The sequence below is a fragment of the Mastigoproctus giganteus genome, chromosome 6 (genome assembly GCF_048544385.1).
Source record: "Mastigoproctus giganteus isolate SK-2022 chromosome 6, ASM4854438v1, whole genome shotgun sequence".
Lineage (NCBI taxonomy): Eukaryota > Metazoa > Arthropoda > Arachnida > Uropygi > Thelyphonidae > Mastigoproctus > Mastigoproctus giganteus.
In genome coordinates this window covers 32,674,215-32,796,110 of record NC_143580.1, presented here as the reverse complement: position 1 = coordinate 32,796,110, position 121,896 = coordinate 32,674,215, and the positions used below count along the sequence as shown (strand labels likewise).

General features: G+C 38.6%; 1 protein-coding gene across 1 annotated transcript; it reads right to left on the bottom strand.

The window, feature by feature from the left end:
- Positions 1 to 828: 828 nt before the first annotated feature.
- Positions 829 to 106,225, bottom strand: LOC150084140 (sphingosine kinase 1-like). Its single transcript, XM_090376131.1, has 6 exons — positions 105,793 to 106,225; positions 95,166 to 95,318; positions 64,116 to 64,210; positions 37,985 to 38,100; positions 7,958 to 8,175; positions 829 to 1,699 (listed from the first exon to the last, which is right to left on the bottom strand). Exons 1-6 carry the CDS (start codon positions 106,223 to 106,225, stop codon positions 900 to 902), a joined length of 1,815 nt encoding a protein of 604 aa, XP_090232257.1. The 3' UTR covers positions 829 to 899.
- Positions 106,226 to 121,896: the final 15,671 nt, after the last annotated feature.

Here is a 121,896-nt window from a genome sequence, read left to right as displayed (position 1 = left end):
TATGAATTTAAAAAAGCCTCACTCCCTTTTTTTGATTCAATTTAATCAACTTCTGGATCTGAATTCCAGAGAATGTCTTCAATTTTGGTCCCAGATTGGACAACTGAGGCTAGATGATATCTTCCTCCTCTGATTTAGACAAATTATTTGAAACACACACACACACACACACACACACACACACACACACACACACACACACACACACACACACACACACACACACACACACACACACACACACACACACACACACACACACACACACACGTTATGAAAGCAATAAGTTTCATTACAAGATAATGTAAAGAGTATTTCAAAACATGGGATAACACTTTTTTTACAAAACATTCTAAAAGTTTGATAGCGATTTCAGATATAGCATAATAATATTTAATCAATATTTTTTGCAAGAGACAGCTATACAAAGATTTATTATTTGCAAAAGCTAAAAAAAAAAAAAAAAGACTAGATTATTACTTGATATTCAACATCAGATTATGGTTAGCAATATTAACAATACACTATAGTTAAAAGATACTATTAATTCACTATGCAACATCATACACAGCGAAAAAAGTAATACTCCAAATTTGACTTTTCAGACTAGGTTCCACTGGTTTCATATAGTAAAAAACTACATTAAGATGTCAGTTCAAAAAAGTTGGAACATTTTTGGCATTTAAGAAATATTTGTTTTATTTTGCAATTTTTCCTGTCTTTCCTTTTATCTTAAACCATTTTTAAAAGTTTAAGAAAATATCAATTTCATGCAGCAAAAATAATACTCTAAATTAAGTACTTCTAAATATAGTTATTTTAGGCACATGCAGTCAATTACAAGAAAGGAAGGAAAGAAATACTGCTTAGTCTGCAATTATGAAACACAACAATCATGCTTAGCGTGTCATAATTCTTGCTATTGAAGGCAACACCTCTGCTTGGATAGGTTGACATGGAATGGATTCTCCGTCTACTGTCATATATCCATCTGATGAAAAGGGTTCAAGTCGAAAAGCATGAATTGGAATTAAGGTAACATATGGGTTATTAACATGAGTACCATCTTGAAGAGATGCCAAAAAATTAATAACTTGGGTTCGAGATATATCAGAATGAATCACTACCAACCACATTAGCCCATCATCTAATTTTGCATCTGGAGCAAAAAATACATCTGATGACAAGTGAGTTTGGTATGAAACATATACCAACACAAATTCATCTTCTACTATTACCCAGTTATCAGGTACAGGTTTATCAAGTGGCTGAAGAAATGAAGACTGATTATTTACAGATTTTAAATTCTTATTTATAGTTTTGGAGTTTTCTTCACTAACATGATGAGCAATATCATTTACAACTGAAAAGCCAGGCATATGGGACTGGTTAAATTCATTAACAGCTGGGGTTGCTTCATGTGATGAGTCATCAATACATTTACATTTCACAAGCCGCACTTCACTATTCAGTTCACTCAGTGAAACAGTACCAATACTTTTAGAGCGTCCTATGGCTTGATAGACACTACCGCTATTCTCCTCCTCTTCTGTAGAACTCTGGCCAGTCCAGCTGAATTTATTATCAACAGTTCTACTCCTTGATAACTTGTATCTATTGTGTTTTATATTTTGCACAGAGAAGTTTGTATATCCAGTAACAGGTAAATAAGACAATCTGCCTCTGTATCTTCTTAAGCCTATTGGAAATAAATCAGTTATTAGATCATAACCTAAATTATCAATGATTACTTAAAAGAAAAAATTCAACAGCAGTAAAATTTCATTAACACTATAGCAGTTAATACAAAAAGTCCATTAATATGAAGATATAATGTTATAAATGGTCTTGGCAAAAAAATTAACTTATCCAATGCTTCACTAATTTTGAGGAATACTGTGAATTCATATTATGTATATCAGAAACTCAGACCATAGTGTGCCTGTGTTATGTCTGTGAAGTGTATGTTCATGGCTGATTTGCACGCTGCATGGACTGAAAACCCTGAAATCACTCACTGGGGAAAATCCCTACTTCTTCTGCTTGAGATCAGCTAACTACATCCCTAATTGAAGAGGCATTAGAAATTTCTCCAGTCATCAACAGGGCTTGAATCCAAACTTCTGCATGTGAGTGATGAGTGGAAAAACCACTATACTGCCATGTAGGACATCAATATTTGCTCCAATTATGTTAAAAATCCATTGATAATAAAATAACTTCCAGGTTTGAGGTTTTGATATCTCTTAAAGTACTTGTTGGAAACTAAAATTTTGCAATACTGTATTTCTATTTTAGGAATCCTCTTGAGATATTCAACACTATATTTGCATAATTGCATGGTTTAAGTTTTGTGTCACCAGATGTAGGATGATTATTGTTAGGAAAGATAAACAAAATGATTGTCAAAAAACTTTATTATGGGTACAAGCTTTATAATATTCCTCTGATATGGCCACCAATGAAACAGCCAATGAAGCATTTTTCTTGGGATGTTTGTCATTTTAAAGTTCTGCTACTGTTGTGGGAGATCCCTGTATTAATTCTGGATTTTAGGCATTCCCATAACTCCTGATCTAGTGAACACAGAAGTCATGTATATAGAAAGTAACAGAAAATTAACAGTCAGGAAAATTTTCAAGGATCTCTTTGGCTTGTCAATGTGCAGAGGTGCCTCCGTAGCCAGGTGGGCAGGAGCAGCAGACGCTTCTTGATCAGACCGGGGTTCGAGCCTGTGACCACCAAATATGAAGGAAGCGGAAAGGTCAGGGATTGACCACCGCATATCCCCGGAGCAATATGGTCTTAGTTGCTAATGCTCCTAAAAACCAAATAACAACAACAACATGTGTTTGTAGGACTTGAACTCAATGCTACAGGACATTCTTAGCTCTTTTCCATCTTGGCTAAAAACTGTAGTGCAAAGTTGAGATGCCTGCCATAGTCATCTGTTTGAAGAGTTTGAACTTGATATATTTTATATGGAAACAAATAAAGTGGTTTGCACTTTACTATTGTACTTGCTGTTTTTTGAAATCCAAATAATATCAAAAATCAAAAGGAGAAATTCAACGGGTATATTTATTGCACTCTTTAGCTTTCCACTCTTTTTTGCATTAAAATTTTTGGAAAAGTTTCCACATTGGTATAAGGTTATTTGTTATGGATTTGTTCACAGCTTTACTGGAACATGGATCATGATGGACATTAGCATCAGCAAGGGCACATGATGCAAGAAAGCAGGCTTATATAGCATCAGCCAAAAAAAAAAAAAACCCCTCATTTCACCCATCCCCTCGCTCCAAATGTTTGTCAAGTTCTGCCTTGAATCTATTTAAGCTATCAACTTCTACAATGACAGATGGAAGTTTGTTCCAGCAATCAACCGCCCGCTGGCTAAAGGCAAACTTCCGCACATCTATCCTACAACCATCTTTCCTCAATTTGAATTTATGCCCTCTCAGACGATTATTCTGAGCAAGAGGAAGAATCCCATCAGCACTGAGCATGCTCAAACCATTCAAGACTTTATACACCTCAATTAGATCACCTCGCAGGTGCCTAGTCTCCAGACTCTGTAATTTGCAAAACTTAAGCCTTTCTTCGTAAGAGCAATCCTTTGTTACGTTCACTAATCTTGTTGCCCTTCTCTGTACTTGTTCCAACAGCTCTACATCCTTCTTAAAATGAGGCCTCCAGACCTGTATACAGTACTCAAGGTGTGGCCTGACCATTACCTTACATAAGGGGAAAATCACCTCCTTATCCCTGCTAGAAAAAATTCCTGTCTATCACTGACAAGACACCATGAGCTACTCTTGCAGACCATCTGCACTGCTCAGAAAACTTCATATCTGCCTGCACAATTACTCCCAGGTCCTTTTCATTCTCTACCACTGTCAGTGTGGTACCACACAGTTGATACGTTACTCTGGGGTTACTGCTTCCCAGTGTAGTACTTTACATTTGTCAATGTTAAACTTCATTTGCCACCTCTTAGCTCATCTGCTCAACTTTTCTAGATCCTGTTGCAGCAGTGTACTGTCATTAGTGTCATTAACAAACCTGCCAACCTTTGTAATGTCTGCAAACTTGGACATTAAGCCTGATATACCATCATCAATATCATTTATAAATACAGAAAACAACGATGAACCCAACACTGAACCCTGAGGGACTCCACTAATAACATTAGCCCACGAAGAGCAGTGTCCATGGATTACCACTCTGTCTTCTCCCACTCAACCATCCCTTTATCCATAGCAGCAATTTGCCTCCAATGCCACACTGTTCCAATTTGTGCAGCAGTCTTCCATGTTCAACAGTATCAAAGGCCCTTCTAAGATCAAAATATATGATATCAAAGTTATTCTTTGCATCCAGTTCCTTTGTGACTATATCATAGTATCCAATCAAATTTGTCAGACAAGACTTCCCCTTAACAAACCCCATGCCGTGTCTGAGCTATAACTGAAGTCTTGTCTAGATGATCCTGCAATGCTTCTTTAACCAGTGCCTCCATTAATTTCTCTGGAACAGAAGTTAAACTAACAGGTCTGTAATTACCTGTCTCCCCCTTTGATCCTCCTTTGTGGATTGGGGTCACATTTGCACATCTCCAGTCCATGGGTACCTCACCTGAGTCCAGGGAAGCTATCATAATTATGACTAGGGGTTTGCTTACTTCCTTTGCTGCCTCCTTCAATATAACTGGATAAATTACATCCACCCCGGGTGCCTTTTTTATGTTTATCCTCAACAATTTCTCCTCCACTTTCCTCTCAGCTATTAAAAAATCATCCAGCTCACTGCCAGAGTTTACTTTACCTCTGGCATTCCCCTTCCTGAATAACTCCTCATGTGTGAATGTAGATGCAAAATACTCATTTAGTTTGTTAGCCATCTGAGCAGGATCATCAGCAGTTGAGCCATCGATATCAAGTGGACCAATCTGATTCATCCCCTTCCTTCTAGAGTTTACATAAGTAAAGAACTCTTTTCTGTTTTTCTTTGCATCCTTTGTCAAAGATTTGCAGTTCAAGAGAAGAGGCAAACTTGTGGATGGAGTTCATCAGTGATCAGGAGTTGTCAAAAAAGTCAATGAAAGAGTCATTTGCTTATTTGCTGATTCTGTTCAGTGGTAGCAGAGTCAAAGTGAAACAACTTAAGATTCCTGACTTGCCTACAAGGAGCACTGAAGTTGATTTTACTAAGGATATCAGATGCTTCATAGGTTCCAGTGATTACTTTAACTAGTAGGGTTGTCAGCAATAACTCTTCTAGTACACAGAGGCCTCAGATGACAGTAATCACACAGCAATTCATAGTACACTGTGTGATAAAATAGAGAATTACATATTGTAAGGTAACAGAATTTTTTTGGACTGCTTCAACTTTGTTAATTAAAGTCTTGGTGTGAGGATTCCAGATGGGTGAGCTGAATTCAAGGATAGGGAGAACTATAGTTTTATAAAGAATGACAGCATATCTGCAGTTTTTGAACTTGTAGGTGTTCTGTTTGATAAATCCCAGTGTTTTGAATGCTTTGCTGGTGATTTTAAGGACATGGGCGTCAAATTTAGCACTGTTAAAGAAGAGAATTCCCAAATCATTAACTTGGTCACACCTTTTGATGATCATAGAGTTAAAAGTGCACTCCGTATTTATTAGTTGTGGAGATCTGCAGGATGAGAAAGATTACTTTGCACCTCGAGGGGTTAGCAGACAAGTCATTCAGAGATAGCCACAGAGAGAGAATTTATTGAGGATGCATTGAAGCTGCTGAGGATCGGTTATCTCCTTCACTGCTGAGTAGATCTTTAGATCATCTGCATAGAGAGCAACTTTAACATTGGGGTGCAGATGAAAGAAGGAAGATCATTTATGAACACAATGAAAAGTAGAGAACCTGGGGGGGGGGAGCCTTGAGGTACTCCATTTAGTAGTATGAAATGGTTTGAGTTCACTTGACTGATGATAATGCTCAAGGAACGATGCATAATATAGCTCCATAGCCATGAGAGCAAATAGCTTAAGTTTTTGCAGAAGTTGTTTGTGCAGGACTTTATCAAATGCCTTAAATATATCTGTGCAAATTGCATCAACTTGAAGGTGGTTATCTGAGCTTCAGAGGTGTATTGCCAGAAATGAAGCAAATTTGTGACTACAGACTTGCCACTGCAGAAACCATGTTGGTTCTGATCAATGAAATGCCTGAAGAATTCGAAGAGATGTTTGTGTACTGCTGCATCGAAGAGTTTAACTAAATATCTATGCAGATTAATCTTTTCAGCAGTATGTGGGTATGTAATTTACATTTTTCACATGTGGGCTCAGAGGAGTATATACATGTTTTTCAAGGTCATTTCAAATAACATGTCATAAAAAAAATGACATCCAACACATGTTATCACTCATCTGTGTTTCCAACTAATAGTATACACAGTTTTAATAGATGGTAGCATAAAAATAAAATTTGATTTGTTTTTTTGACAATAACTTTGCTTTAATGTTGGGTAACCAAGTCAAAATGCACTTATGAGCCAAAATGTTATGACCAGTGAGTCGTTATACAAATTGAAGAAACTGCAGAGAACCTGGGGGGGAGCCCCCCCCAGGTTCTCTGCAGTTTCATGGTGTGTGCACGGGTCGGGACACTGTATAAAAAACACCTGATACTGAGCTCTGTTAATCAGTGTCATTCTAGCTCTTCAGATGGGAAAGGCAGCGGACTTAAGTGAGTTTGACAAAGGCCAAATTGTAATAGCCAGACGACTGGGTCAGAGCATATCTGAAACAGCACGGCTGGTGGGTTGCCCACGGTCAGCCATGGTTAGTATCTACCAAAAGTGGTCCGGGAAGGGAAAATGCAGGAACTGCCGGCAAGGTGTTGGATGATCACGGCTCATCGATGCTCGAGGTGAACAAAGGCTCTCCCGGATGGTACGTGGCAACAGAAGGGCAACTGTGGCACAATTCGCTGGTAATTGGAATGCTGGTGACGGGAGTAATGTGTCACAACACATAGTACATCAGATTCTGCTGAAAATGGGGCTGCGTAGCCGCAGGCCGCTCCAAGTGCCCATGCTAACCATGGTTCACCAGCGACAGCACCTCCAATGGGCATGCGAGCATCGAAACCGGACTTTAGTGATTGGAAGAAGGTCGTTTGGTCCGATGAATCATGTTTCCTGTTGCACAATATGGATGACTGGGTACATGTGCATTGTTTACCTGGGGAAGTGATCATGCCTGGATGCACCGTGGGACGAAAACAAGCCAGTGGCAGTGGTGTCATGCTTTGGGCAATGTACTGCTGGGATACCTTGGTCCAGTCATCCATGCACTCTGATGTCTACCACCTACCTAAACATCATTGCTGACCAGGTACACCCTTTCATGGCAACTGTCTTCCCCTCTGGCAGTGCCATCTTTCAGCAGGATAATGCGACGTGCCATACCGCCCAGACTGTTCAAGACTGGTTTTCAGAACACGAGGAAGACTTCCAGGTATTGCCCTGGTCTCCAAATTCCCCAGACATCAATCCCATTGAGCATCTGTGGTTTATATTGGAACAGCAACTCCGATCTGCAGCATCTCACCACGGACCTTACAGAAGCTAAAGGATCTGCTGGTTATGCGTTGATACCAGATACCACAAGACACATTTAGAAATCTTGTAGTGTCCATGCCTTGGTGGGTACGAGCTGTTTTTGGCTACATGTGGAGGACCAACATCATATTAGGTAGGTGATCATAATGTTTTGACTCATCTGTGTAAGTGCAAATTAATATTTTAATGTATTTATGTACAAAGTTTTAATTTTTTTAAAAACTTAAAATTATACAAAACAAGCTACTTCAGAGCCTACCACCATTGAGGCTACACATGAAAGATTAATATGAGAGATCAAAGTTAACAGGTGTACTAGAAATCAGAAATTTAAAATACAATACCTAATGCCCTGATCACCGACCAAATAGTAAATCTAGCTTCACCAATTGATCTTATCCTCTCAGATTCAATGTCAATATCTGCTATTATTCCCCATCCAACGGAAAGAAATGAATATAGAGTTTTCTCAGCTGAGTGAACAATGACTAAATCCATTGGGGCCACTCTACCTTTGATGACATTAAGAACAGAAGAAATCACATTTTTTTCATATGGGTCACTAAAGATGCAAAGAAATATGAAATAATGACTATTTAATCTTGATAATGATTCTTACATTTCATAAGATTTACATCATATAACATACATTAAGAGGAATTTCAATAACTTGTTAAAATACTAAAAGACAAAATTTCAGAGAGTTTTCATAAAATGAAGCTAGTAATCAAATCAGTTTGCACAGATTTCTTTCTTATTTAGTTGGCAAACTGGAAGGTAATATTATAATCTAACAGTCAAGTTAGATAGATTATAATATTACAATAAAGATGTGTTAAAATAAAACCTGTTGTTTATTTTTAATTATCTACTATTAAGAGATGCCGAATATTTTCTGGCATCTCTTAGTAGCTATCAAGAGAGGCCAGGAATGCTTTCAAATTACATATTTTATTTCATACAGCAGTACTACATACAGGATCAATTTATAATTCACCCACCTAAACAGCTGTTCTGTTTGTTACTGCTCTTATTAGTCAAACCCTTAAGGGATCATTCTTTTTTAGGCACATTAACATATATGTATAAAGTGTCTATTGGCTTCACCATGTCCACCTGTCCACATGAAAGAGATCATAATAACTCAACTCCTAGTGGATAGATTTTCATATAATTTTATATTTGGCTATTTTAGAAGGATTTGTCAACCATATTTAATTAAAGTTGGACCAATAGAAATCCAGCAATTATTGCTTTTTTTTCTTTTTCACAGATCATACAAGCTATCCACATACCATACATATTGTAGTTGAGGCACTGGATTATATTTGTTGCTGTGCACTGATTGGAGGAATGAATAGGCAATATAATGGATGCACAGAAAAAAAAAAAAAATGTTTTCAGTTTGCACATAAAAGTTGCTATTTTTTGTTATAAATCATGAATTATTAACTATTTGCTAATGTACATGAAATGTAATGCAATGCAAACATTAACTAATTTGTTTATCATTATGATTTCTCTCATAATTATATTTGGAAAATGTGAGTCTCCCTAAGGAAGAAATTTTACCTTTGATTAAATTCTTGGCCATTCTAACCCCCCCCCCTTTACTTTAGAAGCAACTTAGAACAGCTTCATATATAAATGCTTAAACCATATTATATTTAGTGGATTTCTTGAATACTGTGGATCACAAAAATAAACGCCAAAAGATTACAGTGGATCTTACTGCCCATATGAAATTATTTAGTTTAAGTATTACCTCTTACAATACAAACAATTCATAAATTCACTATTCAAAATAGAAGTTATACTGTCAACGGGTGGAGAGTACAAAATTCTAGGTATAATTCTGGATTCAAATTAATATTTAAACATTTATAAAAAACACATAACATGCTCTTTAAAAATGTGAACATTAAAATGGGACTATTGTTAATACAAGTCCTATTGTATTAAATTCAAATTGTCAGAATATTTTTAATTAATTAATCCAGTAATGCTGCATTTCTATGATTTACAAAGCTCCTAATTAAATTTTAAAATTTTGAGTACTGGTTCTACAGATGCATAAGTTTAAAGGCCGATTTTACTTTATCCATTTGAAATCTCTAAAAATTATGAACAACAGTCTTCAAAAATAGACAGCACAAGCTAATCACAGAATCTGGCGTACTACTAGGTAAGAGTAAAATTACTGCTCTGCATACAAAATTCTATTAAATGATTAATGCTTCTGCTGAATTAAACTTATAATAATCATAGTATTACCTCTTAACATGTACCAGCACACATTCTAAAATATATTCAAATACAGTCAACTTTTTAAAATAGTTTATTACTAAATTATGAGTAAATCATTATGAGTATATGAATATATATTAGGGGTCAATAAAATGAAATGAATAGTTAATTTTAATAATTTAAAAATATATTAATAATTCAATATAAACAATTGAATTTTTGTTTAATCTGATTATTAGTAACACCTTTTGCTAGAATGCATTGCTTTGTAAAACTCCTTAGATAATATTTTTGGTAAAACTTTTCTCAGAGATAGTCTCCCTCATTATGTTACCTTTAATCAAAACTCTAATGCCATTTCTTGAAGTTGTTCTAAAAAAAATGCTATAAAAAGTTTCTCATCAACAAAAGTTGGGTATGCTTATAGTCAACTTCACAAAATCACTAACCATGTGTTTTCTAATTGTCATCATATTAGCATTAGTAGAGGTATATGATGCAAGAAAGAAAGCTTATATAATATCAGCAAAAAAAAAAAAATCCCATTTCACCCATCCATTCACTGCAAAAGTTTGTCAACTTCTTCCTTGAATTTATTTAATCTATCAATTTCCACAACAACAGATGAAAGTTTGTTCTAGGAATCAACTACCCATTGGCTAAAGGCAAATTTCCACATACCTATTCAACAACTGTTTTTCCTCAATTTCAGTTTATGGCCCTCAGGTTTGTAATAATGAGCAAGAGGAAGAATTTCATCAGCATTGAGCTTGCTCAATCAATTCAAGGCCTTTTACACTTCAATCAGATCACCTTGTAGGTGCCTAGTCTCCAGATGCTGCAATTTGCAGAACTTAAGCCTTTCTTCATAAGAGCACCCCCTTTGTTCCTCTCACCAGTCTTGTTGCCCTTCTCAGTACTCGTTCTAGCAACACTACATCCTTCCTAAAATGAGGCTTCCAGACCTGTTTGCAGTACTCAAGGTGTGGCCTGACCATTGCTTTATACAAGGGGATAAATCACTTCCTTATCCCTGCTGGCAAAATTCCTGTATATCATTGAGAAGATCCCACGAGTGGCTCTGGCAGTCTGTTTGCACTGCTCAGAAAACTTCATATCCGACTGATTAATTACCCCTAGGTCTCTCATTCTCCACTACCCTGAGTGTAACACCACATAGCTGGTACATTTCTCTGGGGTTACTGCTACCCATATGCAGTACTTTGCATTTGTCAATGTTTAATTTAAGTTGTCACTTCTCAGCCCATCTGCCCAACTTTTATAGATTCTGTTGCAGGAGCATACTGCTATTAACAACCCTGCCAACCTTTGTATCATCTACAAACTTCGACATCAAGCTTGATATACCTTCTTCAATATCATTAATAAATACAGAAAACAACAATGGGACTAACACCGAACTCTGGGGGATACCACTTATAACATTAGTCCACGAAGAGCAGTGTCCATTGATTACTATTCTGTCTTCTCCCACTCACCCATCCTTTTATCCATTTTAGCAACATGCCCTTAATGCCACACTGCTCCAATTTGTACAGTAGTCTTCCATGTGCAACAGTATCAAAATTATTCTTTGCATCCATTTCCTTTGTGACTATGTCACAGTATCCAATCAAATTGGTCAGACAAGACTTCCCCTTAACAAACTAATGCTGTATATGAATTATTATAGCAGTCTTATCGAGATGATCTTGCAATGCTTCTTTAACCAGTAACTCCATTATTTTCTTTGGAACAGAAGTCAAACTAACAGGTCTGTACTTACTAATGTAACCCTTTGATGCCCCCTTTGTGAATTGGAAATACATTTGCAAATCTCCAGTCTGTGGGGACCTCCCCTGAAGATGTGCAAATGCATCTCCAATCATCCATATAAAAGCTAAATGAGATCATCACCATTGTTACTATTAGTTACTGCACTTATGCAACCTTCCACTGAAATTTTATTAAGCAATGATAGCGATGTTAAGTGCCTTTTCTTACCTCCTGATACCACAGCCCTCATACAGTCTATATTAAGGAACCATATTTAGTTATTTGTTTGTATTGAAAGAAATAGTTAAGTTTCTTTTTTTTTTTTGAAGGTTCTCAGAGTAAGCAGGACAAAAGAGGAGAAAAAGCAGTAGTCAATATTAAAAATTATAAAAACAAAAGTGATATTTATTAGCATTAGTAGAGGCATATGATGCAAGAAAGCAAGCTTATGCAGCATCAGCCAAAAAAATAATAAAAAAAAAAAAAAAAAAACGCTCCCATTTCACCCCTTTCTTTGTTCCAAATACCTGTCCAGCTCAGCCTTAAATTTATTTAGGCTATGAACTTCCACAACAACAAAAGATGGAAGTCTATTCCACCAGCCAACTACCCGCTGGCTAAAAGGCAAACTTCCACACATCTATCCTACAACTTTCTTTCCTCAATTTCAATTTATGCCCTCTCAGGTGATTATTCTGAGCAAGAGGAAGAATCCCATCAGCATTGAGCATGCTCAAACCATTAACGGCTTTATACACCTCAATAAGATCACCTCGCAGGTGCCTAGTCCCCAGACAATGTAATCTGCAAAACTTAAGCCTTTCTTCGTAAGAGCAACCCCTCATTCCATTCACTAATCTTGTTGCCCTTCTCTGTACTCGCTCCAACAGCTCTACACCCTTCTTAAAATGAGGTCTCCAACCTGTATACAGTACTCAAGGTGTGGCCTGACCATTGCCTTATACAAGGGGATAATCACCTCCTTATCCCTGCTAGAAAAATTCCTGTATATCATTGACAAGACACCATGAGCTACTCAGAAAACTTCATATCTGCCTGCAGAATTACCCCCAGGTCCTTTTTCATTCTCTACCACTGTCAGTGTAGTACCACAGAGTTGATACGTTGCTCTGGGGTTGCTGTTTCCCACATGTAGTACCTTACATTTGTTAATGTTAAACTTCATTTGCCACCTCTCAGCCCATCTGCTCAACTTTTCTAGATCCTGTTGCGGCAGCATACTGTCATTAGTGCCCTTAACAACTATACCAACCTTCGTATCATCTGCAAACTTGGACATTAAGCTTGATATACCATCATCAATATCATTTATAAATACAGAAAACAACAATGGACCCAACACTGAATCCCGAGGGACTCCACCAATAAGAAAATATGCAGAACATTAAAGCCTCGTTCTTTCGTTTGAACTCTTTCAAACATTTATTTTTAAGGCGCCCCCGTAGCCAGGTGGGAAGGAGCAGCAGTGCATAGCACACGCTTCTTGATTAGACCGAGGTTCGAGCTCGTCACCACCAAATACGGAGGATGCGGAAAGGTCAGGGAATGACCACCGCATATCCCAGAGCAATATGGCCTTAGTTGCTAATGTTCCTAAAAACCAAAACAACAAACATCCACCAATAACATTAGTCCACGAAGAGCAGTGTCCATTGATTACCACTGTCTTCTCCCATTCAACCATCCCTTTATCCATAGCAGCAATTTGCCTCCAATGCCACATTGCTCCAATTTGTGCAGCAGTCTTCCATGTGCAACAGTATCAAAAGCCTTTCTAAGATCCAAATATTTGATATCAAAATTATTCCCTGCATCCTGTTCCTTTCTGACCACATCATAGTCGGAAGCCGCTAATATCTTACAAATACTTTGACCACATCATAGTATCCAATCAAATTGGTCAGACAAGACTTTCCCTTAACAAAACCATGCTGTGTCCTAGCTGTAACTGAAGTGTTGTCTACACAATCCTGCAGTGCTTCTTTAACCAGTGCCTCCATTAATTTTCCTGGAACAGAAGTTAAACTAATAGCTCTATAATTAGTCCAAAGAATCTCTCATAATTATGGCTAAGGGTTGCTTACTTCCTTTGCCGCCAAAAATCAGTATCAAAAACGTTCCTTTCAAAAGCCTTCATCTTAATCTGACATTCATTTAGGCCTAAACCTTCAACAATATTTCTTAGTTGGTATTGAAGCCTAGTAGCTTCCAAGATAAATTTTTTGAATGCCTCCCATTTTGAATTTGCTGTTGGTAACGTCATAAGTTGGTCCCACCATATAGAATTTAAATACTGTCTCAGACCACCTTAGTCGCCTTTACGAAAGCAAAAACCCTTCCCTTTACACCTGACGTTAGTTACCTCTGAGTAAATCCCATTTCAGCACACTGTGATCACTGCCACCTAGTGGGTCCTTTATCTCTAGATTCTTAATGCATGAAGAATTACTACTGATAATCAGATGAAGAGTATTACTCCCTCTAGTTGTCTCCTGAACATGCTGATTTAGAAAACAATAATCCAATAAATCCACAAAAGCCTTGCTAGCGTGTGAGTGACCAACCCACAAATTCTAGTCAATATCCAGGAAATTAAAATCCCCATTATAAGACTGATTTACTGGCCCACTCTATTTCCCTGTACAGTTTCTTATTATACTCATCAGAATCATTAGGCCTATAACACACTCCTACTCTCAATTTTGATCTCCCAATGCTTATGTCACACCAAACTGACTCGACACTGCACTGTCCAGCGATGTTGACTGGCTGCACTTCTTTGGATTTTGTGTGTTTCTTAACTAATAGATTAACCCCTCCTCCCTTCCTATCCTGTCTATCCTTACTGTACACATTGTACTCCCCAAATTCCAGTTCTGGAATTTGGGGAGTACAATGTGTACTCTCCAAATTTCACCATATCTCTGATATCCCAACAACATCTGCCTTTGATGTTTAGACCAACACCTCAAATTCATTTACCAAACTCCTACCTAGCATTGGTGTATATGCAAGTATACATTCACCAGTTCCTATTCTTAGCTACCCTAACACAACCCATGTGTTTATTTGTACCCCAATAACTCCCAGCACAGTCTCTGAAATATCCTTCATCTTGTTTTCCAGGCTGCTGCTCATTCCAATAGAAGCAGTGCAAGAATCACTTTCACCTCTGCCAGCGACTACTGGCAATCTATTAGTCCTTGTATTCCCCCAAGCTAGCAGTTTTCCGACACACCTAACACTGCCTTGATAGCATCAGAAAATATTCTTGCACCCTTTCTATTTAAGTGTATCCCATCCCTGTAGAAGCAGTCTCTCCTGTTAACAAGTACAGGGCAGGCTGAAAAAAATTCTACCCCTTGAGCCTTGCACAATCTTTCCAGGGCTGAATTGATCAAAAAAGCTGTCACCATATACTCCCTCCTATTTATAACAAGGCTTCAAGCTGAAGTGAAGTAAAGCAGAGTACAATAGTAAGTGCATGGAAATAGCTACTAACATTATTTTAAAGGCTCTGAGACCCAATAGGCGTGAGCAGTCTTGGAACCCAGTGTACGAATGTGTATCATATGCAAGCCTTGAGCCTAGCCTGATGGTTCATTTGAGCTCCATGTAATGGTAGATGTTTTCATTATGCACTGTATTGTACAGATGTTTCAAGTAGGTGGTCTGGTGAACTCAAATATGATTTTACCTTGCAGTCATGTGAAACTATGGGGACTGTTCAATAAAGAATGATCATAATTTTTTTTTTTTACAAAATACCTTTATTCCATATTTTGATGGTCTTTTTCAAAGTAGTCCCCCATTTGATGAAATGTACTTACCCCAATTTTTCTGCCATTCTTCAAAAACACGGTGGAAGCCATTTTTTGACATGTGTTTGAAAACTGCATCCAATGTCTTTGCAACTTCTGATGGCTGGAAAACATGTTTTCCTTGTAGCTACTTTAACTTTAAAAATAAAAAAAAAATTGCAGGGTGCAAGGTCAGAGCTATAGGATGGATGAGGAACGCATCCGATATTAATGCTGGCTAAGTACTTGATGACGTTACAAGCAATGTGAGGTTCTGCATTGTTATGATGCAGCATCCACCGAACCTACATGCAGTTGTGGTCATTTGTGATGAATGTGATCCCACAAACTGTGTATTACAGTTCTGTAGTAAGGTCCCATAACAGTCGTACGACATGGCACAATGTTGGTAAACCATTCCTTGAATGTTAAAAAAAAAAAGAGATGGCCATAAACTTTCCTGAAGAAACCACAACTTTTGCTTTTTTTTGGTGTTGACAATAGCACAGACCTCCAAACAGAGGCTTTTCGCTTACTCTCTGGGTCAGAATGATGAAGCCATGTCTCATCTGCTGTTATCACCTTGTGCAGAGTCACACCATCTTCAGTAAACATCCATTGCATCTCCTGACAAACCTCCATGCAAGCTTACTGTTGCTCAGGCGTGAGTAGTCTTGGAACCCAGTGTACGAACGTGTATCATATGCAAATGGTCATGGAGGATCCATGCATGCTTCCTACTGATATTCTCACCACCTTGGCCAGATGCCTTAATTGTTACCCAACAGTCTTCTCTCACAATTACAGAAGCAGTGTTTATGGTTTCTGTGCTGAAAAGTGGCTGGAGTTCCAGGACTGCTGAATTTTGTGATTATTCAATCACAAAATTCAGCAGTCTATCTTTAAACATTCTAAACTACCTGAGAGCTGTGTTATATGAAAGCACAGATTCACCATAAGCCTCTTTTAACATTTCATACACTTCAGTTGATATTTTCTTGAGACAGAAACAAAATCTGAAAGCAGCATACTGTTCCTCAGAGTCATGTCCATTATTACATAGGCAGAACTAAACTGGCATAAACCTGACAGCCAGACCTGCCTGACAGCCAAGGTCACACTGTGCACATGAGTAAACTGTGCAGTTACTATGTGATGCAACTTGGTTTGGTCTTAAATTCTGCAGCACAGCTATAAATAGCAGGTAGTATGGTTTTTCATGAAAAATTATAATTTTTTATTGAACAGCCCTGCATTTAATAGATAATTAGGCTGCACTATAGAGCAGACAAATTATCTTTTTAGGTTTCTTTCATTATATCAGAGGGAGAACTATATAACAGTTGGAAAAAATACAATAATGCAAATATGATAAAGCATAATATTTTGAATTGATGTGAAAAAAAGTACTCAGAAACTAAGAGAAAGTTTAAACATTTATAAAAATTTTTATACTTCCAATTAAATATCCTTTTATACATTAAAATAATTTTCCTCCTAGTGATATTTATTCAGCCAATGGGAGAAGAGGGATGCAGGTTACGTCGTAATATGTAACAAATACTAAGATATGTAACAGAAGCTTGCTTTACTGTTGTAAAACAAGCTTCTGTTTTAGTATGATCATGCGGTACCATTCTTGATTTCCATATGTAACATATTTATTATAAAATCAGTGTAAATACACCAGTTTGCTCATAAAAATGAACTACATTCATGGTGTAAAGGCACCGATTTAATTGTATCTCATATTGTGACTACCTTCACAACGAGTCTCCATGTATTGCACTACCTCGAATAAGTAATGCTTCACTAATAGAGAAGACCATTGTTACTTATTCTCAGTGGGCACCACCACAACTCAGAGGCACCGTTTCAAGGCTTGTTGGCATATCATCGGTGGGTTTGGCAGGTACCCTGGTGTTGCAATTATGCCAACCCAGTTGTGAAGTGATTCCCCAATATGAGAGATGCCAAAAGGTGTGCAGAATCCTTTTGGTACAGAATCCATCTCTCATATTGTGGGATCACTTCACAACTGGGTTGGCATGATTGCAACACCCAGGGTACCTGTCCACCCATCGACGATAGGCCAACAAGCCTTGAAACGGTGCCGTCTGAGTTGTGGTGGTGCCCACTGAGAATAAGTAACAATAGTCTTCTCTATTAGTGAAGCATTACTTATTCGAGGTAGCGCAATACATGGTAACTCATTGTGAAGGTAATCACAATATGAGATACAATTAAATCGATGCCTTTACACTACAAATGTAGTTCAATTTTATTAGCAAACTATGATGTATTTACACTAATATTTTATAGTTAATTCATGTTCATTCTATTATGCCTCGTGCATTTATATTTTTATTACAGTAGCGTATTTATGTATTTATAGTTGAGAAAGAGGGGCGCGGGTGCGCGCGCGCGCACACACACACACACACACACACACACACACACACAGTGTTGAAAGCTTCTGCAAGTATTTTATTTTAGTAAAAGAAGCGAGCACAGCGAGCAAAGCTCCCTAGTTAATATTATTGTTATTTTCATGTAAACTTTTACATTGAAAAGTTTTTAAAATAACAGCAGTATTAGTTGAGTCAAAACCCTTGTCAATGACTTTGTCTACTTATTACTCCTTTTTTGGTTTCTATTTATCACAGAAGCCCATAAAACAAGACATTTCACTTGCTGGTTTGTCAGTCTATGCTCTAAGATCTGGTACAGAATCCATCATTGGCTCTATGTATCAATTTTTTCTTTAACATTATGATAATTAACGTGTTAAACAACAATGATGTTTTTATTGATTTAGATGGAATGTCAAAATAAGTTGCACAACAGTGGTGAAAGGATATTAATGGGGGGGGGGGAATGTAAGAATGTGGCCAGGTGAAGATGAGGCTAAATATCATATGGTGATAAAGAGGAGGAAGAAAAGTGAAGAAGAAAGAGTTAAATTACACAAAGCCAGCAAGTTCTACAATACTTTTATTAATTTTTTCTAAATCTGATGAGGAATTCAAAAAAGCATTTTTAAGTTCTAAGAGTGAGTGAATGAATAAATGACATTGTGAAACTGCAACACAAAAGGACTTTCAACAGAAAATATTTATTCTAAAAGATAATACAATTGGGGATGGGCTATCTATATCTAAATAAATTTGCAGTTATTAATGTTCACATATAAATTAAAATTTATTGTTTAAAAATCATGTTATTTATATCATATTTGATTAAGACTCCTTATATTCTATTTTGTTTTGCATATAAACATTTTTTAAAGTATTTATTTTTCTTTTCATCATACTTGTGTCCTAAAGCCATCTAAATTAACATATGTTGCTGAATTGTGTTTGCTTGCTTTTATGAACTTGCAAATATTTATGTATAATTTAGTGTCATATCAACATGACCTTGGGCCCTGGTGCTATTTGATTTATTTCCTGTGAAACTTTCTCTTCTTTTGGCCCCTCTGGTCAAGTTGCACCACTTACACTATGGGATAAAATATCACTGATGTAATTATAATCTATAATTTGGTCTGTTCACTACTTCCAATTATCCCTTCTCCCTATTAGTCAAAATTGCCATAAGTTTACTATTTAGTTAACCTAATTCTTATTGGTGTTTATTCTATTTACTTAAAAAATAAGTGAGTGTACAAACAACTTCTCTGTAATGAATTATCAAATTGGTTCCAATTATATTCAAATTAACTTGGCTTGGTTACATGGGCCCATGAGAGAAGCCACTAGAGAAGAGACCATCAAGTTATAACATGAAGTACCTGCATGGAGGACAACTAAAATAAAGTGTGCACTTGGAAGGGTTGTTGGAAAAAAAAAAAAGGATTGAGTGTTAAAGTGCAGGGTTTGGATTGCCTATTATTCCAGCAGGTACAACAAGCTGTGAAAAATCAACAGTAATTAGTACAGTAAACCCCCGCTATTCGCGGGGGTTACGTTCCTGAGAAATGTCGCGAATACCGAAAACGCGAATACTGAGTTATGCCTCCCATAGAAATAAAAGGGTTCCATTCTAAAGTCTGAAATATATAAGAAAAACTAGTCTAAAATTTTGTCTATGTATGTATTATATGTACCTTCATAATATGACTATGTACATAGTGAAATGCAAGCATATGGCATCGAAATGAAAATAAGAAACAATTTAATATTAAATGTAATATTTATTAGAAATTTCAAACAAATCTTTCAAACCAGCGCCTTTGCTAGCAAAAAAAACTTATCCCGCCAGTGCTATCACCAGTTTCGCTAAAGTGTTGATAAAGGAGTTTTGCCTTTTCACGAATGATGAGTGGAACTTAACGGAATTTTATTTTGAGTTCGGTCTTCTATCCACAGATTTAAAGCCTTTTCCATTTTTTCTAATTTAACATCACGAGTTACAGAGCAAATTTTTGAAGCAATTAGCGCGTTTTCATGGACACTACGGCAGATTTTTTCTTCCGATTTTTTGATTGATCGTACCATTGCCTCATTGATTTTATAATATTTTGCCACTGAGGAGACACTTTCACCATTAAAAATTGTCTAATAACTCAATTTTATTAGCTAATGTCATCACCTTTTTTGATATTTTCACATTTCTCTTGTTATTCGTAGCCATATTTTTGTAGGGGTTAGAAAGAATTTGTCCACAATAAAGTCACTTTCTTCCGTTAACACACTCGAAAAAGTCCGTTTTACACTGCAAAACGGTAGATTTATCATTTTTGTAAGCATATCAATTTATAAATTGATAAATTTATTCAATTTATAAGCATAGAAATTAAAAGCAAACGACGAAACCTTCCATGACAAGCGCATAACACATACTGAACAAGGATTAGCGAGAAACATCCACGCTCGCGATTTTGTCACCCCCCCCCCCCGCCCACTGAGCGCTGTTTCGACCGGGAAAGATAATTTTAGCCACGCTCATGTTTTTTTATGGGGGAAAATATTCATGGTGCTTTAAAATTCACATTTTTTTAGGTTTCATTTTATATTAAATCGGCGATCGCGAATCCCCGAATAGTGGGGGTTTACTGTAATAGCAGAAATAGATGATCTGAACAACAGGAAAACCAATGGAAGCTAGAGTTATGAACATTAAAATCATCAAGAAAATGCTGTTAAGAAAGTCAGACTGCAGAAAGTAAAGTGTGAGGATAAAATCAAACTGCCCCGTGTACTTTTCTCCATCAGTATTTTCTCAATGATGATAAAGCATTTGGATTTTTTGTTTCTATTTACTAGCATTATAAGAGGTTAACTATTTGTTTGGCATCTCACAATTACCAAGCAAGTAAATAAGTTTTTTTTCTTTTTCTTCTTTTTTTTTTTTTTTTATTAGATGAGTATACAAACACCACTCTTTCGGCAAATAATTCATACCCTACCCACATGGTGGCTGTGTGTACGGGGTATGAATTACAGGTAATATACCTGCACAAATGGCATTTTATAATTTGGCTCCTTATATCGTTCATACATTTTTCTGAAATTGCTTGTTTCTCATGGGAGGGAGCTGGATGAAAATGCTGAAATTTGAGGTAGGGAAGCAAAACAGAAGAGAAATGAAGGGACATGGCATTGCAGATTATTAAACCTATAGTGGATTTACCCTCTCTGGTGAAGCTATATGATTTAAAAAGATATTATCACCTTAGGCAGAACGGTGAATAATGGTATTTGTTTCTTAGCTGAAATGAGCACAAGTCTTATAGCCAAAATAGTTGGCATCTGATCTTCAGTGGAAGCAAAGATCTCCTATGATAGAATGCAGTACATCGTTTTGGATTGAAGGCTTTTTGTTGCATACTTTGAGTTTGGTGCTGTGATATGATTGTCTATTCTAAGGTGTTTTAATGTCTGGGTTCCATCTATTATGCATAGTGAATCTGGAACTCATTTGTATGCTGAAGATGTTAAATATTTTACAGAGATAGAGACATAGGAAATGAGGTGCAGGCAATGTGAGCTAATGCCAGTTTTATTATACATACTTGTATAAAAGAACTGGCATTAGCCAGTTCTATTACATATAGCAGTTTTCTAGAAAAGAGGATTTTATGGGGGGAGGATAAATTTAGCAGTTTTCCTGGGATTCTTTAAACTTTAATGTTCGTGTAGCAGTAAAAAAAAAAAAAAAAAAACCCAACATTATTTTGATCATAGGGGAGGGGGGCTGTAGTTCCTTCAGCATGAGGCCATCAATGTTCTATCAGAATGTGTAATTTGAAAAATAAACTCTCCTCTCTAGTCTATTTGTTGTCTGGTGAGAATTTTAATGTTAATGCCTGCTCTGAGATTGTAATTTTTAATTTGATTTGATTTGTAATTTTTAAGTGCCAAGTTTGAGTATGTTGTTTATGTTTCAATATAGAATTTTAAAAAAAGTTCAGGTGTTTTTTTATCTGTAGGGAATGTTAAGAGATTGGTTGTGGATAATTTGGAAGCCTCAGTATTATAAAAAGTTTATATTTTATTATTATATAACTTTCTCCTCCTGTTTAGTTTAGTAAATTTGCAAAGGTTTATAAGTAAGCTATTTAAAGTGTGTAATACAAATGCAGAAGGTTCATTCCAGGACTGTTTTTCTTTTCTTTCTTTTTTTTTTTTTTTTTTTTTTTTTTTTGTGACTCAATTGGGTTTTAAATATCACTCTTTTACTGACACAAGAATTTTCTCCCATGGTTGATGAAAGAGTGGTGTTTAAAATTGTGTATATAATTCAAAGTTTATTAGCATAGATTCTACTTTTATTTGAAATTTTTCAGTAGGACTATCAGAAATCTTTCTTGGATAACAACAGTTTTTGGTTGATACATTGGCTTGCCTTTATTTCAAGTTGTTCCATGTGTAGAGTATGTAAAGTTTCTGTGTTTTAAACCCTGATGTTCACAGGATCTGTTGGTACTATTTAAGTGGAAGCAGCAGTTATTCTGACTACATAGGAAGTTCCCACTAGTAGTCAGATTGTTTACAGGCATCTGAAACAGGTTGCCAAAGCCAAGAGGGCTGCAATCGAGAGGTTTGTTGCTGTGTGTTCTAGGTTGGATAAGGGAATTTTCTTGGATTGCTCTTCTCTGTCCTATTAATAAGCTGGATCATACAGGATGGATAAAGCATTTTCTTCAGTTTTAGATCAAATGTCTGTCTTTGTTTTTGGTTGATATATCCTGGGATAAGTTATGATGGTGTAATGTTCAGCTAATGATCTGAAGGGGATTATTAGAAGTCTATCTTATGTCTCAGCTGACAGTTATGATTTAATCCCAAAATTTTCAAATTTGCTTTTTACTTCATTTTTCATGAGTTATCAGAATTGTATAAGGAGGTTTTTGGTTGTAGAGTTGTGCTGAAGGTATAAAAAACTTGAAGTAGTACCTATTCCCAAGGAATCCGATCTGAAATGTATTGCTGATTTTTGCCCAATATCAGCATGCTCTCCTTTTTTAAAAGTCCTAGAGAAAATTATTCTGAATCCTTTATTGAATCTATCATTGCAAGTCATCAGAAGAGACTCTTCATGCATTAAAAATCTGCAGCAAAAGAACTACTATATGGCAGTGATCATTGTGTATTAGTGTGGGATTTACTTAAAGATGTAACTATCATTAAGGTAAGGGCTATTGCTTTCATAAAGATGACTACAGTGGACTCAGTTTTTAAATTCTATAAAATGAGACCAACAGAAAATTCTAAATGGGAAATAATTGTAGAAGCTACTAGGCTTTTATACCAACTAAGAAATGCATGGTGCAATTTTCTTTGCTGCCATGGGTCAATTTATATGCATTTTTTTCTGAAAAATGCATATAAATTATCAGTTGATACAGATGCCTGCAGTAGATATAAATTAGTCTGCAATCAAGTCACAGAAGAGGTCAGGCAAGCTCAGGCAAATGAGAAGTTTCTGACAAAGAAAAATAGCAATGAGTTCTTAAGTAAAGAGAAGGAAGAGGTTGAACCACACCGGTCTACTAGATATGAATGGATTAACTATTGATGATCCTGCACAGGTTGCTGACAAACTGAATAGGTATTTTGCATCTACCAGGACTGTTTTATTTAAATGATTTTGTGATAACTGAGAGTGAAGTGTAATAGAAATTGTTGAAGCTAAACATAAAAAGGCACTGGGGTGGACAGGATCTATCCAATTATATTAAGGGAGGAAAGAAAATCTTTAGCCATAATCGTGAGAGCATCCTTGGAGTCAGGAGAGGTTCCTGGGGACTGGAGATTTGCTAATGTATCCCCCAATTCACAAGGGGAGGATCAAAGGGTGACATGAGTAATTACAGACTTGTTAGTTTAACTTCTGTTCCTGGAAAAATAATGTTGTAGTTACTGGTTAAAGAAATAATGCAGGATCACCTAGACGGGAATGCAGTTATACTGTAATCACAGCATGGATTTGTTAAGGGGCACTCTTGTCTCATCAATATGATTAGATACTATGATGTAATAACAAAGGAACTGCATGCAAAATTAATTTTGACATCATATACTTAGATTTCAGAAAAGCTTTTTAATGCTGTTGCACATAAAAGACCGTTATACAAATTGATGCAGTGTGGCAATAACAGAACATTACTGCTATAAAGGGATGGCTGGGTGGGAGAAAGAGTGGTTATAAACGGGCACTGCTCTTTTTAGACTAATGCTATTAGTGGGGTTTCGCAGGGTTCACTGCTGTTTTCTATATGTTCATTATTGTTATTGATGAAGGTATATTAGGCTTATTGTTTAAGTTTGCAGATGATATGAAGATTGTCAGGGTGGTTAATAACAATAATGAGGGCATGTTACTGCAACAAGATCTAGGATGGCAGATGGGCTCAGAAGTGGCAAATGAAGTTAACATTGACAAATGTAAGGTACTGCATAAGAATAGCAGTAATCCCAGATTGATGTACCAACTGTCTGGCACCCACACCCAGGGTAATGGAGAATGAAAAAGACCCAAGGGATAATTGTGAAGTGAGATATCACATTCTCTGAGAAGTGCAGATAGGCTACCAGGACAGCTCATGGAGTTTTATCAATAATATACAGAATTTTGCCAGCGGGAATAACAATATGATTATCCCACTGTATAAGACAATGGTTATGCTACACCTTGAGTACTGTATATAGGTCTAAGAGACTCATTTTAGAAAGGATATGGATCTGTTAGAATTGGTGCAGAGAAGAGCAACAAAAATAATGAGGAGAACAAAATGGTGCTCTTAGCAAGAAATGTCTTGATTCTGGAAATTTAAACATTTCAGTCAGATCTGGCACCTGCCAGATCTGACTGAAATGTTTAAACCCTTAATGGATTGAGTAAACTCAATGCTGATAGCATTCTTCCTCTTGCTCAGACTACACACACTTAAGAGGGCATAAATTCAAGGTGAGGAAGAATGGTTGCAGGACAGATGTATGGAAATTTGCCTTCAACTACCAGGTAGTTGGTCACTGGAATAAATTTTCATCTGCAGTTGTATAGGGGTGGATAGTGTTCAAAGAAATGTAAGGAAGAATTAGACAAACTATTAGCGGGGTGGACAGGTGATTTATTTATTTTTTTTTGCTGCTACTATATAAGCTTTCTTTCTTACATTCGTTTGCCACTACTAATATTAAAATATCAGTGACTGTCCAAGATGCAAGTATACAAAGTCATAGTAAATTAAGTAATAACGATAAGTTGGCACATAGCATTAGCATTAGTAGAGGTATAGATGCAAAAAAGCAAGCTTATACAGTATTAGCAAAAAAAAAAAAAAAACTTTCCATTTCACCCATCCATTCATTCCAAATATGTGTCTAGTTCTGCCTTGAATTTATTTAAGCTGTGAACTTCCACAATGACAGATGGAAGTTTGTTAGAGCAATCAACCACTCGCTGGCTAAAGGCAAATTTCGCACATCTATTCTACAATTGTCTTTCCTAAATTTGAATATATGTCCCCTCAGGTGATTAATCTGGGCAAGAGGAAGAATCCCATTGGCATTGAGCTTGCTCAAACCATTCAAAGCCTTATACACCTCAATAAGATCCCCTCACAGGTGCCTAGTCTCCAGAGACTGCAATTTGCAGAGCTTAAGCCTTTCTTCATACGAGCAACCCTTTGTTCCATTCACCAATCTCATTGCCCTCTTCTGTACTCGTTTCAGCAGCTTTACAGCCTTCTAAAATGAGGCCTCCGGACCTGTATGGTGTACTCAAGGTGCGACCTGACCATTGGGTTATACCAGGGGATAATCATCTCCTTATCCCTGCTAAAAAAATTCCTTTACATCATTGACAAGATGCCATGAGCTACTCTTGCAGACTGTCTGCATTGCTCAGAAAACTCCATATCTGACTGCACAATTACCCCCAGGTCTTTTTCGTTTCCCACTACCCTGAGTGTAGTACTACACAGTTGATATGTAACTCTGGTGTTACTGCTACACATATGCAGTACTTTACATTTATCAATGTTAAAATTCAGTTGCACCCTCTCAGTCCATCTGCTCAATTTTTCTAGATCCTGTTGCAATAGCATACTGTCATTAACAACCTTGCCAACCTTCGTATCGGATGCAAAGTTGGACATTAAACCTGATATACCTTCATCAAGCTCCAGGGGCTCACATCTGGTGAGTATGGGCTTGGCACACCCAGAGTCCTGAGCGGGATATCATCATTCTTCTCTTTCTTGGTGATTCCCTTCTACTGTTGACTGACTGACTGACTCTCTCTCTCTCTCTCTCTCTCAGGGTAACTCGGGAATTTTTTTTTTGTCTGGTGCAGCATAAGCCTCAGGCTTCCTTGCACCATATAGCTAATAATAATTAATAAATACAGAAAACAACAATGGGCCCAACACTGAATCCCGGGGAACTCCACTAATAATATTAGTCCACAAATAGCAGTGTCCATTAATTATCACTCTGTCTTCTCCCGCTCAACCATTCTTTTATCCATAGCAGCAATTTGCCCTTAATGCCATACTGCTCCAATTTGTACAGTAGTATTCTATGTGCAACAGTATCAAAAGCTTTCCTAAAATCCAAGTATATGACATCAAAATTATTTTTTGCATTCAGTTCCTTTGTGACTGCATTATAGTATACAATCAAATTGGTCATACAAGACTTTCCCTAAACAAACCCATGCTGTGTCTGAACTATAACTGCAGTCTTGTCTAGATGTCACCCTTGTGTCACCCTTTGTGAATTGGGGACATATTTGCACATCTCCAGTCCATGTGGACCTCTCCTGAGTCCAAAGAAGTCTCATAATTATGGCTAAGGATTTGCTAACTTCCTTTGCTGCCTTCTTTAATATAACTGGATAGATCCCATCCACCCCAGGTGCTTTTCTTATGTTTAATATCAACAATTTCTCCTCCACTTTGCTCTCAGTTATTACAAAATCATTTAGCTACCCACCAGAGTTTGTTAGACAGGCATTCCCCTCCCTGAATATCTCCTCATGTGTCATAGTTTATCAGCTACCTGAGCAGTCAAACCATTGATATCAAGTAGACCAATCTGATTCATCACCTTCCTTCTAGAGTTTACATAAGTAAAGAACACTTTGCTGTTTTTCTTTGCATCTTCTGACAAGGATTTCTCATAATCTGCTTTCACTTGTCTAACTCCTTTGTGACTTGATTACAGACCTGCTTATATCTACCACAGGCTTCTGTATCACTTGTTAGATTATATATGCATCCCATGCATTTTTCTTCTCTGCCAATAGTCTCATTTGTTAATCTGACATCCATTGAGGCCTAAACTTGGAACAATATTTCTTAGTTGGAACAAAAAACCTAGTAGTTTTCAAGATTAACTTGTTTAATGCTTCACATTTATAACTTACTGTTGGTAACATCATCAGTTAGTCCCACTGCACAGAATTTAAAAACTGTATGAGACCACTGTAGTCACCTCTACAAAAACAAAAATCCTTCCCTTTACCCTTGATGGTAGTTACATCTTTAAGTAAATCCTACATCAGTTTTTGCTTCCGTAAAGGCGAGTACAGTCGTCTCCGACAGTTTTTAAATTCTGTACAGTGGGATCAACTGACGATGTTACCAACAGTAAATTCTAAGTGGGAAGCATTCAAGGAATTAATCGTGGAAGCTACTAAAAGGTCCATACCTATTAAGAAATATTGTTCAAGGTTTAGGCCTAAATGGTTGTCAAATGAACTAATGAGACTCGTAACAGAGAAGAAAAATGCATGGGATGCATATAAATTATCAAGTGACTCAGAAGCCTATGGCAGATATAAGTTAATCTGTAATCAGGTCACAAAGGAGGTTCGGCAGGTGAAGGCAGATTACGAGAAATCCTTGGCAAAAGATGCTAAGAAAAACAGCAAGGATTTCTTTACTTATATAAACTCTAAAAGGAAGGGGATGAATCTGATTGGTTCACTTGACATCGATGGTTCAACTGTTGATGATCCTGCTCAGATAGCAAACAAACTGAATCAGTATTTTGCATCTACATTCACACATGAGGAATTATTAAGGTTTGAAAGTGGCAGAAGGTTATCAAATTGTAGCAGGATACTTAATGATTTTGTAATAGCTGAAAGCAAAGTGGAGGAGAAATTGTTGAAGTTAAACATAAGAAAAGCACCTGGGGTGGATGGGATCTATCCAGTTATATTAAAGGAGGCGGCAAAGCAACTAAGCAAACCCTTAGCCATAATTATGAGAGCGTCCTTGGACTCAGGGGAGGTTCCCACGGACTGGAGATGTGCAAATGTATCCCCAATTCACAAAAGACCAGTTAGTTTAACTTCTTTTCCTGGTAAAATAATGGAGTCACTGGTTAAAGATGCATTTCAGGATCATCTAGACAAGACTGCAGCAATAATTCACACACAGCATGGGTTTGTTAAGGGAAAGTCTTGTCTGACAAATTTGATAGGATATTATGATGTGGTTACAAAGGAACTGGATGCAAAAAATAATTTTGATATCATATATTTGGATTTCAGGAAAGCTTTTGACACTGTTGCACATGGAAGACTATTGTACAAATTGGAGCAGAATGGTATTAAGGGTGAATTGCTACAATGGATAAAAGGATGGTTGAGTGGGAGAAGACAGAGGGTGGTAATTAATGGGTGCTAGTCTTCGTGGACTAATGTTATTAGTGGAGTCCCACAGGGTTCGGTGTTGGGTCCACTGTTGTTTTGTATATTTATCAATGATATTGATTAAGGTATATCAGGCTTAATGTCGAAGTTTGCAGATGATACAAAGGTTGGCAGGGTTGTTAATGACAGTAATGGCAGTGTGCTACTGCAACAGGATCTGGATAATTTGGGCAGATGGGCTAAGAAGTGGCAACTGAAGTTTAACCTTGACAAATGCAAAGTACTGCATATGGGTAGAAGTAACCCCAGAGAAACGTACCAACTGTGTGGTACTACAACTTAAGGTGGTAGAAAATGAAAAAGACCTGGGAGTAATTGTGCAGGCAGATATGAAGTTTTCTGAGCAATGCAGACAGGCTGCCAGGGCAGGTCATGGGGTTTTGTCAATGATATATAGGAATTTTGCTAGCAGGGAAAAGGAGGTGATTATCCCTCTCTATAAGGCAATGGTCAGGAAAAGCCTTGAGTACTGTGTACAGGTCTGGAGGCCTCATTTTAGGAAGGATGTAGATTTACTTGAGCGTGTACAGAGAAGAGCAACAAGATTGGTGAGGGGAATGAAGGGATCCTCTTATCAAGAGAGGCTTAAGTTCTGCAAATTGCAGTGGCTGGAGACTAGGCACCTGCGCGATGATCTGATTGAGGTGTATAAGGCCTTGAATGGGTTCAGCACGCTGAATTCTGATGGGATCCTTCCACTTGTTCGGATTACGAACCTAAGGGGGCATAAATTCAAATTAAGAAAGGACAGATGTAGAATAGATGTGCGGAAATTTGCCTTTAGCCAGCGGGTGGTTAATTGCTGGAACAAACTTCCATCTGTCGTTGTGGAAGTTGATAGGTTGAATAAATTTAAGGAGGAACTGGACAGGCATTTGGAGAGAATGGTGTGATTTTTTTTTTTTTTTTTTTGGCTGATGCTGCATAAGCTCATACACTTGCTTTCTTGCATCACATGCCACTATTACTACTACTACTACTGAACTAAACAGGAGAAAGATGCACAATAATAATAATAATAAAAACTTTTTAAATAAAGCACAACTTGTGTCAGCCTTCTGCTGAATTGTGATACAATTTCTGCCATTTTGCTTACTGATGGGATCATGAGAGATTCACAGGCATGCAAAGTGCTGTGATTGGTTCCCAGAAAAGTTTCTGGAGGTTTAAATTTTCTCAGAATTACTACAGTCTACTGTTAAATTAAACAAACTCCAACTACTGGTTCTGTTATATTTGATGTTGAAATGTAATAACATTATGGGCTATGTTAGGGTAGCTAAGAGTAAGAACAGGTGCATGTACTTGCATGTACACCAATGTAAGGAGGTTAGTAAATAAATGTAATGAATTTGAAGTGCTGGTCAAAACTTCAAAGACAGATATTGATGAGATATCAGAGACATGGTGTAACAGATATAAGGAATGTGGAATTGGAATTTGAGGAGTACAATGTGTATAGAAAGGATAGACAGGATAGGAAGGGAAGGTTATGCTCTTAGTTAAAAAAAAAACAAACAAAAAAAAAACACAAAATCTAAGGGAGTCTATCCAGTTGACATGGGTGGACAATGCAATGTTGAGTCTGTTTGGCATGACATAAACACTGGGAAAGGGAAAATGAGAATAGGAGTATGTTATAGATCTAATGACTCTGATAAGTACAATGAACAGCAGTTGTGCAGAGAAATAGAATGGGCCAGTAAATCAGAATGTCTTATAATGGGGGATTTTAACTTTCCAGATATTGACTGAAACTTGTGGATTGGTCACTCGCACGATAGCAAGACTTTTGTGGATTTACCCTTGATCTGATTATCAGCAGTGTTAATTTAATTACCCCTGATGGTAATTAAATCTTTAAGTAAATCCCACGTCAGTACGCTGTGATCACTGCCACCTAGTGGTTCTTTTATCTGCAAATTCCTGATACATGAATGATCACCGCTGATAACCAGATCAAGAGTATTACTTTCTCTGGTTGCCTCTCGAACATGCTGCTGCAGAAAACAATCATTCAATAAATCCACAAAAGTCTGACTAGTGTGTGAGTGACCAAACCCCAAGTTCTAGTCAATATCTGGGAAGTTAAAATCCCCCATTATAAGACATTCCGATTTACTAGCCCACTCTATTTCTCTGTACAATTGTTCATTGTACTCATTCAAGTCATTAGGCCTATAACACACTCCTACTCTTATTTTTGCTTTTGCAGTGCTTATAAATTTGCAAAGATTTATAAGTAAGCTATTTGGAGTGTGTGTGTGTGTGTGTGTGTGTGTGTGTGTGTGTGTGTGTAATACAAATGCAGAAGGTTTAAATTTAACTAGTTCTGTTATTTCTGTGAATGTTCCAAGTTTTATTAATGAATTAAATGTTTTGGGTTCATTCCCCCAACCGCCATTTCATTTTCAGGCTTGATAATGAAAGAGTTTCTTAGGAAACATTTAAATTTTGGTCTTTTTGAAACTCACTGGCACATGCAAGAAACATGATACTTCTTTATCACAGCAGTTTGAAGAGGAAGACTGTGTAAAGGAACAGAAATAACTTCACATAGATAGTGTTCATTCTCTGGAAAATATTGAAGCTCTCTGAGTTGCAATGCAACGTAGTTCAGGAAAGTTGGCAAGAAAAGTAGCTCATGAAATTGGAATATCTCAGCATTCTTTTCAATGAATCTTTAAATTGCATCTGAAAATGTTCGAAAACTGCAGTGCTGCATGGACTTTCCAAAAATGATAAACAGTAGATGATAGCAGATAAACATTCATCACACACGAAAAGTAAAGGAATGAAATGCTACATTCTTCCCCTCTTCTGTACATTCCACTTGGACTGTGTTCAAGCAGAATGTACAGTTTTTGGGCAACAGAACCTTACTTGTCTGCTTTGTGAGAAAAGTACCATGGAGGGAAAATGACCATATGGGTAGTCTGACAAGTCGTGGTTCAATTGGATCCTCCTTTGATGTTGTGGATGCCACTGTTAACTCACAATGGTATGTGCATATGCTTCAGAATGGCTTTCTACTACAGCTCGCAGAAACTTAGCTTCCTGTGGATACCAACTGATTCATGCAAGACTACACCAAGCCATTTATATTTAATGTGTGGGTTTTTTGCACACTGCTTAGGATCATCTCATAGTCATGCCATTATCCTGATAATTACAACTTCAGGTAATTTTAGCCACCTTAGAGTCCAGCTTTGAACCCACGTGACCTTTTCTTATGGAGTTTCTTAAAAGAAACTGTTTAGCAGGAATCTTGTTAACTTATAGACAGAGTAAAAAATATGTGGAGGTCCTAAAGTCTTGAAACTTTATTAGACAGTTGGACAGACAACTTGAGTAGTCGAGACCTGCTAATTTTCATAAAATGCTAATAATTTATTGTAATCTTTCCTTGTAGAGGATCTGCGATCTCATTATGAATTTAAAATAAACTTTGTGGATTTTTTTTGAAAAGGGTAGGTTAGGCTATTTTTGGAAATTTTAGAGGAATATTATATATTTATTTTAAGGCAGAAGAATACTCTTACCTGGGGTTTTCTTCAGGAACGGCTGCATCCAGGTGAGGTGCAATTTAGAAGGTGTTGAAATTGCAATTATATGGAAGGAGGACAAAGGAAAAAGCCAGCTTTTGTCCCAAATCCTAGCATGGGGAGTAAATTGTAGGCATAAAGGGAGTTGGTGTCCTGAAGCCTGATGGGGGCTTTTTTGTTAATACCATCTTCAAAGGAGGGTGAATACATGTCGAGGCCGTCTTTTATAGCCCAGGTACATTCCATTGCCGTATTTCAAAAGCATGGTGGGGGGTTGAGTAGTTGAAAAAGGGTGAAGTAGGGTGGAGGGGAAATGTTTCCTGTATCACCATATTACACTTATAGTTTGGGAATTTGGAACGTGTAGATTTATTTTTCTCCCAAAAAAAAAAAAAAAAAAAACAAGAGAGGTAGGAAAGGGGGGGGGGGAGAAAAGGGTTTTGCTTGAAAATCTGGGTTGTTGTTATTGTTATTTAGGAGCATTAGCAACTAAGGCCATATTGCTCCGGGGATATGCGGTGGTCATTCCCTGACCTTTCTGCATCCTCTGTATTTGGTGGTCACGGGCTCAAACCCCCGGTCTAATCAAGAAGCGTGTGCTACGCACTGCTGCTTCTACCCACTTGGCTACGGAGGCGCCCGGAAATCTGGGAGCATGACTACCCATCCCCGTTAGTAGAGGTCCTGGATTTGAAGGGGGGGGGGGGCTTATGTTCTGTTGTTAAAGCTGAACTTGTAGGATATTTGTTTTAGGTCCCATTCTTCAGAGATTATTATTGGCCTATGTATGTTTATTGATCTCATTGCTAGTGTCTGACTGGTTTCTATTGCGTTTTTGAAGAAGGGGTAATGTCCTGTGTCTAAGTGGTGAGCTACCAATTCGAAACTATTATTTTTTTTTCCATTCGATCTGTTTTTTCTTTGTTATTTGCGGCTACTTTTAAACTGCTTTTATGTTTTTGTATTCTTGAACTGCCTATATATATGCAATCACAATCTGGTGCGTAGGGAATTGCATAAACCACGTTTGTTTGCTGTTTGAAATCTGTTGTTTTTTTTATTGATAGCTGAGCTTTTTAGGTATGTCCATATTTTCTTGGAGCTGTCAAAGGCTAGATTTACTCCAGAACCTTTGAAGGTTTTTTTCAATAGTTGTTGGTATGTTTCAATGTATGGGAGCCCTATCCCTGAAAAGTTCAGTTATCAACAAAAAAAACAATAGATCTCAAACAGCAAACAAATGTAGTTTATGCAATTCCCTGTGCACCAGATTGCGATTGCATATATATAGGCAGCACAAGAGCATCACTACATACAAGAATCCAAAAACATAAAAGCAGTTTCGAACGGGAAAAAAAAGAATAGTTCTGAATTGGTAGCTCACCACTTAGACACAGGACATTACCCCTCCTTCGAAAACGCGATAATAATTGACAAACAAGACACAAAATTTGAGTTAGAAACCAGTGAGACACTAGCAGTGAGATCAACAAACAGATCAATAAACATACATAGACCAATAATAATCTCTGAAGAATGGGACCTAAAACAAATATCCTATAAGTTCAACTTTAATAACAGAACATACCCACCCCTCCAATCCAGGACCTCTACTAAAGGGGACAGGTAGTCATGCACCCGGATTTCTGAGTGAAACCCGTTTCTTCCCACCCACATTCTTTCCCTTTCCTACCTCTTTCTCTCTTTTTTTTTCTTTTTTCTTTTTTTTTGCAAAAAAAAAAAAAAAATCTACAATTTCCAAATTCCCAAACTATAAGTGTAATATGGTGAGGCGGGAAATTTCCCCCTCCACCCTTTTTCGACTACTCAACCCCCAACCATGCTTTTGAAATATGGCAATGAAATGTACCTGGGCTATAAAAGACAGCCTCGACGTGTATTCACCCTCCTTTGAAAATGGTATTAACGAAAAGCCCCCATCAGGCTTCAGGACATCATCTCCCTTTATGCTTACAATTACTCCCCATGCAAGGATTTATGACAAAAGCTGGCTTTTTCCTTTGTCCTCCTTCCATATAATTGCAATTTCAACACCTTCTAAATTACACCTCACCCAGATGCAGCCATTCCTGAAGAAAACCCCAGGTAAGAGTATTTTTTCACCTTAAAATAAAATATATAATATTCCTCTAAAATTTCCAAAAATAGCCTAACCTACCCTTTTCAAAAAAAAAAAAAAATCCAAAGTTTATGTTAAATCCATAATGAGATCGCAGATCTTCTACAATGAAAAATTACAATAAATTATTAGCATTTGTTCGATTTTAAGAAAATTAGTGGGTCTCAACTACTCAAGTTGTCTGTCCAACTGTTAACTTACAGACCTGAAACAATGACTGTTCAATTTTGAACAGTCATTTTATTTAATATGAGACATTGATTCAAAGAAGAATAAAAAAGCATTAACTCAATACATATTATTCCCAGAAGTTTGCTGTCAGCAACTTCATCCACAGAACACCCCCAGGGGCTCACATCTGGTGAGTATGGGCTTGGCACACCCAGGGTCCTGAGCTGGATATCATCATTCTTCTCTTTCTTGGTGATTTCCTTCTATTTCTGACCCCCCCCCCCTTCTCTCTCTCTCTCTCTCTCTCTCTCTAAGGGGTAACTCAGAATTTTTTTTTTTTTTTGGCTGGTGCAGCAAAAGCCTCAGGCTTCCTTGCACCATATGGCTAATTATAATAATAATAATAATAACTGCAGATAGCTCAATTCTCAAATCTGTTCCAAGGACAGCAAATGTCTTTGTCACCAGACTGGATCTTCTACTGTCTCCATAACAATATAAATCATGATTAAGGCAGGGCTGCATTAATACTATGTCAAAACTGGCCATGGCCGGGGGCCTCACCCATAGAGGGGCCTCATTTTCAGTTTAAATATTTTCTAAAGTAATGATAAAAAATTCTAATAATAATAATAATAGTTTTTACAGATGACGGAAAAATATGTATCAATATATGGATGAATAAAACTGTCTAAAACAAATTTTTTCCATCATCCAACAAATTTTAATGAAGGAATGTTGTTCGAGATCAATTCTTTGAATTTTCGGTTTATTATTCAGCAGGAATTTCGCGTGCTGTTGCCACCTCTCTCTATCTACCATTAACAATGACCGAGGAGTGTCATAACACTTCTCAAAATATTTTGATAAGTGTTATGACAGAAATGAGACTCAATAATTTAACTAAAAATGAAATTTTGAATTCTTTAGATTCCAGTGAATTAATTGAAGAATTTGCTAGTAAACCAAGAAAAAGTGTAATTTAAAAGCATTCTTAAACTTAAATTGTTAAGTGTTTAAATTTTATTCTTATACATTTTTATTGTACACTAAATAAGTTAACAGTTTCTATTAAAATTGTTTTTATTATTGCTTTATTTTTCCAAGTCAAAAAACATTTTTGACCTTTTAGTTTACATTTTTATCACGGAGTTATTTACAATACAAATATAAAAACCTATGTAGTATTTGTATTTATACGTGTGTGTGTGTGTGTGTGTGTGTGTGTGTGTGTGTGTGTGTGTGTGTGTGTGTGTGTGTAATATATATATATATATTGAAGGGGCCTCAAATTTAAATATGGCCGAGGACCTCTTTCATCCTTAGTCCCCCATCCCCCTTGAATGAAGGACCAGCATCATTTCTGATCATGTGCAAGATCTTTAGTCTATCATCAGCACAAATGTCTGATATAAAGGCTAAAAGTACATAAGTTTCTACCAAAATATTCAACACAGGGAGCAAACCTTAAATAATGCACAACTATGCGTGACAGGACAAGCTCTACAATTAATTTTTTTTCTCCAACTATATCCAGAATGCAAGTACATCTAACAAACTCTGTTCTTTCATGCTGATTTCACCTTCATTTGCCTAACTGAGACAAAACAACAAAAGATAAATTCAATTTCCTCATTAGGTTTGCCACTTACAACTACACTTCCCTGCCATTATTATCCAGACAACCCTCCATGGATGGGGTAACAGGTCCTAAGCATACAACACGTCACAGAATTTGCTATAAATATGCAGCACGCTGGGCTTTGAACAGACAATTGCAAAAGTGGGCATGCAAGATGACACATTCAACAGAATTACCTCAGCAGTTAAACAGAATTGATCACCTCAACAAATGCTAGACCCTGATTAACATGGTTCAAGGAGTGCGAATCCGTCCAGGATTCGCACTCCTTGCGATATATGGACAGACAAGTTAAGGTTCACACTCTACCAGTCTGATGGCCATTCCTGGGTGTAGCAGTTCCTTCCCGATTGTATCCTCCAACAATGACGTTTGGTGGAGGAAGTGTCATGGTATGGGGCTACTTTCATGGTTTGGCTTGGGCCCATTAGTTATCAACAAAACCATGAATGCTGTGCAATACCAGGCCATCCTGGACAATTATGCACTTTCAACATTATGGCAATACTTCAGGGTAGGCCCATACCTGTATCAGCAAGACAACGTGCCATGCCACACTGCTCGGGTCGTAACAGATTGGTTTGAGGATATGGGTGTGGAAAAGTTGGATTGGCCAATCCAGAGTGCTGGCCAATCTGAAGCCTATCAAGCATCTTTCGGCCATATTGGATTGCCAGGTACGTGCATGTCGAGATCACCCAAAGAACAAGGCCGAACTGTGTTAAAGGCCGAGTGGAGGAACATATCACCTGACATTTATAAAAAAAAAAGCTCGTTGAGAGTATGCCGCAAAGACGGAAGGCCATCATAAAAGCAAAAGGTTTCAGCACAAAATATTAAATAACAATAAAAGCGTTTTTTTGTCTAAAGACAGGTGTCCGGATATTAATGGTAGGGCAGTGTATATCAGCAATTACAGAGTTAGGAAATGTAGTGGAGGAGTGATCCTCTCCTCTTTTATACCAATATCTGTCACCTCAGAGTCGTGCCAAGTGCATCTGATAATGTCAAAGCTCTTTGCAGTTCCTTTTGACATCAACACTCATCACTGATAGGCGTTGACCAAACCCATAAAAACCCATCAGTGATTATTCATATCCAAAGTCTGTCTGGTGTACCTTCCCACCTTTCACAATGGAGATGCAGAAAGTTAACTCTTAACTTGGATTACAAACCATATACAACCAGCCCCTCATAACTTGTTACGTATGATTTTAACATGTCACAAACAAGGTATGGAGAAGCAAAATAGAATCCATGCCCTTTGGGCTTAAACAAGAGAATCTCAAGCCTCTGACTGAAGGGAAAATAAATATAGAATGCATATCTTGAAAGAAATCTCTTCTGCAATCCAATTCTGATACAGAATGCACAAAAAGGGGACTTATTTACTTTTTTTTGTGCATTTAAACAGGCCTCACCTATTCAAGATACAATGCCATCTTCTTTCTTATAATAGCCTGTCTCATATGATCTGCTAAAAATTTCATTGCAGGAAATGACCATAATACTTTTCCTCTTACCAACCATATCCTTTCTATTTATTCTTATATTATTTATTTTATTTTTTTTTTATTGTACTCTCTTGGCTATTATCTTTTGTATTTTATAATTTCATAACTGTAAAGCCATATATATAACTGATTTGTAACTGCAGACCCTCATTAGCATATAACTATTCAGGGGCAAGACACTGATCTCAACTGAATAAATAAATAAATTTAACTCTGCAGCAAGCATGCCATTGCATCTGTTTCCCTCAATTCAAATATTTTAATAATTATTAAAATTATCGGTGTGAATTTTAATGCAAGGTTAAAAATGAGATCACTTTAATGAATTAACAGCAGCTTTACCCAATAGCATGACTAATAGCTCTTGCCAGACCATTCCCAGATCCTCCAGGTATTATTCCTACAGGAACTTTAATTGCTGTTTCCCAATCCTCTCTTTCCATTAGGCCATTAAATACCTTGAAAAATGAAAAAGATTTTTTAAAATTTAATTAACAAACTAAATATGTTAAACAGTAAGTACAATATTTAAAAATTTTACACAATTTAGCAGAATCAACAATGAAACTGTACAATCACCTCATTATTTGGATGCCTTCTGATGTATTAATCTCGTAATGACTAACAAGAAACATACTATCCAACTCTAAATTATTTAGAGGCCACTTACATTTAGAGGCCATTTATCTCTTCTTTCAAACCTTTTACAATTCTCTTCATGCTCCACATGTAAATAAACTGTGTAATTTTTAGTTTTATTAATATCCAAATTTTAAACAGTTGTGGCATGTTTTCACATTGAATCCTGATAAGAGGAGTCAACATGCAATACAGAAAATGCTTCAACTGTAATATCATTATGTAGTTATTTTAACCCATAACCAGGTACACCAATGTTTTTTTGAGAGTCATATGTACTCGAAAAAAAAGTTACTCCATTTATAAAATAATTCAAAATTGTTTACTTTTTGATGCCAATTTAATTTTCAATATATTATGATCACAACTGCAAAAATAATTTTTTTTATATTAAAAACATTTTTAATTTTTTGTTTTAATAAAACCCCCTCTACAGTGCTTTAGACATGTTTTTATCATCTTCCTTGTTTAGACATGATTTTTTTATCACTTTCCAAATAAGGAAGATGATAAAAAAACATTTTGCTCACTGACAGTGATGTCAATGAGCAAAATGTAAAAAAAAAAAAAAAAAAAAAAAAAAAATTGTACTTCAACAACTGGATGCCAGTCAGACTCTTCAATAACACAAAGCCAGAGAGTGTAACAAGTGAAGGCCATAACAGGTAAAGCTATTGTGCTTCAATCACTGTACGCGATTTTCTACTAATTTTAAATTCATATTTTTCAAGATACGCATATAATTATCGAGAATAGACTCAATTTGATCCCACATTTTCCATATTTTGTGCAATAACTAACAAAGTTTTCAATGGAGAAATTGAAGGAAACATTTTTGGTTAGACATATTGAGTTTCATGAATTTGATATTGTGTGGACCTCAAAACATCCGAGTGCACAGCTCTAGGTTAAGGATTTTTTTAAGTATATGCTGGATAATAAGACTGTACATTTTTCCCTAGAAAATATTGTCTAAAATTTCTTGCATCACACAGTCTGACGGTATATTAGGCACATGGTGATGTCCTCAATTAAACATGAAGTCATCTGTAATTCCAGGAGGCTTCAGCCAACTATAGTTATTGGAAATCTCAATTAAAAGCCCCATAAATGTTCATGTGTGAGGAGAGGACCAAATGTACTGATGCAGCAAATCATGATTTCACACTAATGTGACGAATGAAATGACCAATTGACAGTTGCCACGACTTTCAAGAAATGCAGAATCAGTAATGCTCTTGACAGTCCTAAAGATGACGTACTCTTTAAAGGAACGGAAAGTTCAGACCATAATGTCAGTTATGATGAGTGTGGCAGCAGTCTTAACATATTATTGGTGTTAAACAAGGAGTAAAAGTTTCATTTTACACTAACATTTTGTTTAGTAAGCACTTCTAAATTTGTTTTTCAAATATATGGAGTAAAATATTTTTTACTAAAATATTCTCTCTGAAATGCTTAAAACTGTTAATTAGAACAGTTCTATTGTGTGAGAGTTTAACTTATTTATTGTAACACTTGGTATACAATAAAATTCACTTGATAACTCATGATCTAATTGATGTTATTCATATTTCAGAATAATTCATTATGAAAAACCATGCAACTTCTCTTACACATTAAGGTCTTAACAGTTCAGAATGGCCATTATAACTCATTCAACTGCTATTAATACATTCTTAAATTTTCTGTTTCAACAGACTGAGATTTTTTTGGAAGAGATGAAATCTTTCATTTATCAACCAAAGTAGGTAACTAGGCATAAAAATGATACAAGAAAGCAAGCTTATATAATATAGTATCAAATAAACTATCTATTCCACAACACCAGATTGAAGTTTATTTCAACAATCAATTACTCTGTGGTGGAGAGTAAAATTTCATATTCATCTTGCAACCATTATTTTTCAATTTAAATTCATGTTCCCTTTTGTCACTGTCTGAGAAAGATAAAAGATACAGCCTCCGTAGCCGAGTGGTCAGGAGCGGGAGTGCAGTAGCACACGCTCTTTGAGTAGACCGGGGTTCAAGCCCCTGACTGCTGAATAAACTAAATGCTGATGGTAAAAAAAAAAAAAAAAAAAAAGGTAAAGTGCAGCCATTATCAACCCACTGCAGGATGGAAGCCTCCTCAACAATTCTTGCTGAGGGAAATGGACCATAATTTGTTGAGGAGGCTTCCATCCTGCAGTGGGTTGATAATGGCTGCACTTTACCTTTTTTTTTTTTTTTTTTTTACCATCAGCATTTAGTTTATTCAATCCTTAGACACTTCAATTAGGCCCTCTCACAAGTGCCTATTTTCCAAGCAGTAAAATTTGCAGAATTGAAGTCTTTTCTTGGTAATAGTGTCATTTTGTGCATCTGACTAATCTTGTTCTTCTCACCCATTCCAACAGAAAAACATTATTCCTAAAATGAGGCTTTCAGACTTGTGTGCAGTACTCAAAATGCAGTCAGCCATGGCCTTATACAACAGAGTAATCACCTCCTTGTCCCTGCTAGCAAAATTCTTGTATATCACTGACAGAACCCCATGAACTATACAAGCAGCCTATTTGCACTGTTCAGAAAATTTCATGTTGGACTGTACAATTACCCCAAGGTCCCTTTCATCCTTCACCACCTCAAGTCTAGGTGCCTCTGTAGCCAGGTGGGCAGGAGCAGCACTGCGTAGCACACGCTTCTTGATTAGACCGGGGTTCGAGCCCGTGCCCACCAAATACGGAAGATGTGGAAAGGTCAGGGAATGACCACCGCATATCCCCGGAGCAATATGGCCTTAGTTGCTAATGCTCCTAAAAACCAAATAACAACAACAACAAAACCTCAAGTCTAGTACCACCAATTAGTATGTTATTTTGGGAATACTGCTGCCCATATGCAGTACTTTTTTTTTTTTTTTTTTGTTAGTGCATTGGCTTCTGTGGCCATAATGCACCCCCCAAAGTTTTGCATTTTACTCTGATCCAAGCCCGAGGCGGGATTCGAATCTACGACTTTTGGGTTGCCAGGCAGGCACTTTACCCACCTGGTTAGCCTGGTCGGCACATATGCAGTACCGTGCATTTATCAAAGTTAAACCTCAACTGCCACTTTTCAATCTATCTAATTTTTCTAGCTCTTGTTGTAGTAGTATCCTTCATTCCTGTCCTTAACTATCCTGTCAACCTTTGTATCATCTGTAAACTTAGACATTAAGCTGGATATGCCTTCATCAATATTATTTATAGATACTGAAAAAAAGTAAGGGGACATCAATTCCTAGATTCCTTATTTTTTTCAATATTATTGAATTCATTAATTACCTTGAATCGTGAGGGACTCCACTAACAACAGCAGTCCTCATCAATGACCACCCTCTGTCTAATGCCACTCAATCATCCCTTATCTGTAGCAGTAATTTGTTCCATTTGCCAAACTGAACCAATTTATATATTTTGTGCTCCTAGTATCACCTATTCATCTGACATCCATCAAGGTCAAAACCTTGACGAATATATCTTAGTTGGTATAAAAAAGCCTAATAGTGTCTATAATTACTCCCCGTTCAGGATCTGAGTTAGTATTATCATCAGCTGGTTCAGCTGAAAAGAATTTAAAAATTTTCTAAGAGCAATATAAACTTGTAAAAATTTACAAGTTTATATTGTTAACTATTGTTTACAGGCATAGAAGTATTCACTAGTACAGTGTGCTTTTACACATTAACTAACCTAATGCAGGATTCTAACATTTATCTGTCTATGAATTTTTGTTTGAATATTCTATAAGACATTAACTGATGTTGACTGCTCCAAGAAAGATACCATTGCAGACTTTTCTGCTCTGTTCAGAAATGCTGAGTCAAAGTTTTATTCTGAACAATGGCCCTGCTGTTTAGATTTGACTGTCAGGAATATTCCAAAGCTTCATCAGAAAGAGAAGATCTGAACTCCATATGTTTTAATTTGGTTTAGTTATTTCCTCACACTCAACATGGCTAAAGGAATTGCAAATATGCCAAACATGACAAGATAAATTGTTATATTTTAAGCTTCCTTGTCAGTTCCCCAACTAAGAACCACTGTACATCAGTTTTTTCTCCTTTCATAACAGTGCCTGGTAGGTTCTCATGCTAAAACTGACACAGCAAAACATCTATTGCTGCATCTATTTCTTTAAAAACATCAAGAAGTACTGTAAACCTGCTCACAGAATATTTCAAATGAATACGATGCACTACCAACTGCTGAAATTTGTACTACCTCAGAATTTATAAGAACATCATTTTTCAAAGTGAACTTGTGCACTGTGTGTCACATAAACAAAGTACTTCCTCACTGGACAAAAGAACAGAATCCTTTCCTCTTGTTTAAGACTCTCCATGACTTTTTCAGTATAAATGTCTATGACTACATCAGAATCATCTTTCTGGTGTGGTCTATTATGATAAGCAATTTCCAAAATTGGAAGTGGAAAATTTAAAAACTGTTGTTAACAAATTTGCATACAACATTCAAAATATCTCGGAGTATTAACCTCAGTACACAGATGTGAGGTACTTTAGATTTTCAAATGATGGCATAACATTTAAAAGAAACAAGAAACTTGCTTTATTCAAGTGAGAAGAGAGAGAAACATGAACCAACTTTCTGCACAAGTGAAGATAACATGAGATAACATGCCTAGAATTATTAGCTTGGCCTATTTAGGATTGCTTTTACTAGAAGTTCGCAATTCAGTTCTTTTTTCTTGATTTAACCAATTTGTCTTCTTTCAAACCTTTTGGATCACAAACTGGTTGTTGTTTGCTTATAGGCTTTAAGGCGCAAGGCCATCATGCACCTAACTAAGGTAATGTCAAATGTATAGTTTTATCTGTATCAATGTCATTACAGTTTACATTGCATTTCAGAACTGTATCTGTTTGAGAAGTAAAAATTTTTGGCCATGTGTGGCATATCTGCTAGGAGGTCAGCAATACTGAAAGAGGTGTTCATTATGGGAAAACTAGGTAAACAGTTTGTCAGTCACTATTGCATTTGAAAATCAATGAGTACATGTTGAACAGTGAGCTGGGCGTTGCAGTCTGCACTGGTGGATCAGTGCTTGAAAGCAGATAAAGATGTGTTAGGTTTGTGTGGCTTATTTGTAGTTGGGCTAGTACAACTTCATGTCTGTTCTTGTGTATACTGGATTTCCACAGTTTGAGATCTTTCTTTGTATGGAACAGTTTATTACCAACTTGACTTTGCGAGATGTGTTGCTAATTGTTCAATACATCACCGCTTATAATTAACTTGTAATCTGAGACTGGTTGTTGTTATTTTGGTTTTTAGGAGCATTAGCAACTAAGGCCACATTGCTCCGGGGATATGCGGTGGTCATTCCCTGACCTTTCCACATCTTCCGTATTTGGTGGGCACGGGCTCGAACCCCGGTCTAATCAAGAAGCGTGTGCTACGCAGTGCTGCTCCTGCCCACCTGGCTACAGAGGCACCTCTGAAACTGGTATACTAAAGAATTGATCTAAAGCAGCATTTCCCAAACTAGGGTCTGCAAACCAGTTCCAGGGCGTCCGTGAAACAGACCCTCTGGAACTGGACAAATTATTGGTTCTGCGTATAGAAAATTGATGATAAATAAAGTTGTTATTATTATATATTTATGTAAAAATAAGAATAAAGTTGAGTTGTTTAAAATATAAAACTTTGAATTTTATTTTCAGAAAACCCAGTGTTCGTATATACACACACACACACACACAGAGAGAGAGAGACAGAGAGAGAGAGAGAGAGAGAGAGAGAGAGAGAGAGAGAGAGAGAGAGACAGAGAGAGAGAGAGAGACAGAGAGAGAGAGAGAGAGAGAGAGAGAGAGAAACGTGCATATTTATATATATATTTTGGGATCCCCAAACTTTTTTTGATTTTTGAAGGGGTCTGTAGATCTCAGTAGTTTGGAAACCACTGATCTAAAGGATCTGTAACAGTTTTGGCAACTAGGTTGGCATGTTCATTTCCAGAAATTCCAATGTGACCAGGGATCAAGCAGAAGAGAACATGTTTTTCATTCTTATTTAACTTGGTCATGATATTCCAAATATGTATGATTAAGGGGTTATTATTATTTGTATTCTGCTGTATAGCTTGGATAGCACTAACGGAGTCTGTAAAAATAACACTGCAATATGTTTGTTGAGAATGTGAAATTTAAGACTATGTGGATAGAACAGAGTTTTGCAAGTATAACTGCTACATTCAATATGGATATGATATTGTTGGGAAATAATGCAGCTGTGCCAACATCAGTGTCAGTTTTAGATCCATCTCTATTGATTGCCATGTATTGTGCAAGCTGGATTCTCAATGCAGCATGAATTTGCAGTGTTTCTGTTAGGATAAAGTGTGAATGATCACGTGTACTTTTCAATTTGGTAACTTTAATTAGCTTCACACTAAACAAGCACTAAGAAATGACCACAGATTAGAATGCTGCACATTCCTAATTTGCAACAAACTACCATAGCACACCTATACTTATTGGTGTGCTATGGTAGCACACCTTAGCACACCTATTGTTATTGGTGTGCAAATTATTGGCAAAATATTGGCATTAATGATATTAAGAGTAGGAGACCGACAGAAGTACTTAACAAGTACAGATCACTGTTGAAAAAAAAGCCGTGAATTAGGGTTGAATTTGAAAGTGTCTACAATTCTGAACGGACACGATAGGAGGGAGTATATGATGAGAGCCTTGTCGATCAATTTGGCCCTGGAAAGATTGTGCAAGGCTCAAGAGGTAGAATTTTTTTTAGCCTGGTCTTAACAGGAGAGACTGCTTCTACAGGGATGGAATACCCTTAAATAAGAAGAGTGCAAGAATATTTGCCGATGCTATCGAGGCAGTGTTAGGTGGGTCGGAAAACTGCTAGCTTGGGGGGGATACAAGGACTAAAAGATTAACAGTAGCCACTGGCAGAGGTGAAAGTGATTCTGGCACTGCTTCTATTGGAATGAGCAGCAACCAGAAAAACAAGATGCAGGATATTTCAGAGACGGCTGGGAGTCATTGCAGTACAAGTAAACACATGGGTTGTGTTAGGGTAGCTGAAAATAGGAAGAGGTGCATGTATACTTGCGTGTACACTAATGCTAGGAGTTTGGTAACTAAATTTGATGAATTTGAGGTATTGCTCAAAACATCAAAGGCAGATATTGTTGGGATATCAGAGAAGTGGTGTCACACAGATATAAGGAATGCAGAAATGGAATTTGGGGAGTACAATGTGTACAGAAAGGATAGACAGGATAGGAAGGGAGGAGATGTTATGCTATGCTATTAGTTAAGAAACATAAAATCCAAGGAAGTGAAGCCAGTTGACATTGCAGTGTCAAGTCAGTCTGGTGTGACATAAGCATTGGGAGATCAAAATTGAGGGTAGGAGTGTGTTATAGGCCTAATGATTCTGATGAGTATAATAAGAAAGTGTACAGGGAAATATAGTGGGCCAGTAAATCAGATAGCCTTATAATGGGGGATTTTAATTTCCCAGATACTGACCGGAATTTGTGGGTTGGTCACTCACACACTAGCAAGGCTTTTGTGGATATACTGGATGATTGTTTTCTACATCGGCATGTTCGGGAGGCAACTAGAGGGAGTAATACTCTTGACCTGATTATCAGTAGTGATTCTTCATGCATTAAGAATCTGCAGATAAAGGAACCACTAGGTGGCAATGATCACAGTGTGCTGAAGTAGGATTTACTCAAAGAGATAACTACCACCAGGGGTAAAGGGAAGGGTCTTTGCTCTCGTAAAGGTGACTACGGTGGTCTGAAACAGTATTTATATTCTATACGGTGGGACTAACTGATGATGTTACCAACAGCAAATTCAAAATGGGAAGCATTCAAAGAATTTATCTTGGAAGCTACTAGGCTTCACATACCAACTAAGAAATATTGTTCAAGGTTTATGCCTAAATGGATGTCAGATGAACTAATGAGACATATGGCAAAGAAGAAAAATGCATGGATACATATAAATTAATGGGTGATATGGAAGCATATGATATATATAAGCCGGTCTGTAACCAAGTCACAAAGGAGATTAGGCAGGCAAAGGCAGATTATGAGAAATCCTTGGCAAAGGATGCAAAGAAAAACAACAAAGAGTTCTTTACCTATGTAAACTCTAGAAGGAAAGGGATGAATCAAATTGTTCCACTGGATATTGATGGTTCAACTGTTGATGATCTTGCTCAGGTGGCTAACAAACTAAATGAGTATTTTGCATCTACATTCACCCAAGAGGAGCTATTCAGGGAGGGGAATGCCAGAGGTGTATTCAACTCTGGCAGTAAGCTAGAGAATCTTGTAATCTCTGAGAGTAAAGTGGAGGAGAAATTGTTGAAAAAAACAGAAGAAAGGCACCTGGGGTGGATGGGATCTATCCAGTTATATTAAAGGAGGCAGCAAAGGATGTAAACAAACCCTTGGCCATAATTATGAGAGCTTCTTTGGACTCGGGGGAGGTACCCATGGACTGGAGATGTACAAATGTGACCCCAATTCACAAAGGAGGATGACAGGGCGACACAAGTAATTATTGACCTGTTAGTTTAACTTCTGTTCTAGGAAAATTAATGGAGGCACTGGTTAAAGAAGCACTGCAGGATCATCTAGACCAGACTTCAGTTATAGCTGCGACACAGCATGGTTTTGTTAAGGGAAAGTCTTGCCTGACCAATTTGATTGGATATTAAGATGTGGTCACAAAGGAACTGGATGCAGGGAATAACTTTGATATTACATATTTGGATCTTAGAAAGGCTTTTGATACTGTTGCACATGGAAGACTGCTGAACAAATTGGAGCAGTGTGGCATTGGAGGCAAATCGCAGCTATGGATAAAGGGATGGTCGAGTGGGAGAAGACAGAGTGGTAATCAATGGACAATGCTCATCATGGACTAATGTTATTAGTGGAGTCCCTCAGGGTTCAGTGTTGTGTCCATTGCTGTTTTCTGTATTTATAAATGATATTGATGATGGTATATCAAGCTTAATGTCCAAGTTTGCAGACGATACGAAGGTTGGCAGGGTTGTTAAGGACACTAATGACAGTACGCTGCTGCAACAGGATCTAGAAAAGTTGAGCAGATGAGCTGAGAGGTGGCAAATGAAGTTTAACACTGACAAATGTAAAGCATTACATATGGGAAGCAGTAACCCCGGAGTGATGTATCAACTCTGTGGTACTACACTGGCAGTGGTAGAGAACGAAAAGGACCTGGAGGTAATTGTGCAGGCAGATATGAAGTTTTCTGAGCAGTGCAGACTGTGTGCAGGAGTAGCTCATAGTGTCTTGTCAATGATATACAGGAATTTTTCTAGCGGGGATAAGGAGGTGATTATCCCCTTGTATAAGGCAATGGTCAGGTCACACCTTGAGTACTGTATACAGGTCTGGAGACCTCATTTTAAGAAGGATGTAGAGCTGTTGGAACGAGTACAGAGGAGGGAAAAAAGATTAGTGAATGGAACAAAGGGTTGCTCTTACGAAGAAAGTCTTAAGTTTTGCAAATTACAGTGTCTGGAGACTAGGCACCTGCGAGGTGATCTGATTGAAGTGTATAAAGCCTTGAATGGTTGGAGCATGCTCAATGCTGATGGGATTCTTCCTCTTGCTCAGAATAATCACCTGAGAGGGCATAAATTCAAATCGAGGAAAGACAGATGTAGGAGAGATGTGCAGAAGTTTGCCTTTAGCCAGCGGTAGTTGGTTGGTGGAACAGACCCATCCTTTGTTGTGGAAGTTGATAGCCTAAATAAGTTTAAGGCTGAGCTGGACAGGTATTTGGAATGAATGGAGGGGGGGGGGAAATGTGAGTTGGTTTTTTTTTTTTTTTTTTCTGGCTGATGCTGCATAAGCTTGCTTCTTAGATCATATGCCTCTAATGCTAATAAAAAAAAAAAGTAAAGTGCAGCCATTATCAACCCACTGCAGGGTGGAAGCCTCCCCAACAATTCATGCTGAGGGAAATGGACCATAATCTGCCACGCTGGTCCAGTGCGGGTTGGCAGATCGACCGTATTCAGCAGGCAGGGGCTTGAACCCCGGTCTACTCAAAGAGCGTGTGCTACTGCACTCCCGCTCCTGCCCACTCGGCTACGGAGGGCGTATAGTAAAAATAGTAATAGTATTCACCATATAGTGCAAGGAAGCAACAGGCTTTTGCTGCACTGTTAAAAAAAAAAAAAAAAAAAAAAAACCACCAAGTAGATAAGAAAATTCAAATAATATGCTTCCCTCCTCACACTGGTTCCAATTAATCCAATTGAATTTATTCAAACACTCAGCCTCAACTACCTGCAAGGGCAACTTGTTCCAGGAACAGGGGTGCATTATCCAATAGGCAAAAAAGACATCTGTCTAGGGCACTTGGGGTGGATCGGATCTATCCAGTTATATTGAAGGAGGCAGCAAAGGAAGTAAGCAAACCCTTAGCCATAATTATGACAGGTTCCTTGGACTCAGGGGAGGTACCAATGGGCTGGAGATGTGCAAATGTGACCCCAATTCACAAAGGAGGATCAAAGGGTGACACAAGTAATTACAGACCTGTTAGTTTAACTTCTGTTCCAGGGAAATTAGTGGAGGCACTGGTTAAAGAAGCACTGCAGGGGAAGTCTTGTCTGACCAGTTTGATTGGATTCAAAAAATTATTTTGGTATCATATACTTGGATCTTTGGAAAGCTTTTGATACTGTTGCACATGGAAGACTACTGTACAAATTGGAGCAGTATGGCATTAAGGGCAAGTTGCTAGTATGGATAAAGGGATGGTCGAGTGAGAGAAGATAGAGTGGTAATCAATGGACAATGCTCTTCGTGGACTAATGTTATTAGTGGAGTCCCCCAGAATTCAGTGTTGGTTCCATTTTGTTTTCTGTATTTATTAATGATATTCATGAAGGTATATCAGGCTTAATGTCTAAGTTTGCAGTCAATTCAGATATTCACTTCAGCGAAACAACAGATCACCCTTTGTTGGGGTACAGGAAAACCACTCTCTCATAAAACTCTAACAGGGTGCTTACAGTAGAAGACTGACCAGAGCCTATTGTCCGAATGTGTAATACTCTGGATCTGCACACTGGCTATATGGATACATAGAAAGTAGTTGACCAGCTTGACTTCTTGGCTAGCTTATGTAGCCAAAGCCAAAAAAAAAAAAAAAAAAAATCCATTTCACACATCCATTCCCTCTAAATGTTTGTCGAATTCCTCCTTGAATTTATTTAAGCTATCAATTTCTACAACAACAGATGGAAGTCTGTTCCAGCAATAAACTACCCGCCTGCTAAGGCAAGTTTCTGCACATTTATTCTATAACTGTTTTTTCTCAATTTAAATTTATGCTCCCTCAGGCTCGTAATCTGAACAATAGGCAAGATCTTAATCATATCAGAATTAAGCCTGCTCAACCCATTCAAGGCATTAAAAGTAAAGTGCAGCCATTATCAACCCACTGCAGGATGGAAGCCTCCTCAACAATTCATGCTGAGGGAAATGGACCATAATCTGCCACACTGGTCTAGTGCACGTTGGCAGATCGACCGTATTCAGCAGTCAGGGGCTTGAACCCCGGTCTACTCAAAGAGCGTGTGCTACTGCACTCCCGCTCCTGCCCACTTGGCTACGGAGGCCGCTTCAAGGCATTATACGCCTCAATCAGATTACCCCCCTCGCAAGTGCCTACTCTCCAGAAGCTGCAATTTGCAGAACTTGAGCCTTTCTTGATAAGAGAGAGAACCCCTTCGTTCCCCTCACCAATCTTGTTGCCCTTCTCTGTACTTGCCCCAACAGCTCTACATCATTCGTAAATTGAGGTCTCCAGACCTGTACGCAGTACTCAAGGTGTGGCCTGACCATTGCCTTATACAAGGGGATAATCACCTCCTTATCCCCGCTCGCTAAATTCTTGTATATCGTTGACAAGATCCCATGACCTGCTCTGGCAGCCTGTCTGCACTGTTCAGAAAACTTCGTAATTGACTGCACATTTACTCTCAGGTCTTTTTCATTTTCTACCACTCTAAGCATCAATACCACACAGTTGGTACGTTTCACTGGATTCCTTTTCTACCCATATGCAGTACTTTGCATTTGTCAATGTTAAACTTCAGCTGCCACATCTCAACCTATTTGCCCAAATTTTCTAGATCCTGTTGCAGTAGCACACTGCCATTACTGTCATTAACAACTCTGCTAACCGTTGTATTATCTGCATACTTGGACATTAAGACTGATATACCTTCAACAATATCATTGATAAATATACAAAATAACATTTGGCCCATTACCGAACCCTGGGGGACTCCATTAATAATATTATTCCACAAAAAGCAGTGTCCATTGGTACCACTCTCTGTCGTCTCCCACTCAACCACCCTTTTATCCATTGTAGCAACTTGCCCTTAATACCATACTGGTCCAATTTGTACAGTAGTCTTCCATGTGCAACAGTATCAAAAGCTTTCTTGAAATCCAAGTATATCACATCAAAATTTTTTTTTGCCTCCAGCTCATTTGTGACCACATAATAGTATCCAATCAAATGTGGGACAGGAAGTTGAATAGGTTTTATGGATACCACTAAGTTGCCGATGGCAATCTTTTAAGCCAAAGAGATTACCATTGTGCTTAGCAACAGCACTGTTGTCTAAATTTCTTCAAGCCGAGAGGGATGAACAATGCGTGCCCAGTTAAGTTTCTCATAATCCACTAAACACGTAATCTCATAATCCACTAAATTGCTGGTACATAATGTCATCTAAAATTGCTCAGGAGAGCTAACAAGTAAGGTTCAGCTGCAGGAGAGCATTGTAAGGGTGTGGTACCATGAAATTGGGTAACCGTATATCCAGAAGTTGATTAACTATGCCAGATCGTTGCAAGGCTGTAATTGCAGCTCGAGGAGGAACGACAAAATATTGAGGACCTATTTTGCTGATTTACAGTACATAATACTATTATGGTAACTTGTCATTTCAGTTTGTACACGTAAATGCAATAAAATGTATGTTTGTTTGTCATGATTGCCATTTGCATGATTTCTCATATTTCCATTAATTATGAATTTTACCCTTTGGGAAGATATTTATGGCAATTAGGTATATCAGGTGGAGTCTTTTTATTGGATTTCATTCACAGAGATATGTATCCCATCTAACAAATGCATTTCGAACATTTCTGCAACCCACAATGCAGCTAAAAACACGTTATTTGCAAAATTCACAAGTGATGCAGTTTTTTTTTTGTCCACCACTGTAATTTAATAAATACTTATTCAGATGACATTGACGCTAATGTTTTTAAAGAATTAACACATTTTATACATTTTGCAAAAAATGAAAATTTATATTCACTTTCTTTAATGTACGAAGCAATTCAAGGAGGACTAATATCAACTTTTCCTAATGTGAACATAATTTTAAAAATATTTTTGTCAATTCCTGTTTCGAATGCATCAGCAGAACGATCGTTCTCTGTGCTTAAAAGAGTTAAGAATTATATTAGAAATTCACTTGGACAAGAAAAATTAAGTAATTTGGCAATAATTTGTATTGAGAATGATATCACAAACAGGATTGATTATAATGAACTGATATTATATAATTTCTCAGCCCAAAAAAGCACGGAAAGTCCATATAAAGTAGTATAAAAATACTTATTAGTTTAAGTGTATGTATCAATCCAGAATGATTGTTCTGGATTAGATATTTTTTTTTGTCATAATTTTTTTTGTTGTTATCACAATAAAATGAAATTGAAAATGTTTTTTATTAGTTTTTTCTTTATATGGGGCTCTCAAATTCTATTTTGCCTTGGCCCCATGAGGGTATAATGCACCCTGTCCAGAAATCAATGACTCGCTGGCTAAAAGAAAACTTCCAAGAATCTAATCTAAACCTCAACCCCTGTAATCTGAATTATGGCCCCTAGATCTGGAATTCTTTATAACAATGAAAATTCCACCTTCATTCATTTTAGTAATCCCTCTCAGAGCCTTATAAATATCAATCAGATCACCTCCGAAGTGCCTGGTTGCCAAGCTCTGAGAGGGAATACAGATCACTTTTCTCCTTCAGATTTTTAATTCAACCCCAGTGTATAATTTATTTTGGGCTCGCTATTCCCCAAGTGTAAGGCTTTGCATTTAGCAGCATTAAAACATAGCTCCCACTTTTCTGATCATCTTTGAAATCTGTTTGTCCTCCTGAAGGAGGACTGCTTGACACTGATCATTAACACTCTACCAATCTTTACATTCTCGGCAAATTTTGACATCATGCCTTCTATCCCTTCATCAATGTCATTTATGAAAATGAGAAACAACAGTGGTCCAAGAACTGATCCTTAAGGGGCTCCATTCCTGTAGTTACACCAATCTGAAGAATATCTATTAATCATAATCCTCTGCCATCTGCCCTGCAGCTACCCAGCACTCCATCTTAGAATCTTACCAGTAACCCAAACCGGGCGCCTCCGTAGCCAGGTGGGAAGGAGCAGCAGTGCGTAGTACACGCTTCTTGATTAGACCGGGGTTCGAGCCCGTCACCACCAAATACGGAGGATGCGGAAAGGTCAAGGGAATGACCACCGCATATTCCCGGAGCAATATGGCCTTAGTTGCTAATGCTCCTAAAAACCAAATAACAAATAACATAACAAATAACAGTAACCCAAACCTATTCAAGCTTATACAATAACCTTTCATGAGAGACCAAGTCAAATGCCTTGCTAAAATCCAAATAAACTATGTCAAAATTGTTCCCTGCATCCACCTCATGAATAAACGTGTCAAAGCAGTCTACTAAGTTAGTTAAACATGATTTTCCCTTAACAAAGCCATGCTGTGTGTCCTTCAGAATGCCATATATATCTAAATGTTTCCTGGATTGCACTCTTAGTCATTGTCTCTAAGATTGTTCCTACCATTGAAATCAGACTAATTAGTTTGTAGTTACCAACTTCACTCTTAGAACCACCTTTATGTACCGGTGATACGTTGGCACTTCTCCAATCCAAAGGAATCTCCCCGAGTCCAAAGATGCCTTCATAATTAACCTCAATGGTTCGATACACTCCCTTGCAGTCTCCCTTAAAATTATCATGTATATGCTACCACCACCCTCTATTGATTACCACCCTCTGTCTTCTCGCACTTAACCATCATTTTATCCATAGGGTAAGTTGCTACAATGGATAAAAGGATGGTTAAGTGCGAGAAGACAGAGGGTGGTAATCAATGGGTGCTGCTCTTCTTGGACTAATGTTATTAGTGGAGTCCCACAGGGTTCGGTGTTGGGTCCACTGTTGTTTTGTATATTTATCAATGATATTGATGAAGGTATATCAGGCTTAGTGTCGAAGTTTGCAGATGATACAAAGGTCGGCAGGGTTGTTAATGACAGTAATGGCAGTGTGCTACTGCAACAGGATCTAGATAATTTGGGCAGATGGGCTAAGAAGTGGCAACCGAAGTTTAACCTTGACAAATGCAAAGTACTGCATATGGGTAGAAGTAACCCCAGAGAAACGTACCAACTGTGTGGTACTACACTTAAGGTGGTAGAAAATGAAAAATACCTGGGAGTAATTGTGCAGGCAGATATGAAGTTTTCTGAGCAATGCAGACAGGCTGCCAGGGCAGGTCATGGGGTTTTGTCAATGATATATAGGAATTTTGCTAGCAGGGAAAAGGAGGTGATTATCCCTCTGTATAAGGCAATGGTCAGGCTATGCCTTGAGTACTGCGTACAGGTCTGAAGGCCTCATTTTAGGAAGGATGTAGATTTACTTGAGCGTGTACAGAGAAGGGCAACAAGATTGGTGAGGGGAATGAAGGGATCCTTTTACCAAGAGAGGCTTAAGTTCTGCAAATTGCAGTGGCTGGAGACTGTGTGGTGATCTGATTGAGGTGTATAAAGCCTTGAATGGGTTCAGCACGCTGAATTCTGATGGGATCCTTCCACTTGTTCAGATTACGAACCTAAGGAGGCATAAATTCAAATTAAGAAAGGACAGATGTAGAATAGATGTGCGGAAATTTGACTTTAGCCAGCGGGTGGTTAATTGCTGGAACAAACGTCCATCTGTCATTGTGGAAGTTGATAGGCTGAATAAATTTAAGGAGGAACTGGACAGGCATTTGGAGGGAATGGTGTGATTTTTTTTTTTTTTTTTGCTGATGCTGCATAAGCTCATACATTTGCTTTCTTGCATCACATGCCACTACTACTACTACCACCAGGAGCCTTACTTGCCTTTATGCTCAAAGGTTTTTATAATAAACAATCATCCATAATTATGAAATCACTAATTTCATATGGCTCAGCCTCACTCATACAGCCTCTTCTCAGCATGAAGGATCTTTCATCAGTAAAGACTGATGCAAAGTACCTATTCAGTTCATCTGCAACTTCAGCTGGGTTATCTAAGAATTTCCCACACCCAATGCACAAAGGGCCGATCTGATTAGCTTTCTTTTTTGTTGTATTCACCATACATAAAAAATTCCTTGTCCCCATTCTTTGCTCTCTTAGCTAATGCTTTTTCATATGCAGCGTTGTCCTCTCTGACCTTATTTGTGATACTATTACAGATCAACCTGTACACAGTAAGCTTCAGTACTTTTCATTGCTCTGCAACTGTCTCATGATATCTTTTTCTGCTCTATTTGACCAGCCAGCTCTGCAGTAATCCATTTCGGCATCCTCCTCCTCCTGTAGTATTTTCTTAAACTGTGTGTATGCATTCATGGCTTATGTAATTTTTTCTTTAAAAGTATTCCAAAATTCAAATGTATTCACCATCCCTTGTTGTCTGCCCAATTCAGAGAGGCCATACAGTGCCTCAAACTGTCAAAGTCCCATCTTCTGAAGTTAAAACCTGTGCCTTTACCTTTAGCTACTGCAAAATCTTTCTTCATCTTCCAACTGACAATTGCATGATCATTTCTTGACAATGGTTTTTCTACTTTAAGTCCTGTGATGTCATCTGCTTTTTTAGTAACAATGAGGTCAAGAACATTCTCACCCACCCCTAGTATGTTCTCTAACATGCTGGTACAAATAATAATCATCTAGTTTATTTCAAATTTTTTTTCTCTGTAATGAGTTTCCCTTCCACTTATTTAAATCAATCTGGGTCAGATTAAAGTCACCCATAATAAGACATTTGAACTTTCCTGCTCATTCCATCTGCATGTAGAGAATCTCATCATACTCTTCACAAATTTCCAGTCTGTAGATTTCCCACTCTCATTACACCTTTGATTCCAACTAACTCGCACCACACAGATTCTATGCTGGCAGACAACTTCAGACTCAGCAAAAGCTCTTTTTGTGCTTAGGTTGCTTTTGATAGGAAACATGATCCCTCTACCCCTTCTATCTTCCCTAAATACATTATACATATTGTAGTGGAATTCGTCATCCCCAATTTCTGGGTGGCATTCACATTTCTGTTAGCCCTATTATATCAGCGTTAGTTGTCCTAACTAGGTGTTCAAATTCAGCTATTTTATTGGAAACACCCCTGACATTTCTGTAGACAAAGTTAAGACTAAATAATCTTCCCCCTCATTTAAAACATTGCTACCCTCAGAACATCTTATCATTCTTATGATTTGCTCTCTTAGCCAGCAATTTCTCATAATCAACTACCTTTGTCAGCCTAACCTTTTCTGTGATATTATTACAGATCAACTTGCAGCTGTCATAGACTTCAGTACTTTTCATTAATCTGTAACTTTCCCATACCATCTTTTTATGCTCTATCAAACTGGCTAGTTCATTATTCATCCATTCCACCATCCTCCTCATGCTATATGTTCTCAACAGTATATATGCATTTATGGTCTCTGACTAATTCTTTATTTTCTTTCTTTATTTATTTTTTTAATTTTCTTTATTATAATTCTAATTTATTTTTCTCCTGTCTGCTATCTCTCATGCTGAAAGAGGAGGCCACACAGTAAAATAAACTGTCATAGTCTCTTTCTGAAATTAAAATCCATTTTTTATTTATTAAATCTGTTTATTTCTTTGCCTGCTACTATTCTACTCATTATCCAACTAATGAACTCCATGATCACTCCATGCTAAAGTTTGTCAGGTCTGGAATGTTCTTGCTCCTAGCATTTTCTGTAATTATGCTGATACAAATAATAATTGCCTAGTTGATTTAAAAATTTTGTTCCTCATGGTGAATTTCCCTCCCACTTGCTCCAATCAATAGAGGGAAAACTGAAATCATTCATAATGTCATTAACCTATGCGTGTCCATTCCGATTACATGATCTTCTGGTCAGTTGATTATTCATACTCCCACTGTCATTATACTTTTGCTTTCAACCAACTCAAGCACCATACAAATTCTATAGTGGCATGCATACTGAATTTGCAAAAGCTTTTGTTGCACTCAGGCTTCTTTTAATAATGAGCATAACACCACTATCCCAGCTACCTTCTCTCCATTCTTCCTAAATAAATATATATATGTGCGTATGTGCGTGTGTGTGTGTATATATATATATATATATTTTTTTTTTTTTGTTAGTTGTTGGCACATCGGCTTCTGTGACCATAATGCACCTCCCAAGGTTTTTGCACTACTCTGATCCAAGCCTGAGGCGGGATTTGTACCCACGACCTTTGAGTTGCTAGGCAGGCACTTTACCCACCCAGCTAGCCCGGTCAGCCCTAAATATATTACCCATATCATAGTGAAACTCATCATCTCCTATTTCTGTGTGACACTCCACATCACATATTAGACATATTAGGTCAGTGTTGGTTGCTCTAACCAGAAGTTCAAATTCATTCATTTTATTGACACTACTCCTCATTACTGTAGACATAACAAAGGGCAACAATGTTTCAAACGAGCTTCCCAATATCATCTGCTATGGCAACAAACAAGAGCTCTTGATATACATACAAGCATTACTTTGACCTATACCATCAGATAACACGTATCTGTTCTTCCACACTACAGTATCCTTTCTTTGTTAAATAATAATTATATGAGAAAGAAAACAGTGGAAATGTCACTGTATATCAACTCTGTTATAAAATGTCAAAGTCTGAGAAGAAATTACCATGTAATTTTAGCTTCAGTATTAAATCAGACCACATTTTTTAAAAATTCTCATATACCCATCTACAGAGAGCCAATATGGCTGCCTTACTAGTTGGACGTGCTGATCAACACTCAAGAAAAATGTGCTTAAATATGCGTTTTAATTATAGTTATTGCCCCAAAAAGTGTTCTCATCTAAAGAAGTCAACCAGTAAATTTCTTACCATGGATTCTCGTGGTAAGAAATTTTTAAATTTCAACTGGGAATTTAGCAGGCTATTTGAGTTATCATCTATATCCTTTGTTTGCGAGACCGCAGTGGTCACCATGTGGCTGGCAGCAAGGATATAGAGAGGCACCAATATAAAGCGGTGGCCACGTAAATACCCTACATTTGACTGGAGAGGTGCCCCAACTTGTGCCAAACCCAAGCTGCAAGAGCGCTCCATCATCTGTGCTGAATTACTGTTACTGTGCTAGTGAAACATTTTGTCTTTCTCCCCCCTCTGTAATAGACATACCGTGGACAGAATGGATCTTAGCAAATATACATGTAGTGCAGAAACTGATGTCACCACTGTTATCGGCGCCAACAAAAACCCCGAGAGAAAGTAACCACGTTTTCCTAGGGCCACTTATATACTTGGCTGTTTCCCCTCATATTGCCAGTGGGGGAGAGCCCAAAACTTTGCCTGCAGATCACACAGCAACAAACATACCCACGGACTAGTGGTGTATATCCCCCAAGAGCTCTCAGAGCCCTCTAACAAAATAATGCGTCTAGAACTCACTAATCTGGATAACTTCGAAAATCCAAAATGGATACAAACATGGTGGGAGAACCACACGAAAAAGACAGTGACTAGCCTGAGGTGCTACAACTTGATTCTGACTGCGAACAAGTTAAACCTGAACACCAATTCCATACTCAAGAAGTTAAACCAACACCTTTGGCTAAAAGAAAAAATAAAAATCAAAGTCTCTAATTCGGACAGAGCAACTAGAAGCCAGAGCCAACCAAAGGACGCTCGTGATGATCCTGGCTCCTTACAATCAGGAAAACAAGTTGATGTCCAATTCCCCTCCTGGACCCTGCACTCCCAGAGGAACCCCTTGGATCAAGCATGCACTCTCAAGACAGCCCTAGAAGATCTATTTAGGGACCAGAGCAACAGAATCTCCGCAGGCCTCAGAGGCCAAATTGTTACTTTATGGAATAAAATGGAGTCCGTTTTATTCCAAACATACTTAGAATCGGAAATAGCCACAGCTAAACTGGAGGGCCACTTATAAGGAAGGAGGAGCAAAAAATATGCCACAGCGCGCTCCCTCCTATGCAGATGTGCTGAGGACACCGGCTCAGTGTGACCACACAGCCATCTAACCAATACAAGCCAGGAGAAATCCACCACTCGGCCACCTAACCTTGTAGTGTTGAGACCCCTTAATAAAGAGGACAGACATTCTAGTGAAGGCATTAAGCAGGCAATAACTGATAAACTCTCCGATGACCTAAGGACTACGAAAATAAAATCTGTGCGAAAGACAAGGAATCCAGGGGTGGTCATCGAAACAGAGACCACAGAGGAAATAATAGCCAACCCCAAGATCGCAACCCTGGGGCTCAGAGCTGAACCCCCAAGAAGGAATTGGCCCTCCATCCTTATATACAATCTAGATAAGGATATAAAACCCGAGGAGGCCGCAACAGAATTGTTTGACAGAAATCTGTCCAAACATTTGCCAGATCAAAATCTAAATGACCATGTGACACCCAAGCACACCATCAAGACCAAGTCCTCGAGCACAGTCAACTGGTCTGTAGAACCGAGCCCGGTAGCTTGGCAAATACTTATAAATCAGACTAGAGTTTATATACATTGGGGTAACCACTGATTCTGCGAACATGTGGCTATCATCAAATGCTACAATTTCTGCAAGTTCAGACACACGTCGCACTCATGCTCCCAGGCTGTGCGAACCTGTGGCCACTGCGCTGGCAAGGGCCACAACTTCACCGACTACCCAAATAAGAGCACAGATGCAGTTTGTGCTAACTGCAAGTCAGAAAATGGATGCCTCCTATTCCCTCAGAGACAGCATGTGTCCCATATACCAAAAATACAAGAGCTTGACCCAATCCAGAACAGATTATGGCACCACACCATTAACAATTCAACACTAAAGTAATCAAATTCTTCCAGCTAAATGCTCATAGAACCAGGGCAGTGGCCGACCAGGTCAGGATGAAAGCTGACGATGAAAATATAGATATCATCATACTCCAAGAACCATACGCAGCTACCAATAAAGTAAGGGGATACCCCCTACAATACAAGATCATACAAAGGGTACTAGGAAAGTTTTGCAATACAGCTTTGTTTATTTAATTTTTTCAAAGTAATTTCCTCTACATTCAATACACCTCTCCATCCTCCGAAACCAATCTTTAAACCAGTTCTGCCAAGTTTCACTAGGGAGTAAAGCACACTCGTTGTCCCAAGCCCGTAGAAGGTCCTCATCACTGGAAAACCACCTCCCTTTTAGCTTCATTTTCACATGCGGGAACAGTGCAAAGTCGCAGGGAGCAAGGTCTGGACTGTAGGGAGGGTGCTCGAGAAGTTTCAGTCCTGTCGTGGTCAAATATTCAGTGCAGGCTTTGGCGCGGTGAGCTGGAGCATTTTCGTGATGGAGGTACCAGGTGTCCATTCTTGACTTTGGCCGCAGGTTCTTCATAGATCCAATGACTTTAGGCAGGCATTGTTCAGTATACCACTTAGCTGTGACTGTCTTCTGCGTGTCCAAAACGACACGTTCCACAATTCCACTCGATTTGAAAAATACAGCTATCATTTTCTTCTTTACAGATCGGGATTTTCTGACAATTACGGGTGTGTCGTCATCATCAAAGACCCAAACTTTGTTTTGAGCCTTGGTCGGCAGATCGTAATAGTACAGCCAAGTCTCGTCACCTGTCACGATGTTGTTCACATTCTGAGATTGTCCCTTATCAAACTTTTTTAACATCTCCCGGCACCAAGTCACACGTCGTGTCATCTGCTCTTCAGTCAGTTGATGCGGCACCCAGAGAGAACAAAGTTTCTTCACGTGCAAATGATCTTGCAGAATCGAACGAATTGCTGGTGCATTTAGGCCCAAAGTATCCTCTATCTGTTGGTAGGTCACTCGCCTGTTTTCGTCAAGCATTTTCCTCACAGCAGTAACGTTTTCCTCCGTAACTGACGTTTGTGGCCTTCCCGGCCTCTCAGAATCCTCCAGAGTGAAATTTCCCCTTTGGAATTCTCTATACCACCTGAATATCGTTGTACGATGTGGACAATCATCATCTAGTGCAAGAGTAATTTCTTCTAAGCACTGGTCTATGGTTAACCCACGCACGAAATTATACCGCAAATCTGTCCTTATCTCATTTCGTGACCACGATGCCATCGCAAGCACTTTACACTCTCACTACCAATGAATAACTGAGCCCATCGACTTGCCGCGGCAGCTACTATGCACGTATGAACATGTCTCAACATGCAGCAACGAGCAGCTTCCTGTGATTCATTGTTGCGTCATATTGCAAAACTTTCCTAGTACCCTTTATACAGCCTGAAAATGAAATCCTATGGGCTGCTATTGTGGTCAGAAACCCAGATATAACAGTTATCAGGATCACTCACCTCTGCATGGCCTGGGCAGTCTGTGCACATCTTATCTCAGCACTGGGAGCCTTCTATGTTGTAGCCCTTTATTGCCGCCCTGGAGAGGACATAATGATGGCTACAAGATACCTAGAACCTGTAACAAATATCCTCCCTGACCAGAAACTAATAATAAGAATGGACGTGAACTGCAGGTCACCAGCTTGGTACAGCCATACCCCAGACAGGCAGGGTACAAGGAATGGGCAGCACCTGGAGGAATTCCTAGCAACATCAACGATAACAGTGCTAAACCAACTTAATCAACTACCGACTTACTGCAACCTACGATGGGAATCAACCATCGATGTCTCCCTAGCCACTAGGAACATTGCTGGCAATATAACAGACTGGACAGTTCAGGATGCCTGGACAATGTCCGACCACAGGGTCTTGACCTTCCAACTCAGAGACCATCAGAGACAATATCCTGAGAGAAAAATGCTGCAAGATATGCGCTGAACACTGCAAACTGGAACCAATTCAGAGACACTTTAATAGCAGAAAAGATACACAGCAAGCTGCAATTCAAACAGACCAAGACACTGACCAACTCCAAAAACAGTCACAGCGATTATCACTAAAACAGCAAATATTGCCATAAAACGAAGAAAAACCTGCCTCAGGTGCTGTACCATGGTGGAGTCCGGAGTTCCAGAGGCTCCGAAGAGAAGTCCAGGACAAATGAAAAGCATTCCAGAGAGCCAGACACTCCTGGCCTGCCCCTGAAGTGGATGCACTGCGGGAAATCTACAGGGAGGCCAGAAACCAGTACGCCTCGCTCATACGCAGAAGTAAACAACTCTCGTGGGAAAATCTGGTCACAACCACTGGCAACACTGACCTCTGGGGGGTGGTCTACAAAGTAACCACTAATAAACTCCCCAGGGGAGAGGTAATTTCAACCACCATAACACAACAGGGAGATGCTACCAATTCTTGGGAGGCATCTGTCAACAATATTTTGGATGCAACCTTCCACTCTCATGTAGACCTGCAGACACCCCAAAAAAATCTATCCTAAGGAAGTGGACCAATATCCACTTCCTTAGGATCTCTGCAACCAAAACAGACTCCATTCTCCTCAAGGGTGCCCTAGATTACAGGAGACCCCACAGATTAAGATTGATGGTATCGCTCTATGACTGTCTAAGGAACTAAGATACCTGGGAGTAATACTGGACCCCACTCTCTCTCCTTCCAGGCACACTTGAAATACATCCGTAAGAAGATACGGGGCTATACAGCCCTTGTTACCAGAGTCGCAAAAAGGGACCGGGGATTGAAAAAGAAGACTCTCAAGCTGTTTTACAAAGCCGCCTTCCTGCCGATAGCTACCTATGCTTCCGGAGCATGGTACCCCAAAGTCACTATGGCTGTAAATCGCAGAATCCTCGACTCTATCCATAGAGTCATGCTGCTCGCTATAACCCGGGCCTGCAGCACAGTTAGCACCCACGCGCTGCAGGTGCTGGCGGGAACCCTACCTTTAGACCTCGAAGTAGCTAAATATGAAGTATTACATGAACTCTTCAAGGGAAGAGCCTGTACCTTCGCCAGCTTCGACACAGATCCTACCACAAACCGTTTGACTGAGAAAAAGAGACTTGCAAATCACCTCATGCAAACCTGGCAAACCAGATGGAAGAATTCCCCAAAGGGAGAAGTCACCAAACGATTCTTCCCCAACGTTGGAAAACTCTATTCAATGGCTCCAGCATGGTTCATGCCGGGACTCCATGCGACCTTCCTGCTAACAGGACATGGTGCCTTTAAGGCTAAACTTACAGCCCTGGGCATTACAGATAACCCTACTTACTGCTGTGGAGAGTTGGCACTACCTCCTGCATGAATGCCAGCTTTATGATGACCTGCACTGCCAGCTCATCACCCAGATCACCTTTTTGCCCAGAGATAGAGAACAACACCTCCTGGACAGGAGGCAGGAATATATTGCCTTCTCAAAGTTCACTGAAGACTTGTACAGAAGAAGATGGGACCTGAATGCACACTAGCCACAATGGCTAGAAGCCAAAATGTGCATAACACCAAAGATGACCTACCAAGCAACCATGAAGATAGACAAAAAATCTGAATGAAGGACAAATAGTAGCTGTTCTGGCGGCCTGAGCCAAGCACTAGCCTGGCTCTCCTTTAATACCCCTTCCTGGCAGGAGGACGAGACGATCAGTCGCCTCGCCCCCCTGCTACCCCACCTTTCCTTCTGGTGAGGCATGCCTTACTGACCACCTGGGGGAATCTCCTGTGTCCCCCATACTTCTGCCTTTTCCCCCAACCTTCTTCATCCCCTCCCCCACAATGCCCTACACACTAAATTTAATCTCGCCCAAAAATAATCTTAATTATCCTACGCACTGCCCTAGTCCTGCCATATGAATGCATGCACACGTGCTGTATGCAAACATCCAAAGTAATTACGACTGCATGGATGCGTATATATTATGTATCACTGCTGTGTATATGTGCATATATATGTATGTTCTTATATGTGTATGTGTACATAAGTTTTTTTTTTTTTTTTTTTTTTTAAGGTCCTAGCCACTGAAATCTCAGGAAATTATGCAGCAGGACCTGCCAGTGTAACTTAAGTCTACTGGGTTCCTGGTCTGCCTCCACGGAACAACGCTGGGCTCCAGCAGGGGTCCAGCGGCTAAATAACCAGATGAACAATGGTACACAACATTACACAGGTACAATACCCACACACTTTTAAACCTCTGGCGTTCCCAGGAAACTGGTACACCCACAAAGAAAGCAACGTGGAGATGGGGAAACCCCTGGTGCCGTATGACAACAATATACCTTACACTTCTACAAATTATGACGGTAAAATGGTTGCATGACTTAATTCAACCATTTAATGAATTAAGCTTGTTTTAAAGAAAGGATTCTTTTTTATTCCTCTAAATATAGTTAAAGACAATTTATTTTTAGTTATACAAAAATTCACATTTCTAAATCTTTACCTCATATAGTAATCCATCACCAGAAATAACTACAATTCCATTCCACTGAGGTAAAGTTAATGTTTTGACAAACTGCCATGCATGATTAGCTCTGTCTGAAAAATAACAATGCTAAACTAAAATAATAGATTATATGAAGGAATTATTTATTATCAAATTAATTTTATGTTTACACAGAGTTAAAACTAAGCCAATGAAACTATTTTCAAAACATGGTTATGAAAATAACACATTTTACAATGGAAGCATAAAATTTGATGAAATAACATTTACTGAGTTGCATTTTAGTAGGTTTAGTCTTCCTGTTGCACATGGAAGACAACTGTACAAGTTGGAGCAGTATGGCATTAAGGGTAAGTTGCTACAATGGATAAAAGGATGGTTGAGTGTGAGAAGATAAAGAGTAGTAATCAATGGACACTGCTCTTCATGGACTAATGTTATTAGTGGAGTTCCCCAGGGGTCCATGCTGGACCCATTGTGCTTTTCTGCATTTATCAATGATATTGATGAAGGTATATCAGGTTTAATGTCCAAGTTTACAGACAATACGAAGATTGGTAGGGTTCTTAATGACAGTACGCTACTACAACAGGATCTAGAAAAGTTAAGCAGATAGGTTGAGAAGTGGCAACTGAAGTTTAACATTGACAAATGCAAAGTACTGCATATGGGTAACAGCAACCCCAGAGTATCATACCAACTGTGCGGTACTATACTCAGGGTAGTGGAGAATGAGGCACCTCCGTAGCCAGGTAGGCAGGAGCAGCAGTGCGTAGCACACGCTTGCTGATTACACCAGGATTCGAGCCCATGACCACCAAATACGGAGAATGCGGAAAAGTCAGGGAATGACCACCGCATATCCCCGGAGCAATATGGCCTTAGTTGCTAATGCTCCTAAAAACCAAATAACAAACAAACAGTGGAGAATGAAAAAGGCCTGGGGGTAATTATGCAGTCAGACATGAAGTTTTCTGAGAAGTGCAGAGAGGCTGCAAGAGTAGCTCATGAGGTCTTGTCAATGATATATATGAATTTTGCTAGCAGGGATAAGGAGGTGATTATCCCCTTATATAAGGCAATGGTCAAGCCACCACACCTTGAGTACTGCATACAGGTCTGGAGGCCTCATTTTGGGAAAGATGTTGAGCTACTAGAACAAGTATAGAGAATGGCAATGAGATTAGCAAGTGGAACAAAAGGTTGCTGTTATAAAGATAGGCTTAACGTCTGCAAATTGCAACATTTGGAGATTAGGCACCTGCAAGGTAATATCTGATTGAGGTGTATAAGGCCTTGAATGGACAAACATTTGGAGTGAATGGATATTATTATTTTTTATTATTTATTAACACACAACTGTATATACATTCTCAAGTTATCTTAATCAATTTACATACAATATTAATCAATTTATATACAATATTTATATACAGATTTATATACATGCTCTTATATATACTGTAGTCTTTCTGTACATTGATTGTGTGTGTCCTGATATGAAGGGTGGCTCCTAGACACAAGCCCATCTCCACCTTTTACTCCTGAGAAAGCTCAGAACGTCTGCAAGACAGGCCTGAAAAAAAGAGTGTTATTTCAGGCCATTTCGCCACCAGGGATTAACTAACACCTGGATCCACCATTCTCTATGTGTGCTGTAGGTGAAATGGGAAGGTTTTTTTTTTTTTTTTTTTGGCTAATGCTAAATAAGCTTGCTTTCTTGAATTATATTAGTATTAGTAATGGCCACATGGTGCAAGGAAGCCTATGGCTTATGCTGCACTAGCCAAAAAAAAAAAAAAAAAAAACAAATAAATAAAATAATAAATAAATAGCAATAATAAATAAATAAAATAATAATAATAAGAAAAAAAATTAATAAATAAGAGAAAAGGAAATGGACAACCTAATTACCCTGGATAATTACCCTCCTCCCGTAGGTAATTATCCAGCTGACCTCTGAATTTCCCCAAACTGTCAGCCTCTACCACCCATGTAGGAAACTTATTCCAGTAATTTATAACTCACTGGCTCAAATAAAACTTCCTCCAATCCAATCTAAACATCTCTCCCCATAACTTGAAATTATGGCCCCTAGTTCTAGAATCATTTATAACCATGAAAGTTTTGTCCTCATTCATTTTGCTTATGCCTCTCAGAGCCTTAAACACCTCAATCAAGTTTCCGCTAAAGTGCCTTGTTTCCAAGCTCTCCAACCCACATATTTGAAGTCTTTCCTCATATGGATGCCCTTTTTCCAATCTCACCAGGTGAGTTACCCATCTCTGGACCTTTTCAAGAAGAACAATGTCTTTCTTTAGGTGCAGTCTCCATAACTGAACATAGTATTTCAAGTGTGGTCTAACAATAACAATGGGATTATGACGTCCTTATCCCTACTAGCAATTGTTCAAATACATCATCAATAGGACATCATGGGCCTTCCTTGCTGTCGTTGTTGTTATTTGGTTTTTAGGAGCATTAGCAACTAAGGCCATATTGCTCCGGGGATATGCGGTGGTCATTCCCTGACCTTTCCGCATCCTCCATATTTGGTGGCTCACGGGCTCGAATCCCGGTCTAATCAAGAAGCGTGTGCTACGCACTGCTGCTCCTGCCCACCTGGCTACGGAGGCACCGGCCTTCCTTGCAACCTGTCTACAATGCTCAGAGAACTTAAGTCTGACTGTATCGTAACACCCAAGTCTCTTTCCTCCACTACCAAGTTCAACTCTGCCAAGTGTATAAGTTATTTTGGGGTTACTGTTCCCAGGTGCAATACCTTACAATTTGCTGGATTAAAGCATAGCTGCCATTTTTCTGATCATCCCTGAAGTCTATCTAGGTCATTCTGAAGAAGCTCTGCTTGGTGTCGATCATTAACTACTCTATCAATCTTTACATCATCTGCAAATTTAGGTATCATGCCCTCTATCCCTTCATCGATGTCATTTATGAAAATCAAAAACAACAGTGGTCCTAATACTGATCCTTGGGGAACTCCACTTCTTACATCAACCCAATCTGAGGAATAACCATTTATCACAATACTCTGCCTCCTGTCCTGAAGCTATCCATCTAAGGATTTTCCCTGTGATTCCAACCTGTTCCAGCTTATAAAGTAACTGCTCATGTGGGAATGAGTCAAGTGCTTTGCTGAAATACAAATAAACAATGTCGAAATTATTCCCAAAGTCCAGCTCTTGAGTTACCCTGTCAAAATAGCTAACCAGATTAGATAAACATGATTTTCCCTTTTAGATCATTTAGATAAAAATTCCATTTCTATCTAAATGATCCTGAATTCCAACTTTGATCATTGTCTCCATGATTTTCCCTACTACTGAAGTTAGACTAACCGGCCGGTAATTTCCCACTTCACTCTTAGAATTGCCCTTATGTATTGGAGATACACTGGCACTTTTCCAATCCAACAGAAATCACTCCTGAGTCCAGTGATGCTCATATAATTAGCCTCAATGGTTCAATGCACTCACTTGCCGCTGCCCTTAAGATTATAGGGTATATGCCATCAACCCTGGGGGCCTTACTGGCCTGTAGGCTTGAAAGTTTTTTTTATTAAATAAGCGTGAAATTTCAACATCATTAATTACATTTTTTTCAACTTCACTCCCATAATTTCTCATTGATGTAAAGGGTTTTTCTTCTGTAAATATCAATGCAAAGTTGAGTTCATCTGCAACTTCAGCTGGGGTATCTCATACTAACCCACGTACATTATACTGTATAAGGGTCCAATCTGGTTTGTTCCCTTCTTTGCATTTATATATGTGAAGAATTCCTTATTCTCCCTTTTTGCTAGCGATTTCTCATAATCTGCCTTTGCCAGCCTAACATTTTCTGTGGCACTATTACAGATCAATTTGTAGCTGTTATACGCTTCTGTACTTTTTATTGCTCTAACTTTTCCATGCTGTCTCTTTCTGCTCAAGTAACCTGGCAACATCATTATTCATCCAACTTGGAATCCTCCTGGTGGAGTATTTTTTTAATGGTATATACGCATTCGAGGCTTCTGTGATTAATGTTTTAAAGGTATACCATAGTTAAATTGTATTCATACTCTGTGAGATATCTACCCAGTTAATAGAGGCCATGTAGCACCTTAAGCCGTCATAATTTCCTTTCCTGAAGTTATAACCCATTCCTTTGCCTTTAACTTCTGCTACCGCTCTCTTTATCATCCACTGTAGAACTCCATGATCACTTCCTACTACTAGTTCCTGTACTGTCAGCCCTATTATGTCATCTGGTTCATGGATGGCTGGTGGGTCTAGAGTATTGTTTTCCCTAGTACTTTCCCTGACATGTTGATACAAATAGCAATCATCTAGTTGATTTTAAAATTTTTGCCAGCATGTGGAGTGTCGCTCCCATTTGCTCCAATCAATTAGAGGCAAATTAAAATCGCCCATAATAAGACATTCACACTTACTTGCCCATTCCATTTGCATGTAGAGATTCTTATAATAATAATAATAAGATTCTTTATTAACATAAATTTTATACACTAGTGATTCCTTATACAGAAAGCCAGAGGAATCTTACAATTTGTTGTTTATACAAGTAATTTTGATTTATAAAAAAAAAATAATAATAATAATAATAATAACTAAATCATAATTAATAGATCAAAGCAAAGATAATAGTCAAAATGTAAAAATGAATGAAGTAGTAATTATAGCGAAAAAGGAATACAAGATGAGCAGAAACAAATTACATAAGTTAACTAAGATCGGCACTTACACAAATGTCCTTTACAAACAGCAAGATAGGGCAAGATGCCATCTCGGTATGCCTTGTCTATCGTCCACAGGTCGATGTCGATGTTGAGCGAGTTGAGTGTCCAGAGTCACATTAGGGAAGTGTCTCTTGAAATTCTGTAACCGTTGGAGCCTTGAGCATAAGGAGGGAGTACTACGGAGATGTCTGCCTGGCAAACGCCAACCAACCGTGTTCCAGATGTTGATGTGATCCTGCTTAGCTGAGCAAAGATGAAGGAATGACTTTATTTTTAGCACATGGGCTCTGTGGACTATGGGCGTATATTGCAGGTTGCAGCAGAGAGTAGATTTAGATGTTGTGTAGTTCTGGTGCGACCACAAGTTGGCCCACTTCAGCACCCAGAATTCAAGGCCCCATAGTTTCCTGAAGCTGGTGGGTGGTGCTGCCGACCAAACTTCCACGGCATAGGAGAGTACACTACAGAAATAAGTTGCGAGGTACTTCTTGATTATTTTCTTATTGTGCGTTTTGCAGAGATCAATTTTCATTCCCCAGAACGCTCTTAGGGCTTTGGAATACTGTGCTTGGATTTGTTTTTTATAGGTGAGCTTGGCATCCAGGATTACTCCTAGGAATTTGACACTGTCTGTGGGAGTCAGGACATTTCCTGCCAATACCGGAAGTAGAGAAAATGCAGTATCAGTAGAAGTCATCCGACTTGGCGTAAAGATGAGATAGTTTGACTTCTCTGGATTGACTGACAGGCCAAAAAATTTAGCATACTTACAGAATGTATTTAGGTAGCTGTTTAATGATTCAGAGGCGGTTTGTCTTTCTTGTGAAGGACCAACATTGCGTCTGCATGGCAAGTAGCAAACAATATCATCAGCATACGATAGGAACGCTGGAATTTGATCCATTAGTGGAACGAATATTGCTGCAAATAACAAGGCTGAGAGACAACCACCTTGTGGGATCCCTACTTCGACGCTTTTAGTGACTTCAACGCCATCGCCTTTGAAGTGAAGCATTCTCCTAGATAGCAAATTATTGAGGATCTCGAGCATATTTCCGGATATCCCGTAGAATCTCTCAAGTAAGGCAAGAAGGGGTGTTATTTGGACTGAGTCGAAAGCAGATTTCATGTCGAGAAAAATGGTGTGAAGATCTTCGTTGTCATTCCAGGCCTGAAGTATTTTCTGTGATAATGACTGTAGGCAGGTTACCGTAGATCTATTAGGCATGGCATAATGGGTGTGTTCTGGCCTATGCGCAAAGATGCGATATCATAATCTTCACAATTACCTGACCTGTAGATTACTCCCATTCTCATTATACCTTAGCATCCAACTATCACACCATACAGATTCTATATTAGCATGCAAAACGTCTGAATCCGGGAAGGCTTTCGTCATGCTCAGACTGCCTTTGATAAGAAGCATGATTCCATCACCCCTTCTATATTCCCTATCCTTGCTAAATACATTATACATTGCAGATGATACAAAGGTTGGCAGGGTTGTTAATGACAGTAATGGCAGTGTGTTACTGCAACAGGATCTAGATAATTTGGGCAGATGGGCTAAGAAGTGGCAACTGAAGTTTAACCTTGACAAATGCAAAGTACTGCATATGGGTAGAAGTAACCCCAGAGAAACGTACCAACCGTGTGGTACTACACTTAAGGTGGTAGAAAATGAAAAAGACCTGGGAGTAATTGTGCAGGCAGATATGAAGTTTTCTGAGCAATGCAGACAGGCTGCCAGGGCAGGTCATGGGGTTTTGTCAATGATATATAGGAATTTTGCTAGCAGGGAAAAGGAGGTGATTATCCCTCTGTATAAGGCAATGGTCAGGCCACGCCTTGAGTACTGCGTACAGGTCTGGAGGCCTCATTTTAGGAAGGATGTAGATTTACTTGAGCGTGTACAGAGAAGAGCAACAAGATTGGTGAGGGGAATGAAGGGATCCTCTTATCAAGAGAGGCTTAAGTTCTGCAAATTGCAGTGGCTGGAGACTAGGCACCTGCGCGATGATCTGATTGAGGTGTATAAGGCCTTGAATGGGTTCAGCACGCTGAATTCTGATGGGATCCTTCCACTTGTTCAGATTACGAACCTAAGGGGGCATAAATTCAAATTAAGAAAGGACAGATGTAGAATAGATGTGCGGATATTTGCCTTTAGCCAGCGGGTGGTTAATTGCTGGAACAAACTTCCATCTGTCGTTGTGGAAGGTTATAGGTTGAATAAATTTAAGGAGGAACTGGACAGGCATTTGGAGGGAATGGTGTGATTTTTTTTTTTTGGCTGATGCTGCATAAGCTCATAACATTTGCTTTCTTGCATCACATGCCACTACTACTACTACAACTACTACTGCATACCATACTGAAACTCATCATCCCCTATCTCCGGGTGGCACCACATTTCTGTAAGCCCTATTATGTCAACGTTACGTGTCCTAACGTGCAGCTCAAATTCACTCACTTTATTGACGACACTTTTGACATTACTGTACAAACAATTTAGACTTAGCGTTCTTGTATAGTTAACTACCCTGACACACCCCTTAAAGGTATTTAAGCCTGCTTCCTTGGTATTAGCTGCCCACTCATTTGAAATGTTTCTGCCCTCAGAACATTTTGCTAATATGTTCTGTTGTGGTAACAAGCAAGAACTCTTGAGGTATGTGCAAGCTTTAATTTGACCAATATTATCAGATAAATGCATATCTATATTACCTTTGTCCCCCCCCAAACTAGCAGTTTCCCTGAACCTTTAATGTATCCTCAATAATACTGGCAAAAACTCTTGCACCACCTTTGTTTAAATGTATCCCAGTCTCTACAAAACAGATTCCTTCTAACTACAAGTGCAGGCCAAGCCGATAGCAATTTCCCCCCAAAAGCCTTGCAGAGTCCTTCAAGTCTTGGGTTAATCCACAAGGCTTTCAAGCATATAATCCCTCCTATCATGTCTGGACAGAATTGCAGACACAGACATTGTGACCTAACTCGTGGCATTTCTTCAGCACGGTCCTATATTTGTCTAACAAATCGTCAGATTGTGTATGCTTAATGTCATTAGTCCTCACATGAATAATAATATTCTCTTTACTGCCCTTAAAATCTGACAATCTGTTAGTAACATCATTAATAGTTGCTCCTGGCAGACATACCCTAGTTCTAGTCCACTTATCCTTATTACAGAAAATATTTCCTGTTTCCCTGACAATGGAGTCCCCTAATAAAACTAAGTCCTTTTTTTTTCAGTGACTCAAATTGTTCTATCAATGCACCAAATTGTAATTTAAGTTCGGTGCACTCCTTACAATGTTGACAAAGAAAAGAATCTCCAAGCGAGCTAGGCTTATCTACTAGGTCAACCTGGGAATACATACCACAGGTTCTGCAAGGGATAAAATCATGACTCACCCGGGAATCGCCATCAGCTATTTCCGTATGAGTCATGGTACCCTCTAACAAACTGTTCAAGTAATAACCATTATAAAATTTACTAATTTTTAATAAATTATCCCAGGGGCTCAACATCTAGTGAGTATGGGCTTGGTAAACCCAGGGTCCTGAGTTGGATATCATCATTCTTCTCTTTCATGCTTTCTTGGTGATTTCTTTCTTTTTCTTCTTCTCTCTCTCTCTCTCTCTCTCTCTCTCTCTCTCTCTCTCTCTCTCTCTCAGGGTAACGTGGGATTTTTTTTTTTTTTTTTTTTTTGGCTGGTGCAACATAAGCCTCAGACTTCCTTGCACCATATGGCTAATCATAATAATAATAATAACAATAAAAAGAAACTTTCAAATAATTATATTTATAATATTAAAAAAAAATCAAACTATTACAGGAAAAGAAAAAAAAAAAACTTATTAAAATAAACTTGACAATATACTAAATAACCTCTGAAATCCTGCTCTACTTCTGTAATCCTCTCTTATCTATACTTCTGTACTGTATCTATGAAGAGCTCTAATACGCACGCCATGAATGCCAAAAGTAATACACCTCTACTAATGCTAATGCTATTAAACTGGGGAACTTAGCACACTAAACAAGGGGTACGAGGTTATTACCACGTTGACCAAGATTTTTGCAGCTCTGGCGAATATTAAGTTTTCATTTATATTTAGTCGTTTTATTGACTAAATTGTTACACTAAATTATTTTCTATAAGAAGCTTTATAGTTCTAGCCAAGCTCCGTGGTTTATTTTTGAGTTTAGATAGCGATTTTGAAAGTTAATACAGTACTTAGTAGTAGTAGCAGTGGCATGTGATGCAAGAAAGCAAGCTTGTGTAGCATCAGCCAAAAAAAAAAAAAAAAATGTCCATTTCATATATTCATTCCCTCTAAACATTTGTCCAGTTCCTCATTGAATTTATTTAAGCTATCAACTTCCATAACAACAGATGAAAGTTTGTTCCAGCAATCAACTAGTTCCTCTGGATAAAGGCAAATTTCCACACATCTATTCTATAATTGTCTTTCCTCAATTTGAATTTATGCCCCCTTGGGTTCGTAATCTGAGCAAGAGGAAGATTCTCTTCAGAATTGAGCCTGCTCAACCCATTTAAGGCCTTATACACATCAGCGTCCGTAGATTTTACGTTCGTAACTTGCCACCATTGTTACATGATACGGAATAGTGCAAGGTTTAACATAAAACTAGATAGTGAAAAACATAGCACTGTATTAGAAATCTGTTCAATTAGTATAGTATTATCAATGAATTAGTAAAATTTATTAATATTATGAAAGTTCATTGTTAATTAAATTATACTTAACAGAATCATGACACAGACCAGAGCAGGAAAGCAGCGTTCACAGAATAGCCAGAGTGCTGTGGCTGCAGGAGAACTGAAGGGGGCGATTCTCCAAAGCATCACAGTCTAAAACAATGCGTGAAATGTGAAATGTTTGCAGACCTGTCTAGAACAGGACATGATCTAGCCAAGAATAATGTCTTTGTGTGTGTGTGTGTGTGTGTGTGTGTGTGTGTGTGTGTGTGTGTGTGTGCTAGGTACAGAGACTGAAGAAATTAGGTGCCAACTCAGTGTTTGTGTAGAGTAAATGCCTTCGAAGAAATTAATGAGGGCCCATCAAGCTCTCAGTTGCCCAACTCAATGCCAGAGCTCACTCCTGTGCATCAGAAAACAGCAGAAATCTCCAAGGCAGAATGCACCAGTACCACAGGAACTAGTTACTGTCGGTGATACTATTGTCAGGGAGATGAGGAATATATTATTCAAAAAGGATAGATGGAACAGGACCAGGGTATGTCAACCAGGTGTAAAAGTTGATGACATTGTAGGGCAGATATCATCTTTTAAGGGCACAAAAGGTAATATAGTCAGTCCTCGTATAGCACGATAGTTGTGTTCCTAGAAACCTTTGTGCAATATAAACAACAGGCCCTATGGGAAAAATAGGGTTAGGTGCCGACCACCCAAGATTGAACACACATTTGTAACCAAAACATTACCAAACAATAAATAATCGTAATAAAATACGTATTTTATTACGACTATTACGTAATAAAATGTTGCTAATGCTTTTGCTTCTATCATAAGCAAACTTGATTTTTATTTGATTTTCTATCCAAACAGATGACAGCGGTTCCATCTCTTCCAATTCTTTGTGTCTTAATCTAATGGATTTTAATTACACTGAGTTGTTCCTGCTATCAAAGTTGTTTTTATTTTCTCTGCATTCTTTCTAATTCTCGGAGTTGCCTCATTTAGGTCTGTAGCACGTGCAATATCACATGGTCTTTCATTTCGCTCAAAGCGTTTCACACTTTCATATTTTTTCTCTATCGACAGAGGCGGACTGGCCATAAGCCTTACCGGGAAAACCCCAGTGGGCTGGAGGCCGGTGTGATTTTGGCCATAAACCATAGTATGAGGCCACTACAAATTTTTCCGGGTAAGGATTTTTGACCCAGTCCGCTTCTGTTTATTGATATTGCTTTTCTTTTTCTCTCTGAATCTGCAGTGTCTTCCTTTTCACACCTTTTAAGTATTTTACTCATTTTTAGGGAATAAAGTACAATTACAAAACGAGGAGGCACACTTGATACACATAAACAAAGCTGCGCGCGTGTAGCAACTGAATAAACAATACCATAAAGGCAGAGACACACTATGAACACCTCACTAGCTCACATTGGAATTGTGTGGGTTTTTACATTATTATGGTGAAATGTGTTTCCACTTCACTGATATAAAAAAACATAAATACATTTTCAGAATCTTCTCTTCATTCCTATCGTGTTGCATTCAGTAGGGGTGATTCTCCATTCGACTGCCATTCCTTGTAAACACAAAGGTGAATCGTGCATAAGCGAATTCGGTTCGTGTTATATAAGACATCGTTCCCCTATTTATAAATCGTGTATGATCGAATTCGTGTAATGTAAACACGTGTTATACGAGGACTGACTGTATTGTTGTACATGTTGGCACTAATGACCTTAAGATTAAGAGATTTGCAGATTTACTTAAAAAGTACAGGTCAATGCGGAAAAAGTCGCGAGTTAGGGTTAAATTTGAAAGTTTCTGAAATTCTGCCCAGACACGATAGGAGGGAGTATATGAGAGCCTTGTCAATCAATTTGGGACTGGAGAGATTGTGCAAGGCTCACAGGGCAGAATTTTTTTCAGCATAGTCTGTGCTTGCTAACAGGGGAGAGTGCTTCTACACGGATGAGATACACTTAAATAGAAAGGGTGAAAGAATATTTGCTGATGCTATTGAGTCAGTGTTAGGTGGGTCAGAAAACTACTAGATTGGGGGGATTCGCAGACTAACAGATTAACGGTAGCTGCAGGCAGAGGCGAAAGTGATTCTTGCACTACTTCCATTGTAATGAGCAGCAGCCTAGAGAGCAAGTTGCTGGGGACTTCAAGAGCTGCTGGGAGTCATCATGGAACAAGTAAATATATGGGCTGTGTTAGGATAACTAAGAGTTTGTTTGTTTGTTTGTTATTTGGTTTTAAGGAGCATTAGCAACTAAGGCCATACTGCTCCGGGATATGTGGTGGTCATTCCCTGACCTTTCCGCATCCTCGTATTTGGTGGCGACGGGCTCGAACCCCGGTCTAATCAAGAAGCGTGTGCATAACTAAGAGTAAGAACAAGTGTATGTATACTTCCATGTACACCAATGCTAGAAGTATAGTAAATAAAATTGATGAATTTGAAATGCTGATCAAGATGTCAAAGGCAGATATTGTTGGGATATCAGAGACATGGCTTCACATAGATTAAAGCAGTGCAGAATTGGAATTTGGGGAGTACAATGTGTACAGAAAGGACAGACAGGGTAGAAAGGGAGGTGGGGTTATGCTGTTAGTTAAGAGACACAAAATCTAAGGAAGTGCATCCAGTTGACATGGGTGGACAGTGCAATGTTGAGTCTGTTTGGCGTGACATAAACACTGGGAAAGGGAAAACGAGAGTAGGAGTATGTTACAGGCCTAATGACTCTGATGAGTATAATAAACAGTTGTGCAGAGAAATAGAATGGGCCAGTAAATCAGAATGTCTTGTAATGGGAGATTTTAACTTCCCAGATATTGACTGGAACTTGTGGATTGGTCACTCGAACGATAGCAAGACTTTTGTGGATTTATTGGAGGATTCTTTTCTACAGCAACATGTTCGAGGGACAACCAGAGGGAGTAATACCCTTGATCGGATTATCAGCAGTAATTATTCCTGCATTAAGAATTTGCAGATAAAGGAACCACTAGGTGACAGTTATCACAGTGCACTGATGTAGGATCTACTTAAAGATGTAACTACCATCGAGGGAAGAGTTTTTGTTTTTGTAAAGGTGATTACAGTGGTGTCAGACAGTTTTTAAATTCTGTACTATGGGATCAACTGATGATGTTACCAACAGTGAATTCTAAATGGGAAGCCTTCAGGGTCTTAATCTTGGAGGCTACTAGGCTTTTCATTCCAACTAAGAAATACTGTTCAAGGTTCAGGCCTAAATGGATGTCAGATGAATTAATGAGGCTCGTGGCAGAGAAGAAAAATTCATGGGATGCATATAAATTATCAGGTGACATAGATGCCTATGGCAGATATTAGCTAGTCTGTAATCAAGTCACAAAAGAGGTTAGGCACGCAAAAGCAGATTACAAGAAATCTTTGGCAAAGGATGCAAAGAAAAATTGCAAAGAGTTCTTTACTTATGTAAACTCCAGAAGGAAGGGGATGAATCAGATTGGTCCACTTAACATAGATGGTCAACTATTGATAATTCTGCTCAAGTAACTGATAAACTGAATGAATATTTTGCATCTACATTCACACATGAGGCGTTATTCAACAAGGGGAATGCCATAAGTTAATCAAACTCTAACAGGGAGCTAAGTGATTTTGTAATAACTGAGAGCAAAGTGGAGGAGAAACTGTTGATGTTAATCGTAAAAAAGGCATCTGGGGCAGATGGAATCTATCCAGTTATACTGAATCTTTAGAGTCAGGGGAGGTCCCCATGAACTGGAGATGTGCAAATGTATCCCTAATTCACAAAGTTGGTTCAAAGGGTGATGCAAATAATTAGAGATATGTTAGTTTCACTTCTGTTCCAGGGAAAATAATGGAGTCACTGGTTAAAGAGGTGATACAGGATCACCTAGACAAGACAGCAGTAATAGTTCAGACACAGCATGGGTTTGTTTAAGGGAAGTCTTGTCTGACCAATCTCATTGGATACTACTACGTGGTCAAAAAGGAACTGAATGCAAAAAATAATTTTGATATCATATACTTGGATTTCGGGAAAGCTTTTGATACTGCTGCACATGGAAGACTGCTGTACAAATTGGAGCGGTATGGTATTGAGGGCAAGTTACTGCAATGGATAAAGGGATGGTCGAGTGGGAGATGGCAGAGAGTGGTAATAAATGGACGTTTGACTAATGTCATTAGCAGAGTCCCCCAGGGTTCGGTGCTGGGCCTATTGTTGTTTTGTGTGTTTATCAATGATGTCGATGAAGGTATATCAGGATTAATGTCCAACTTTGCAGATGATACAAAGGTTGGCAGGGTTGTTCGTGACAGTAAAGACAGTATGCTACTGCAACACGATCTAGAAAAGTTAGGTAGATGGGCTGAGAAGTGGCAACTGAAGTTTAAAATTGACAAATGTAAAGTACTCCATATGGGTATCAGTAAGCCAAGAGAAATGTACGAACTGGTGGTACTACACTCAGGGAGGTTGAGAATGAAAAAGACCTGGGAGTAATTGTGCACTGAGATATGAAGTTCTCTAAGCAGTGCAGATGGGCTGGCAGAGCAGGTCATTTGGAGTTTGTCAATGATGTATAGGAATTTTGCTAGCAGAGACAAGGAGATGATTATCCCTTTGTATAAGGCAATGCTCAGGCCACACCTTGAGTACTGTATACAGGTCTGGAGGCCTCATTTTAGGAAGAATGTAGAGTTGCGAGAACGAGTACAGAAATGTTTGTTTGTTTGTTATTTGATTTTTAGGAGCATTAGCAACTAAGGCCATATTGCTCTGGGGATATGCGGTGGTCATTCCCTTTCCGGGGTTCAAGCCCATATTTGGTGGTCATGGGCTCGAACCCCGGTGTAATCAAGAAGCGTGTGCTACGCACTGCTGCTCCTCCCCACCTGGCTACGGAGGCGCCCCGAGTACAGAGAATGGCAACAAGATTGGTGAGAGGAACAAAGGGGTGCACTTACGAAGAAAGGCTTAAGTTCTGCAAGTTGCAGCATCTGGAGACTAGGCACCTACGAGGTGATCTCATCGAAGTGTATAAGGCCTTGAATGTTTTGCAGGCTCAGTGCTGACGAGATACTTCCACTTGCTCAGATTAAGAACCTGAGGGGGCATAGATTCAAATTGAGGAAAGACAGTTGTAGAATAGATGTGTGGAAGTTTGCCTTTAGCCATCAGGTAGTTGATTGCTTTAACAGCCTTCCATCTGTTGTTTGTTGTTGTGGAAGTTGATAGCTTAAATAAATATAAGGCCGAACTAGACAAACATTTGGAGTGACCGGATGGGTGAAATGGGAAGGTTTTTTTTTTTTTTTTTTTTTTTGGCTAATGGTGTATAAGCTTGCTTTCTTGCATCATATGCCTCAACTAATGCTAAACAGGTATTGACCTGTCTTTCTTTGTAGATCTTCAGCATATGGGGAGGGGGAAGAAGAGGAGGAGGAGGGATTAAAATAAAATTCAACCATACAGTGTGTATGGTTGAATTTTACACACTTAATATGTGCCAGCTTAAAATTCACGTAGTTTTGATTTCAGGAGATTTTAAGCATAGACTGCTATATTTCTAGTGAATTTTCAAGATGACTCACAATTAGTATAAAGTTTATGGGTACAATTTTATGATTTCTGATGTTAAAATTTGCCTAACCTGCTTTTTTTTTCAATAAGAAAGCTGTTCCCATCTGTTTAGTCTAAAGATATAGCTAGTTTGTTGTCAAATCCCACCCAAGTCCTCATTTATCAAGTTAAAATAAGCATCCCTCTCCCATCAGTTGATGTCATGCATGAATGACGATTCAGAAAAGCTGCCTCTAAGAATGTAATTTTACAAATATCTGCCAAAACGTAAGTTTTTGAACTACGTTTTGTGACAAGAAAGAAATAATCTGACGACTTATGTTTTTTTTTTTTTTTTTTTAATTAAAGTGGGGTCAGAAATGTAGAAAGGAATATGAGATGAGGGTTTTGAGCTACATTAACAATATTTTAATATTAATTAAGAAATATCAAAGACTCAGAATTGTCTAAATCAACAACTTCAAAGTATATTCTGCAGAACCATGGGGTTCTACAAAGGGATCCCCAGTGGTTTTGCATATGTTCCATTAATTTATCGTTAATGACTGCCATGTTTTTAAAGACATTAGGGTAGGGTGTCCATACATCCCGGTTTATGTGAAACTGTCCCGGTGTCCAGAAATTTTTTTTTCGGGGCGCTTAAATGTCCCGGTTTCTTATCACGAACAATTTTGCACAAATTTATTTGTGCACAATAAAAAATTAGTAGCAGAGTTCGGAGCATTGTCTTCAATTGTGTTGTCAGTTACAGCCTGTACATCGCTTGTTCACCGCTGGTTTGCGGCCACCTCACTATAAACTTTATAATGGTCAAAAAACTTAATCCATATAATAGAGGAGGTGGTGTCTAGCATTGATTGGCAGGCCTTCATTTCTTGTGTATGCACGTGTGATGTTACGTGTTCAGTTTCATTTCACGCGACTTTTAGTTTAAGTTCAGTGATTTAGATGTTCAGACGTGTTTTCTTCCTTTATTTTCAGTGCATGTGGCTTGATCAGTTTATAGATAAAGATAAGAGTTTTGTGTAAGTTTTTAAATTAGTTTAAGCTGCATAATAAAAAAAAAATGCTTAAACGCAAATGTGTTTTCAAAGAGGACTTCCAGAAAGAATGGAGTTTATATAAAAGGGAAGACATGAAAATGAACCTGAATGCAGAATGTGATCATGTTTTATCAACATAAGTCATGGTGGGAGATGTGATATCAAAGATCACGTTAATTCGAAAAAAACGCAATGAAATTTCAAGAAACTGCAATCATAATCTAAATTGGAACATTTCTTTGTCAAAGAAAATTCAAATAAATATGACAAGGTTGCCATCGCTGAACTTATGATGGCATATCATTTAATTAAACATCATCAGTCGTTTAGAAGTGGTGATTGCTCCTCAAGCCTTTTCGGTCAACTTTTTGACGACTCAAAAATCGCACAAAATTTTTCTAGTGCACGAATGAAAACCATCGCACTAATAAAGAATATACTGGCTCCTTATTCACTTAATGAAGTTTTAAAAGATGTCAGTAGTACTGAATTCTTTGGAATTTCCGTCGATGCAAGCAACCATAAATCAGAGAAAGTATTTCCGTTGTTATTGCATTATTTCAATGAGAAAAATGGTATGCGAGGTAAACTTCTTAAAATGAATTGTTTATTCGATGAGACATCAGAAACTATCGGAAACTACACCCTTACTTCTCTGAAGGAAAATAATATCCCCAAAGAAAAGTGTATTGCGTTGGGAGCTGACAATACGAATGTTAATTTTGGAGGGATCAACAGAAGAGGCCAACGTATTTTCTCGACTCCAAAATTTAGTTAATTCCAATATCAAAGATGTCGGATGTAAAGCGCACATATTCAATAATTCTGCTCAATCGGGAGTAGGAAGACTAGCCGTTGACGTGGAATTGGTAGTTATAAAAATATTTTCTTATTTTCACACTTATACTGTTTGAACGGAACATTTAAAGGAATTTTGTGTTACTATTAATATAGAGTATAAAAAATTACTCTCTCACTCTAAAACTCATTGGTTGTCATTATTTCCTACCATTGAACGTTTCGAAGGTTTAAAATCTTTTTTTTTTTTTTTTTTTAAATCAGAGGAAAAGTCTCCCAATTTTTATTGAGAAATTTTTTAATCATCCATTGGGAGAAGCATATTTGTGGACTGCCCACAGCTTTCTTAGTTTCTTCAATAACCAGATACTAAAAATTGAAAAAGCAAACATAATTATTTTAGAGGTTAAAATTATTATTGAAGAAACAATTGAGATGTTAGATAATAGAATTGATCAATTTCTGCAATTTGAGGCTAGAAAAATTATTCAGTGTGATATAGAAAACCAAAAAGTTCATAAGTTTAAAAACGAAATCATAGATTTTTATTCGACAGCTAAAAATTATTTAGAAATTTGGTCAAAACCCCTAGAACAATTCCAGTTCTTAAACTGAATGCTAATGAAAAACATTCCGAAATGGGAGGATACAGCAAATTCTCTGGAATCATTTGAAAAAATTGAAATTAAGTTTGATGAAATTATATGATCAGTTTGGAGTTTTATAAAAATTGCCATAAACGAAATCGAAAATAAAGAATGGAATACATTGAGTTGTATTGAAAAATGTACAACATTACTTAAAAAAATAGAATACCTTGAACAAAAGAGCGGGTTTATTAGAATTGCAAATAAATATGAACTTGAAAATGTTCATATTTATTTGCAATTCCAGGTCACAATGCTAGCTGTGGGCGAATATTTTCTTTAATGGAAATACAATGGACTGGTGAGTGTAATAGGTTAGAGATAAGTATAGTTAATGCAATTATTACCTGTATTTTTAATTTGAGAGACTTAAACTGCATAGATTTTAAGAATAAAATTAAAAATAACAAATCTCTGTTAAATGCCATGAAGAGTTCTGTTAAATATATTAATAAAAAATAGTTTTCATATTTATTGAATAAATTTTGTTGTTCAAATTTAACTGTATTCTGTTTTTGTTAATTCTACATTTTGAAAATAAAAATGGGGAAAAAAAAAAAGTTATTAAAAACAAAATTTCGCACATTTTTTTTACATTATTGCACATTTTTGTTATCGGGGAAGGGGGAAGATTACTCCCCCTGGATAACAATGCCATAAGATAAGTGTCCCGGTTTTGTATCCTTCCAAAATGAACACCCTACATTAGGGTTCCATAGCCAACATAAGATTGAAAAGTAATGTGTTAGAAATCTGTTACATTTTTATTAAAACAAAAAATTAGAAACACACAAAGCATAGTATCACATGAATTGACAATAATGCTTTATTAACATATTATATGCTTTTATTCAAAAATGTAACAGAAACTTCTAGTGAATATTCATCATAGTTACCCCTCAGAGAGAGAGAGAGAGAGAGAGAGAGAGAGAGAGAGAGAGAGAGACTTTTCGGATTTATCATATATACTTGACATTGAGCATGAGACATGGGGGGGGGGCTTATTACCTAATAAATCAGGGTTGGGACAAATTTGAAAAGAAATTTTTGATGTTCTCTAGTTTTAATCCAATTTTAATTTACCTTGAAAATTTACAAGAAGTATAGTACAAATGTGTAGTCTGCATTGAAGTTCTATGAAGTTCAAAACTAATTGAATTAAGAGTTGGTGAAAGTTAAGAGAAACTGAGTAGCCACTTTATTTGATACACCTACCCATCCCATGAAATACAGCACTCTTTCAGTAATAGCATCATGTGTTTGTAACATGTGCTATAAAACAGATGCACAGATATACAATACACACACACAGTTGCTGTTAAAATATGTTTAAATGTTTATAGAGGGCTGTTTATTAGGAAAACCTTTGACCTTAAAGGCAAGTAGGTACCAGGAATTGACACCAGTAAATTTTTGAGACGGCAAGAGCCCATTGAACTATTAATATTAATTATGAGGTTATCACTATAATTGGGAAAGCTTCTTTGAATTGGAGAAGTGCCAATGTGTCACCAATACACAAAGGTGATCATGAGAGTGAAGTGAGTAACTACAGACCAGTCAGTAGCTTCAGTGTTAGAAAAAAATGACAGAAGCACTGAGATAGAGTGCAATATAAGTTAATTTTAGATATAAATGGACTTCTGTAAGATACACAACATGGTTTTGTTAACAGAAAATCATATTTAATTAACATGGGTAACTATTTTGACAGTCACTTGTTAGCTAGATTAGGAAATAATTTCAATATTGTTAATCTGCATTTTAGCAAAGAAATTGATCAACTGATTGTTGGGATCACAGGTAATATTCCAAGATGGACTTCAGGTAGTCTGAAGGAAAGGAGGCAGACGGTTGTAGTTAATGATAACTCTTCAGATTAGTCTAACATAAGTGGGGTTCCACCAAGGATCAGTACGAGGGCCACTGTTGTTTCTAATTTTCTTAAATAATATTGAATGGAATACAAGGTATAATGTCAACATTTTCAGATTATGTTAAGATTGGATGAGTAGTTAATGATCAGTGCCAAGCAGCACTTCTTCAGGATGATTCACATAGGCTTCAGAAATGAAAAGTGGCAATATATTTTAACACAGCAAAATTCAAGATTGGTCCTTAAGAGTCACAGACATTCCCTCAGGTATGACAAGCTGGGCTTGCTACCAGGGAATCTAAAATGCTGATAGAACTGATATTCAGGTGACACTCAAGTTAAGCAGCCCAAATTTCAGCAAGGTCCAGTTGTTCTGTGACAATGAAATCTGCTTGCACTTTCATGATGGTGGGACTGTTAGCAACCCTGGGTACAACCCACATATGCAAGTCTGGAAATACAGCACCCAGTGTACTGGAGGTGACCACCCAAGAGTGAACCAACATAAACAGGGGTTGAAATGTATTGTCCATGCCACACAGAAGACTGCCACTCCTCTGTGTTACCAGGCAATACAAGGTGGTAGATGACTCTTTTCAAGAGGTACAATAACACCACTTTGCTGTTTGGAGGCTTGAAGTGGTGGAACCCATGTTCAGTCTCCAGAGCAAAGCTCCAGAAACCTCCCCCACATCTTTTCCATCATGCAGCAAGATTGATGTCTTTTTGGGTTACGATGGACATAATGGCGAGATCCAATCCCTTACATTTCAAGGGTACAACTCTAAAATTGGTTTGCAGGCCAGTCACTAGATAACTGACCAGAATAAACCTATTAGTAAATCTCTAGGTGGTTTCCAGATCAGCTAGTGTATAATCTCACTGCCTTTACTCTACCAGATAGTGACTGGTGGAAGTCCAAGTAGTGTATATCGGGGAACATTGCCAAGGATACATTATGTCAAGGAGCTGGGTATGTTCTTATCACATGTACACCATATCCAAAAATTTCATTACTTCATACAACATGATAATATCACTAATGATATTAAGAGTAGGAGACCGGCGGAATTACTTAGCAAGTACAGGTCACTGTTGAAAAAAAGCCGTGAATTAAGGTTGAATTTGAAAGTGTCTGCAATTCTGCCCAGACACGATAGGAGGGAGTATATGATGAAAGCCTTGTCGATCAATTCGGCCCTGGAGGGATTGTGCAAGGCTCAAGGGGTAGAATTTTTTTCAGCCTGGACTGTACTTGTTAACAGGAGAGATTGCTTCTACAGGGATGGGATACACTTAAATAGAAAGGGTGCAAGAATTTTTGCTGATGCTGTCGAGGCAGTGTTAGGTGGGTCGGAAAACTGCTAGTTGGGGGGGGGATACAAGGACTAATAGATTAACAGTAGCCACTGGCAGAGGTGGAAGTGATTCTTGCACTGCTTCTATTGAAATGAGCAGAAGCCTGAAAAACAAGATGCAGGATATTTCAGAGACTGCTGGGAGTCATTGCGGTACAAGTAAACACATGGGTTGTGTTAGGGTAGCTAAGAATAGAAACAGGTGCATGTATACCTGCGTGTACACCAATGCTAGGAGTTTGGTAAATAAATTTGATGAATTTGAGGTATTGCTCAAAACATCAAAGGCAGATATTGTTGGGATATCAGAGACGTGGTGTCACACAGATATAAGTAATGCGGAACTGGAATTTGGGGAATACAATGTGTATAGAAAGGATGGACAGGACAGGAGGGGAGGAGGGGTTATGCTATTAATTAAGAAACACATAAAGTCCAAGGAAGTGAAGCCAGTTGACATCGATGGACAGGGCAGTGTCGAGTCAGTTTGGTGTGACATAAGCATAGGGAAATCAAAATTGAGAGTAGGAGTGTGCTATAGGCCTAATGACTCTGATGAGTATAATAAGATATTGTACAAGGAAATAGAGTGGGCCAGTAAATCAGAGTCTTATAATGGGGGATTTTAATTTCCCAGATATTGACTGGAATTTGTGGGTTGGTCACTCGCACACTAGCAAGGCTTTTGTGGATTTATTGGATGATTGTTTTCTACATCAGCATGTTCGTGAGGCAACAAGAGGGAGCAATACTCTTGATCTGATTATCAGTAGTGATTCTTCATGCATTAAGAATCTGCAGGTAAATGAACCGCTAGGTGGCAGTGATCACAGTGTGTTGAAGTGGGATTTACTCAAGGAGGTAACTACCATCAGAGGTAAAGGGAAGGGTTTTTGTTTTCGTAAAGGCGACTATGATGGTCTGAGACAGTATTTAAATTCTATACAGTGGGACCAACTGATGATGTTACCAACAGCAAACTTAAAATGGGAGGCATTCAAGGAACTCATCTTGGAGGCTACCAGGCTTTACATACCAACTAAGAAATATTGTTCAAGGTTTAGGCCTAAATGGTAGTCAGATGAACTAATGAGACATGTGGCAGAGAAGAAAAATGCATGGGATACATACAAATTAATGGGTGACATGGAAGCCTATGATAGATATAAGTTGGTCTGTAACCAAGTCACAAAGGAGATTAGGCAGGCAAAGGCAGACTACGAAAAATCCTTGGCAAAGGATGCAAAGAAAAACAGAAAAGAGTTCTTTACATATTTAAACTCAAGAAGAAAAGGGATGAATCAGATTGGTCCACTGGATATTGATGGTTCAACAGTTGAGGATCCTGCTCAGGTGGCTAACAATTTAAATGAGTATTTTGCATCTACATTCACGCATGAGGAGTTATTCAGGAAGGAGAATGATGTAGGTAAAGTAAACATTGGCAGTGAGCTGGATGATTTTGTAATAACTGAGAGGAAAGTGGAGGAGAGATTGTTGAGGATAAACATAAAAAAGGCACCTGGGGTGGATGGGATCTATCCAGTTATATTAAAGGAGGCAGCAAAGGAAGTAAGCAAGCCCCTAGCCATAATTATGAGAGCTTCTTTGGACTCAGGGGAGGTACCCATAGACTGGAGATGTGCAAATGTAACCCCAATTCACAAAGGAGGATCAAAGGCTGACACAAGTAATTATAGACCTGTTAGTTTAACTTCTGTTCCAGGTAAATTAATGGAGGCACTGGTTAAAGAAGCACTGCAGGATCATCTAGACAAGAATTCAGTTATAGCTCAGACGCAGCATGGTTTTGTTAAGGGCAGGTCTTGCTTGACCAATTTGATTGGATACTATGATGTAGTCACAAAAGAACTGGATGCAGGGAATAACTTTGATATTATATATTTGGATCTTAGAAAGGCTTTTGATACTGTTGCACATGGAAGACTGCTGCACAAATTGGAGCAGTGTGGCATTGGAGGCAAATTGCTGCTATGGATAAGGGGATGGTTGAGTGGCAGAAGACAGAGAGTGGTAATCAATGGACACTGCTCAACGTGGATTAATGTTATTAGTGGAGTTCCTCAGGGTTCAGTGTTGGGTCCGTTGTTGTTTTCGGTGTTTATGAATGATATTGATGATGGGATATCAAGTTTAATGTCCAAGTTTGCAGATGATACAAAGGTTGGCAGGGTTGTTAAGGACACTACTGACGCTATGCTGCTGCAACAGGATCTGGAAAGGTTGAACAGATGGGCTGAGAGGTGGCAAATGAAGTTTAACATTGACAAATGTAAAGTACTACATATGGGAAACAGTAACCCCAGAGCAACGTATCAACTCTGCGGTACTACACTGACAGTGGTGGAGAATGAAAAGGACCTGGGGATAATTGTGCAGGCAGATAAGAAATTCTCTGAGCAGTGCAGACGAGCTGCAAGAGTAGCTCATGGTGTCTTGTCAATGATAAAGAGGAATTTTTCTAGCAGGGATAAGGAGGTGATTATTCCCTTGTATAAGGCAATGGTTAGGCCACATCTTGAGTACTGTATACAGGTCTGGAGGCCTCATTTCAGGAAGGATGTGGAGCTGCTGGAACGGGTACAGAGAAGGGCAACAAGATTAGTGAATGGAACAAAGGGTTGCTCTTACGAAGAAAGGCTAAAGTTTTGCAAATTACAGAGTCTGGAGACTAGGCACCGGAGAGGTGATCTGATAGAGGTGTATAAGGCTTTGAATGGTTTGAGCATGCTCAATGCCAATGGGATTCTTCATCTTGCTCAGAATAATCAGCTCAGAGGGCATAAATTCAAATTGAGGAAGGACGGATGTCGGATAGATGTGCGGAAATTTGCCTTTGGCCAGCGGGTGGTTGGTTGGTGGAACCGACTTCCATCACTTGTTGTTGAAGTTGATAGCCTAAACAAATTTAAAGCTCAACTGGACAGGTATTTCGAATGAACGGAGGGGTGAAATGGGAGTGGTGTGTGTTTTTTTTTTTTTTTTTTTGGCTGATGCTGAATAAGCTTGCTTTCTTGCATCATATGCCTCTACTAATGCTAATGCTAACATGTCCTCCCCACATTTTCTTACTACTGTAAGCTTGAAGTTGTGAAACCTATGTTTAGTCTGCAGAGCAAAGCTCCTGCAACCCGCATCTCTTCCATCATGGAGTATGGTTAATATCTTTTGAGATTATGATAGGTATCATGGCAAGATTCCTTACATTTTGAGGGCACAGCTCTAAAATGGTGTTCACAGTCTGGCTACTAGATAGTTCACCAGGTCGAACATATTGTTAACTCTCTAGGAGGCATTCACATCAGCTAGTGTATAATGTAGCTGACTCTATGCCTGCCAGATAGTGACTGTAGGAAGTCTGAGTAGTGTGTATGTGAGGGCATTGTTGAGGCCACATTACATCAAGGAGATGGGTATATTCTTGCCACGTGTATGTCATATCCAAAATTTCATTACTTCATACATGTCTTCTCCATCTTTTCTTACTAGTGAATACATCACGAATAGTCAAACGAATAGAACAAACTTATCTGCAAAAAGATCTAAGCTTTCCAAATGCTTTCTTGTTAATTTCAGAAATATATGCAGTCTCAGTTTCAATCTCTATGTCCATTTCTACTTAGAGTCTGCCAAGTCCCATTTACTTTTTCTGACAGAACCTCAATTACTGGTTGATTTAACCATTGCTCATCTCAGTTGTCCTAATTATTTGCTGTATGATCACTTTCACTTCAAAGAAGGTACTTGTGCATTTGTCCACTCTAATATTCTCTGTTAGATAGTTAGTAATTTGGAATCTCTTTTTGATCTTCTCTGGCTTAAAATCTCTCTGCTCCATTCTGTCAAATTCAGCTGTTGCCTCTATCATTCTCCCAACTCCATCAATGACTTGTAACTCAACTTTCTCCAGTCCAACTTTTATAGAGTCAGTTAATTTTCCTTCGTGATTTTAATCATCACAACTCCAGCTAGACTTCATTTTCTAGTCACACAGACCAGCTGGTCGAGATGCTGATGCTTTTGCAATTACTAGTGACCTCATATAAATTGTTCATTTACCTACCAAAATACCAGACAATCCTAACCACACAACCAAGACTTGATTTTTCTCACAAACAACCGTTCCAAGTATACAGTCAAGGTGAGTGGTCCTCTAGACACTTCAGATGACAAATTGGCAATGGTCTCCTCTCACGGCCATTCTCAACTTCACACTGTATGGCACTACAGGAATGCAAAATGGGATAACCTGTGAGATTTCTATTATTTTCTTTGGTTGGATTACAGTTTTAAATCTTCTGATATCAATGTTCATTCAGATCATGCCAGTGAAATTATTCTTCAATGATGAAATCCTTTATTCCATGCTCTACCTTAAAATTTCATCCTTTAGTTAAACCTTGGTTTTCCAATAAATGCACTAAGGCTGTTCAAGATAAGAATGTTGCATATTGCAATTCATTTGCATCCAAATCTCCGGGTTCATTTTCTGCCTACACCAAAGCTTGCAGCAATTGTAAAACAGTTATTAACCAGTCCAAACCAGATTTTGAACAGGTTAAGAGTAGAACACTTGCCTCTTGTCCAAATGGTATTAGAGCATTCTGGTAAAGCTATTGGCCACAACTTTTGCCCACCTCTGTTAAAACCAGTTAAAGATAAACTCAATTAAAGATAATGCTGACCAGCTAGCATCCTACTATTCTTCTAACTCTTATATTTATGATCTTGGTAAACCACTTCCTACCATTTTCAAGTCTCTCCATTCAATGTCTCCTTATATTCGTCCTGTAATTTTCCATCAAAACAATGTCAGAAGAATTTTGAACAGTCTTGATGCCAAGAAAGCACCAGGTCCTAATGGTATTTCTCCACTTATTCTCAAACCTGTGCTCCTGGGGTAATTCCTATTTTGTGCCACCTTTTTTACATAATATTATTCCACTGGTGTTTTCCCTCCTATTTGGAAGTTTGCTCATATTCAGCCAGTTCCTAAAAAGGGTGACAAATCCCTTCTACCCAATTATCATCCCAGTGCACTTACTTCTACTCTTTTTCAAGTAATGGAGAAATCCATTAACTGCCAACACCTAAACTATCTAGAAATCTTCCATCCAATCAATGATCACCAGTACCGATTCTGTTAGTGTCAAACCACTGGGGATATACTCAGGGATGGCTCGTTGGTAGGCAGTGCACAACTGCAGCACCCTCACCTTTTTAAATCTAAATATACAGTCAATGGAGTTATATGAAATTTTGTAAAGAACACTGTAATGCAATGAATATTTTTATTAACAGGTCCAGCATATAGTATACTCATTCTCTATTTCCAATAATCAAAAAACAAAAATAAATACATAAAAATAATTGCTTTATTTAATAAAAGTATTAAACCGAGGCTGGGCCATCCAGGCCCAACCATAGCCTAAGGCCTTTGGTTCATGGAAAAGCAACTATTATCAATAATCATTTCAACAATAAACGAATAAAAACGAGAAATCATTTTCAACTTTGAAGTTTAACCATAGGCAGAACTGTGTGCTAATAAGCTAGCTGAAGTTCTTGGTAAACTTACAAAACTCATAAAAATTCTTTTCACCATTCCAATGACTACTTCAGAGCCTAAACACTGCCATTCAACATTAAAAAGAATAAAAACATTTTTTTAAGGAGCATTATGAATCAGGAAAGGCTAAATGCTCAAGCAATGCTTTCAATAGAGAAAGGTTTGGCCAACAGTGCACCAAACTTGAATGAAAAAGTTATTAATCTATTTTCAACAAATAAAAATTGAAGCATGGATTTTATTTTTAAATAAAATTTCAAGATTACCCAAGTCTGTTAATGGCAAGTGTCCAGTTAATGTTTTGTAGTATTTGTTTATTATTATTACTATCTATGTCTACATGCCTTATAACCAAGGCAATTTAATGTAACTTTAAATTGAACTGCCACTGGATTACTGGCTTATGTGGCCTATCTATGGACAAATTTGGCAGAAACGTTTGGTGAAACTCAAGCAGTTACTCTTGAAATTTCAAAGCTTTTTTGATTGTATTTGGCATAAAGGTCTTCTAAATAAGCTTCCATCTTATGGTTTGCCAACTATTTTTTGTAATTGGGTATCCAGTTTTCTTTCTGATTGCTCACTGCAGGTGATGGTAGAGAGCTCTGTCTTCTAACTTCTCCACTAATGCCGGTGTTCCTCACGGTTCAGTTCTTTCTCCCACCCTTTTCCTCTTGTATATTAATGAGCTTCTTACATTGATTGGAAATCCTATCCATAGTTTTGCTGATGGTAGCACACTGCATTGCACCATCCAGTCTCAAATATCCACTACCAATTCTGATTCTTAAATGCTGATCTTCAGGCAATTCTGCAGTGGTGCAAAGACAATTTAGTCGATTTTAATCCTTCTAAAACTCAGTCCTGCTTTATATCTCATAAAAAGAATACTTCAGCTCCTGTGTTTGATCTTTAATGACATTCAGATTTCTAGACAAGGTCATATAACTCTATTAGTGATTACTCTGACTTCTAATCTCTCCCTCTCTTGGCATAAGCACATCACAAATATTGCTTCCTTTGTATCTAAAAAACTGAGTTTTCTCTTACTCTTTCCATTACTTTTCTTCTAAACATCTATTCACTCTGTACAATTCCAAAATCTGCCCTACCATGGAATATTGTTCTCACATCTATGGTGGTGCCCCCATAACTTCTCTCAAGCTTCTAGATTCCATTCAAAAGAGGGCAGTTAGGTTAATTAATGACCCATCTCTTACAAAGTTTCTTCACTCTGTCTCATAGACATTCTCTTTTTGCTACTTGCCTTTTCTACAAACACATCCACTGTTCTGGTTTGGCTTCTATAATTCCCTTTCTCTTCCAGTCCAAAAATGTGCAGCAAACAGTCAGCATCCTTTTACTGTCCAACTTCAAACTCACAGACCAACTTTTCTTTTTCCTCATTTATTTCTTTAACTTCCATTTTCTGGAACAACCTTATTTATTATAAATTTATTTAGGCTATCGACTTCCACAACAAGGGATGGAAGTCTGTTCCACCAACCAACTACCGCTGGCTAAAGGCAAATTTCCGCACATCTATCCTACATCTGTCTTTCGTCAATTTGAATTTATGTCCTCTCAGGTGATTATTCTGAGCAAGAGGAAGAATCCAATCAGCATTGAGCATGCTCAAACCATTCAAGGCTTTATACACCTCTATCAGATCACTTTGCCGGTGTCTGGTCTCCAGACACTGTAATTTGCAAAACTTACACCTTTCTTCGTAAGAGCAACCCTTTGTTCCATTCACTAATCTTGTTGCCCTTCTCTATACTCGTTCCAGCAGCTCTACATCCTTCTTGAAATGAGGCCTCCAGACCTGTATGCAGTACTCAAGGCGTGGACTGACCATTGCCTTATTCAAGGGAATAATCACCTCCTTATCCCCGCTAGAAAAATTCCTGTATATCATTGACAAGACACCACGAGCTACTCTTGCAGCGCATCTGCACTGCTCAGAAAACTTCATATCTGGCTGCACAATTACCCCCAGATCCTTTTCATTTTCTACCACTGTCAGTGTAATACCACAGAGTTGATACATTACTCTGGGGTTACTGTTTTCCATATGTAGTACTTTACATTTGTCAATGTTAAACTTCATTTGCCCCCTCTCAAGCCCATCAGCTCAACCGTTCCAGATCCTGTTGAAGCAGCATACTGTCAGTAGTGTCCTTAACAACCCTGCCAACCTTTGTATCGTCTGCAAACTTGGACATTAAGCTTGATGTACCATCATCAATATCATTTATAAATACAGAAAACAATAATGGACCCAATACTGAACCCTGAGGGACTCCACTAATAACATTAGTCCACGATGAGCAGTATCCATTGATTACCACACTATCTTCTCCCCCTCAACCACCCCTTTATCCATAGCAGCAATTTGCCTCCAATGCCATACTGCTCCAATTTGTGCAGCAGTCTTCCATGTGCAACAGTATCAAAAGCCTTTCTAAGATCCAAATATATAATATCAAAGTTATTCCCTGCATCCAGTTCTTTTGTGACTGCATCATAGTATCCAATCAAGTTGGTCAGGCAAGACATTCCCTTAACAAAACCATGCTGTGTCAGAGTTATAACTGAAATCTTGTCTAGATGATCCTGCAGTGCTTCTTTAACCAGTGCCTCCATTAATTTTCCTGGAACAGAAGTTAAACTCACAGGTCTATAATTACTTGTATCAGCCTTTGATCCTCCTTTGTGAATTGGGGTCACATTTGCACATCTCCAGTCTATGGCTACCTCACCTGAGTCCAAAGAAGCTCTCATAATTATGGCTAAGGGTTTGCTGCCTCCTTCACAATATAACTGGATAAATCCCATCCACCCCGGGTGCCTTTTTATGTTTATCTTCAACAATTTCTCCTCCACTTTCCTCTCAGTTATTAAAAAAATCATCTAGCTCACTGCCAGAGTTAACTTCACCTCTGGCATTCCCCTTCCTGAATAACTCCTCATGTGTGAACGTAGATGCAAAATACTCGTTTAGTTTGTTAACCACCTGAGCAGGATCATCAATATCCAGTGGACCAATCTGATTCATCAATTTCCTTCTAGAGTTTACATAGGTAAAGAACTCTTTTCTGTTTTTCTTTGCATCCTTTTCCAAGGATTTCTCATAATTTGCCTTTCAATTGCCTTATCTCCTTTGTGACTTGGTTACTGACCAGCTTATATCTATCATAGGCTTCCATGTCACCCATTAATTTATATGTATTCCATGAATTTTTCTTCTCTGCCACATGTCTCATTAGTTCATCTGACATCCATTTAGGCCTAAACCCTGAACAACATTTCTTAGTTGATATGTAAAGCCTAGTAGCTTCCAAGATAAATTTTTTGAATGCCTCCCATTTTGAATTTGCTGTTGGTAACATCATCAGTTGGTCCCACCATATAGAATTTAAATACTATCGCAGACCACCGTAGTCACCTTTACGAAAGCAAAAACCCTTCCCTTTACCCCTGATGTTAGTTACCTCTGAGTAAATCCCATTTCAGCACACTGTGATCACTGCCACCTAGTAACATCAGGAGTGAGGTCGCTCAAGAATTGGTTCTTGGACCACTATTGTTTCTCATTTTCAAAAATGACACCGACAAAGGGATAGAAGGCATGATGTCAAAATTTGCAGCTTGTGTAAAGAATGGCAGAGTCGTAATTGATCAGTGCCAAGCAGCACTCCTATAGGATGTCTTGAACAGACTTCAAAGATGGTCAGATAAGTGGCAGCTATGTTTTAATACTACTAAATGCAAGATCTTACACTTGGGGAATAGCAACCCACAAATAAATTATACACTTGGTGGGATTGAATGAGGAGAAAATGTATCTGGGAGTTACAATATGGGCAGATATGAAGTTTTCTGAACAGTGTAAACAGGCAGCCAGGAAAGCCCATGGTATCCTATCAGTGATTTACTGAATGTTATCCTGTAGAGATAAAGAGGTCGTAATTCCACTGTATAAGGCAATTGTAAGACCACATTTGGAATACTGTCTTCAAGTATAGACTTCATCTGAAAAAAAAAAAAAAAAGCTTCTTGAAAGGGTCCAAAGACAGGCAACTCAAAGGGTGAGATCAGCAGAAGGATGGCAGTATGAGGAAAAGACTCCAATTATGTGGGCTACAGAGCTTAGCAGCCAGGCACCTCAGAGGTGACCTGATTGAGGTTCACAAGGCTCTGAGAGGGATTAGCAAAATGAATAAAGGTGGAATTCTCACTGTTATAAACAATTCCAGAACATAAATTCAAACTACAGGGGTTGAGGTTTAGATTAGATTATAGGAAATTTTCTTTTAGCCAGTGAATTCTTGATTGCTGGAACAAGTTGCCCTCGCCGGTAGTTGAGGCTGACAGTTTGAATAAATTAAAAGGTCAACTGAATAGTAACCTCTGAGTAGGGAAGCATATAGTTTGCATTTTCTTATTTACTTGTTGTTGTTTTTTTTTTTGTCAGTGCAGCAAAAGCCTGTGGCTTCCTTGCACTATATGGCAAATACTTTACTATTACTAAATTTTTTACTAAATTTACTAAATTTTTTACTTACTTTACTAAATTTTTAATAAGGTAGCATGATTATAAATATTTATAAATAAACATTTTAAATAATTACCAGTAATAACCAATTCATAGTCTGTATTGCTTTCTCTAAGCACAGGAACCACTTGCTCTTTAAATATATGAAGTGCCTTTCCACGTCCACTATGTGGATTTACTAACATTAGGAGCCGGCGAAGTGGAGGGGGTGAAGGAGGTATGCTAATGCCTAAAAATAATATTTTTCTTCATGTATATATAAATATTAAGTAAATATCTATCTATTATTTCAGTTCAGTATGAATAACCATACTTTTAAAATAATTATTACAGGATGGAGTGATATGTTGCAAATAGTTTTTGATTTTATGCATAAAAGAAAGAATCTACGAATGATGTGCAAAAAAGAAAATCATGTATACACTTTGTTGTGTGTTAAAAAACAAAGAGGGTATAGTAATTAATGCTGAAAAATTTGGTGTTAAGCTTACTGATTAAAAATGAATAATTACCATATTTGTTTACTCAATTTTCACTACACTGTATTTGGATTAAAAATATATTGTTATTGCTATTATTATTATTAGAAGCACTTAAAAAAATAGATCAAAGCTTGCTGAGATGAATTTGCTTCCACTGCAGTTAATGCTTTTGAAGGTCATTAGACTTTTAAAATAAAATTTAAAGGATAAAGAATAAACTGGAATTAAATATAGATTAAAGAAGGCTTCTGTCTAATAGGGCCTAATCTCACCAGGACCCACCAGGACTGGGAAAACAAAACCAATGGACAGAGCATTTCAATAAATTCAAAATATGGCATCGAGCTGAGTTGAAAGGCTATGACCCTATACTAAGAGACAATCAATTGAAGTACTTATCAAATTAAGCTTGAAGAACTAAAGAAAGTCTTCCAAGAACTTCAATGAACAACCTCACAGTGTCCTGATGGAAAATCAATCAATTTTGGAATATCTCAACAGATACGAGAGTTTGAGAAAAGATATTAAATAAAAATAGATTTTTCCATTAAGAGGGTTCTACCTTGAAGGTATTCACTGATGAAGTTCTTCTGGGGTTTAGTTCTTCAATATGAACTGGCTAGTTAATTTGTGCAATTGTGGTCTGTACAGCGTAGGAACAGAGGCTTTCAACCTGGTCATACCCAATTAATTTCAACTCAGTTAATTTTTTCATTTGATAATGCTTTGCAGCTCCTGATGAGAAGAGGTGCCAGAAGATGAAATCCTTCTTAATTCTTTATTCTATTGAACTGAATTCATTTCTTAATCCTTTTGTATTTTATTTTATTTCACAAATCCAGCAAACTTCAAAAATACTAGCTGCAAAGGAGATAAGCATACTTTCATTAGTTCTTCAAAAAAGTAAGAAAACAGTTTTTTAATTTCAATGCAGTATACTATGAACTGAGTATATTTGTAATTCTGCATATTGCTGTACTTTTAAAACATATGAGGAGTGAAACACCAATAAAGGCAGACAAATTTAAGATATCCTGATAACATTTACGCTGAGTGATCACTGAATTATGACTACCCTCTTATGAAAAGTGAATGCAACCCATTGACCACGTGAGGTACGAGAGTGCACAGTTAGTTGACCTACGTAGCATAGATAAGGTGTCAGTGGTTCAGTAGGCAGTAAAATTCCAAGTGTGATGGGTAAAAGGAAGGATTTATCGGACTTTGATAAAGGACAGATTGTGGGAGCTTGACGAGCTGTTGGCTCAATTTTCCAAACGGCTGACCTGGTGGGGTATTCGAGAGTTGCTGTAGTTAAAGTGTACCAGGAGTGGCATAAAAATGTCAAACAACAACCTGATGGCAAAACTGCAAAGTTCAGCAAAAGGTTGAAGTTAGAGGCGAGCGCCGGGTCCGACGACTCGTACAGGCAAACAGGCACAGTACTGTTCAAGGGCTGACTAACCAATACAACATGGGCTAACCCGGAACAATATCTGCCATGACCATGTGTCACACACTCGCACGTATGGGCTATACCAGCAGACAACCTCTATGGCATCCTCTCCTAACCAAGGTTCATCAGCATAAAAGACTCACCTGGTGCAAAGAGCATGCAAGTTGAATGTTAAAAGACTGGAAGAAGGTGTGCTGGTCGGATGAGTCACATTATTTACTCCACACAGTGGATGGCATGTACGGATTTAGCATCAACAACATGAGGCTCTTGTTCCATCATGCATGGTATCAAAAGTGCAGGCCGGGGGAGGCAGTTGTATGGTGTAGGGCATGTTTCACTGGCCCCCTAGTGCATGTAGAACAACGTATCAGTGGTCTCCGCTATCGTCAACTGCTTGCTGACTGTGTACACTCCTCTATGTTACACTTTTTCCCACATGGCGATGGTGTCCTCTAGGATGACAATGCATGCAGGAATGGTTTGAGGAATACAGTTCTGACTTCCAGCATATCGATTGGCCTCCGAACTCCCCCGATATCAATCCCATGGAGCACTATGGAAAGGCATATCAGGTGTCTGGATACACCAATCAACTCCATAATTGCATTGTTGACTGCATTACACACAGCTTGGTTAGCCATACCTCCTGAATGCTTCCAACATCTTGTTGAATCAATGCCATGTCGGATATCTGCTGTACTGAGGGCAAAAGGAGAACCTACGAAGTATTAGGTAGGTGGTCATAATTCAGTGATCACTCAGTGTATATCATCAGGATATCTTAAATATATTACAAAGCTCTGTAGACCACACATAAATGTGTGGTCTATAGAGCCTGGTAACTAGGTACTTGGAGGGAATCACAGATTTATAAGGCTCTGGAGAGGGGACAGTAAAAAAATGAAGGCAAAATTTTCATGATACTAAATGCTGCTAGAACCAAGGGGCATAAATTCAAACTAAAGGAGAAGAATTACAGATTGGAATGATGGAAGTTTTCCTTTAGTCAGTGGCTATTAATCATTAGATTAAGATACCTTCATGGGTCTGGGGGGAAATTGAAAGTTAAATTTCTCAATGTTTTTCCTTTTCCTTTTTTTCAACAGTGACCTGTATTTGTTAAGTAATTCTGCCAGTCTCCTACTCTTAATATCATTAGTGCCAACATGTACAACTTTATCACCTTTTGTGCCCTTAAAAGATGATATCCGCTCTACAACGTCATCAACCTTTGCCCCTGGCAGACATACCCTGGTCCTGTTCCACCTATCCTTTTTACAAAGCATGTTCCCCGTTTCCCTGACAATAGAGTCACCAACAACTACTAGTTCCTGTGGGACCAGCACATTCTGCCTTGGGGGTTGCCGCTGTGTTGCGTGATGACCAAGTGCAAGCTCTAGCATTGATGTGGGCAGCTGAGAGCTTGATGGGCCCCTAAATTTAGATCCTTCGAGGGCATCCACCCTGTCCTTCAAGCTCTCATATAGGCCCATAACAATGCTGAGTTGTCGCCTGATTTCGTTACACTCCTTGCATCGTGCACACACAAAGACATCCCCCATGGCAATATCATGTCCCGTACCCGATTGCTCCACAAACATCATGCAAGCAGTGCATTTTAAAAGGCTGTGATTCAGAGGGCAACTAAGACTTGATTTTTCTCACAAACAACCGTTCCAAGTATACAGTCAAGGTGAGTGGTCCTCTAGACACTTCAGATGACAAATTGGCAATGGTCTCCTCTCACGGCCATTCTCAACTTCACACTGTATGGTACTACAGGAATGCAAAATGGGATAACCTGTGAGATGTCTATTATTTTCTTTGGTTGGATTACAGTTTTAAATCTTCTGATATCAATGTTCATTCAGATCATGCCAGTGAAATTATTCTTCAATGATGAAATCCTTTATTCCATGATCTACCTTAAAATTTCATCCTTTAGTTAAACCTTGGTTTTCCAATAAATGCACTAAGGCTGTTCAAGATAAGAATGTTGCATATTGCAATTCATTTGTATCCAAATCTCCGGGTTCATTTTCTGCCTACACCAAAGCTTGCAGCAATCGTAAAACAGTTATTAATCAGTCCAAACCGGATTTTGAACAGGTTAAGAGTAGAACACTTGCCTCTTGTCCAAATGGTATTAGAGCATTCTGGTCTCTTTGGTAAAGAGACCAGAATGCTCTAATGTGGCCACAAATTATGCCCACCTCTGTTAAAACCTAGGTCCCGCATATGGGTAGTAGTAACTCCAGAACAACATACCAATTGGGTGGTACCACACTCAAGTTGGTAGAGAACATAAGAGACCTAGGAGTAATTTTACAGCTTGGCATGATGTTCACTGAGCAGCAGACAGGCTTCTAGGACAGCTCATGGAGTTCTGTAAATGATAAAAATAAATTTTGTCAGCAAGGACACTGTGATTATCCAGTTGTATAAAGCAATGGTTAGGCAGCACACAAGTCTGGAGGCCTCGTTTTAAGAAAGATGTGGATTTATTGGACCAGGTGCAGAGAAGGGCAACAAGATTAGTCACAGAAGGGCACTCACCATAAAAGACTTCAGTTCTGCAAATTGCAGTACTTGGAAATTAGGTGCTTGCGAGAAGAGTTGATTGAAGTGTTTAAAGCTTAAAATGGATTGAATAATTTAAATGCTAATTGCATCCTTACTCTTTCTTGAAGAACACACACAAGGGGATATATATTTAAATTGAAAAGGGATGGATGTAAGACAGACATGTGAAAATTTACTTTCAAACAGTGATTCATTGTTGGAACAAGCTTTCTTCAGGTGTTGTGAAAATGGGTTGTTTGAATAAATTTAAGGAAGAATTAGACAAATTATTATAGGGGATAAAAAGATAAGGTGGAGTAGTTTTTTTTTTTTTTGCTGATGCTGTATAAGCTTGTTTCCACGCATTATTTACCACTACTAATATTAACATAAAATAAAGTGGACAAATAATGAAGGCAGCAAATCAGCAATTGATTATATAATTACTAACAGAAGTACAAAACCCAGAAAATATAAAGGTTGTAAAAGCAATACCATCAATAGATAGTGGAAATGACCATAAATCAGTAGTATGAACCCCTTATTTGGTAGATTCCCTTCTACATTCCCCTCCATGGAATGTAGATGCAAATTGCCTATTCAATTTATATGGAACCTGACCAGAGTCATCAACAGTTAAACCACAAACATCAAGTGTCCCTATGTGATTCAACCCCTTCCTTCTACTGTTAATGTAAGCATAGAAGTCTTTGCTGTTTTTCTATGCATTCTTTGTCAGAGACTTCTCATAATCAGCCTTAGCTCACCTGACTTCCTTTGTGACTTGATTACAGACTAATTTATATCTACCATAGGCTCCTGTATCACCTGATTATTTCTATGTATATATATATATTTTTTAATGAAAACCCCAAACATGAGGTATTAGAACCTATAGTACTTAGTACCGTGCTTGGGTTGGAGGTTGAGAAGACAAAAGAAGATATTTGTTCATATTAGACTTGAACTTCTGTAGACTGTAATTTTCAGGAAATATGTATGAAGGAAGGTTGTTGCAGAAAATAGCAGCTGAATGAATAAACGAGAAAGATGAAAAGTTGGTTCGTGAATTTGAAGTTGGACAGTAAATGGATGTTGGCGGCACATGTTTGGACTGTTTTGAAAGAGAGAGTGGGAATTATAGAAGCCAATTCAGAAGAACAGTGCCCATGGAAGTATCTGTAGAAAATGCATGCAGCAGAAACAGTATGTCTATGAGACAGCGAGTGAAGCGACTCTGTTAGAGAGGAGTCATTAATTAACATAACTGCCCTCTTCTGAATGGAATCTAAAAGCCCGAGAGAGGTTTTGGGGGCATCGCCCTAGATGTGGGAACAATATTCCATGGTGTAGGGTGGATTTGCGATTTGTACAGAGTGAACAGCTGTTTGGAAGAAAAGTAACGCTGAGAGCGAAAGAGAAAACCAAGTGTTTTAGATGCAGAGGAAGCAATATTTGTAATGTGCTTGTGACGAGAGAGATTAGAAGTCAGGGTAATTCCCAAAAGAGATATCATTTTGCCTAGAAATCGGAGTGTCACCAAAGATAAGCACAGCAGCAGAAGAATCCTTTTTTGCGAGATATAAGACAAGACTGAGTTTTAGAAGGATTGAAATCAACTAAGTCTCTACCCCACTGGAGATTGGCATTTAAGGAATTGGTAGCGGATATTAGAGAAGTTGAAGCTGATTGAGCAGGGTAAGGTTTTTCAAAATGGAAAGTGGAATGCAATGTGCTATCATCGGCAAAACTATAGATAGGATTTCCAGCCAATTACAAAAAACAGTTGGCAAACCATAAGATGGAAGCTTGTTTAGAAGACCTTTATGCCAAACATGATCGAAAGGCTTTGAGATGTCAAGAGCAACTGCTTGTGTTTCACCAAACTTTTCCATTGAACTTGTCCATAAATGGGTAACATAAGCCACAATATCACAAGTGGATCGACACTGAAGGAATCCATACTGGCGATCGTTGATCAGACAGAAGGTTTCTAGGTAGTTTAAGAGTTGGCAGTTAATTTATCTCTCCATTACTTTACAAAAAGTAGAAGTAATTGCAATGGGACGATAATTAGATGGGAAGGATTTGTCACTTTTTAAGAAATGGCTAAATACGAGCAAATTTCCAAGCAGAAGGAAAAACACCTTTGGAACAAGAAAGTGAAAAAAGGTGGCAAAGAACAGGAATAAGTTCAGGAGCACTGGTTTTCAGAACAAGTGGAGAAATACCATTAGGCCCTGGAGCTTTCTTAGCATCAAGATTCGTCAAAATCCTTCTGACATCCTTTTGACGGAAGACCACAGGAGGCATCGAATGGAGCGTGTTAGGAATGGTGGGAGGTGTTTTACCAAGATCATTAATACACGAGTTGGAAGGAAAAATGGGATGCTAGCAGGTCAACTTTATATTTGGCTGAAGTGATAACAACCATCTGGTTTTGACAGAGGTGGGAACAGTGATGGGCAAAAGTTGTGGCCAATAGCTTTGGCAAGAGACCAGAATGTTTGGCTACCATTAGGGCAAGAAGCAAGTTTTCTACTCAGCCTGTTGAAAATCTAGTTTGGACTGATTAATAACTACTTTACAATTATTGCAAGCTTTGGTGTAGGCAGAAATTGAAACTGAAGAATTGGAAACAAGCCAATTACAATATGCAATGTTTTCTTGAACAGCCTTAGGTTTAGATAAAGGACGAGATTTTAAAGTGGAGTGTGGAATAAAGGATTCCATGCCTACAAGAATAATTTCACTAACATGATCTGAGCAAACATTGACATCAAAACTTTTGAAACAGTAATCTGACCAAGGAAAAGAAATCTCGCAAGTCATCCCATTTTGCATTCTTGTAATGCCAAACAATACGAGATTGGGAATATCCATGAGATAAAGGCTCCATTGGAGAAGAGAATCATCAAGTTGTGATCTAAGGTGCCTAAAGGGCCACTCACTTCGACCGTGTACTTAGAAGGGTTGTTCATGAGAAAAAGATCAAGCGTGTTGGCTGTATGGTTAGGATTGTCTGGTATTCTTGTAGGTAAACGAACATTCTGTGCAAGGTCATTAGTAATTGCAAAAGCCTCGGCAACTTAACCAGATGGGTTGGTGTGACTAGAAAACGGAAGCCAGCTGGAGTTGTGAACATTAAAATCACCAAGGAAAATTCACTCACTGTTAGGAAAGTTGGACTGGAGAAAGTCAAGTTGCCAAGAGAGGAAGTCAAAGAGCTCCAAGTGATTAGTGGAGTTGGGAGAACGGTACAGACAACAGACGAATTTGACACAATGAGGTAGAGAGATTTTAAGCCAGAGAAGATCGAAAAGAGGATATTCCAAATTACCAAGTCTCTGACAGGGAATGTCGGAATAGACATATGCACAAGAACCACCTTTGATGCGAAAGGAATCATACAGCGAATAATTTGGACAACTGAGATGAGCAGTAGTTGAATCAACCAATAACTGAGATTCTGTCAGAGAAAGTACATGGAGTTTGGCAGACTGCAAGTGGAAATGGACATCGTTGAGATTAGAATTGAGACCACGTATATTTGTGAAATGAATAGGAAGTGTTTGGGAGGTTTAGATCTTTTCGCAAATAAGCTTACTCTATTAGTTTTACAATTCATGGTTTATTCAATAGTAAGAAAAAGTCGGGGGGGGGGGACATGCTGTATGAAGTAATGAAATTTTTGGATATGGCATACACATAGTAAGAAAATATCCAGATCCTTGACATAACGTGGCCTCAACAATGCTCCCCGCATACACACTACTCAGACTCCCTCCAGTCACTATCTGGCAGAGTAGAGGTAGCAAGATTATACACTAGCTGATCCGGAAGCCTCCTAAAGAGTTAGCAAAAGGTTCAGTCAGGTGTACTAACTAGCATCTGGCCTGGGAACACCATTTTAAAGCTGTATCCTTGAAATGTAAGGAAGTTTTAATCTCGCCATGATGTCCATTGTCCATCATAACCTCCAAAGTCATCAGTCATACTGCATGATGGAAGAGATGGAAAGGGTTGGCTGGAACTTAGCTCTGGAGATTAAACATGGGTTCCACCACTCCGTAGCCGAGTGGTCAGGAGCGGGAGTGCAGTGGCACACGCTCTTTGAGTAGACCGGGGTTCAAGCCCCTGACTGCTGATACGGTCGATCTGCCAACCTGCACTGGACCAGCGTGGTAAATTATGGTCCATTTTCCCTCAGCATGAATTGTTGAGGAGGCTTCCATCCTGCAGTGGGTTGATAATGGCTGCAATTTTTTCCACCACTTCAAGCCTCCGATAAGCAAATTGGTGGTATTGCAATGGCTGATGAGTCATCTACCACCTAGTGTCTCCTGATAACACAGAGGGGTGGCATTCCTCCATGTGGTGTGGGCATCGCACCTCGACCCCTGCTTACGTTGGTTCACACCTGGGTGATCACCCACAGTGTGCTTGTGCATGGAAGTTATACCCAGGATTACTAACAGATAAGTTTCCTGTGTACTTCTGTTCTCTGCCATGCATCTCAATAGTTCATCTGACGTCCATTTAGGTAAAGCATTGAACAGCATTTCTTTGTTTATATGAAAAGCCTAGTAGTTGTTGTAAAAAGCCAAGATTTTGGGGTTGTGACAAATACACCTGCTAATTTTGGATGGCAGCACAAAAAATGCTTCCCACATCCTTGCTTTATACTGCAACCATGTCTATGAGTTCAAAAGAAATAATGGGAAATGACTGATTTTGTAAATAGCATTTCAAACAAATAAAAAAAATGGTATGAGACTATAATGATGGAAATTTGTTAATGTACTCAGCAGTAATGAAATTTCAGGTAACCCTTCTTCAAACAAAATGAAGCTAGCTCCTATTATGCACTAAAAACAGAATTTCTTGTTACTCCTCTGAACATTCTGGTGCATGGATCGGCAAATTTTTGGAAGCACCTGGGTTCACTCAGATGGAATCTCCGGTGGTAGTGAATTTTTTAAAATAGGTGTGTGTGTGGGGGGGGGGGTCTGTGTCAGGCAATTATCTGCTACTATCTTAAAAAATGGGTGTACACAGAATGTTTGTTTTTTTTGCCAAAGAAACTAAAGCTGTTAAACATCAATGTATATTATGTATGTAAACTGCTTGTTGTGACTGCTGCTTGTGACTCCTTTTCTGGATTAATTAAAAAATGGAATTTTTTGTGTGTGGCGAGGAGGAGCTATGTAATCCTCACCACAGATAGACTAATTCGGCCACGATGTGAAAAAAAGTCAATAAAATTTCTGTTTCAATGGGATTCAGACGCAAGCCTTTTCCACAGTGTAAGACAGCAATCACCATTATGTCACATGTGACAGCTACACTGGATGAGGGAAGCTCTCAAATTATATTTGGGAGTTTGTTGTTGTTATTGGGTTTTAGGTGAATCAGCACCTAAGGCCATATTGCTCCATATATACCATCTGTAAATTATGTGTGTTCTATGGTCAATTTTCTGTTGCTGGGTGAAAAACCCAAGTTTCTATGAGAAAAAACCATGCTACTCTCACCCGAGACTAACTCAGTCACATCATGAAAAAGGCCTATAAAAAGTCCTCGTTTCATTGACGGTATAGTACTTGAACCCAGGTCTTTTCCACCCAGTGTGAGGAGGGCCACAATTCTACCAATTGTACTATCCATGAGGGTGTATTTGGGAGCTTAACTTTGAAACGAAATGGAAACATATATATGCCTGTCTCCCATGATGGTAAATTTCATGACAATGGCTTGGTGATGAAATTTGGGATAGTTCTCAAATGCCCTTTTAGCAAAAAAGTCACAGGCTGGAAGCCATGAATGTAACTAGATGGAAATATCACACACCATAATTTATATACAGATAACTATAAACATAAAGACCACAAAATGTCATTTCACCATTTCTATGTAAAAGTGATCCATTTATTTATGTGTAGTTTTTTTTTTTTTTTTTTTTGTATATTTACTCAGTAGAATCAGTATATACAGCCAGTGTCATAAAATGAAATAATGGCACTGGCTGTATATACTGGTTCTACTGAGTAAATATACAAAAAAAAAAAAAATAAATAAATAAATAACCACACATAAATAAATGGATCACTTTTTGTACGTACAAAATTAAAAAAAACCAAGATCACTGTTTTGTTTTCATATGCACAAGAATTTCAGAAAAATTTAAGATGGTATTTTACCATTATTTCCGAAGAGTGGTATCCCTCTAATAAGGCAACATACTACAATGTACCATTTCTTTACTTCATCAAGATTTTCTTCAAACGAATCGTGTTTCCGCATTTCTAATGTCAATACATGTCTTTCTCGGAAATGGTGCGTATTAAGCAAATTGGTCTTCGTTTTAAGAGGATACGAATAAACACAGAAAAATGCCGATTTACCTTCCGTTGGATCACTTTTACTTGCAGTAGATCTCATTACGTGGCATCCAGTAATATCAGAATTAGAAATATATTCATGTTTATATTTATCTGCTGTCCCAGTTTTGATGTGTATATATTTTTCAGTGATTCGTGCTAGGCAATAAGAATTGGTCCGCTGATAAACAGGAAACAAGCTAAATATATCTTCCAAAATCACAGGTTCCTCTCTTAATTCTGTACCCGACATCTTTTTGAGTTACGAATACTAAGACAAAACATAAAAACTTTTAGTTTTCAAATTTTCCTTTGCGATATATCGAAAATCTTCTTCTGTAATTAACGAACACACAACCAAGAGCTTAAAATCATGCAGTAACAGCAGCAAAAAATAGGCTGTAATAACAATTCACTAAAATGATTAAAATATCACAATTAAACAATGAAACTGCTACAAATAAAATATTTTCTACATCTGCCTTCTTAGCACACTAAGAAAATACTGAAACCGTGTTTAAAATCCAGCTAGTTTTGTACTACCGTACTAAAACACCTGTTGATCTGACCTTGAAGGCAACTACTGACGTAGCAATGATGAGACAAAATGATAATACTTAGAAAAAAATACAAAAATGTTCTAAATGTATGTGTTTATTTCAGTAAAGAATACAAATACAATAAATGAGGTATGCGCATTTTTTGAAAACTATAAACACCATAATTAACATATGGCATAACATAATACTTTTCCTCCAAATATAAGAATAACCTCATTGTAATAGAAGTTAACCCCTGGCTTGTAGCCGTAAAGGGTATTGCGTACAGCATGTGCGTTTTGTATGCAATAAAGAGTTCTTCTTCTAAGTAATAATTTCACAAATAAAAGAAATTCCAGGTTAGGAATTGGAAACAAAAGAGATGATCAGTTCAGAACCGACATTGAATTTAAAATCCCACCATAAATCTCTGGGCACAGGAACAAAACTCATATCCTCGTGGGTAACACAGTTGGTAGAATCGCCGTCTTGCCCACACCGGGTGGAAACAAACTGTGTTCGAGTTCTGTCAATGACGCCAGAAATTTTTATGGGCGTTTTTCACTACGTAGCTGAGTAAGTCGGTCTCAGGCGAAGGGAAGCATGGTTTTTCCCCCGGATACTCCGGTCTTTGGCCCAGCAAACAGAAAATCGACTCAGACCACAAGCATTTCACAGACAATATACAAGGAGCAATATGTCATAATTCGCCAATGCTCCTAAAATCCTACTACGAGAACAAGAAACTAAAGTCTCGCTTCTCACAATGTTTTGTAAGGAGAGGTTACAAAACAACAGTGGACCTAACACCGAACCCTGTAGGACTCCACTAATAACATTAGTCCAAGAAGAGCAGCACAACCAATGCCACATTCTTATTTTTTGCGAAAATACGCTGGAATGTGGCGAAATTAAGTTAACAACCAGAAAAACCAAACTAACACTTTATTCTAAAATATTTATTTATTTATTTTTCTCTCTCTGATAAAGCGTGTTTCCCCAAATTCACAGGAAAAATAAATCTATGTCTATTGTAACTGCTTTTGGAAAACGATATACTAGTATTAGCATAACTGGCAATACTAAAAATTCTGTACCTCGCGAGATTCACGTTGGGGCATACCCAGTGATCTTTAAAAACCAATTAAACAAACCATCGGCGCCGCAGATACATTGACTAACACTCCTGAGGTTGCAGCCCTGACATTATAGAAATTTTGCCACTGGTGTTAAAAAGTTATTAACAAAAGACAGTGCTTTTTTTTTTTTTTTTTTTTTTTAGGAAACGGGAAGAGTCCATCTTGCAACACCCCACAGATTAATATTTATTAGTAAGTATTATAGTTCTTTAAGCTGTCAACTTCCACGACCCTCGATGGAAGTTTGTTCCAGCAATCAACTATCTGCTGGCTAAAAGAAAATTTCCGCATATCTATTCTACAACTGTCGTTCCTCAATTTCAATTTATGTAGCAGTAGTAGTAGTAGTAGCAGTAGTAGCAGTGGCATTTGATGCAAGAAAGCAAGTGTATGAGCTTATGCAGCATCAGCCAAAAAAAAAAAAAAAATCACACCATTCCCTCCAAATGCCTGTCCAGTTCCTCCTTAAATTTATTCAACCTATCAACTTAAACAACGACAGATGGAAGTTTGTTCCAGCAATTAACCACCCACTGGCTAAAAGCAAATTTCTGCACATCTAATCTACATCTGTCTTTTCTTAATTTCAATTTATACCCCCTTAGGTTCGTAATCTGAACAAGTGGAAGGATTCCATCAGAATTCAGCGTGCTCAACCCATTCAAGGCCTTATATACCTCAATCAGATCACTGCGCAGGTGCATAGTCTCCAGCCACTGCAATTTGCAGAACTTAAGCCTCTCTTGGTAAAAGGATCCCTTCATTCCCCTCACCAATCTTGTTCCCCTTCTCTGTACACGCTCAAGTATTAGCATTAGCATTAGTAGAGGCATATGATGCAAGAAAGCAAGCTTATTCAGCATCAGCCAAAAAAAAAAAAAAAAAACCCTCTCCCATTTCACCCCTCCGTTCGTTCGAAATACCTGTCCAGTTGAGCTTTAAATTTGTTTAGGCTATCAACTTCAACAACAAGTGATGGAAGTCGGTTCCACCAACCAACCACCCGCTGGCCAAAGGCAAATTTCCGCACATCTATCCGACATCCGTCCTTCCTCAATTTGAATTTATGCCCTCTGAGGTGATTATTCTGAGAAAGATGAAGAATCCCATTGGCATTGAGCATGCTCAAACCATTCAAAGCCTTATACACCTCTATCAGATCACCTCGCCGGTGCCTAGTCTCCAGACTCTGTAATTTGCAAAACTTAAGCCTTTCTTCGTAAGAGCAACCCTTTGTTCCATTTACTAATCTTGTTGCCCTTCTTTGTACCCGTTCCAGCAGCTCTACATCCTTCTTGAAATGAGGCCTCCAGACCTGTATACAGTACTCAAGATGTGGCCTAACCATTGCCTTATACAAGGGAATAATCACCTCCTTATCCCTGCTAGAAACATTCCTGTATATCATTGACAAGACACCATGAGCTACTCTTGCAGCTCGTCTGCACTGCTCAGAGAACTTCATATCTGCCTGCACAATTACCCCCAGGTCCTTTTCATTCTCCACCACTGTCAGTGTAGTACCGCAGAGTTGATACATTGCTCTGGGGTTACTGTTACCCATATGTAGTACTTTACATTTGTCAATGTTAAACTTCATTTGCCACCTCTCAGCCCACCTGTTCAACCTTTCAAGATCCTGTTGCAGCAGCATAGCGTCAGTAGTATCCTGAACGACCCTGCCAACCTTTGTATCATCTGCAAACTTAGACATTAAACTTGATATCCCATCATCAATATCATTCATAAACACCGAAAACAACAATGGACCCAACACTGAACCTTGACGAACTCCACTAATAACATTAGTCCACGTTGAGCAGTGTCCATTGATTACCACTCTCTGTCTTCTGCCACTCAACCATCCCCTTATCCATAGCAGCAATTTGCCTCCAATGCCACACTGCTCCAATTTGTGCAGCAGTCTACCATGTGCAACAGTATCAAAAGCCTTTCTAAGATCCAAATATATAATATCAAAGTTATTCCCTGCATCCAGTTCTTTTGTGACTACATCATAGTATCCAATCAAATTGGTCAGGCAAGACCTGCCCTTAACAAAACCATGCTGCGTCTGAGCTATAACTGAATTCTTGTCTAGATGATCCTGCAGTGCTTCTTTAACCAGTGCCTCCATTAATTTACCTGGAACAGAAGTTAAACTAACAGGTCTATAATTACTTGTGTCAGCCTTTGATCCTCCTTTGTGAATTGGGGTTACATTTGCACATCTCCAGTCTATGGGTACCTCCCCTGAGTCCAAAGAAGCTCTCATAATTATGGCTAGGGGTTTGCATACTTCCTTTGCTGCCTCCTTTAATATAACTGGATAGATCCCATCCACCCCAGGTGCCTTTTTTATGTTTATCCTCAACAATCTCTCCTCCACTTTCCTCTCAGTTATTACAAAATCATCCAGCTCACTGCCAATGTTTACTTTACCTACATCATTCTCCTTCCTGAATAACTCCCCATGCGTGAATGTAGATGCAAAATACTCGTTTAGATTGTTAGCCACCTGAGCAGGATCCTCAACTGTTGAACCATCAATATCCAGTGGACCAATCTGATTCATCCCTTTCCTTCTCGAGTTCAAGAATGTAAAGAACTCCTTTCTGTTTTTCTTTGCATCCTTTGCCAAGGATTTTTCGTAGTCTGCCTTTGCCTGCCTAATCTCCTTTGTGACTTGGTTACAGACCAACTTATATCTATCATAGGCTTCCATGTCACCCATTAATTTGTATGTATCCCATGCATTTTTCTTCTCTGCCACATGTCTCATTAGTCCATCTGACAACCATTTAGGCCTAAACCTTGAACAATATTTCTTAGTTGGTATGTAAAGCCTGGTAGCCACCAAGGTTAGTTCCTTGAATGCTTCCCATTTTGAGTTTGCTGTTGGTAACATCATCAGTTGGTCCCACTGTATAGAATTTAAATACTGTCTCAGACCATCATAGTCGCCTTTACGAAAACAAAAACCCTTCCCTTTACCTCTGATGGTAGTTACCTCCTTGAGTAAATCCCACTTCAACACACTGTGATCACTGCCACCTAGTGGTTCATTTATCTGCAGGTTCTTAATGCATGAAGAATCACTACTGATAATCAGATCAAGAGTATTGCTCCCTCTTGTTGCCTCACGAACATGCTGATGTAGAAAACAATCATCCAATAAATCCACAAAAGCCTTGCTAGTGTGCGAGTGACCAACCCACAAATTCCAGTCAATATCTGGGAAATTAAAATCCCCCATTATAAGACTCTCTGATTTACTGGCCCACTCTATTTCCTTGTACAATATCTTATTATACTCATCAGAGTCATTAGGCCTATAGCACACTCCTACTCTCAATTTTGATTTCCCTATGCTTATGTCACACCAAACTGACTCGACACTGCCCTGTCCATCGATGTCAACTGGCTTCACTTCCTTGGACTTTATGTGTTTCTTAATTAATAGCATAACCCCTCCTCCCCTCCTGTCCTGTCCATCCTTTCTATACACATTGTATTCCCCAAATTCCAGTTCCGCATTACTTATATCTGTGTGACACCACGTCTCTGATATCCCAACAATATCTGCCTTTAATGTTTTGAGCAATACCTCAAATTCATCAAATTTATTTACCAAACTCCTAGCATTGGTGTACACGCAGGTATACATGCACCTGTTTCTATTCTTAGCTACCCTAACACAACCCATGTGTTTACTTGTACCGCAATGACTCCCAGCAGTCTCTGAAATATCCTGCATCTTGTTTTTCAGGCTTCTGCTCATTTCAATAGAAGCAGTGCAAGAATCACTTCCACCTCTGCCAGTGGCTACTGTTAATCTATTAGTCCTTGTATCCCCCCCCCAACTAGCAGTTTTCCGACCCACCTAACACTGCCTCGACAGCATCAGCAAAAATTCTTGCACCCTTTCTATTTAAGTGTATCCCATCCCTGTAGAAGCAATCTCTCCTGTTAACAAGTACAGTCCAGGCTGAAAAAAATTCTACCCCTTGAGCCTTGCACAATCCCTCCAGGGCCGAATTGATCGACAAGGCTCTCATCATATACTCCCTCCTATCGTGTCTGGGCAGAATTGCAGACACTTTCAAGTTCAACCCTAATTCACGGCTTTTTTTCAACAGTGACCTGTAAATCTACATCCTTCCTAAAATGAGGCCTCCAGACCTGTACGCAGTACTGAAGGCGTGGCCTGACCATTGCCTTATACAGAGGGATAATTACCTCCTTTTCCCTGCTAGCAAAATTCCTATATATCATTGACAAAACCCCATGACCTGCCCTGGCAGCCTGTCTGCATTGCTCAGAAAACTTCATATCTGACTGCACAATTACTCCCAGGTCTTTTTCATTTTCTACCACCTTAAGTGTAGTACCACACAGTTGGTACGTTTCTCTGTGGTTACTTCTACCCATATGCAGTACTTTGCATTTGTCAAGGTTGAACTTCAGTTGCCACTTCTTAGCCCATCTGCCCAAATTATCTAGATCCTGTTGCAGTAGCACACTGCCATTACTGTCACTAACAACCCTGCCAACCTTTGTATCATCTGCAAACTTCGACATTAAGCCTGATATACCTTCATCAATATCATTGATAAATATACAAAACAACAGTGGATCTAACACCGAACCCTGTAGCACTCCACTAATAACATTAGTCCAAGAAGAGCAGCACCCATTAATTACCACCCTCTGTCTTCTCCCACTTAACCATCCTTTTATCCATTGTAGCAACTTCCCCTTAATACCATTCTGCTCCAATTTGTACAATAGTCTTCCATGCGCAACAGTGTAAAAAGCTTTCCAGAAATCCAAATATATGATATCAAAATCATTCAAGGCCTTATATACCTTAATCAGATCACCTCGCAGGTGACTAGTCTCTAGACACTGTAATTTGCAGAACTTTAGCCATTCTTATTAAGAACAACTCTTTCCTCCATTCGCCAATGTAGTCGCCTTTCTCTGTACTCTTTCCAGTAGCTCTACAACCTTCGTAAAATGAGGCCTCCAGATCTGTATACAGTACTCAAGGTGTATCCTGACCGTTGCCTTATACATAGGTATAGTTGCTTCCTTATCCCTTCTAGAAAACGTCCTGTATATCATTGACAAGACGGCATGAGTTAATCTGGCAGACTTTATTATTATTATTATTATTATTGCTCTTATATTATTTCTCCCTGATTCCACCTCGCGACGGTTATTGCTACCAAGCACAAAACGTGGTTGCTTTTATGCCGCAACTTCATACCAAGTGGTTGGAACAATACCTGCCTATTCAGGTCACCGAACAGCGATTAGCACAGAGAAGAACCATCGTCACGGAGAACCTAATAGCTCCTGCCATCTTGAAAAAATTTCAGAAGGATGTCAGCGATCAACTACAAAGCACAAAGAATATGGTCAATATGGAACTTGAGGAGGAACAGCATATCATTAAACAAGCAGAGGAACAGCAAGAAGAAATACCACCCAGAATAGCTGAAGTGGAAAGAGATAAAGCATGATATCCAGAATAGCAGACGAGTGGAAGAAGGCCGTAACAGAATTCGAAGGAATCGACCCCACAAGAACCCACGTGATACATGAGCAGAGGCCAAATAAAATCCTGTGGGGAGTAACAGACCACTTGAATCGGCAAATAATGCCACATTACCTAGACAACAATGGTGCAACGCTGGAGGCTATCCACACAGCAATATACTGTGCTGCCATAGCAGCAACTAAGATTAATGGAAAAGAAACGAGAGACCAGCAATAGAAGAACCCAAAAGAGAAGGAACCGCCAGCTTGGGAAAGAATAATTCAGCAGAAGATAGAAGAATTAAGAGTCAAGATAGGAAAGTTGACCCAGTAACAACAGGGTAAGAGAATTAAGAAATTGATAGGAAAGGCAAAGAATATCCTCATGTCAGTCAGCGTCCACAGCAAACATGAGACCAGAAATCACAGAATAGGAGAATACTTGGAAACACTGAAGCAGAAGCTTCTCGCACTCAGCAAGACACTATACCAATACAAAGAGAGCTCCCAGAGGAAAATAAACACCCGAATCTTCAGTCAGGACCAAAGAACCTTCTACAGGAAACTGGGTGAAGATGAGACAGCAGAAAACGGACCACCCGAGAAGAAGATGATCGAGGAGCTCTGGGGAAATATCTGGAGCAGTGAAGTAAGACATAACAGCAGAGCACCCTGGATAGAAGTAGAACGGAAGAAAACCAAGGACATACAAGAGCGGAAAGAGTGGGAGATTCAAGAAGAAATAAAACAGTCGATCAGGAACATCCACAACTAGCGAACCCCAGGAATTGATAACATCCACAACTACTGGTACAAGAAACTCACCTGCACACACACAGGGACCTAGCAGAGCAGTTCACTCAAATGATAAGGCACTCAGAGATAATCCGGAAGTTTCTCAACGAAGGAGTCACATACCTGAAGCCTAAAGACGAAGATACAAGATTCTCGCCGAAATACAGGCCAATCACCTGCCTCCCAACGATGTACAAGATTATGACCAGCTGCATAACCAAGAAGATAACAGGCCATTCAGAGACTCAGAATATAATGGCCGAACAGCAGAAAGGATGCAAGGAGCAATTAACAATACATGCCGCAGTTATGGGGCAAGCCTAAAAGATGCTCCGTAATCTATACACGACCTACATCGATTACCACAAGGCCGTCGACTCCCTACCTCATAGCTGGCTAATAGAGAACCTGAAGATCTTCAAGGTCAATCCGATAGTGACAAACGATAGTGATATAACCTCAAAGAAGGAAGAAATAACCTGTACATCCTCACCCACCTGATGTACATGGATGATACAAGCTCTCCGTCTGAACCAAGTAGCAACTCTCTGTCTGAACCAAGTAGCAACTCAGGCAACTACTCCGGATCACCGAAGAATTCAGCAAGGACTTCAGGATGGAATTTGGTCTAGAAAAATGTAAGACCCACACACTGCACCAGGAAAAATTAGTTGGCCGAAATTACCAGCTGCTGACTGGTAAAGAGATCAAAGCTATGACAGAAGGAAACACCTACAAATACCTAGGGATGATGCAGGCGGAGCAGTTGAGCAAAAGGAAATCAAGAAGTGCCTGACCGAAAAATATCATCAGAGACTCAGAAGCCTGCTGAAAGCAAAATTGAACGGAGGAAACACAGTTAAAGCCATAAACACCTATGCAGATCCAGTAATAACATACACATTCGGGGTCATAGATTGGACTAACACCGAGCTAAAGATGTCATGCGAAAGACCAGGACAATGGTGACCAAGAGCCGTCAACACCACCCGAAGTCAGCAGTGAAGAGACTAACAATAACTCGGAAAGAGGGAGGAAGGGGCCTGATAGAGCAACAGAAAACAGCGATAGTTAACCTGAACAATTACTTCGAGAACAACACAGCACCATCCACCAGTTCTGGGGAAATATCTGAGGCAGTGAAGTAAGACATAACAGCAAAGCACCCTGGATAGAAGTAGAACGGAAGAAAACGAAGGACATACAACAGATGAGAGAGTGGGAGATTCGAGAAGAAGAAGTAAAACAGTCGATCAGGAATACCCGCAACTGGCGGACCCCGGAAATTGACACATCCACAACAACTGGTACAAGAAGCTTACCTGCAAACACAAGCACCTAGCAGATCAGTTCATTCGAATGATAAGGCACCCGGATATAATCCCGAAGTTTCTCACTGAAGCCTAAAGATGAAGGCACAAGAAATGCGGCGAAATACAGTCCAAACACATGCCTCCCAACGATATACAAGACACTGACCAGCTGCATAACTAAAAAGGTATCGGACCACTTAGAGAGTCAGAACATAATGGCCGAACAGCAGAAAGGATGCACACAAAGGATGCAAGGAGCAATTAACCATAGATGGACAGTTATGGAGCAAGCCTTCAAGAAGCACCGCAACTTGTACACGGCCTACATCGATTACTGCAAGGCCTTCGCTACGTACTCATAGCTGGCTAATAGAGACCCTGAAGATCTACAAGGTCAATCCGATAGTGACAAACTTCCTAGTATTAACAATGGTGAAATGGAATACCACCATTAAGGTCTAGAACGTCACAACCAGGTCAATCCTCATTAGAAGAGGAATCTTTCAGGGAGATGCTCTGAGCCCGCTATGGTTCTGTCTGGCACTCAATCCGCTATCCACCATGCTCAACGGCAGCAAGTGTGGATATAACCTCAAAGAAGGAAGAAAGAACCTGAACACCCTCACACACCTGATATACATGGATGACATCAAGCTCTACACCGGAACCGAGTAGCAACTACTCCGGATCTACGACGAATTCAGCAAGAATATCAGGATGGACTTTGGTCTAGACAAATGCAAGACCCAAGGAATGCACTAGGGATTTTTAGTTGGCCGAAACTACCAGCTGCTGACTGGTAACGAGATCGAAGCTATGATAGGAGAAACCTACAAATACCTAGGGATGATGGAGCCTGAGCAGTTAGAGCACAAGGTAATCAAGAAGTGTTTGACCGAAAAATATCATCAGAGTCTCAGAAGTCTGCTGAAAGCAAAATTGAACGGAGGAAACACAGTTATAGCCATAAACACCTATGCAGAGCCAGAACTAACATACACCTTCGGGGTCATAGATTGGTGTAACACCGAGCTAGAAGATATCATGCAAAAGACCAGGACAATGATGACCAAGAGCCGTCAACACCACCCGAAGTCAGCAGTGAAGAGACTAACAATAACTCGGAAAGAGGGAGGAAGGGGCCTGATAGACCTGACGAACAGCAGAAAACAGCTATAGTTAACCTGAAGGATTACTTCGAGAATAACACAACACCACTTCACCACACCATAAGGAAAATAGATAAGTGTTATAACCCAGTTAACCTAAGCGAGAACAACCTTACCCGCCCAAACGGTACATGAAAAGAAGTTAGAAAGATGGGCAAAGAAAACACTCCATAGCAGGCACTACAATGACCTCCATCCATCAAGATCACATCGATAACGTTGCTTCCAGTGCATGGCTCACACGTGGGACGCTCTTCCCCGAGACTGAAGGTTTCATGCTGGCCATCCAAGACCAGGTAATCAACACCAGAAACTATAGAAAATACATCGCAAAGGATCCCGGAATGTCAGATGACACATGTCGATGATGCCACCTGGCCTCAGAAACTATCAATAACCAAATTGGTGAAAACCCTACAGAATTGCAGTTTGTAAGAAAATCATGCACCTCTGGCACCGACAGTTGCAAAACAACAAAATAAATTCTGATACCGCTAGTTTGCTGAACGGCCCCCATGTGTTCTTTAACAATCATACTAAATTAGCCATCTGGCCGTTTGATTCATCGTGTCCCTGCGGTGGCTCATCTGGCGACATGACAGTTTCGTTACTGGTCACCGATGTTTCTTCTTCTTTTTCTTCATCTTTTTTTTTTTTTTTTTTGCCATTTTTTAGGGCTACCCGTCTGCAGGAATGCCACACCGGTTGCAATGACGGTGCTTCCCATACATGGTGTAAGACGCCTGATTTTGAATCCTGTCTATAACTGGAGAATGTTTTATGGCTTTTCTCACTATGACTGAGTTAGTTGGTCTCAGTTGTGCATAGTATGTTTTTTTTTTTTTTTATATGTCTGAAAGTTCAATTTTTTTTGTCCAGCAAAGCAGTCAAATTGACACATAAAAATAAATTAGTTTTTGGGTGGCCGTAGTATAACACTTAAATTTTTTAACACATCTGGCCATGGGAACAGACAACACAAATTGAATGTGTTCTCTAATGGATTTGTCTCTTTTTCTGGGCGAAAACCCCAAGTAACCGGAGTTTGGGCAACCTTTCTGTCCATGTTTGAGACTGACTAACTCAACCGCGGAGTGAAAAAGTCCACAAAAGTTCCTCGCATCATTAACGTGATTCGTACACGGGCCTTTTCTACCTGGTGTGGGGAAGGACAGTGATTATAATCACAGTGTCACAAAAGCAGACACTGGGCACCGACTGCGATTTCTCGTTCAAAGACATTTAAATATCTTCTTCGTGACTATTCTCGCAATGAATTTCACTGATACAATCTCTAGAAGAAGAACAAGATGATGATTTACAATGGTACAGTTGCAATTACCCGTCTCGGCACAATGGCCAAAGGTTAACAATTTACACAATCTCTGCACGTCTGCCTTTATGATTTGTTTCTCTTTTTACGAACATGTTAGTGAAAGAGAGCGACATTTCATGAGAAGAATAGGCGGACGTAGTAAAAACGCCACTCAGTATACTGTGGCACGTCAATGTTGTTGTGTGTGTGTGCAATTGAGCGCCACAGTCACTAGAGCCATGAGGTGTCCGTATACCGTGTCTTTAAATTGCGTGAATTACGTGGTTTATTCGCCTGTGTGCTGGAAGAGGAACCCTATGTTTCGATAGATTTCGACGCTGTGAAAGATTCATATAAATTCCAAGCATCATTGACAGGATTCAAACATAGACCATTTTTCACCTGGTGTGTGGAGAGGACGGTGATAATATTTTTCGTGCCTCATCAATACTTTCTTTTAATTGTGATACTTTGTTTTAGAACAATATAATACAGTCATTGGCTATTTTATTCAAATATAGTATGGCCATCTCTTTTCCCGAATTACAGTACATGCAATATACGTCGTGACATGTAATCCACTAAGTATATGAGGGAGTCTAGCTCCAGGTTTCACCATTCTTCCATTAGGATATTTGTCAACTGCTGTATTGTGTGTCAGTTCTTCCCTTTTCAATCTTCTATTTTCAACATGTTCCAAACATTTTCAGTTGCATTAAAATCTAGATAATTAAGCGGCCAGGATAGAGTTGGAAATCTTGGTAACGTTCCACGAACCATTTCGATATAATTTTGGTTAGCTGCTTTGTTGTCTTGAAAGAATACATTACAGTCCTAGTAAAAACGAATAACCTAGTAGTAGTAATGCAGGTTGGATGAAGTTAGACAAAACAATTGCATTATACACTGAAAGGACACAATTAATTGGATCCTGGTTCCAGGCAATGCGATGCTGTCACCCTTCTCGCTGCTTGACGAACCCACCATTTGGCAGGTGTATAGGTACACAGCACACTCCATTCACGTAGGCGGTAATTCGATGTCAGTAGGTAACCGTCGTGAGTTAACCGAATCTGAAAGAGGGATTATAGTAGGTGGCCCCTCTATCGTGGAGGGGGTACAGAAATTGCACTATCCGTGTTCAACAGTATCAAGAGTGTATCGGGAATACGCCATTTCCTGAATAGCATCTCATCGTGGACAACGCTGCGGGAGGAAAAAGGTGGTGGATGAACATGGCCGTAGATGTCTATTTCGCATTGATCTGCCCTAAATATAAGAAATTAGTGTTAAGCTAGCAGAAAGATTCCCCACTCAAGATGGTGGTGGGGGTTAGGGGAAAGTTGAGTTTTGATGTTGGCCTCGCTTAATTGTTCATGAGTTGGCGATAGTCAGGTCCAGTTCAGGCGTCCTTTCTTCTAATAGCCACTTTTCTTTTGAAGTTCTTGGTGGCAAATGTGTTAATAGCCTTGATAATTAAATGTGTTAATAACTTTCTGTTGCAATCAGGTTTACTTTATTCATTGGTGGTATGCCATCAACCTAGGAGGAGAGCTCCTGTCTCAGGTCTTGATAGTAATAACATTCATCGAGGATGTGGTCGGTTGTTTCCATTTCACCGCAATGAGAGTGCGGTGCTTGAGCCAGTCCTAGCTGGTGCAGTTTGGCATTTATGCTACCGTGTCCCGTCATTAGGAATGTATCGTCTAGGCCTGGTGGTATCCATAGCTCTTCTTTCTATGGATGGCACCAGTCCTACACGCAACATTATCTGATGTTTAGGTAGAGTGTAGAGTGTGTTTAGTGTCAAACAGCACCAGGAGTTTACCCCATCTTCGCGTAGTATACATTGTGGGCAGGGCCGAATTTAGGTATTGCGGAGCCCCTAAGCACAAAATTTTTTGGCCTTCCCCAAAAAAGGTTAATTTTAAAAAATCTAAAAAATACACTTATTATTATTATCTCTTTATATATAATAAATATAAATACATATGCGACAAAGAAAAAACATTACTTACAAAGTTAAAAATATATAATATATTTCCGATTTAAATACATTCATTCACATCAAAAACATCAAAATCATTATATTTTTTTTCTACTTTTGACGGTGGAAAATTGGTCGATTATATCGTTGAAGCAAAGAGTTCGCAGCTTATCGTGTTCCATACTCAGATTACCCGAGGAGATAAGAATACGGTTAAGTCGACTAATTTCTCCTGAGACATAGTCGTGCGCATATAGTTTTTTATTCTTTTCGGTTTACTGAACAATCGTTCACCATTGCAGTTCGATATCATCAAACTTAAATACAAATGTAAAATCGTTTCAATGTTCGGAAATGCTAGAAAAATGTTGTCCTGGCATATAAGAAGGTACAGTTCTTCGTAATTGAACTTGGTATTAGGGTATGTGTCTTTCACATACCCTAATAAAATTTAAAATTTTATAAAAAAAATTAATGAATTTTAAATTTATTAAAAAATTTAAAATTTCAACAGTAAAATCAGTATTTAGATCTTTTGGATATTTCTTAAGCAGCTGATTTACGTTATTTCTCACAACAGATTCTTTTGTTAGGGGCCCCCGATGGGTGGTGGCCCTAAGCTACTGCTTATTTTGCTTATACGTAAATCCGACCCTGATTGTGGGTGTGAAATAGAACACTGTCAATGCCAGAGGTTTAAAGGTGTATGGATTTTTGTATGTGTGTAGTGTCGTGTACCGTTGTTCCTCTGGTAATTTTGCCACTGGGCCCCTAGTGGGACCCAACATTGTCCACACGCTGCCTCGTAGAGGCAGACCAGGTACCCAGTAGTTTAGATATTATTTACTATGGCAGGTCCTGCCACCTAGTTTCTTGAGATTTAAGTGACTAGCACGTTAAAAAAAATAATAATAAAATAAATTAAAAAATTATAATTAAATTAAATAAAAAATAAAATAATAATAATAAAAAATAAAATAATAATAATAAAAAATAATAAATAAATAATAATAATAATAAATAATAATAAATAATTAAATAAAATAAAAAATAAAATAATAATAATAAAAAATAATAATTAAATTAAATTAAATAATTAAATTAAATTAAATAATTAAATTAAATAAAAAATATAAAATAATAAAATAAAATAAAAAATAAAATAATTAAATAAAATAAAAATATAAAATAATTAAATAAAATAAAAAGGGGAAAATGCTAGAATTGGTAGCCAAAAGTCGTTGTGCGAGGTTCAATTTTGCTTGATTCAATTTTGATGTGTGGGGCATACTCTGGTGTATAGGTAGAGTGTAGCAGGGAGACTGAAGACTCGGGAAAAATATAGACAGGGAGCGGAGGAGATGGAGAACTGGCTCCCCCCAGCCGGATAGGAGGGTATAAAGTAAATCGAGATGGATCTCTATTTAGATCGCCAATAAGCAGCTCTGCAGCAGAGCTGCACTGTCAGGTCCTGTGGTATCCGTCTAGCCCCTGCAGAGGTCCCATTAGGCGGTTTTCGTTCATGAACCTCAGTATCTGTCCATGCTGTCTTGAGTGTAGTCCTTGCAAGTGGTAGTCAGGTCGAGTGTTTCTCGCGTTTTAATCGCTCTTGTCCGGGAAGTGGAGTTTACTGGTCATGTCTGTTGGTCATTCAATAGTCGTGCTTCAGTTAGTCACATTCCATGATGACTTGTCGTGGAGTTCACTCCAGGTTTCGTGGCATTCTGTGGTCAGTCGCCTCCGAGTTTGAATCACATCCGGCGACGGGTATGTCATAATCTGGTTTGCTCGGATTTTCTGAGGAGATCATCCTATCCTACTGTGGTCAGATACTTCTCTCCAGGCAACAGGCCATTGCTGCTTGGGTTTATTGCGCTGTAGTTTTCATAGTAGCAAGTTTCTGTCTATTCAAGTGAGTTTGGTGGTTACAGCAGGGTTAGTCTTCTTGTGAAGAGACTTTGGGCATATTTAAAGAATATGCCCAAAGGGCCCAAATATGCCCTTTGTAGGTGATGTTACTCTCTCGGATGTTGTGCACTCTGGGTGCGGGTTTTTGTGCACATAAGCACATATAGGACAGTAGACCCAGGCCGCATTCATCTTGCCTGGGAACGGGCACCAGG

What these genes read in the sequence shown, in the direction of transcription:
- LOC150084140 (XM_090376131.1), bottom strand. Translation starts at nt 106,225, where the DNA reads ATGTCGGGTACAGAATTAAGAGAGGAACCTGTGATTTTGGAAGATATA. An exon ending in CTATGAATTGGTTATTACTG is followed by an intron (nt 64,211 to 95,165) that starts GTAATTATTTAA and finishes GTTATTTTTCAG; the next exon opens with ACAGAGCTAATCATGCATGG. An exon ending in GTCGGTGATCAGGGCATTAG is followed by an intron (nt 1,700 to 7,957) that starts GTATTGTATTTT and finishes TATTTCCAATAG; the next exon opens with GCTTAAGAAGATACAGAGGC.